At 39.0% G+C, this 135,359-nt stretch overlaps 4 protein-coding genes across 11 annotated transcripts; 2 read left to right on the top strand and 2 right to left on the bottom strand.

The window, feature by feature from the left end:
- Positions 1-14,212: 14,212 nt before the first annotated feature.
- On the top strand, positions 14,213-15,529 carry LOC5569944 (uncharacterized protein F58A4.6). Of its 2 annotated transcripts, XM_021852405.1 has the most exons (4): positions 14,213-14,284; positions 14,328-14,682; positions 14,985-15,099; positions 15,162-15,529. In XM_021852405.1, exons 2-4 carry the CDS (start codon positions 14,390-14,392, stop codon positions 15,438-15,440), a joined length of 687 nt encoding a protein of 228 aa, XP_021708097.1. In that variant the 5' UTR covers positions 14,213-14,284; positions 14,328-14,389; the 3' UTR covers positions 15,441-15,529. The 2 variants fall into 2 exon arrangements, with proteins under 2 accessions (XP_021708097.1, XP_001658846.2); XM_001658796.2 differs by lacking the exon at positions 14,213-14,284 and having other exon boundaries at positions 14,293-14,682.
- Positions 15,530-20,187: 4,658 nt separating this feature from the next.
- Positions 20,188-44,039, bottom strand: LOC5569945 (bleomycin hydrolase). Of its 2 annotated transcripts, none has more exons than XM_021848594.1 (6): positions 25,804-26,243; positions 25,535-25,692; positions 25,083-25,466; positions 21,067-21,542; positions 20,886-21,006; positions 20,188-20,825 (listed from the first exon to the last, which is right to left on the bottom strand). In XM_021848594.1, the coding sequence occupies exons 1-6, from the start codon at positions 25,850-25,852 to the stop codon at positions 20,607-20,609; spliced, it is 1,407 nt and encodes a 468-aa protein (XP_021704286.1). In that variant the 5' UTR covers positions 25,853-26,243; the 3' UTR covers positions 20,188-20,606. The 2 variants fall into 2 exon arrangements, with proteins under 2 accessions (XP_021704286.1, XP_001658844.1); XM_001658794.2 differs by lacking the exon at positions 25,804-26,243 and adding an exon at positions 43,719-44,039 and having other exon boundaries at positions 20,221-20,825.
- Positions 44,040-47,324: 3,285 nt separating this feature from the next.
- On the top strand, positions 47,325-74,472 carry LOC5579330 (probable ATP-dependent RNA helicase DHX34). 4 transcript variants are annotated; one of them, XM_021854496.1, is made up of 8 exons: positions 47,325-47,522; positions 54,692-56,686; positions 56,751-56,945; positions 70,601-71,170; positions 71,229-71,640; positions 71,703-71,985; positions 72,047-72,168; positions 74,226-74,472. In XM_021854496.1, the coding sequence occupies exons 2-8, from the start codon at positions 54,695-54,697 to the stop codon at positions 74,408-74,410; spliced, it is 3,759 nt and encodes a 1,252-aa protein (XP_021710188.1). In that variant the 5' UTR covers positions 47,325-47,522; positions 54,692-54,694; the 3' UTR covers positions 74,411-74,472. The 4 variants fall into 4 exon arrangements, with proteins under 4 accessions (XP_021710188.1, XP_021710189.1, XP_021710190.1 ...); XM_021854497.1 differs by having other exon boundaries at positions 54,675-56,686; positions 74,226-74,452; XM_021854498.1 differs by lacking the exon at positions 74,226-74,472 and adding an exon at positions 72,549-72,855.
- On the bottom strand, positions 74,411-128,372 carry LOC5569939 (nuclear receptor subfamily 2 group E member 1). 3 transcript variants are annotated; one of them, XM_021854500.1, is made up of 5 exons: positions 128,082-128,372; positions 106,854-107,001; positions 106,648-106,763; positions 84,184-84,822; positions 74,411-74,888 (listed from the first exon to the last, which is right to left on the bottom strand). In XM_021854500.1, the coding sequence occupies exons 2-5, from the start codon at positions 106,997-106,999 to the stop codon at positions 74,545-74,547; spliced, it is 1,245 nt and encodes a 414-aa protein (XP_021710192.1). In that variant the 5' UTR covers positions 107,000-107,001; positions 128,082-128,372; the 3' UTR covers positions 74,411-74,544. The 3 variants fall into 3 exon arrangements, with proteins under 3 accessions (XP_021710192.1, XP_021710194.1, XP_021710193.1); XM_021854502.1 differs by having other exon boundaries at positions 106,863-107,001; positions 128,082-128,370; XM_021854501.1 differs by lacking the exon at positions 128,082-128,372 and having other exon boundaries at positions 106,854-107,301.
- Positions 128,373-135,359: the final 6,987 nt, after the last annotated feature.

Below are 135,359 nucleotides of genomic sequence, written 5' to 3'. Positions count from 1 at the left end.
GAACAAAGTCAACCTTGACAATGACTGTGTCGAGATCGAGAGAAATGTTAATATGCTGCACACCGGCGGTACACAAACAGGTTCATTAATTAAACGGTGACTTGTAAATACCGGCTGATGATAGATTGCGTAGACACAAGCACATGAATGTCAAAGCAATGTTGAAGTAAGTTTATTGTTCAGCTAATAGTTTTCTACGTTAACTTTTACTTTTTGTGAGTTTATTAATTGACTTTGTCCTAAGCAGATGATGCAAAGACTGAATGCTAAAATTAGATCATAGATCACTCATATACTTCTAGTTTAAAACTTGAAGTCGAGATTGCTGAAAATATCGCGCCTACAACAGCGCATATAGGGTGTCCCAGAAAGTATGGGCACGACTTTGATAACGAGAATCACAATATTTTTTTCAAACAAATAATAATTTTGAGATTTTTGTATATTTTTTGCGTATTTTAAATGCTGCCTGTGAAAATTTTGTTCGATCAAATAACCAGTTACATTGAAATTTTTGATTTTGGTAAATCAATTCTCATCTAGCCGGCATAGACCCAACTTTTATGTTTTGTTGGAACTTAACTGGTAATGAATGTTTTTATCAAAATCCTTAAATGCGATGAGTTCAAGTACATTTTAACTAAGATGTTCCACAAAAATTTTAGTTCAAAATTTTATTTGGCTTTGCTAGAAAACATTTGACAAAATGGTGAAATTCTAAGAAATCGCTAGTTTATCTCTCCACGAAAGACTTCTCGAAATCATAGCTTGTCAGGTAATTTCAATATAAATAAATATTATTCATTTCAACTTTACTTATGTCAAACATCTAAACTTTGGGATAGGCACGTGTTTTAGAGGATATGAAAGGACTGGGGTTTTATCCTCTTAAAAATCGACCACTTTTGAAATTGGATTTTTAGTTTTTATTCAAATTTCATATACTTAAGTTTATAATTTCCAACAAAATAAGTGATAGTCTGATCATTGATCGTATCGGCAATGATAAATATATTTTTTTTCAGATTTCTATTGTACGTACTTTATGACCTAGCACAAATTTCTTACTACAAAGTCGCTCAGATATAACGCGATTCGAATCCCGCTGGTCGAGGGACTTTTCGTAAAGGAAATTTTCTCGATTCCTAGGGCATAGAGTATCTTCGTACCTGCCACACGATATACACATGCAAAAATGGTCAATCGGCAAAAAAAGCTCTCAATAATAACTGTAGAAGTGCTCATAAGGGACCGTCCATATATGACGTAGCATTTTTTTTGCTGATTTTTTACACCCCCTCCCCCTCGTAGTATTTAGTCACAAATGCTGATAGGGTAGATGTACCAATAGTGGAGGTACTAAGCGCGAATGAACTTCATTTAACCGCCTTAATTCAAGAAGCGCAATTAATGCACATGTTGATGTTGTAACGGGAAGTAACGACCATTGACTAAACGAGAAAAATGATTTCATCGTAGTAATCCACGGCATGTCAGTGAAAAATAATACCTCCACTATTGGTACACTGTTCCTTTAGTTGAGGTATATTTTTAATTTGTGTTCCTATAGTTGCGTGTTCCTATCGTTTTCTTATGGGATCCTCCACTATAGGAACACTTTACCGCAACTATTGGTCCAAGCAAGAACAATTTTAGAAAATTTAGTGATTTTCATCAGTTTTCATGCAATTTGGACGCTGTTTTCAACTATTCCGTGTATCAACAAGCCAATACGTCGATTGGCAGTGTCGGTTCTGTGGCTAATGCAATAAAATCAGTGAAAACGGCACTACCGCAACTATAGGAACACCCACAACTAAGGGAACACTTACCCTACCCTCCCTTGGAAAATACGTAGCATATCAAGCCCTTCTTTTTTTTATTTGTTTTCCTCAGCGATTGGTTTGATTCCCAGTTTAAATTTAATTTAAAATTTAAAAAACGCTTTTGTTATTGTTAAAACATAGAACAAGCTTACAGCTGAAAATGTAAAAAAAGATAAAAAATCTTGTTCGGATTGATAAAACTACCAGCAATGAGTAAGGGTTCAAAATTAGAGGATTTTTTTTTTAATTATTCGTGGTGAAAAAACAGTTTTTAGTGTATATGATCAACAAAATTCCTTTAATTAGAATGGATCTCCGTCATTATTCTCTAAATTAAAATGAATTCACCAAACAGTTACTAGAAAAAGAAACAATGTAATATTTGGAATGTTTAAAAAATCAGCTATTTTATACAATCACCTTTATTTATATTTCAACTAAACTTTATCATCGTCACCCATACTGAAATATATTAAACAACTATTATGAAAAAATGAAATAATAAAAATGCTCTTTTGCTGAATTACCGAGTGATATAGAGAGCTTAATGACAAAACTTAAAGAACAATTAACATATTAAGGATAACACTCGATTTTGATGTCCTCATTATCATCTAGGCTTTTCCATCAAGGGCATTGATATATCAAAACAAATTGTTGAGTTGTCTGAGTGGAAAACTTGTGCAACACTGAACGCACTGAATAAATATTTTGTTTTACTATAAAAACGTTAATATTTGCCTTAATAAGCATATTATATTCTTTTATTATTATTATTAATAACTTTATTTACGAGACTTTCAGCCCATGGCTGGTTCGTCTCGGGTAATATAGAAAAAAATTCTGGAAGTACCTTAAGGGTACAACCAGATACAGAGTTTTAGCACAGACAAACAGACGTAACACTTAGAACAAATCTCAATCAGAATCATAGTCACGAGAACATGTACGCCCAATGCTAAAATCGGTGTGTTTGGCCGACAGGCCAACAGATGGCGGTAGTGTGTAAACGTCAAACACAAACAAAGACGATGCAAGCGCTGCGGGTGGCGGATTGGCCACCTACCATATTTTCGAATCAACCGTTAAAAAGGTGGTCAATGGACAACTATGAGAGTGTTACGTCTGTTTGTCTGTGGTTTTAGTACAGAGTATAAGGTTTCTCAGTCAATCTTAGTCATACAATAAATTTACTACTAATATTAAAACTACTTAAAAACTATTGTATAGTGTTAGCCAAAAGGGGCCTAACAATTTGTTTTACGTATTACGTTCTGTCCGATTTCAATTTTGCCTGAATTTAATCATCTCAATTTCCATTTACGTAGCCAGTGGTCATGGTTTTTTAAAGAAAATAAAGTTCAAACAGAGTTTGAGCTGCGACTGGTGATATTTTGGGGTGGGACTTACGACACCGGGAGATTGTTTCCCGGGCTGCCCAGGTTCCAAACTCATTTCAGATATCATTGAATAGTTCAGCATCCTTCAGAAAGTTGATCACCTGCCTTTCGGAGACTGCGTCATTTCGGAGGGCCATATCAATATCAGTGATGGCATGACTTTTTCGAAATTCATCTAACGCAGGGCAAACACTAATAATGTGTGCGGTCGTATTGCGCTCACCACAAGAGTCGCAATACAAACGGAATCCGGATGTCCCACTACTCATATTGTGGGAAAGTCTACTATGACCGGTTCGAAGTCGCGACAGAACTATTTGTTCTCTACGGGATGGTAAGTCATCCCACGCACTCGTGATGCTTTTTATTTTTCGACAGAATAAGGTCCGCTCTTGCCGCCACTCGTTGGACCAGGCGATCCAGATTTGATCTCTCAACCACAATTTGACATCGTCGCCGGGGATCTTTCTGGTCAATAATGGGCTACTGCGGCCTATTCCTGCCAAAATATCAGCCCGCTCGTTACCAGAAATCCCTGAGTGGCCTGGCACCCACATAAAAGTAACGTGTGCCTCGCCACGGTCGAGAATGTCCTGAATTCCTTGAACAAAAGGATGCTTATTACTCGGGGACTCTACAGCTGCCAGAACACTGGCTGAATCCGTCACCGTCAGAATGGGTCTATCACTCGGTGTATTGATAGCTTGAAGAATGGCCGCTGCTTCTGCTGAGAAAACGGAGCAAATATCCGGCAGGCTCATCGTGATTGCCGATCACTCCTAAGCCAATTTTATCTCCTAGTTTCGAGCCGTCTGTGTACCTGATCTCGTAATTGTTATACTCATTGGCTATTCTTTCATAAAAGTGTGGTCTGACAAGTTCCGGAGTGGCTTTCCTTTTGAATTGAACTTTAATGGAAGCATCGATACATGGGGGAGTAGCCATCCAGCTTCGCGGTCTAATTCGGTGGAGTCCGGCCACCGGTGGAAGCTGGATTCTGGCCACGGTTGCGAGGGCCAAGTTTGCTTGCTCTTCCAGGAAGCAAGTCGACCCTTCATCTTCGGTCCGCTCGAGATAACTAATTGTTCGTTTGCACAGCGCTAAGACCGCCTTGTAACGAAACGGAAGAACTCCGGATTCCGCGCAAGCCGATAGTGCGGGTGTAGAAGGGAAGACCAGATAGATAACGGATACATTTGTTGTAGATAGGCGCGAGATATTTTATAAACTCGTTCAGGGCTCTACAGGTGATTTCAATACCATATAGTAGGCGACTGCAAACCACGGCATCTGTTACGCGCTTCAGGATGTTTCTATCACTACGACTGCGTTTTCCAGAGATACTTTTAATCATATTGACTCGATTTTTGCAAGACGCTCTCACACTTTTGAAGTGGGCATGAAAAGAAAGTTTGCGATCAAAAGTTACACCCAGAACTTTAATCTGATTTTTGGTGGGCATCGGTGTTCCGCTTATGAAGATTTTACCCGGAGGGCGATGGTTCGAGCCACATATATGAATCCTAGCACATTTCTCCGCTGCAATATCGAAGCCAACATTGTCAGACCATCTTACCACGGCCGAAACCGCAGCTTGAAGTTTTCGCCTGATGCATTTTGAGTATTTACCCCTGACCAGGAGAAGGATATCATCCGCGTAGACAAGTATATACACACCCTTAGGGAGCACATCGAATACCTCACTCATAGCCACTAGAAACAGTGTCACAGCTAAAACAGATCCCTGAGGGACTCCCGTTTCTTCCTTGACTATTTTAGACTTGTGATTTCCGATAAGAACCTGAAAAGTTCGTCCCGTTAAAAAGTTCCGGACGAACGCAAGCATGCTTCCAGTTATATTCCAACGGGCCAGCTTTTGAAGGATGCCCGGCGTCCAGGCTCGATTATATGCTTTGGCTAGATCCAAAGAAGCTAGCTCAACATGTTCGCTCTCTTTGAGGGCTTCATCTAGAATTTGACCGAGCGAAGCATAGTAGGTTCCTGTGCCAAAACCAGGACAAAAGGCATGTTGCCGGTGATCGAGCAAGCGATTGTCCTCTAAGAATTCAACCAGGCGGCGGTTGACTATTCGCTCCATTACTTTGGAAACACAGCTAGTCAGGGAAATCGGACGATAGTTTCCAACATCAGAGGCTGAAGTCGAGTTTTTCGGAATTGCCACCATCAGACTGTGCTTCCAATCTTCCGGAAACGTTCCATCTAACCATTCTCGATTCATCGCATTGAGAAGTGCTATTTTTCCGCTCGGAGGAAGGTGGTTTAACATTGGATAGCCGATTTCATCTGGCCCACAAGATTTTCCTTTTGCTTTTTTAAGAGCGAATTCAAGTTCGTTAATAGTGAACGGCCGATTGAATTTCTGACCACGATCTGGAGAGACCATGAAATCTCGTGTTATGGCCTCAGGTGACTGATTCTCGTTTCGGAAAGTTTCAGGGTAACGATTAAATGATGAAATGCTGTGGAAATGATCCGCCAGAGCGTCTGCAATGATTGCGGGATCACGTGTCAAGGATCCATTTACCTTGAGGGCAATTCCTTGTGCTCGTATTTTTCCTTGAAGACAGTTGATTCGTCTCCACAGTTCCGTCGACGATTGCTCCTCATTGATTCCGTTAAGGAATTCAGTCCAGGATGCTTCCTTTGCGCCTCTTATGATTTGTCGACACTCGTTTCTCGCATTTTGGTATGATTCTTGAGCCTTAGCACGATCAGGGTGACTTTCTGGAAGATTTTTTCGAAGTTTCTGAACCCTTCTCAAAGCTTTTCGTCGCAGCTTTACGGCTTTACGAGTTTCTTCGTTCCACCAGTGTAATGCGCGACGACCTGGGTTTGGGCTCGATTTTGGAATGGTCTGAGCAGCAGTGGAGCATATTAGTTCGGTTAAGTCTTGAAGAGATTCCGGAGGAGAAATTTCTATTCTTGCTTCGGTCATTTTTTGGAAGGTCGTCCAGTCAGCTTGGTCAAATAGCCATCTGGGGCGACGGGTTGTTTCCGGAGCGGCAGTGCCATCCAATGTTAACAATATTGGAGTATGATCGCAGCCATGAATATCTAATTCCGTAGACCACAGAAGGCGATTGGTTATACAAGCCGAAATGAGAGAGACGTCAATAGATGTTTCGCTATTCCCACGTGAGAAGGTAGGAGAACCATCGTTGAGAATAGTTAGGTCATGCTTGTTGGCTAAACCAACAAGGATGGACCCACGAGCGGTACTATGACGGCTTCCCCAAGCCTTGTGATGGGCGTTTACATCTCCAAGCAAGATCATGGGGCCAGGAATTTGCTCCAGCACTCGACCTAAGCTTTTTTTAAGATTTGGGATTTTTCCATTCGGGAGATATATAGATACGATGGAGACCGGGAAAGGCCATGAAATATTTATTCCAATGATGGGTAGGTCCGTTTCGATATCCAGTACCGTTACTGGGATATCGTTCGACACTCCAATGGCAACCGATTGGTAAACGTTGACACTTGTTTTTACGTACCATTTATACTGTCGGCCCAGGGTGTTGTTCATAAAAGCTGGGTCGACCCTATGTACCTCTTGCAGGGCGAGTACTACTGGCCGGTGCCGAGAAACTAACATCTCCAAGTCTGGTAGGTTGTGGAAAAATCCGTTTATGTTCCACTGTGCTGCTAGAGTTAATCGGTTTCTGGAAATGTGGCTGCGTTGATTTTCCGGGCAAGGGGAAGAGTTTTCCGAACGAGGCAGGTCTCCAAAAGTGAAAGACGGCAAAGTGCCACCATTTAAGGACAAAGATGTCTCGTTAGAACGAACAAATGTTGAGGTGGGGGAATCGGTGTGGGACTTACCACCCAGGGTAAGTGCCCTGGGGTGCCCAAAAAGATTCAATTCATTTTCTCTTCTATTTCGTTGCTGACTAGTGGAACTATGTGGTTCGTTTGGGGGCGTGTTTCGGAAGGGCAAAACCGAACGAGACAGTGTCATACCAGTGGAAGGTGGCGACGTACCACCCGCCAAAGGCGGAGCTTGTTCGACGGTGCAAGAAAAAAGGCTGATTTCAGGCAGACAATGATTAAAATCGGACTTACCGCTATTTGTAGGCGTCGCATCTTTCAGGGTCGGAACACTTTTGGGCCGGATGTACCCCTTGATGAGCTGACGCTGACTCGTTGTGGTTCCAGAACTACCTGCGACGATATCGACCGACCGCTCGTATCGGGTCTTGTGAAGGGCATCGTATAGCTCGGAATTATAAGCCTCTCGCCCAAGTGCAGGAAAGAACTCAGAAGATTCGCTTCCGGCAGTTTCCGACTCGGCTATGTACTCGGTTGTCATGCGGCAGTTGCGTGGTGGATTTCTTCTAGTAGGAAGCTTGACTCCAACGTAGTCCTTCAGCGTATTTGATTTGGGCGTAAAAATCCAAATGTTTTGATCCGTGGCCTTGACTCCCTCGTTGTCCGTAGGGGAACAGGTTTTTACACCCTTGTGCGTCCCTCTTCCAGTTGAATCAGAATGCCAGAGGTTGTCCGGCGGTTCCGGTACGGCCTTGGCTTCCGCACCGACGGGGCCCTGGCTGTTCTGATCCGAGACTGGGGATGGTGGGGAACGGGTTTTTTGACCTTTTTGCGTCCCATTTACATTCGGGTGTCGGGGGGTTTCCGCTAGTTCCGGTGGGGGTGTAACGTCCGCACTATCGGGGCCCCGGCTACCCGAGGCTTTCTCTGTTTTTCTGATTGTTTGCTCAGTCCACTCCACGTTTACTTCATCTTCCAGGGGGTAAAGGGAAGTGAAAATGGTGTTTGAAATGTAAACCGTCTGTGTAGGGCCGTTCAATGGAGGGACTGAGCTGTTTCGGTGAACTTACTTCTTCTTACCTTTTTTGACTTCCTCCTGCTTGGGAACCTTTTTGTTCCGGCGCAGATTGGGAGAGTTATTCGGATCGTTGCTGGAGTCTGATCCATCGTGGTTTCGTTTATTGGGCATGGAAGTGCTAGTTTCAGTAGTTCGACGTGATGTTTGAGAGACAACTGAAGACATGCTCTCGTCGGTTGATATAACGTCTTCATTGGATTTTTTGTTTCGCTTTTTTCGTCCTTGGTCCTTTTTGTTCTCAGTTTTTGCTGTGTCTTTCGGTAATATGACGTTTTTCACACTGCTGAGGGTATTCCGGCCAATCCACTCCTGTATCTTTGCTGCCAATTTCGGATTAGTAGTAGCTATCGATTCCTGGGATGCAGGTATTTCGTCCTGGGTATCTGTGATCGAAAAAGCTTCTCGAGGAATTTCCGCTTCGAGAACAGGTGCGCATTTTCGTTCAGCCATAAGTTTGGAGATTATCTGGTCTTTCGTTTCTACAGTTCTCTGCAACTTCAGGACAGTAGCAGTCAAATCAGCTATCTGCTTGATGAGCTGGTCGATTGTGCCATGTTCCCGGACTCTATCGAGGCGTTCACCAACACTTGGGCCTCGAAAAGCAGCCTCCATTTCTGCCATTCTTTCATCTTTCGCCTTAGAGTCCATCTGCATTCGGCGGATAGCTGCTTTCAGGGTCTCAATTTCTGCGTCCTTGCTCGCATTGGCTACCCCAGAATAGGTTCCGGTACTGGCACTGGCGTTTTGGCGGGCTTCATAATCTTTTCTTGCCTGGGGATAGGAGATGTTGTTGTCAACCCTTATTCGCTGAATATCAATCTCCTTCAAATAGATTGGACACTTCCGGCTTGAAACAGCGTGGCCATCGGTTTTGCAGTTAATACAAAAGGTCGAATCTGTACAGACAAACCTGCTTATATCCTGATTTTCACCAGAGGAACCAGCTGTGGCAGTTACATCGGCTTCAGTCTCTTTTGCGGTGGGGTTTCTGCTCTGATTTTCTGGGTGCACTTTGCTGCATCTACCGCAGATACGTTGCGGTGCAGTGCATCGCTTGCTGGTAGGACCAAAGGTCCAGCAACGGAAGCATAACATCGGCGATGGGTAGTAATTCCTGGTCTTACACCGTGTCCAGCCGAAGTCAACATGCTCCGGAATAACCGTACCACTAATCGTTAGTATCATTGTCGGCGTGTTCACAAACGATCCATCCGGTAGTCGGCGTCGGATTCGGCGGAGGTCCTTAACCCCTTGAGTGGCGAGTTGGACCTTCAGGTAATCATCGTCAAGACCCACTACGTCTGGATTGGAAACCACACACTGTCTCTGATTTAGTTGTGGGTGCTCAGTGATGGATACAGGTGTTCCATCGCAAAGTTTTTCCATGCGGAGCAACTTGTTGAACTGAGCCACACTTCGTACCTTGAGAACGTACGAAACGCCACGGTTCTCCTTAAATGCACCCTCGATCCGAGCTCCAATATGCTTTTCAACCGAGATGCGCAGCAGGAACGGATCCTGAGGCATCGATCCAGATGTGGCTTGCATTTTTAAATACTGCAGAGAACCTGCAGTTTCATCCCGGTCCATATACGATGAGAGTGTTGGTCCCATGTACTCACCTTGTCTCCAGTTCATACCAGTTTTTTGTCCACCGCCTGGGCCCCCCGGGTCCCCTGGGCGGAAGAGCTGACCGCTCGCCAGCTCCATGCTGGCAGAGCAGCGATTTTACCACTACACTTAATCTGTTTATCGGCGCGGTTTTGTCGTCACTGTGAAACCCACGACAAGTTCACTAACAGACAATCGATGACTACGTACTAGTTTTTCGGTTATTGCACTTTCCCCCTTTCACAAAAACACAAGGTCACTACGTGGTCCGTCTCCGAAATTGGAGACCACTGGGTCCACCTCGGCACTACTCACACGGCAGTTTCCTTTCTCTCTTTCCAAGCACAAGAGTTTGAATCTGTTGATCACCAAGTGTTTCTCACTCAAACAAACCACACCGTGGGCCCCTCTGTGAAGCCCGAAAAATCTTCCGAGAGAGGACTCGAACAATCCGGCACCGTATCAGCCCCGATGGGGAGCACTAGTCAGCCGAGAGACTGCTTTGGCTCGAGAGAGTACAAAATACGACACTGCTATCACGGAGCTATCGATCAAACACGTGTGTACGCGACGGCTGTATGCTGTCAACTCATTATATTCTTTTGAGGAAATAAAGCTCAAACGAAAACTATGAATTAAACTACAACGGTTGATGCTATGTCTTGTTAACAAATGGACAAACAATATTTTCCAAGCCGATTAAGCATCGATTTTCATTTAACTTACTGATCTTTAAATTTGATTATTTATAAATAAAATAGTTTGGACACGAATACAATATAATACTCACATAAATATTTGAACCTTCAAATAATCTGTTTGATTATCAGGAGTATTAAAAATTTCTTAGTAAATTTAGTAATTTGAAAATATTTTTTTTTTATTCTTATTATATTAATGTTTTGAATCTGAATCATCATTTTAAAACTTGCTACGGCTCTGATTGCACATAAAACTTAATAGTAATAGAACATTGAATTCTATCTGCGTCATCAATATAATTTATGTGCAAAGCTTGATTGGAAATATCTATGCACGAAAAATCGCTATAAAGTAACGTGAAAAATATTTGTATGGCGAAATGTATCTAATAAATTATTCCTCAAAATTGGGAACTTTTTTCGAAAAAATATTTAGTACCGGTTGTACGTAATGGTAATGACTATCACGGCTATCAAATATTTTTTTCGATTAAGGTACCGTGGGTAAGTTGATACAGAAAAATCAACAGTCAACTTCATTATTATGTACAGCTAACGTGAATAATGTAATTCAAACTTTTTTCTGTGGATAACAAATAAGGGACTAATATACTTCAATTCATCGATATTTTTGATTTTTCTGATCGGTATATATTGAGTATGAAGGACTTCAAAATTTGCGCCAAATGATCCACTTGCCCCTTGATGTAATTATGTATAGTAAGAATGATATTACTCTGGTTCTTGTTATTAGAGCTAGTAATGGTACATTTTAATACTTTAAAATTAAAAAGTATCTTTATATAATCAAATATATTGAAAAATATGTATACATTAGTTTACACTAATTCGAACAACAAAAAACCATTGTAACCAGAATAATTTGGAGAAAATTCATCCATTTATACGCATAAGTTAAACATAAGTATTGTAGGATTATTCCTAACGATGTTTTAAAAAACACTCGTAGTTTGAAAATATGAGTTACATTTATTTTTAAATAACAATCTGAAATATTTTTATTCTATTTATGAATATGTTTGTATCATCTTTCTAGAATATTTTTTTTTTTTTTTTTTTTTTTTTTTTTTTTTTTTTTTTTTTTTTTTTTTTTTTTTTTTTTTTTTTTTTTTTTTTTTTTTTAATTTCTTTATTAGTATCATTCCAAACATTACATTTATTATTTCTTATATCTAGGTGTTCTGTGTTATTAGACAACACTATCATCCTAATTTGGTAAAACAAATCTAAGATTTTATTAACAACATATTACATTTCATTTGCCGTAGCAGTTCAGATTTTTTACAGGTGAGTTGATTTCACCTGCTTATAAGAGAAAAAAAAAAGTTTTTAATATACTTAACCTAACTTAACCTAAACATATAACGCATTAATCGTGGCAATAGAAGATTGTAACGATTTTTGCCTGAAATTATTGATTATTTTATTTGACATTTGTTCCAATGTTTCAACATTGGATATCCTATGTAACTCATTGGTACTATACCAGGGAGGAAGCCTCAGAATCATTTTCAAAATTTTATTTTGAATTCTCTGCAGAGCTTTCTTCCTGGTATTACAACAGCTAGTCCATATTGGTACAGCATACAACATGGCTGGCCTGAAAATTTGTTTGAATATCAAAAGCTTGTTCTTAAGACAAAGTTTTGATTTTCTATTAATAAGGGGATAGAGACATTTTACATATTTATTACATTTGGCTTGAATGCCCTCAATGTGATTTTTGAAAGTTAAATTCTTATCTAGCATGAGTCGCTTTGTAGAATAATTAATATGATCAAATGAAGTACGGTTATATGCTTTCAATTGGAGAATTAGTAAATTTTGCTCTTTTGCAACTCAGCTTAGAAAACCACGAAAAGTTTCGTGAGTTTTGATTTATATATATATATATATATATATATATATATATATATATATATATATATATATATATATATATATATATTTCTTTATACCAGAAAGGTTAAAAACAACTTTTAGGTGGATGAATTCAAATTCTCTATGGGGTCATGCACAAATTACGTCACGCTCCAAGGGGGGGGGGGAGGGGGTCAAGCCAAGCGTGACAAGCCTTACAAAATTTTTGAAGGACTCATACAGAAAACGTGACAAAAGGGGGGGGGGAGGTGGTCGAAAAAGTCGAAATTTAGCGTGACATAATTTGTGTACCATCCCTATGGTCAATTTTACAAATTTAAGCTGGGAATGAAAAAAAAATAAAAGAAAACAACATTTGCGAATATAAAAACTTATTAAAATCACAGACAAACAGACGTCACACTCTCATCATTGGCCATCGACAACCTTTTTAACGGTCGGTTCAAATATATGGTAGGTGGCCGATCCACCACCCGCAGCGCTCGCATCGTTTTTGTTCGTGTTTGACGTTTGCACACTACCGCCATCTGTTGGCCTATCGGCCAAACACACCAATTTCAACATTGGGCGTACATGTCCTCGTGACTATGATTTTGATCGACATTTGTTCTAAGTGTTACGTCTGTTTGTCTGTGTTAAAATTCTCGTAAGCAGTCCGCCAATTAATAATAATATTTATTATAATACTTGATCCATTTACCCCACCTCATTTAAAAGTAGGGGTAAGTGTACCATGTACTATATATCTGTACTTATTTATAAAAATCACACATTTTCCATTGTAATTCATTCAACTAGAACTGAAATACTCACCATGTGTCGAAAAAACTAATAGAATTCGATTTAAGACAGAGATACAATGGATTTTTGATTGATGGAAAACAATTTTAAAATAATTAAATTTTGCAGCTAACAAGTTTACTTGTGTTAGTGTACGTGTAGTACCAGTTTTGCAATAGTATCAGTGTGGACGTAAGAATATAACCTAAAACGAAGCAATGGTGTGAAAACATTCAACATATTCAAGTATTTATGCTTAATATTGACGAATGATCCACTTACCCCACTGATACAATTCCCCCACTCTTCCTTAATGCTTTTGTTTGCGAGAAATTTGAAGTTAGATGCCTTTCCCCATACAAAATGAAATCTCGCGGAACATTACTAAAGGACCTATGTACAAATGAGAGATTCTCTCCTCTCTCGTTCTCTTTCGATTATAACAGTGGAACACTAAAGATTTTGGGAAGTTTTTCACTATAGATTGAAAGCCAATTTCCTTGTCTAGCGTTTCATACAAAAAACGCAACAGAAGCGATTAACACAGACAAACAGACGTAACACTCTCATAGTTGTCCATTGACCACCTTTTTAACGGTTGATTCGAAAATATGGTAGGTGGCCAATCCGCCACCCGCAGCGCTTGCATCGTCTTTGTTCGTGTTTGACGTTTACACACTACCGCCATCTGTTGGCCTGTCGGCCAAACACACCGATTTTAGCATTGGGCGTACATGTTCTCGTGACTATGATTCTGATTGAGATTTGTTCTAAGTGTTACGTCTGTTTGTCTGTGAGATTAATGTGACTCAGTTATTAATGAAAGAGAAAGTAAACAAAGAGAGCCTCTCAATGTTAGATAGGTCCTTTAGTAATGTTCCGCGAGAAATGAGAAAACTTCTGTGGATCAACTGTGAACATGAGTGAAGCAGGTAATTCATTAGCGGGGTACAAATGAAGTGTTCAGATGAAATATGGTCAATCCAACGGGGATACCCGGTTATATAGTTTCTAGTGGCTATTTGTTAGAGTGTATTACTTGTTTTAGCTAGTGCTCACGAGAGCGCCTGATGGCATTTTCAGTGGTGATGCTCACCAGCGAGACCGGCTCAAATCTTTTGACAGAACTTTTTTGGTTTGTGCTACCCCACCGCAGAAACAGCTGTTTTGTGTTGTATTTCGAATTTACGCAAAAAAATAACTTTTTTTTTTTTTTTTAATCTATTTGAGTGTATAAAAAATAACTTATCCAATCGTTGTCTTGTACATTTTAGTGAAGTTTGCACAGCATTATCGGAAAACATGTTGTCGTATTTAGTGCAGGATTATTCTAATTCTATTGACAAATATGTAATCTGTAGCAAATGTCTGAAAAAGTGTGAAAAGCGTTACAAACTCGATGATCCAGATAAAAATAGCTTCCGCTTCCTGTCAGTCGATTCCGTCGAACTCAATCGGTTCCTGTTGGATCTCCGGTGTTTCCCCTTGTATCGACTCCTGATTGCCAATTTTATCAACGATTTGTGGACCAGTAACCACCAGAGGCTCGTTCTCAAGATTCATCCTCCTCTGAAGGAGCCGATAGACTACGCATGGTAAGTTACAGTGACTACCAAAATGAAGTGCCCACTTGCTTGTGATCACGCTAATTAACAAAAATCAGAAAATTCGTTTGATAAAATGTGTGTAGGTACTTTATATTTAACATACTGTTTTTCTCATACACCAAAAAGTTTTTTTTTAATAAAATTCTGGTTTTTACCAAAACAAGACGAACCAAATGTGTTAAAATTAAGTGCCAATTTGATGTTTCTTTGTTTAATCAATATTTACCCTTTATTAACGAGATTTTCAACCCTGGACTGAGGAATAATTCTTTACCATTATTTATTTGAAGGGGTGAACGAGCAAACCAAATGATGTGGGAACGCATAGAATTGGATGAATTGATGTCTTGGTTATCAACTCTAGGTGGAGCCTTTTCCGCTCTGGGAGACTATAAACTGGCTTGCGTGAGATTTTGATTGACATTGTTCTGCTCTAAATGTAATTGTAATGCTCTTATTCATTGTAGGCGGATACTGCCGCACGGATATCGGTGCAACAGATGAAATTGGCCATCCGACTGGGAGAGCCATCGGTAATAGCGCGCTGTTGGCTCTATATGGCGATCGCTTTGATTCAAAAGTACGAGTTCGCAGTCGCCAAACGGATAGTGAAACGAATTTACCGCAAGGAAAAACGGCAAACCGAACCGGACACTAGGCTGATGAACATGTGCTTGGGAATTTGGTCCAAGCTTAGCTACGAGTACGAACTGTACCAAAAGAAGCTGAATAGGCCCAAGGAATGAGACGGGAACGTTCGCCGGTAGAACATTTCGAAATTCTTAGTTATTAGGTGACGGAATAAACTTGTTGAATAGAAATCCAAAACGGTAAATAATTTCTTTTTAAAACCAGGGCTGATACGAGCAGGGCGAATGCTCTTTCGATCGAAAAGCATTCTCCAACAAAATCAAGTGGGTCATGGATTCGATCGAAAGGATCCGCTGTAAACAAGAATGAGTGTGAATTTCTCGAAAAAACTTCAAACGTATTCCTTGAAGAAATTTGTGTAGGTAAAGGTATGAGGAAGAATGACAGGAATAATTTCTTTAGTATTATCTGCTGTGAAACCTTCAATCAGTCTTCCAAAACCATCATTGCGCAAGAGAGATTTAAAAAGCATGCCTTGAAAAATTTCATTTCCTAATGATGAATTTGAATCCTCGCATTTCAATGCTCCTATGATCATTTGATCTAGAATATTGCATCATTGATGCAAATCATTTCAGCTGATCTGGATTAGAACGTTTTTTGTTGTTTGGATAGCATCACATGATTTAAAGTGATCGCTTTAATAAATAAATGCTACAGAAACTTTCTGATATCCAAATAACAATCCAATAAGAAAGAATAACATTTTTCGACGGAAGAGTATGTGTGATAACCACGCTTTTTTTAGGAAAGTGTCTAGCAGGGAGAACTTCAAGAAAGAATAATTTGAATGAAGTGGGTAGTTGCTCATAACGAAGCTTGTTCACTATGTAATCTTACAATAAATTGGAATGGACTACACTAAATCGTGCCCATGCCATCTTGGTAGCGAAATCTGAATCGAACATAGCCCCTAAAGATTTCTGGGATGTGGAGGAGTTTTGGTTTAAGATTCGATACATGTCATAAGAGGGTAGTTTTTGGTGAAAATGTCGCATGTAATAACTAAGTGAACTTTTCCCGGGAACGACGTATAAAAAACTGATAAGTAGTGGAATAGATGCTTTCAATCGTCAGAAAGAGCTGCAGGGTTTAGTCGCATTCAGTTGAAGGTAGAATGAGAAAAGTTCAAAATTCCCAAATTGATGACGGATTCTGCCCCCTTTAAGCTCGATGCACGAAATTCCCAATGTTGTCAGTATAGGCGTGGTAGTAAAAAAATATGCTCCATATTGCTCCTGATAGAACCAATGGCCAATGGCGAAGACAGTCGGATTTAGGACAGTCAGATTAAAACGCTAACCGAAAAAAAGACATGAGGGAAATTTTTGCAATAAGATTAGATTTATAGTTCATAGTCAAAAAAATACTTGGAGTGAAAATAGCACTTTCTGGGTATGAAGATTGTCACTGGGTTCGGTTGTTTTTGGGGGTTTAGGTTCTCATCGGACAAGCCTCGACCAAATGTAATGGGACTTTTATGACAGAGTCGTTTTTCGTTGGCTTTTGTATGCCCGTACCATCCATTGGGTGTTCTCTATAAGAAAAAATAAGTACAACAAATAAATTCAATAAAACCAAATAAACTAAAATTTCGCATTATAAAATACTCCACCAGTTTTCAACAATGGACATTTTCACCTGCAGACAACTGCAGTCTGACAGTTTTCAAATTTTTCAACCACGCAATGAAACGATAATTGTACGGTTGCTATGCCTGTAGGGAATAAGATTAGTAACGAAAAAAAATAATGTTTTCAATGAATTAGGATCAATCACAGTAATCAAGAAAATAACAGATCGTAGGAGTCAAGCATAATAAGAAAAGTTCAATAAATCAGTCTTAAAAGAGATCTTGGAGAGGAAGCACCATATAACACTTGTTCTGAATCAAAGTTTCATCAATTTGTCCGTTTGTCCCGTCGTCAAGATCCTTTCCAATTCCTGTATGTCGTCTGAAGTCCGATCAATCCTGTCGTTGTCCAGTTATTCATTCAACCGCTTGTCCGTTCATCAAGTTCCGTCCAAGTTGCTGTCTAGCGTCTGCAGTTTGGTCAATTGCCCGTTCGTCAAGATTCGTCCCTGTTGCCGTTTGTCGTTCGTAGTCCCGCTTATCCTGTCCGTTCGTACATTGAGTCCATTTGATGGTCGTCAGCCATTAATACCATGGGAGGTCACTACAATGCCTACTATCCATATTCGCCCAACGGAAGGAGCTAATATTTTTCTAGATCATTGATGCAGTATTTTCTCGAAATGATAGGAACAAATCAAAGCAATGCTGGATTGGATAAGAGGAGTGTGCATTTTCCTTCTCCCTGATTTATAGATCAAAGCAACGTAATGCAAAGGAGATTTTGAAGACTGCCTTCAATTAACATTTGCAAGATATATGTACTGTAAAAAGTAGGCATTGAGAAAATGGGCTGTAAGTTGCCAAACTCGTTTTCCATACGAATATCAAAAAAAAAAAATCCAGAGGATTGTAACATGTTCAAATCTTAATGAAACTTTCACAATTTGCTTTTCACTACATTATCGTTCCGAAAAAAAATTAAAAATGATCGGAACACTATTCATTTTTGTGTTACACGGTTCGAAAATCTGTAGTGGGACTGATATGCGAATACTTTTCATTATGGGACAATTTGACTTGCTGTTTTTTGCTAATTTTTCCGAACAAATCATATTATCCCGTTAGTGTTGCTGACAGAGCATTGGAAGATATGTTGAAAACTGAACGCAACTCAATTTTGACGAAAATGCAGATGGGACTGACTTGCGATTCACGACAGTACAGGAGTCATCCTTGAATGAAAAGCTGAAGGAATTTATAGGTAAATTTTTTAAGGAAATTATTACATTTCCTCGAAATATCCCTGGAGGAATTTTAGAAGCAAATTTTGAGAATAACCGATGAGCATATGAAAATGCTCGCAAAAATAATTGGGAAAATTGATGTAGGAATTCTTTGAAAATTCCTTGAACGAATTCCTCTGAAAACACTGAAATAAGTCTTGGTAGATTTTCTTGGAAGAAAACATGTACACTCAAAAAAAATCCAAACGTCATTGCTACGAGAAAAATCACGTAGATCATTCCAAATTCATTGTGCCTTCACTTCACCTGACTAAGATAAAGATCACTAAGCCATTCATAACCATCAAATAGTGAATCGGTAATTGTTACTGAGGTTACCTATCGCACTTACGTGAAATTCACGTAGGTGCCTAGGTTCATTTTGACATCTGCATATTGTACGTACATTCGGTGTTGAGCGCAAATCCTAAGATGGCGCTCGCTTGATTTTTGCAGAACTTCAGAAGCTGCAGAACTTTAAACCCTGTGTTAGATTGATTTCAAGGTAAATATGCTTTGAATACCGAAGAATCCCTGCATTACTTCATATTTTACACCTGATTTATAACCTCTATCAATTATAGCACGCGAAGGCTGCAACAAAACAGAACATACTCACAACATTCTGGAAACAAGATGCACAATGCTCAGATTGAATATAAAAATATCACTTTAGATTTCTTTATATTTTCCAATTGGGAATTAGTTTTCTTCCAAAGCCTATTAAAGATAAGGTTGGTCTTTATTCCAATTAAATTTAATGCAAAACCATCTAGGTCCTACTGAAACGCTTCGTAAAGGCTACCGGAAAATCCACGTAGCTCTTACCTGTAGCGCCGGTGGAATGGACGAAGTTCAAAAGCTCATGCGTTCATTCTTGGCTACTTATGATTAACATAAGAGCTACGTGAAAAGTGCGATGGAAAAAAACCACGTATGTTTTCACGTAACAATGACGTTTGGATTATTTTGAGTGTAGACATCTTTGAAAGATTTCCTAGAACAACAACTAGAGAAACCGGTGAAAGAATTTGTGGAAAAATATCTGAGAGCATGAGCAAGGGCATGGATGAGCGCAACGTAATTGCACTCCGTAATTGACCAGAGCAATCGAAGTTGCACACATATCTGGACAAACATTTGAAAACGGCCCAAGAGGCCTTCAGCCTTTTTTTAGAAACGTTGCTGTTGAGCCCTTTTTAGCCCGCCCACGCAAACAAACACCACTAGCAGAAAGATTGATGTTAGCTCTTCCTGATAGTGGTGTTGGTGAGCGTGATCGAGTTGAATTGGGCTCAACAGCAGGTAGCAAAGCCAATGTTTACCAATGTCGATGTGCCCTTTTGAAATGTTTGTCCAGATATTTTATAAATGGGGCTTGGGATTATCTAACCATACTCAATATGAACAAATCTAGAGTTCAAAGTTTAAAACTCAATAACGGCGCCGGCCATGCCCAATGCGAGCATCGGGGTAGGGAAGGAATGTTTGACAACCATTGTTACTAGAGCCCGAATATACCTCTGTTTCTCCAAAGTTGTCATGGAAAGGATATTAGGTTAGTGAGATAAGGTGGGTTCCATGACAAAATCACGCCTCAAATACGCATTGCATGCCAAACGAGTGTACTTCCGGTCCCATCGCTCGCTCCCAGGAGCAAGCGATACAACTGATGGACCAAACACTACTCCCGGTGGAAGAATCAGTAAAAAATTATGAGAGAATTGGTGGAGGAATCACTAACTATTTCAGCAAGAATTCATGAAGCTTTTCGTTGATGTATTTGAGAAGAACATGTGCAATAGCCGCGTAGTAGTCTTTGAAGGTTTCTCTGTAGTCACCAGGATTCACAGCAAGCAGAAAATGAAAAAAAGATTCCATGTAAGGTCTCCAAAGTTCCATGAAAAATAGAGACTTTCAAGAGACTTGCATTAAAATAGTTATGGAAGTCATCATTGTGCCCGGAATGAGAACAATCAATGGTTACAATATTCGTCTCGTATAGTGTATTTTTCCTTTTTAAAAAAGTTATGTCTTCCGTATTCCTATCTGTTCTTTATATCTGTTACATAGCGATTAATATTTTATTCATTTAAATACAGTACATATTAGCTAGATTAAATTACTTCTTGTCAAATACAAGAATGGCTTCCTTCAAGCTCTCACGCGTGTTTGTAGTTAGCAACATGCGAAAAGCTACGAGATTCGTTCACTATATTTGTTTCTGTTTCCTAAAGCTGCTTTTCATTCAGAAGCTTGAAGTCTTCCTGCTCATAGCAGTTCTGTGTTTGTGTATGCTTTCGAATATCTCAGATCTTATTTTTCTTTCATGCAATTGAAGAAGATTTAAATAAGCGCTAAAGCGTATGTGTGTGTGATGCATGCAAGGCTTGTATTTTTTTTTACTTGGCCAATGTTCCCATCGGATCCCAAGCGGGCAGAACAGTTGGCGTCAGATCGAACACGTCCAGAACATCCTGTGGCACTATGCTGCGATCAACCACTACTTCAAAGACGAATTCCTTGAACCATTCGGCCGTCATGATAAGGTAACCCTTTTCGCCACGGTCCTCTCCCCAGGAGTTTTCTACGCGGAACTTGGTCGGGCTTTGCGTATTGGGCTATAAGAATTGTGGAGTTTACTTGACTAAAACTAACTTAAAACTTCTAAGGATACTTACGTCAACTGACACTCCAGTAAATACCATAGCGTGGGTCATCATTGATTCGCCATACATTAAACGATCAGCCTTATCCATAGTGGTTTGGATATCCACGCCAAATACAAGCTTGAAATCATGTCTGTAAGAGAAAACGAAGGCAATAATGTCTTTCCCCAAAAATAAACCATATTATCCTTACATATCCAGATCTTCAATACCCTGTTTTCCAGCAAAGCGTTTGCTAACTTCGCACCCGAACCAAACCGGTTCTCCGAGTTTCAATGCTTTCGTCACCAAATCCAGCAACGTTTCCACCGGTTGATTGTTGTACAGAACCGGCCGTCCACCGACCACGTTCCCCAGGCAGTCTACCGTGTACGATCGGCCGTAAGGATTCGACGAGCGAGGATCCGTCACCAGACACACCTTGTCGTCCACATTGAAGTACGGTTTCACATACTTCTCGTAGAAATCGGTCGGTTTGATTGGCCCGATGCTTAGATACTTCTTGCTTTTGTCGTAATACTCCCAGGTAAACTTCTCCGGAGGAATGCCGAGGCAGATGCCGACCACGTTGTACACTTCGTTCATTTGCTCCTGGATCTTGCTCTGCACTTCTTTCTCGTCGGCTCCGGCGGCGATCAGGGTACGCAACTCCTTGGCATATTCCCGCAGCTGAAATGTAGAAAATGTTTTTACGAAATTCTGTATTATTCACAATCACACAAAATAGGGCTCTTATTGGAATGGCTCTTTTAAGAGCCATCGTAGAATTTATATTTTAAGAATTTAAGGATATCGTAGAAAACTGAACTGAACAAGCCTATTGTTCGAACTGTTAAATAAATCATTGAACGTTGCAGTCTGCATATTCGTAACTTCATCCTTATGACATTACGGATCGGACTCGATTATCCGAAATATTATTATCTGCGATTTTTTCAGGTTTTATAATACACAATATTATTGTTTTAGCAGTATTGGACGTAGGCAGCGGGAAGCGAGGGAGATTAAAGAGGGGTTGTTTTACACATTTAAACTCGATGTTATGTAGGGTAGATATTCAAATTTTTAAATTCAAATGAATATATAAATTTCTTTTTTATACATAGGTAGTATGATTATTTTAAGAAACATGAGCGTAGTTGGGAACATTAGTAGGGTATACGGTCTACGTGGGAGCCAGTTTAATGCATCATCAATTCCTCCCCCTTTCCCTCATTGGTCTGCATTCTGAGGTGACAGGCGCCGTTGTTGCCTAAAAAATTTTTAGTAAAAATAGAAAATCCCCAGCACTTATACACTGAGGTGTCTGGTAATCCCAAGCAGTCATTCGGTTGGTTCCTTGTGTAAGTGCAGCTGATCTGGCGATACTGGAGTAGCAACCACGGGCGGCCAATCAAGCTCAAGCTCAACTGTAAGGCCGTCTTCAGTGTCATCGTCATCTACTAGACTCGACTTGAAGAAAACTAGCGATTTGGTGTTTTCCAGCAGAAACTTCGTTAGGCTCTACCAAGGATCCGGTAAACACACTGAATAAGGCTGATGTTCACAAAATCAGTTGTTCTCACTGCAGCAAGGTCTACGTTGGTCAAACAAAGCGATCTCTTGATGTTAGATTTAAGAAACACTTGACGGAAATAGGAAAAGCTCAGAAGACGATAGACAAGGGGATATCTCACTAATTTAAATCTAAGGTAGCAGAACATGTCTTCTCAGAGGGTCATTCATTTCATTTATTTAGTTAACATCTATACAGATAACACTGAATCAACACGCCACAATGCTTGGTTCGTAGCCGCATCTCTCCATCCTCGGTTTTGCCCCACGCTTGCCATATCGGTACGCACTTGCTCCGACCACCTTGCTCGCTCCACGCCTTCTTGTACCAACTGGATCCGAAGTGAACACCATCTTTGCAGGGTTGCTCTTCGGCACTCCTGAAACATGCCCTGCCCATCGTATCCTTCCAGTTTTGACCACCTTTTGGACGCCACACACCGTTTTCTTGCACACCGCCAAAGACCGTCCTAAGCACCCAACGTTCGAAGACTCCAAGTGCCTGTAGATCCTCCTCGAGCATCGTCCACTTTCATGCCCGTAGAGGACTACCGGCCTTATGAGCGTTTTGTACATGGCACATTTGGAGCGGGTGTAAATCTTTTTTCACCGCATCTTCTTGTGGAGGCCATAGTAGGGCCGACTTCCACTGATGATGAATCTCCGTATTTTACGGCTAACGTTATTATCAGCCGTCAGCAAGGATCCAAGGTAGACGAACTCGTCGACCACCTCGAACGTATCCTCGTCTATCGTAACACTACAACCTAGGCAAGCCCTATCACGCTCGGCTGTACTTTGTCTTGGTCGCGTTCACCATCAGTCAAACTTTTGCTGCCTCGCGTTCCAGGCGGGTGTACAGGTCTGCCACCTTTTCAAATGTTCGGCCGACAATGTCCATATCATCCGCGAAGCAAAAAAAATAACTGGATCTCGTAAAAAACGTACCCCGGCGCCGGCAGTTGAGCCCGGCTCTCCGCATAACACCATCTAGCGCAACAACAACAGGCACGAAAGCGCGTAAACGCGTTTACTACAGGACACGGCCGCGGAAGATGATTTGGGATAATACTTTGTACTCAAAAGTTTTCACAATCTAACTTGTCGCCTTTCTTGTAGATGGGGTATATTATTCCTTCCTTCCACTCCTCCGGTAGGTGTTCCGTTTCCCAGATTGTACCTATCAACCGGTGCAGACAAATGGCCAGCCTCTCTGGGCCCATCTTTATGGGTTCAGCTCCGAAACCATCCTTATCAGCAGCTTTATTGTTCTTGAACTGATGAATGGCATCATTAACCTTCCTCAAAGTGGGGCTGGTTGGTTTCCATTGCCCGCAGTACTGACGAAGACATTTCCTCCATTGTCCCGTTTTTCATTGCCTGTGCTCTCAGCGCCATTCAAGTGTTCGTCGAAGTGCTGCTTCCACCTTTCGATCACCTCACGCGCGTCCGTCAAAACGCTAACATCCTTATCCATGCACATCTCGGCTCGCGGCACGAAGCCGTTGCGGGATGCGTTGAGCTTCTGATAGAACTTACGTGTTTCTTGAGACCGGCACTCCATGTCTCCTCCGGCGGCTTTTTTTCCCCCGAAAGAGGCGGGTCTGCTGTTGCCGTTCCACGTTCTGCCGGGTCCCTTGCTGCAGCATGACCGCCCGTGCTGTATTCTTCTCCTTCAGATTTTGCCTACATTCCTCGTCGAACCAATCGTTCCGTCGACTCCGTCCCACGTACCCGACGTTGCTCTCAGCTGCATTGTTTATGTCTGCTTTCACTGTTCTCCAGCAGTTCTCAAGAGGGGCTTCATCTAGCTCACCCTCTTCCGGTAATGCAGCCTCGAGGTGCTGCGCGTACGCATTTGCGACATCCGTTTGCTTAAGGTGCTCTAGATCATACCGGGCGGCTGTTTGTACTGTACGTTGTTAACGACGGAGAGTTTTGGGCGCAGTTTAACCATCACCAGATAGTGGACAGAGTTGAAGTTAGCGCCACGATAGTTCCTGACGTCGATAATATCGGAGAAGTGCCGTTTTCAGAGGGTCATACAATGGATTACATGCATGGCCTGATTCGCTACTCACCGCGTTAGCTTCTGCTGATCAACTGTGGACAAGAGCAAAGCAGTTAATCAATCACGACGGCGGATAAAACAATCGTTCCCATAATGTACCTAAAAGCTTTTCAATTTTAAGTATCTGCAAAAGGGGGAAGGTAATTCTGACTAAACCTAGTTTGAATATATAGTATGTGCCATAAAAAAACCATAAAACCATCGTATGTTTTCTTCAAGTCGAGTCTAGTACACGACACTGAAAACGGCCTTACAGTTGAGGTCGAAATACGCGTATGTGTCAAAGAATACAAACTAGTGGAATTTAGTGGTATAGTACTAAATTCGGTTTTTCATTGACTTATTGGTATTCCATTAAACAGCTCGAAATGAGCCTCAAAAATGTTGCACCAGAATTTACTTCAAGTAGAAACATGAAAACACGTGACCGGAGACCGTTTTGATTAAAATAGACTTAAGAGACCATCCATTAAAAATAGAGACATTGCATGACAATAATGCCCAAGTCTCTAAAATGAGACCTGCTCTGCCAGCCCTGTCATATTCATCATCTAAAAGCGTTTGCAGTAGGACTAAGGACCTACCTTACTCTTGATAACGGAATTCATTCGCGTGCTCGCCTCGCAGCTGTAGCTCTCCGGGAAGCATTTCTTCGGCATCAACCCATGCTTGTTGATAAGATTGACCAGCATGTCCCACTGGCCGCCGTCGCAGGTCGGATCCGACAGCAGGAAAGCCACCAACCGGCCGTCCACTTTCTCCCCACGCCGAGCAGTGTCGACGACATTGTTCAGGAAGTAGTTGGCTCGTTCGATCTTGTCCCAGTAGAACAGGTACGCCTGGGAGAACTCGAACTCGTCCAAATTGTACTGCTTGATGAAGGGAATGCGGATGCAGTTCAGTGCAGCAAACAGCCAGCAACGGCCGGAACTCTTCTGATTCGTCAGCGGTTTGCCTTCGTTCTCAATCTGCAATAATGAGAAGATCAAACGTAAGTAGAGTCACTCAAAAGGTCAATGACCTCTCCCATACGCACCTTATATGTGAATACATGTTGGGTGTTTTCCAAGGCCTTTCGCGACATGCACGCTTCGAATGGATCTATCCGGGTGCAAACATTCTGGGCGAGTACATTCTTCGGGCACTCGTAGAAATCGGTCCGACATTTTTGGAAAAATTCCTCCGATAGCGGCGCTGTGCAAGGATGAGAGAAAATAATGCCATGTGGTTATTTATAGACAATGACTGTCACTGTTATTATTATTTGCGTTAAACTTTCGCCGTTTGAGCACATTGAGCTTGAACCTCGATTGCAACCGCAGAAGCAGAGACGCATCACCGTCGAAAGGTACATGATACCGTAAACAAATTGCCACCCATGCGGTGCAAACAATTAACGATCACCGCTGCTGCAGCGAAACAGTGCTTATAGGGAAATGCGCGAGACGGTCCGGGTGAGATCGACGTCTAGAAATAAAGCGATCGACCATTCAAGTTCAAGTGTGTGTAAGAATGTACATGGGGAATTGATAAGACTGCGCGATGCTCGCCAAGGTTTTCAAAGTTGAATAATAATTATCAACGAAAGTTGCACGTTGTTTTTCGCGAATGTGGTCACATTTGCAATTTGGAAGTCTAATGTCAACCAGAACGATTTAGAATCATTTGAACCGGAGACGATGCTTTCGACCACAGAAGGAATTGGGTAAATCCTAATTTTACTGCAAATGCTTGCAAGGTCGACGTAATTACTTGCACTATTTTTGCATATGTTAACAATTTCAATCAAATAATCTGAGCATTTGCTAAATATTTAAATTTAAAAGTTGGCTGATAGAGATTTGTTGTTCCATACCATACTTTTATCAACTACCATCAGTGCACCAGTATCCGCTCACTAGTGTAAAAGTTGGTTTTTCGTGCCAAAAACAAACATTTATCATGGATATATTCAAGCAATTTTAACAACTTTCAAAAGAAGTTGTCTGGCATTATTTTCATTTGATAAAATAATTCTTTATATTGAAAACACAATAGGCCTCTGCACTGTTATGATTTCGCATGGGATTTTGACGTTTACTGGCCTTGTTGTTTACACATTTCAAGGCAGAGTGAAAGAGAGAGATAGATTTTTGTGCAGAGCCCTATACCTCGTGAGCGGTTATTGTTCTTCTTCTTCTTTCTGGCGTTACGTCCTCACTGGGACAAAGCCTGCTTCTCAGCTTAGTGTTCTTATGAGCACTTCCACAGTTATTAACCGAGAGCTTACTATGCCAATTGACCATTTTTGCATGTGTATATCGTGTGGTAGGTACGAAGATACTCTATGCCCTGGGAAGTCGAGAAAATTTCCCTTAACGAAAAGATCCTCGACCGGTGGGATTCGAACCCACGACCCTCAGCTTGGTGTTGCTGAATAGCTGCGCGTTTACCGCTACGGCTATCTGGGCCCCTGGGCGGTTATTGTATCACTAGTATTTTGCGTGTTCCAATAATAGCTCATGCCAAAAATTAAACAAAATTAAAAAAAAACGTCTATTTTAGCATACAGCCTTTTTCAAGAAAAATCTTTTTGCCTCTGTTTGCCTATACTTGGAGCTACATTGTGACACAATAGTTGTTTTATAATAAACATTTGAACACATAACTTCCCATAAATGAGCGAAATCTGGTGTACTGATAATAATCCATAACACCTGATCGATTATTTGCATGCATTGACGTAAACCTGTATGTACTCATGTCAATCATGTCAATCCGTTTTCCTCTTATAATTCAAATCTTATCAAACCAATAAGAGCTCCCGCATGTGAAGAGGGGATTACTATTAGGTAAACTGTCCATAACATGCCCAATTTGTCACATTCGACATTTTGACAATTTCGAGTTTTTACCGTGGAGTCATTCAATGGTAAACACTTGCTATCAACTTACTGAAATCTGTAAGATTCTTCTAGAAAATTCGAAGAAAAAATACCAAGTTGTTTTTCCACACTGGTGAAAGTAACGCAAAACAGTCACATTAAGATTATAGATGAGCCTCGTAATTTAGTAGCAATGAAGTTTCTATCAGAATTATGTTCTGATTATGGGGATTTTTTTTTATTACCGTACGGGTTTGGGCCGAAGGGTCTCAGATTTTCATGATACTTTTTCCACAGGCAGGGCTCATGGATATAGGAATTAAAAAAAAATGAGAAAAATTCAGGGTCGCCTATTTTTCCGGAAAACTCAGGTGGAAATTTTTTGTTTTCCCTTGACACTACTTACTTTAAAAAATCATAACTCAAGAACGAAGCATTGTAGAAACAAAGTTTTTATATGAAAATTTAAGCAAATTTTCTCAAAAATCCAAAAAAAATATGAACTGGAAAAAGTTTTCCACAAAATTTTCCACCGTTGGGAAAATTCGTAAAGAAAAGCCGGAAAAACTATGCCCGAACTCGTGGAAAATTTTCAAAAAAATATTTTCGAGAAGGTAATTTTATAAGCTTTAATCACTGAAATTTTTGGAATGCACTTTTTTTTCGTTTTTGAGCTATGGCCAATTTTGTGAAAAATGTCCAGATGTGCCATATAAGACTTTTCTTTGAAAAATCATAACTCAAGAACGAAACATTGTAGAAAGAAAGTTTTTGTATGAAAATTTAAGCAAATTTTCTCAGAAATCCAAAAAAAAATATGAACTGGAAAAAGTTTTCCACAAAATTTTCCACCGTTGGGAAAATTCGTAAAGAAAAGCCGGAAAAACTATGCTCGAACTCGTGGAAAATTTTCAAAAAAATATTTTCGGGAAGGTAATTTTATAAGCTTTAATCACTGAAATTTTTGGAATGCACTTTTTTTTCGTTTTTGAGTTATGGCCAATTTTGTGAAAAATGTCCAGATGTGCCATATAAGACTTTTCTTTGAAAAATCATAACTCAAGAACGAAACATTGTAGAAAGAAAGTTTTTATATGAAAATTTAAGCATAAGCATAAGCATAAGCATAGATGACCGTACAATTCGTAGTTGCTACTCCGTAATTGACTAGAACAATCGGAGTTGCACAGAGATTTATTGAATGGGGCTTGGGATTAGCTTACCATTCTCAATGTGCACAAATCGAGAGCTCAAATTTTATAAGTCAATAACGGCGCCGGCCACGTCCTTACGATCATCGGGGAAAAGAAGGAATGTTAGTTCGACAACCGTTGTTACTAGAGACCGAGATCACCTCTGCATCTCCACAGTTGTCATGGAAAGAATATTGGGTTAGTGGGATAAGGTAGAGATCTGGGAGTCACCAATGTTTGGTGATGCGATCCATGATGTAATCACGCCTAACCGGATTCGCGAAATAATTCAATAATCGCATTGTACGCCGAACAAGTGTTCGTCACTCGCCAAGCAGGAGCAAGCGACACGATCAATCGATCAAACACTACTAACGGACCGCGCACTTTTTCACTACTGTACTACCGACGCGCGACATGTTCGATCCTGCCCCCATCGCTCGCCCCCGCAGAAGCAAGCGTCAAGGTCGAAGGATCAAACACTACTCAATTTACGTCCCATCGTTTTGACGATAAAATGTGTAATCATTTACCGCTCACACACTAAGTGTGCACAGAGCAACAAATTCACGCGTTTTTCTAGTGAATAATCTGTCAAAACGTTCACATAGAAGCAATGGACCGATGCACGGGTTCATCATTTGACGTTTTAGCGGTGCCGTGTTATGTAGGTAACCATGGAAACTAGTGAACTCGGCACCGCTCAAACGTCAAACTAGTGAACTCGTGCATCGGTCCATGGACCTATGCACGAGTTCACTATCTGACCTTTGAGCGGTGCCGTGTTATTTACGTGACCATAGCAACTAGTGAATTCGGCACCGCTCAAACGTCAAATTAGTGAACTCGTGCATCAGTCCATGGACCAATGCACGAGTTCACCATTTGACGTTTGAGCGGTGCCGTGTTATTTATGTGGCCATGGTAACGAGTGAATTTGGCACCGCTCAAACATCAAATTAGTGAACTCAAGCATTCATCGCGCACCGAAGATACGTAGAAAAATAAAACAAAACGCGCCTACTAAAAACGAACTCATCTACTACACTCTCACGATATCGCTCTACATTCAAGCGAGTGAAATTTTACACCCACATTGTCAACCCCGGCCACGCATCAAATATGCAAGCCTGCCACGACGCCCGAAAATTCCCCCGTCCCTCCCCGCAACTCCACGCAATGGTACATCTACACATTGATGATGTGTCGATCCACCACTACACAGAACCGCACAAAAAGACAAAGAATCCCCCGGGCGCCGCAAGAGACCCACACATCCAACGCGTAACCGAAGTTAACCGTGTACGTGTGTAATAAATACAGTTGCATAACGGCCTTAAAACGAAATCCACAAAATAATCTAGCTACCTACAACCTCGCAAAATGAAGAAAACGGTACTTAGCTTCGGTTTCGGCGACACCTTCGCATTGTGTTGACATGTCTGTCTTGTCTTACGGGACACACTATCACTTGAACAAACGCTTGGCAAAATTCAGCTTTGCATCATGTGTCCGTAATGGATGCGTTCACTGTCAATTAGTATAGCTGCACTACCACAATGATGCATGTAACATTCTTCACCACCCGACGCACGCAACATGAAAAGAAAAAAAATATCCACAGTGGAATGAAAAACAAATCACTTTTGGAATCACTTTTTTTGTGGTTTTATCACTTCGTGTGCTTCATTTTCAACATATTCCCGTAAAAAACACTCATGGAAAACACAAACACTGAAAATCGTTATTAAACTATGGCAAAAACACGTTAAATTTAATAAATAATCAGACACGATACAAGCCCACGACTGCTGCTCAACAGTGATGCCAAGCAACCCAGTTTTTATATGAAAATTTAAGCAAATTTTCTCAGAAATCCAAAAAAATATGAACTGGATAAAGTTTTCCACAAAATTTTCCACCGTTGGGGAAATTCATAAAGAAAAGCTGGAAAATCTATGCCCGAGCTCGTGGAAATTTTTTAATAAAATATTTTTAAGAAAGAAACTTTATAACCTTCAGTTCTGGTAACTTTTAGGATGTACTTTTCTTTAAATCCTGATCTATGGTCAATTTTGTAAAAAATGCAAAGATTTGCCATACATGCCTTTTTGTTAAAAAATCATGACTCAAGACTCATCATGACTTGTCGAACCGGATTCAAATTATCTCAAAAATATGAAATTTTTGAAATGGAATCAGTTTCCCAGGACATTTTTCACTGTTTAAGAAAAAAAAAATGAAAACCCGATTAGCTATTCCAGCTTTCAAACAAAGTATATTTGAAAAGAGCGATCAATAAGATCCAATCCTACAATATTTTTCAATACTTGGAATGGAAAAGAAACAGTTTTTTCAGCTTTGCTTAACGGTGTAATGTTTCATGAAAAATATAATCCAATCCGACTTATACTTCATTAAAACCAATCCCATATCGTTTCTCTCAGATCTTTTAAAAAATTTGCAATTGCTTTGATAAAAAAACCTTGTTTTTCTGATGCTTCGATTGAAATATGGGTTTTCAAAGAAAAGGCTAATATGGTCATTTTTCACAAAATTGACCATAACTCAGGAACAAACAGAAAGTACATCCTAAAAGTTACTAGAATTGAAGTTTATAAAGTTTCTTTCTCAAATATATTTTAATAAAAATTTTCCACGAGTTCGGGCATAGATTTTCTAGCCTTTCTTTATGAATTTCCCTAACGGTGGAAAATTTTGTAGAAAACTTTTTCCAGTTCATATTTTTTTTTTGGATTTCTGAGAAAATTTGCTTAAATTTTCATACAAAAACTTTCTTTCTACAATGTTCCGTTCTTGAGTTATGATTTTTCAAAGAAAAGTCTTATATGGCACATCTGGACATTTTTCACAAAATTGGCCATAACTCAAAAACGAAAAAAAGTGCATTCCAAAAATTTCAGTGATTAAAGCTTATAAAATTACCTTCTCGAAAATATTTTTTTGAAAATTTTCCACGAGTTCGGGCATAGTTTTTCCGGCTTTTCTTTACAAATTTTCCCAACGGTGGAAAATTTTGTGGAAAACTTTTTCCAGTTCATATTTTTTTTGGATTTCTGAGAAAATTTGCTTAAATTTTCATACAAAAACTTTCTTTCTACAATGTTTCGTTCTTGAGTTATGATTTTTCAAAGAAAAGTCTTATATGGCACATCTGGACATTTTTCACAAAATTGGCCATAACTCAAAAACGAAAAAAAAGTGCATTCCAAAAATTTCAGTGATTAAAGCTTATAAAATTACCTTCTCGAAAATATTTTTTTGAAAATTTTCCACGAGGTCGGGCATAGTTTTTCCGGCTTTTCTTTACGAATTTTCCCAACGGTGGAAAATTTTGTGGAAAACTTTTTCCAGTTCATATTTTTTTTGGATTTTTGAGAAAATTTGCTTAAATTTTCATATAAAAACTTTGTTTCTACGATGCTTCGTTCATGAGTTATGATTTTCCAAAGTAAGTAGTGTCAAGGGAAAACAAAAAATTTCCACCTGAGTTTTCCGGAAAAATAGGCGACCCTGAATTTTTCTCAATTTTTTTTTATTCATATATCCATGAGCCCTGCCTGTGGAAAAAGTTTCATGAAAATCTGAGACCCTTCGGCCCAATTTGTACAATAATAAAAAAAAATCCCCTTATTTTACCAATTTTCAATATTAGCTGTTCAAATTTCAGCCTCAAATAAGCACTTCTGAGTTCTTGGTAATTTTTAGAAGATTTCGTTTCTTCCCATGCTATAAATTGCAAACTTGGTGTTCCGTTTACTCAATGCCTACGTTTGTCGAATGTTACAAATATGCAGATATGGACAGTAAAAGATCCATAGAAATGAAAAAAAAAAATGCATTTTGGTCATATTGGCGCTTACGTCAAATATGCAAACATGGGCAGTTTAGACAAAGCCACTTTGTGCACGCCGAAGTTTAAAGAAAATTTATTGGGTACTTGGATTGTCAAGTGCTATCATTGCAGCAAACCATTCAACACCTGTCTTATGATAAGATAACAAGTCGTGAAACCAAGATAAGTGCAAAATAATAAAAATAAAATCCCTCCTTGAAAAAATAGTCAGCCTGTGTTTTCCAGCTTTCTTTCAGTTCATATAGGGACAGGCGGGACAATATGGTCCACCTTTAATTGATGCTTGAAAACAGATTTTGACCCAGATAACATTGGGACCTTAAAACGGATGCTTCAACTAAAACATATTTATATAAAAATATGCGCTTTTAAGCTAAAAAAATCTCATAAGGAACATATGAAGTCGTGTAAATTCTATTTCTTTTTAACAGAACTAAAACCATGTCTACCAACTACCTTATCATGAAAATGTACTAATAATAAATGCCATTTTTGCAGTTCTATTGCAATATCGTCGCCGTCATGATACAAATCAGTTTTTCGTATAAATATTCTGTATTTTTCTAAAATATGTCTTGCAAATGATATTTCCAATCAAAATTATCAGAATTTAGTATGGTGTTTCATAATTCCCGCGGATGGGGAGTCATTGTTCCAGCCTTCCATACCGATACACCTGGAGATCACCACAGCAGACAGAATCACAAATCGACCACGTTCTGATTGATGGACGGCACTTCTCCGACATTATTGACGTCAGGAACTATCGTGGCGCTCACGTCGACTCTAACCACTATCTGGTGATGGCTAAACTGCGCTCAAAACTCTCCGTCGTTAACAACGTACGGTACCGACGTGCAGCACCTCGAGGCTGCATTACCGGAAGAGGGTGAGCTGGATGAAGCCCCTCTTGAGGACTGCTGGAGAACAGGGAAGGCAGCCATCAACAATGCAGCTGAGAGCAACATCGGGTACGTGGGACGGAGTCGACGGAACGATTGGTTCGACGAGGAATGTAGGCAGATTCTGGAAGAGAAGAACGCAACGCGGGCGGTCATGCTACAGCAAGGGACCCGGCAAAACGTGGAGCGTTATAGACGGAACTGACAACAGCAGACCCGCCTCTTTCGGGAGAAATAACGCCGCCTAAAGGAGAAGGAGATGAAACAGCTGTGCCGGTCTCAAGAAACACATAAGTTCTATCAGAAGCTCAACGCATCCCGCAACGGCTTCGTGCCGCGAGCCGAGATGTGCAGGGAGAAGGATGGGAGCATTTTGACGGACGAGCGTGAGGTGATCGAAAGGTGGAAGCAGCACTTCGACGAACACCTGAATGGCGCTGAGAGCACAAGCAATGAAGGTCTGCCCAAGGGGGGAAATGTCTTCGTCGGTACTGCGGAGGATGGAAACCAACCAACCAACCAACTTTGAGGGAGGTTAATGATGCCATTCACCAGCTCAAGAACAATAAAGCTGGTAATAAAGGACGGTATCGGAGCTGAACTCATAAAGATGGGCCCGGAGAGGCTGGCCACTTATCTGCATCGGCTGATAGGCACAATCTGGGAAACTGAACAGCTACCGGAGGATCACATTTCCTCCTCCATGCTTCACCGTTCCCGCCGCTTACGGTTAATCCGCTCGAGCTTCAGGAGCGCCACATCCAAGGGACGGTGAAGCATGGAGGAAGAAATGTGATGGTCTAGGGGTGTTTTTCATGGAGTGGAGTAGGAAGCCTCGTGAAAATCGACGGAATAATGACGGCAGATTGCTACATCAACATCTTGCGGGAAAATCTGGAGGTTTCGCTGATCCAGACGGGCCTTGAAGAGAAATTCATATTTCAGCAGAGCAACGACCCGAAGCATACTGCCAAGAAGACCAAGTCTTTTTTCCGGTTTTGTCGGATTAAACCGCAGAAATGGCCTCCACAAAGCCCAGACCTCAACCCCATCGAGAATTTGTGGGCGATTCTCGATGCCAGAGTTGACAAAACTGGTGTTACCAACAAAAATAATTATTTTGAAACCTTGGAGCCCGCCTGTGAAGAACTACAACACCTACAAAACCTGATGAAAAGCATGCCGAAGCGCCTTCAGCAAGTCTTTAAGGCCATGGGAGGACACATTAACTATTAAATTGCTTTTTATTCTTCTTAAATCATCTTTTCTGGGGCAAAAAAAGAAGTGGGCACTTTTTTTTGTCACTATTTTTTTTTTCTTAATACAAATTGATTTTCTTTTTCTTTGAGTAAAACTCTTTTTTTTATCAAAATTTCGTAAGTGCAACTTTAAAAGAATATCAAAAATTTGAACATTTGAAAAGGTGGCAGAACTGTACACCCACCTGAAACACGAGGCAGCAAAAGTTAGACTGGTGGTGAATGCGACCAAGACAAAGTACATGTTAGCTGGCGGGGCCGAGCGTGACACGGCTCGCCTAGGTAGCAGGGTTACAATAGACGGGGATACGTTCGAGGTGGTCGACGAATTCGTTTACCTTTGATCCTTGCTGACGGCTAACAATAACTTTAGCCGTGAAATACGGAGGCGCATCATCAGTGGAAGTCGGGCGTACAATGCCCCCCTACAAGAAGCTGCGGTCAAAAAAGATTCACACCCACACCAAATGTACCATGTACAAAACGCTCATAAGGCCGGTAATCCTCTACGGGCATAAAACGTGGACGCAGCTCGAGGAGGACTTGCAAGCATTTAGAGTCTTCGAACGTCGGGTGCTTAGGACGATCTTTGGCGCTGTGCAGGAAAACGGTGTGTGGCGGCGAAGGATGAACCACGAGCTCACTCAACTCTACGGCGAACCCAGTATCCAACAGGTGGCCAAAACTGGAAGTATACGAAAGCAGCGAGTTAGGTGGGCAGATCAAGTACGTATCGATTTGGCCAGCGTGGGTAGAAAATGGAGAGATGCGGCCACGAACCGAGTATTGTGGCGTGAAATTGTTGATTCAGTGTTATCTGTTTTGATGTTAACTAAATAAATGAAATGGGAATGTTCCCCGTACAGTGTAAAATTACACTTCAACGGGACGATTTGTTTTATGATCTGCGTGCAGATGTCCTCCTGATTGGCCATTATGCCAAAGATCACTTCAAGCGTGTGCTAGAATTAGGGCTCAAGTAACATGATCGATTTCTCTTCATCGATCCTATCTGCAGGAAATAAAGGTGACAAGATTCAAGTTTATTAGCATTTTTTGTTCAGGGTACTTGATGACGATACAATAGTGCTTTCTGAGATGAAAAAGTTTTAACAAACTTGCATTTTTCACGTTTATTGAACGGAGGATCGCGTAGAGAAAATGATCATGCTACTTACGCCCAAATTCTAGCACACGCTTGACTTGCACTTATACACTGAACTGAAAATTTCTAACCTCTAATTCAAAAGTACTTCATTTCGACTTTAAAGTAAGATAACAATGAAAACTAATGACTTTCAAATATTTAATTTTTCTCAAACTCTGAAAGTTTCAATTGATTTTGAGTATGTTTATCACACCTTGTCATTAATCCTAGACAGAGTATCGAAAGACCATGAAAGTTACAATAAAGAACTCATTTTTTTCAATCATTTGTTTCTGGTGTGTCACGAAGAAGACGCACGATGGCTGGGTGGGTTCGCGTATTTAAAATTTTTTGGAACCTATGGGCTAACCAAACGCCTCTGAACGTTACTAGGAATCAATCTATAGCAATTTTAAGATGGGTTTCTTTTCGAATTTTTAGGGAGATTGCTTAAAAACTTATTTTAAGAGATATATCAATCTTTATAAATAAAAAAGGAGTGGTATTTGTATGTCACGAAATGGCTTGAGAACGGGTCAACGGATTAACGCAAGTTTTTCACTGTTGCAAGGGATGCGACGTGTTCGTGCGGAGAAAAAGTTCGGGAAAGTCTCTGGTATAATCGGGAAAATGGGAGAAGACAAAGGTAGGGTCAATAGGGGCAGTATGGTCCACCTAAGCAAAAGTTCTTGAAATGCATAGAAACAAAATACAATTTAATCGATTCATAAGCTTAATTTGTAGTTTGAAGTATTTCCTTTCATACCACAATTGTATTTTGGTAAAAAAATTACTTAGAATTTTGTTGGGAACATTTTTGAAAAACACTATTTTGTGTGTGACTCTACACTATACGGGGCGAAATGGTCCCCCCTACGGGGCAATATGAGCCACCATACTAAGTCCTATTATTTTAAATGGAAAACCGTTCGTAAGGCTTAATTTAGAAGAAAGGCAGTATACATGATAGAGTTAAGTACAAAAACTGGGTTGAAGTCTGTTTTGAATCATGAAAAGGTATGTTTTGCTGACCGTTCAAAAAATCATGGTTCTAAGAGCTTCAGTTTTCAAACATTATCATTCAAATAAGTTGAACCAATTAAAAATTCTAGTTTTAATTAAAATCACGTGCAACGACAATATTGCAATGAAACTGCAAAAATTACATGCCATTTTTGATTATTTATTTTTGTGATAAGATAGCTTTGACCGGCTATGACCATATTGCCCCGTTCCCAGATGTTTCATATAAATTATGTTTTATTGAAAATTTATTTTAGAATCTATACAATTTCGTGCACATAATGCCATTAAATAATGAAAGAACGAACTGCTGTGAAAAAAATTGAAAACAATAAACAAAACTTTATGCAAAGCTTATTTTTACATCCAAAATCTTATAAGATTTTCGTAGTAGCATCAACGTTTCAGATTTTTATCGATATATGAAGTACAAAATCATATTTTCGCGTGGTTTTCACGTTGGTGGCTAATTGAAGCATACTTTATGAGGTCCTAAGGTTATCGAGGTGAAAAACTGTTTTTTAAGCTCAAATGGAAGGTGACCCATTTCACCCCGTATGACCATACTGCCCCGCCTTCCCCTATTATTTTGAATGGGGGATTTCTTGACGTAATCCAGCAGCCTACTTGATGGCAAAACGAAGTTTGTCGGAACCACTAGTACTTCAATACAAATTAAATCTACGGAATTCCTTCCGGAATTTATCTCAAAGGATTCCTCTATTCTTCTGTTGTTGGGGCCTTTCTTAGCTTAGTGGTTACGGTCCGCGGCTACGAAGCAAAGTCATGCTGAAGGTGTCTTGGTTCAATTCCCGGTCGGTCCAGGAACTTTTCGTAATCGAAATTTCCTTGACTTCCCTGGGCAGGGTACACACGATATACGAATGCGAAAATGGCAACTTTGGCAAAGAAAGCTCTCAGTTAAAAACTGAAAGTGCTCATAAGAATATAAAGTTGAGAAACAGGCTCTGTCCCAGTGAAGACGTGTTGCCAAGAAGAAGAAGAATCAACTACCAACTTCTCTAGTAATCTCCTAAGCGGTTTCGGAAGATTTTTTTTTGTGATTTATTAAGGCATTTGTAGTAAAAATCTTCATGTTTTGCTCCACAAAATATTATCTTCAAAGAAATCATGAAATAACTACCCAGTCCTACAATTCTGTAACCAGTTTACAAACAAAACACGCGACTTCTGCGCTGCAGAGTCAACAGAACGCGCTGTAGGTCAAAGATTCCGTTAATTCGAGGCCACGACAATCGCGGGTTCGCGCGTGCAGATGAAAGGAAGAGAGCAATGCAAGTGTACGTGCTTTGCTTTCGATCTTGATTAGCAGCAGAATACGAATAGCGGTGCAGTGAGGGTACCGTAGGTGGGGACAAAGGGACGCGAGAGGCAAAGGGAAAGTCGTAGTGAGTGTAGCGAAATGGAAAACCGGATTACCAACCTACCTGCCTTTTGCAACAGGAAATCGCGACTAAAGCATACGGGAAAAAAGTGGACACCAAAACAATGTTGGGCAACGTTGGGAGTGAGCTTCATTAGCATCGCAGGTTTACTGCTAACCACGCGCTGCGGGCTACAATTAAGCATAAACAGTAATTCATAACGACTACAGCTGATGGTGCCACCGATAGACCATAGACAATATCTCCAAAGAGATCCAAAACTGGAAGAAATTCTGCGAAACCTATAATTGACTTTGGGATACGAATCAGTAGACCTAAAGACAAACCAAAAGAGGGAGTTTAAAGTTTGATCCATGGTTCGACCATTCTACGAAATGGGTTCCCAATCTTCCACATCCACGGATCATATTACACACACACGGTGAAATAAAACACCATATTTCGTCGGAATTTAACGGATTACGGTGATGTTTCACCGAATACTGTAAAAATTTACCGTACTCCGTTAATTTATTTCACCGAACTGTTCAGCTGTCGAGATTTCACAGGAATCCGTAAAATAATTTAAGTGTGTTTCTTAATATTCTGAGAATATTTCTAATTTTTTTTATGGAAACCTCAAGAGCTGTCAGGCAATAGAGCATTAACGCTACATTACAAATGTATCAATGCACTAATATTACTTTATGAATTTGCTTGGTTGCTTTATGAGCATTATTGCATTAGTTCGACTATATCAGGGTTCTTTTCCACTTTTAAACTACTTTAATGGTAGGCTTACGACAATGCAGCTGCTTTATATAAGCAATGATATAATGCTCCATGGTTACTTGGAAAGTACATGCTGGTTGGCGAAACGTAGCGCGTCAGGGCCCGACTAGGAAGCAGTGTTACGATAGACGGGGATACCTTCGAGATGGTGGACGAGTTGTTCTACCTCGGATCCTTGTTGACGGCTGACAACAATGTTAGTCGGGATATACGAAGGCGCATCATCAGCGAAAGTCGTGCCTACACACCAAATTTTCGATTTATCTTCCAGCAATTTCGTTTGCTGAAACCAATTCAGCAATGCACCATTTTACTGTTATTCAGCATTTATGAAATTGTTTACTGGAGTTCAGTAATTTAATTTGCTGGATACTTGTCAATAGCATCGGAATTGCTGATTTTCAGTAATTTACATGACAGATGATTGATGACCAGCAATGGATTTGAAATTTTGCCGAAAACCAGCAAACATAATTACTGAACTTACATCAGCAATTGTTTTATTTGCTGAAAACCAGTAAACAGTTTTACTTGTCAACCGATAAATATAAAACAGTCCCGCTTGTTTCATTGGCATGGAGTTTTAACGAAAATTTAACCAACCAGCACATTTTTACATCCTTTGGAGTATTGTATTTGGTATGTACTATATTCAATAAAATACTAAGTATTGTAGGATTACTTAAGTGTTTATTTCTAGGATAGGAAGGACACTCGAACGGCAGGCGGTACTTTTCCTCTACCAATTGGTCCTATTCGTTTTCCCAACGGCGCAGAAACATGATGTAAATGTATGGTTTTGTTAAATAAATCATGTCATGTTACGCAATTGCATTTTATGTAATTTCCATATATGTCCAATGAACAATAACTAAATTTTACACCAGCCAGATGCTGCCGATCTGAAATTGCTGGAAAGCAGCAAGATATCCCACTAGAATAACAAATATTCAAGTACTGATTAATCAGCAAACTCAAATTTATATTGCTGGATGGTCAGCAAACCAGCTGTCACCTTGATGAAAATTTGATTTGCTGAAAGATCCAGCAAATTTTGTTTTGCTGGATCGATTGCTGAATTTACAGCACAAAAAAAATCAGCAAAAAATTGCTGGTTTACAGCATTAAAAATTTGGTGTGTACTATGGGCTCCAGAAGAAACTGCCATCAAGAAAGATTCACCCCCGCGCCAAATGCACGATGTACAAAACGCTCATAAGGCGGCGTCCATTTATTACGTAAGGCTAAAATTGGAAATTTTTGACCTCCTCCCCCCCCGTCCGTAACGCTTTTTGTATAAAAAAATTTCAAATTTTTGTATGATCCGTAACGCTTGAGCCTACTCCCCCCCTCTAGAGCGTTACGTAATTTGTGGATGCCGCCTAAGACCGGTAGCATGGGACGTAGATTATGCTCGAGGAGGACTTACAAGCTCTTGGGGTTTTCGAACGCTGAGTGCTAAGGACGATATTCGGCGGCGTGCAGGAGAACGGAATGTGGCGGCAAAGGGTGAACCACGAGCTTGCTCAACTCTACGGCGAACTCTGTATCGTGAAGGTAGCTAAAGCTGGAAGGATACGCTGGGCAGGGCATTTTGCAAGAATGTCGGACAACAATCCTGTAAAGATGATGTTCGCTAAGAGTCCGGTCGGAACAAGAAGGCGTGGGGCGCAGCGAGCTAGGTGTATTGACCAGGTGCATCAGGACCTGGAGAGCGTGGGTCGCAGTCGAGGATGGAGAGAAGCGACCATGAACCGAGTGAATTGGCGAAATATTGTTGGCGAGGTTTTATCAAGATAATTGATGTAAAGCCAAATAAATAATAATAATCATGAAAAATGAAGCAAATTTTCCTCAGAAGTTGATTATAAAATATGTGGTGAATTAAACAAACAGAATTTCTAAAAGTAGGATTCCCATTCTTGGCACTTTTGATTCACTTTGGCAGGTTTTTTTTTTTCAAAGTTGCGGAGTTCATATTTGGCAACAAAATACGTCATTATTATTGCAATGTTTCAGACGATTCGGTCGCGAAAAAAAACCTTGGAAAAGTGAATCATGGAAGTATTCAAGTAGTTTTTACCCTATCAGTTAAATATATACGTAAATATATTAAAGAGTTTTTAAAGAAACCCATTCGGAAATAAAAACTAATTTTTGCGGAAATTCCCAACATAATAAACAAGAATCGCTGAAAGTTTTCCTTAAAAACTATTAGAGAAGATCAGTAGAAGGTTCACATGAGTTATTTCTCTGAGTGGATCACTAAGTAACTTGATCATCAAAATCAGCATATCTGAAGAACATGTTATTTGTAAGCAATCTCTGAATCAAAGAAAAGGCAGACGAAAGTGCCGAAACAACCATTTATCTTTGAAAAATGTAAGAATTCATGGAGAAACACCTCGTAGATTTCGTGGAATATTTTGGGATATATCCTCAGATGAGTTTTTCCTATTTCAGTTCAGTTTAAGATTCCAACCAGTGCAGTTCTAGTTTTAGTTTTTTAAAAAGCAACATCCGCAAGTCCATGTTCTAACTAAGTAAGGGAGAGATGACTGTATATATATAAAAAAACAAGATTTTATCTAAAGTTTTAGGATCGTATTCCGTCTACAGAATCTGGTGCTCCAGATTCGGATCAGTTTTGTTGCCAAAATCGGGGAGTATCAAAGAGGAATTTCACTGTATTAGATTGGCCAAATTTTGGTAGTAAACACTTTTATGGGATGCTCGATACCTCTTTTTTCAATACAGTAGCCACATTACCTCTTTTGAGTTGCGTAATACAGGAAATGATAAGATTGAAATGTTTTCTTTTCAATGGACCAATGCACGCGTTCACCCGTTGACGTTTAAGCCACAGACAAACAGACAAACAGACGTAACACTTAGAACAAATGTCGATCAAAATCATAGTCACGAGGACATGTACGCCCAATGCTAAAATCGGCCAACAGATGGCGGTAGTGTGCAAACGTCAAATACGAACAAAAACGATGCGAGCGCTGCGGGTGGTGAATCGGCCACCTACCATATTTTTGAACCGACCGTTAAAAAGGTGGTCGATGGCCAAAATAAAAATATTAGTAGTAGAACGCTAATGGCGCTGTTCTCACAAAACTGAATTAGTTTATTATCACCTTTAACTGTATCTTTTCATTGTTTGTTCGATGCCATGTTGTAGTGGATGATTTTAAAATTTATTTGACACTTTGAGGACCGGTACTCAAGTGTCAGCGCGTGGCAAACTAGATGTTGGCGACACGAACAGTAGCGACATTAGCATTCTTAGGTTAATGCTTCTACTATGGCCAACGATGACGTCTGTTTGTCTGTGTTTAAGAGGTGCCGTGTTATTTACGTGACGAGTGAACGAGTGAATTCGGCACCGCTCAAATGTCAAATTAGTGAACTCGTGCACGGGTTCATGGACCGATGCACGAGTTCACTATTTGACGTTTGAGCGGTGCCGTGCTATTTACGTGACCATGGCAACTAGTGAATTCGGCACCGCTCAAACGTCAAATTAGTGAAGTTGTGCATTGGTCCATAGTTTATTGTCAGTCATTAGTCTAAGGGCCCATTCACAAATTTCATATCGCTGAAGGGGGTGGGTGGGTATCCTTAAGATGTTACAGCTCATACAAAATTTGAAAAATCTTCATACAAAATGCGTTACGAGGGGGTGGGTGGGTGTCAAAAATGACCATTTTTAGCGTTATAAAATTTGTGAATAAACCCTAAGTCGATGCCTACTTCAATTTAGATTTATTCACCAAAGCCTACTACACGTAATGAGTCATTACGCAACTAAAATCAGTTGCGTAATGACTGTTGCGACACTGCATAATTCAGTGCAGAAAAGTAGACCGATTCGAGGGCAGATTGGTGTGATGAAAAACAGCCTATTACGATGACAAATTAAAAAAACTAATGCACGTTGGTTGGACTTGTACAAACAACGGTTGGAAGTCCCTGTGAACTGAGCCACGGGATCTTGCGTAGTGTTACTATTTTTATGTACACAAGCCCCGAACGATATACAACGAATGGGATAGAAAAGGATAGACGAGAAAAAAAATAGCGTGTGGAGCGTGGAGGAGATGCCGATATTTACAGCTATAATTCACCTACTGACTGACTTTTTATTCGCGGATGGGTTTTACGGCGCGCTAGGCAAAGAGAAAGGACGGATGTTTATGAAAACAAGTTTCGAAGAACGGTATCGTTTGTTTTTCGATTTATTCTCCTCTGCGGACTCCACATTTTGTAAGCCAAGCCTCTACTCTGGTCACGGGAAGATAATCGTAAGCCGATTTAGAGCTCTTTTGGGAGGGTCGATTAGTTTTAGGGGCCATTTGGAGAAATGAGCTTGGAATATGCAAATTGCACTGTGAAAATGCATCAAAGCAAGCTGATTTGCAAACTCCACATAGCCAACTTTCACATTAATTTTAATTCTTTACGGGTCAAAAATAAAAATCAGCATTCACCGCCCATTAGCGGTCATTTTCGTGTCGCTTTGACGTTGATCGGTCGTCATCGCAACAAAGAAAGCATCCATCAAGATACTTCCTTTCTGTTGGGTCGCAGCAGACAAAAAAGGGAGAAAATTAGAGCAGACAAAAGATGGTGACCACATAAAAAACGCACGTTGGGTATCCCTTCGGGCTTCGGGAAAGAAACTCCCACCGATTATATTATATAAGCCAACGCAAATAAAAGATGCAGAAGCGTATACTTTTGCGTGACGAAGCACGAAAGATTTTACTTACTTGGAAACATTATTGATTGATCCGAAGGGTTTTTGCACTTTCTACACTACCAGCCTTTCTCACTTTTTAATCCACAAAAAACAGCGGTTCCTGCGATCTGTGTTCGTACCTCGGCTTGTCCCCGTACAACAGATGACGATAGATTATGATCAAAGAACGCGTTGATTTCTCAGGGAGGAACCGATGCAAAAATTTAAATATCAAACTATGGACGAGAGCCGTTCGGCTTGCTGCGACTGTGACGGAGCAAAAAATCTGCACTCTGCTGACGGTTGTTCTGTGTCTGCTTGTGTTTGCCGAAGTTGTAGCGGCAAGAGGTGTTTCTTCAAGTCTGGCTCGGTCGCGCTCTTTCTCTCTCAAACACGCAAAAAAAAACTGAGCAACGCAAAAAACGTCGAATCTGTCAAAGAACGCAGTGATGCCAAAAAAGCATCAAATAATTTTATAGCACATAGGGTGAAGCACTATGAGCCTTTGAACGTGCCATAAATTCTTTTGTTCTCATGACTTTTACTGTGCGCCGTGTGTTGGTGCTGTCTTGCTCTCTCTCACGGGCAACTTGAAAACAGAGCGCACAGTAAAAGTCAAACGTTTTATAGCATGCATAGGCTCATTTCAAGACTAACAATTCAAAAGGCCTCATCTCCAAAAAGTAAACAATGAGAAAAATGCAATCTCGTTTTGTCAAACAATAAATCAAATTTAAATTATGAATTTAAGCTTTTTATGTTTTTTTTTTCGTCCAGAAAGTCGATGGATAAACTGATTTATAGCTATGAATATTCATTACTATCATTTTAGCAAAAAATCCTGCTAAAAAAACGAGTCAAAGGAAATGAGGCTTTTATTTTACCAAAAGCTGTGCAGCCCTTTTCATTTGTGCCCATAGACGCCGGCCGACGCTGATGAGGCCTGTGAGTTGACGCCTTTGTTTACTCCAAAATGTGTTGAGGCCTTCTAGTTGTGGCTTGTTTTTTCATCATCTTCGGATGTGGCCTTTTGAAAATCATTCAATATTGATGATAAAATACGATAATTGAAGTGTAGAAGAGTTTACGTGGTAAAGCAAGGTACATGGGATCTCTGCAGCAAGAGGAGATTCGTGCGGTCGATTAAATATGTGATTTATTCAATCATCGTCATCGATAAACATAATGGATGTGCTAAGCGAGAGTGTCGTCGAGCAATTATATGGAAATATTTGTTCAATTGAAGTAATATTTCAATTGAACGTTATGTTTCATGCAATTGTAACGAAATCGTGTTGTAATTAATAAGTCGTGGATACAGACATGCTGACACAGGTATTATTAGGTAGTATGATACAAAATACATCACTTCACAGGAACCCGACGGAAAATTTGATTATGTTCGCCGTTGAGACTATCGCTGTGTAAAATAATACAGGGAGCGGAGCGGCTGAAGTATAACTTGTATCTGCTAAGTAAATTTGAAACATTATTTCGTAATTTTAGTTGCAATTTTGATGTTTGTTTAATAGGCCTCAACTCGGTTTCAAGTAAATATAGAAATGGGGCCTTTTTGGGAAAAGGCCGCATTTACGATTAATATCCTAATTATCGGGAAATGAGATGGGGCCTTTTAGAAAAATGATATTTTTTCAACTTTCATGCATATTTTTGCATGACTATTGTATGTTACAGTAAGAATAGGCTCTTATACACTTAAATCAGCAGAAACCCGATTTGTTTACATTTTGGACTTGAGGCCTTTTCAATTGTTGGTCTTGATTTGAGCTTATTCACAAACTTCATTTCGCTGAAAGGGGTGGGTGAGTGTTTTTCGGATGAAGAATATTCATATAAAAAGCGTTACAAAGGGATAAGTGGGTGTTTAAAAATGGTTAATTTTAGCGTTATGAAATTTGTGAATAAACCCTTTTGACACAAAAAAAACTGGAAAAACAGTTTACCTAAATTTTGAGTTGACTTTACCCAAAAATAAGTATATCAATTATTCTCTCAACCCAAAATCTCTCGATATTCTCTCTCTTCTCCACCAATGTTGTCATAAGCCTGATTTGCTACTGAAAAGGAATCGCTAAAGAAATTTCTTGCCGATTCCTTGCAGGAATTTTCTACAGCAACTCCCATTTAAACTGACATTTCTTTTCAAATGCGTACTGCGATCAGAAAAAAGCGCATTCTTGATCATTTCCTTGCTGAAATTTCCCATGCATCAAGATAGGCCGAGAAATTACTTGTCAGCAGCGAATCAGGCTATAAACAGAGAGTGCTGCACATACCTAATGGGGGTAGTTTGGCCCAATAAGCCAAATTTGGGTAAATGCATTATTCTCAAGCTTGGGTTGAATACACTCAATTTTGCGTTGAATCAAACCAAATGTACCTAAGTAAATTTTTCTTATGGCTTCAAAGGCAAAGTACCTAATAGAGGCCTTGGAAATTTAGCCAAATTTGGGTTATTGGGCTCAACTACGGTTTTGCGTTGAAACGAATCAGATTTGAGTTGATCCGCGTTGCCGTGTGAGCCTATGCATGCTATAAAACGTTTGACTTTTACTGTGCGCCCTGTTTTAAAGTTTCTCGTGAGAGAGAGTGAGACATCACCAACACATGGCGTACAGTAAAAGTCAAAAGAACCAAAGAATTTATGACACGTACAGAGGCTCATGATTCATCTTGGCATAGGGCTCATTCACAAATTTCATAACGCTGAAGGGGGTGGGTGGGTGTCCTCGTACTGTTACGGCTCATACAAAATTTGTAAAATATTCATACAAAAAGCTTTACGAGGGGGTGGGTGGGTGTCGAAAATGGCCATTTTTAGCGTTATGAAATTTGTGAACAAACCCTAGGCGTACAAGTCCTGGTGACTATGATTTTTATCGAGATTTGTTCTAAGTGTTACGTCTGTTTGTCTGTGGATAAGCATTCAAACCTACATCACTGGCAGGTAGATAATGATCCTTTCTTCACCATAGCGTTGATAAATAACGTGACTCCATTCAAATGCTCAGAAACAACGAGCTACACACATGGTTACCAATGGCTTTTAGGGCGAGATCAGAAATTATGCGAGAATTGAGCTCAACAGCGGCTTGCAAAGCCAATGTCGATGTGCCCTTTTGAAATGTTTGTCCAGATTTATTAAAAAAAAATATAGCGCACGCAACGTAAAAAAATCGACCTGAAAGCTTTCGACCTATCATCTGGCTCCAACTCCCCATCCAGCCATAAATTTTCACTCCAGCTGTCAAACCATCAAAACATGTCGGGAACAGCCTACTGACACCGCCCATACAACCCAATTGAAAAATAACGAGCAAACATCTCTGGTTCCTAATGGGAAATGGTTCCCACTGACAGCTCAATGTTTGTAAACAAATAACCGTTTGAGGAATAATAAACGATGATGGCGAAATCTTTTTCTTCGAAAAATTTCTTTTCCCGAATAACAACAGTTATTCGAACAAACAAACGGTTGCAAACTATTGGATTGCAGTACAGCAAGTCAATTTGGGTTGAAGTGATTAACTAGAAACACATTTTCGTATTGGAGGAAAAAATCCCTAATATGATTAGGCCATTGTACGTTGTTGCTCTTGAGTTTGATGGTGACCACGAAAACATGGCTGCCTAGCACCGGGTTGGTCGGGAACGTCTGTGTTGCAAAAATTAGTTTCCCCTAAGTTTCCCATTTTATTGTATTAAATTTGCCCGGATTCGGTTGAGTGATGGCTCCGTTTAGCAACTAGTGATTATCTTGCTGGAAACAGATCAAAATACCACACCGATCAAGCGGGAAGGGACCAGAAACGAGGTGAGTTTTGCTGTTCCAAAAATTATCTCACTGTTTTGTTGTGCGATGCGCGTTTCGTACAGTGCACAATTTTGAGTCACCCCAGGGTTATGAATCAAAAATGATCCGGAGGTTGTCAACCCGGTGCTAGGCAGCCATGTTTTCGTGGTCACCATCAAACTCAAGAGCAACAACGTACAATGGCCTAATCATATTAGGGATTTTTTCCTCCAATACGAAAATGTGTTTCTAGTTAATCACTTCAACCCAAATTGACTTGCTGTACTGCAATCCAATAGTTTGCAACCGTTTGTTTGTTCGAATAACTGTTGTTATTCGGGAAAAGAAATTTTTCGAAGAAAAAGATTTCGCCATCATCGTTTATTATTCCTCAAACGGTTATTTGTTTACAAACATTGAGCTGTCAGTGGGAACCATTTCCCATTAGGAACCAGAGATGTTTGCTCGTTATTTTTCAATTGGGTTGTATGGGCGGTGTCAGTAGGCTGGAGGTTGTGAATTACAGCACCCGTTCGATTTCGACAACATGTCCAAAAATTTCATGTTGCCAAAATCGAACTTTATTTTTTAATTAAATTTCTATCGTCGTAATCTGCACATAAAAGCATAATATCTTTCTTCTTCTTGGCATTGCGGCCTCACTGGGACAAAGCCTGCTTCTCAGTTTAGTGTTCTTATGAGCACTTCCACAGTTATTAACTAAGAGCTTTCCTTGCCAAAGTTGCCATTTTCGCATTCGTGGCAAGGACGATGATACTCTATGCCCAGGGAAGTCAAGGAAATTTCCATTACGAAAAGATCCTGGACCAACCGGTAATAGAACCCAGACACCTTCAGCATAGCTTTGCTTTGTAGCCGCGGACTTTAACCACTCGGCTAAGGCTCATCAAATTGGGATTTTTTGCAGAAGAACATATTGCTTCAAACATTTTAAGTTAAAACTTATTTCAAATTCAAAATTTTGTAATTTTTATCAATATTTGATATTTGTGATAACTGAAATATTTGTTTATAAAAAAATGAATTTCTAGCCTAGCAAATTTGAAGTTACTTTTAAGCTGCGGTGAAAATTTCATGTCAATCGGACATATAGGATCCGAGATACAAACCTCCTAACTTGACCATTTTGTATGGAAGAACGACCAATGCGTTGGGGCCTTCCTTAGCCGAGTGGTTAGAGTCCGTGGCTACAAAGCAAAGCCATGCTGAAGGTGTCTGGGTTCGATTCCCGGTCGGTCCAGGATCTTTTCGTAAAGGAAATTTCCTTGATATCCTTGGGCATAGAGTATCATCGTACCTGCCACACGATTTACGAATGCGAAAATGGCAAGTTTGGCAAATAAAGCTCTCAGTTAATAACTGTGGAAGTGCTCATTAGAACACTACGCTGAGTAGCCGGCTCTGTTCCAGTGGGAACGTTAATGCCAAGAAGAAGAAGAACGACCAATGCATACTTTATTCTGTCCAGTACTGTAGGTGTATTATATAAAATGATCAAAGTCTCTGTTCGGCAGTAAATAAACCCCTATCTCTATGAATTATTCGACACTGTTCCTTCATAAGGGCTTAAAGTGAAACATGTGGGAATCCAAACATGGCTGTCACAATAGAAGATTTGAAGTAAACTTTAAACTTTCTGGTCAGTTTTCCGAAATAATGCCAAGTGAGCAATGTAGATAAATCCTTATGAAGAATCAATGTCGAATTATGCACCGGATAGGACTGAACATTTCGTTACCTTCATGAGACCTATAATTGTGTGATCAGTGTATCTATAGATACATATAGCATATATGCTTCTTATACTGCGATGATGGGAATGGGAGTCGGGAAGTGAAGCAAGAAATATGATTTGAAGACGATTTTATTTTTGCACCTACTGTTCTGGGGTGTTGATTGCACTCAATTAAGGACACGTTGCATAATAATTCGATACATAGATGGATGGAATCGGTTGTAGTTGTTCTGTAGTTTTAGGATAGATATTTATTTCTAATATAAGCGTTGGATCCTAAAACGTTTATATCTTGCTTTTAATCAATTTCCTATATGAATTACAACAATGTATAACAGTAAATTTGTAAATTGTTCTTCCCGTTTTAGGATCCAACTGCAAAATTCAATCGGGTGTCCTTGGAGTACTTTAATCCGACAGTCAATGTGAACCAAAAGTGCAAGTGTTTAATTGTGAGTGAGTCCAAACGAATCGACCAAAATGACCAAAAGTAGCAACAATCAGCAAACAATAACCCCTTCGAAGGACCAGCAACACACCAGCAAAAAGCACCATCTAAGTCAAAAGCATCATAATCAATCTTCCTCGCAAATGCCTTCTACCGCGATAAACGCAGCAGCAAATCACGATCCCACCTCACACATCTCGATCACATCTCTGGCCCTGTTAAGCCGGCTTCTGGTGATAGCGTTGCAAATCATATCGAACCATTTGATCCCAGATCACGATGCGGGGGTGTTCATTGCTCCCCGTGACCCGGAAGCACCCCCGGGAAAGCTGGACGGTTCGGTGAATGCCTTACTCGGAGGGTTACACCGTTGGGATGCGCAATACTTCCTGCACATCTCCGAGCATGGCTATTCCTACGAGAACACCCTGGCGTTCTTTCCGTTGTTCCCGTTCATCATAAAAATCCTTACCAGCATCCTGGGCGGGAACACCTCCTTGCTGACATATCGAGAACTGTCCCTCGTCATAGCCGTACTGCTGAACGTGGTGTGTTTCGTGTTTGCAGCGAAAGCTTTGTACAAGCTAAGCAACATGGTCCTCGGGAACAAGAAGAAAAGCGAACTGGCCGTGATATTGTTCTGCTTCAATCCGGCGTCGATCTTTTTCACTGCCCCGTACACCGAGAGCTTATACGCGTGGCTTACGTTTGCCGTGATGGCACAATGTATCGACGACATCAATTCGATACTGATTACGGTGCCATTGAGCTTGAGCATCCTGTGCCGATCGAATGGTAAGTAATCTATAGAATGAGTGTAATGGGGTCTCGGTCATTGAACATGAAGTCATAAGGTCCTTATAGAGGATATTTGGCATAATTTTTTACCGTGTAAAAAGTATAGGTCATTTGGCATAATTTCTAGCTGTTTAAAAGAAGAAGGTTATATGGAATAATTTCAAACCATATGTAACAGACCTGTTCATAGTTTAAAAAATGTCTGTAAGTTTTCCGGTCAGCAGTGTTCTGAATGCTCATGCTTAGAACATTGTCTGGTCAAATTTTCAGCTCATTTAATAAAGATTTCAGTATGCTTCAAATTAAATATGTGTGTTTTGGGCTTATTTCAAGGTTTAAAAAATCATAACAAACACGTGGAAAATAAAAACCACTTGCTATTACCACTATTTAAAAGCTTTCCTATTCTTTTGAAGTTTGTTAAACACGCTAATAAGATTAGATTGAGTGTTTACTTTGTATGATCGAGATTTGTTCCCCACAGTACCCAGAAATCGCAGTTTTTGAATATATCTGGTATAAAAACACACATTGACGTTATTTTTCAGGCCTTAGTCAACGAGAATCAAACAGAATAAATCTTCGAATTCATTAACCATCAACAGCTTATGGGAGGACGGTGCACGATGAGCACCCCGCAATTTTGAGACTGATTGAATGAATTTTATTCAAATATCATTATACACTGTTGAATTGAGGTGCATCAAATTCCTTTTCTTGATAAAAGTCATTAGAAATAATATGAATTTGAAAATATGAGTAGATTATCATAAATTATGAAAACATTGATTTTTCTTGTAACAAATGACCAGAACAAAGTAAGACCACAGACAAACAGACGTAACACTTAGAACAAATCCCGATCAAAATCATAGTCATGATTACATGTACGCCCAATGCTAAAATCGGTGTGTTTGGCCGATGGACCAACAGATGGCGGTACTGTGTAAACGTCAAACGCGAACAAAAACGATGCGAGCGCTGCGGGTGGTGGATTGGCCACCTACCATATATTTGAATCGGCCGTTAAAAAGGTGGTCGATGGACATCGGGGAGAGTGTGACGTCTGTTTGTCTGTGGTAAGACTTTTCTGCCCATAACTGTATATTTGTCACATTCGACATTTTTGACAATTTTGAGTTAATACCGGGGAGAGTCATCAATTGGCAAATACTTTCGATCAACTTAATGAAATTTGTGAGATTGTTCTAGAAAATTCGAAAAAAATACCAAGTTGTGTTGTCACATTGGCAATTTTAACCGCATAACAGTCACATTGAGATTGTACATTGTTTGCGCTTCTTGAATTTAGGTGGTTAAATGAAGTTCAATCGTGTTTAATACCTCCACTATTGGTACATCTACCCTACATGCAAATTTTTCAGGCTGTATTTATCCCACCTTTGAAGGTAATGGTTTTCATGGCTTCCTCGATGATCCCTTGAAATGCTGTTGCACTAATTTTGTGTTTTATAACTTGAACTCGATATCTGCCAAACTCGATGGTTACTTCAATATCTGGTTGAAGACAATTGACTGTAGTATGATATTATGCCAAATGACCGTTACCGGTTCGATGTTATGGCAATTGCCTGTTATGCCAAATGACCACAATTTTTCACATATTTCGAAATTATGCTAAGTGTCTGTTTTGCCAAAAATCTTTCATGTCAAGGGACATTTTGCCAGACCGATTTATGCCAATGACCCAAATCATCTAGAGTAAGTGTTGTGAGGGATGCAAATTTATGTTTTTCTCTTATTCTAGGAATGCTCAACATTGGATTTTTACTGTACTTCTACATGCGTCGAATCCTGTCACAAAACTCTTTCCACAACATCATCTGCATCGGATCGAAGCTTTTCTCGATCCTGATCATCATTATCTTCCACTATGGAATAGCGCAAGTGTACAGCTACTATCTCTTTTGCTTCGAGCAGAAGTTTAGCTTCCCACCGCACGTTAAGGCGTACGCTATCGCCCACGATTTAGTGCTGGCTGGCAATAAAACAGCGGAATCGTCGCCCTGGTGCTCAAACTATTTGCCTTTATCTTACTCTTACGTACAAAGCCACTATTGGAATGTAGGATTTATGAAATACTACGAGTTGAAACAGTTACCAAACTTTCTTCTTGCCTTACCTGCCATCTATCTAGTAGTGAGTAACTCGTTCAAATACATCCACGACAATTGGGACTTTTGCGCCCGGCTGGGTTTATTCAGACTCAACAAGAAGCAAGTCAAGAGCATGCGAAACTACGATCGACTGGCGTTCGTGTTCATAGCTCATGCGTTGTTTCTAGCACTGTTCAGTGTATTCTTCGTCCACGTTCAGGTCACAACTCGGATGCTGGCCTCGTCTAGTCCCGTGCTGTATTGGTTCGCTGCCGAATACTTCACCGGCGATAAAGCCTTCATTCGGAGGCAAGTCATCAGAAAGCTTTCCAAGCAGGTCCAGGATGGTACCGAACCATGTGCTCACGTCGAAAATTACGTCGAGCTAAGCGAAATCTTGGACGTTAGAACGATGAATGTGAAACAATTAGTCATTTTACTATATTTTGTAGGATATGCCGTAATCGGTACGATTCTCTTTAGTAATTTTTTGCCCTGGACCTAAAAGATCGTAAGAAAGCTGAAATAGGTAGTCGAACGCCTCGTTACTTATACTCATGCAACAAAATATTTTACAGTTAAACGGCAACGGTTACGTACTACAAGTAGATGAGCGAAAATAAACTATACAATATTTATAATCAACGCTATGGAAAGCGTTGATAATATCAATTACAATCAAACATATAACTCAATGAAGAAACGTAAATCTAGTGAATATTAGTCGAGTTTAACGGTTGTAGTTAATAAGCCACATATTGAACCAAAAATAGCATTAACAGAAGATTGACATAGTTCAAAACTATTTATTAAAAGTTAGTGATAGGGATAGTGAGTAGCGAACGTTTTATCTCTCTTTATTACATATACTTATATCTATCGTTAGAACGTTTAACAGACATATTTACGCCCTATTTAAGTGTAATTATTCAACTGCTCGTGCATTTGTTTTCCACGCCAACTCGGTGCGGATTTTAGATAGATCGAACGTTTTTTCTTCACGGTAGTCAGTGCGAGTACTTTGAGAATTTTCGTAATAATCACACTTAACATATAAAATACATTTTTAATCGTAATAACAGACGGAAACAAATGCAGCAATTGCTCAAGCCAATTTTAGGAACCGTAGGAAAACGTTAACTAAACGATTCGAGTTTTATTCCACTTAGACAGCATAGTTTACACTTGGAAACACATCTCTTTGCCTTAACATTCAAACAAATATAAGAGTTAAATAATAAAAACATATACATTAATCGTAGAATATCTATCTACTGAGACCAGATAAATATATAGGCAACAGTCCACCAGGTGGACATATTCATATCGATTTGTACGTTCGTTAAGTTGAGTATCTTAGAATTGTTTTCGTAAAAATCGTCGTTTTTCATAATTCTATTAACAACCAGTGTTTTGTAGGATTGTCAGTTGGATAATTCGAAATTTGTATCCCCTATTCTAGTCTTGATCATAGCAGTTAGAAAATTATCGAACGGTAATCATGAACATCTAGTTTCGATTGGAAAACACCGATAGCAATATCAAATAGCAATTTATTGTTTTGTTGCTAGAATATATTTCGTTCAAATAGAAACCATGCGTTGTTTTGATGCACCGTATTACGGAAACTAATATCACAGACCAGAAAGATTCAGTTAAATCATTAGGAACGTGAGTAGATAGATGAACATGGAGGTCATTTCCGGATTACACGATGTTTCACCACAATTTAATATTTTAAAGTTGTTATTTAAGAGAAATTCTTCAACTGCCATCAAACCTTGCTTTTTAACCTAACCCTATATTTTAAGAGTCAACTTTTTCCAAATTATAATTTTGACAAATAATCAGTTTTTGGACAAGAATTTTTCAATTTCATGTGCTGGAAAAAACTAAGATTCGATCAGGAATTACCGTTGAATTCTCAGTTCTCAGTTCTCAACTCTCAAATTTTACCATTTTATTTTAAACTGCGAGTTTCCGTTTTCGCGAAACAATTCATTTTGAATAGCTCTGCGTAGCATATTACAAATAACAGCTTTTTACGGTTTTAGTGCTTCTTCTTTTGTAGAATATGAGTCACCGAGACCGACATGCACGAGATAACGATGAGCGGTCTGCTCATTCCTCTCGCTACTATGATGATAGATCAACGCAGTCAAGGCACTTCACGTCTTTCAAATCGTCTGAAAAACGTTCTCGCTCTAGAACTCCGGAAAGAAGTTATTCAACTCAAAAGCGACATACTTCTTATACCATGAAACGTGAAAGATCTCCTTCTGAAAGTCCAAAGCGAAAACCGTTTGAAATTGAAGAGGATCTTCCAGGTACTAGTTACTCGAAACAGTGCCCTATTAAGTACGATGAACCCAAAGCACTGAAATCTCCCCAAAAGAACCAGGGTGAAACCAATTTGATTAACTTTTCCTTTTTGGACCACAAAAGCTCTCTGAATCGGGTTCTACTTGGCTACTGCAGTAGAGATCAATTGGTCACGGATGCAAACGACTTTTGGTTGTTCCTCAACAAGTACGAAGCCCTACTGAAGCGATCAGGGCAGTGTATTCTACCGGTTCCGCCGGATCCCACTGCTCCCCGTGTGGTTGATGAACCATCGCCGACTCAATACGAGAAGGCTTTCTGCTCTGGAACAAAAATTTCGGTACCTTTTGAAGAGTTGTACAGTCGGCTGCAACACTTTGACCAAAGCGGGAGGATCACTGAACAAAAGTTAAAACAGTTCCTACAGATTGTAGTGCATTACTTGGATTTTAGGCAGAAGGAGAGATTTAACAAACTGCGAAAGCTTCGTAAAGCTCAGGCCAATCTCCCAGTAGCTAGCCATCGCGATGAAATTGTAGCTGCGGTGAAAAATGAACAGATCGTAATACTAGCAGGAGATACGGGTTGCGGTAAGTCTACACAAGTGCCACAGTATCTTTATCACGCAGGATACGAAAAGATTGCCTGTACGCAACCAAGGCGTATTGCGTGTATATCGCTTTCTAAGCGAGTTGCTCACGAGATGTTGTGCGAATATGGAACACAAGTCGGGTACCAAATTCGATTTGAGAGAAGCAAGAGTACTCAAACAAATATCCTTTTTATAACGGAAGGTTTGCTATTGCGACAATTGTCTGCTGAGGAGAATCTTTCGCAATATTCGGTGATAATTTTGGACGAAGTTCACGAGCGACATCTGCATGGAGATTTTCTTCTTGGCATCACTAAATGTTTAATGCGAGCAAAACCAGATATAAAACTGGTTCTTATGTCCGCAACTATCAATATCAAACTATTTGGCGATTACTTTGCCGAAGAGAAGGCACAAATTATCGAAGTTCCTGGGCGACTGTTCCCGATAAAATTACATTACATGCCTCAGATACAGGATGTGCCTACCACTAGCAGTGGTAAGAGCAAACAAAAGACGAGTGACCGCATTAGTCCAGAACCATATATTCAGATCTTGCAGTTAATAGACCAGAAATATCCCCCAACAGAAAAAGGTGACGTTCTAATATTTCTAAGCGGTTTAAATGAAATCACCTCGATCGTAGATGCAGCCAAAGAGTATGCGGAGAAAAACAAGAACTGGATTATTCTACCACTGCATAGTACACTATCAATCGCAGAACAGGACAAGGTGTTCGACTACCCACCCGATGGAATTCGAAAGTGTATCATTTCGACCAACATTGCCGAAACCTCGGTGACCATCGATGGCATCCGGTTCGTGATCGACTCGGGCAAGGTTAAGGAGATGAGTTATGACGCGACCACCAAAATGCAGCGTTTGAAAGAGTTCTGGATATCCAAGGCTTCCGCAGAGCAACGTAAAGGACGTGCTGGTCGAACTGGCCCCGGCATCTGCTACCGTCTGTACTCGGAGAAGCAATTCTACGACTTCGAGTCGTACACTACGGCCGAGATATTGAAAGTTCCGCTGGAGTCACTGTTGTTGCAGATGATTTCAATGGGTCTACCAAATGCTCGAATGTTCCCGTTCATCGAGTCACCCCCGGCAGAAAACATCGAAAATGCCATCATGAATTTGAAGCATCATGTAAGTTTCTTACATTTCAATTATATCGTTCTGACCTAAGAATAATGACATTTCTTTGAAATAGGAAGCATTAACAGTCGACGAAAAGCTGACTCCACTGGGCAAAGCATTGGCGAGAATTCCCGTTGATATTGGCATTGGTAAGATGCTATTGATGGGGTGTGTGTTCCAACAATTGCAACCGGTATTGACCTTGGCCGCAACGCTCAGCGTACAGTCGCCGTTTACGAATCGTGCATATCGAGAACCGGAATGTGAGGTAAGTTGCTATCCTCCCAATCCCCATCAAACAGTTCCACGTTATTAAGGTGAAGATGAATGGAAGCCAAAATTCAAATTTTCAAGAGCACAAATCTGGAGAACCGAACACCCGTTTGAGTTGAAAACTTAATCGATTGGTCACCACCAGCTAGTGACCAATCGATTAAGTTTTCAGCTCAAACGGATGGTTGGTTCTCCAGATTTGTGCTCTTAAAACTTTAAGGTTTGGCTTCGATTCATCTTCACCTCAACACCACTAACCCTCTATTTCTACCTGCGACCATGTACTTCGTTTTGGTAGAATTAATGGTGATGAGATCACTAGAGGAGCGCTTCGTTGGCGAATATCAGGCTTGACATGAGGAAGGCTTGACAACAGACACTATCATGAGTAGAGATGTAAAATGGATACACTATTACGGGTCACCCACAACTATGGGTCATTTACGTTTGAATTGCATGCAGAAAATAGCGACCAATAACACAGCGTAACAAAAATGACATTTTTGCGTGTCTCAAGAACCCAATTATGTATCTCTAGTAGATTTGGAGCCGCTGAATCTGATGCCGTTCTCAGAAATGCCCCAGCACGTCACAATTTTTAGCTTCTTCTTCTTCTTTCTGGCGTTACGTCCCAACTGGGACAAAGCCTGCTTCTCAGCTTAGTGTTCTTATGAGCACTTCCACAGTTTAATTAACTGAGAGCTTTCTATGCCAATTGACCATTTTTGCATGTGTATATCGTGTGGCAGGTACGAAGATACTCTATGCCCTGGAAATCGAGAAAATTTCCTTTACGAAAAGATCCTCGACCAGTGGGATTCGAACCCACGACCCTCAGCATGGTCATGCTGAATAGCTGCGCGTTTTCCGCTACGGCTATCTGGGCCCCAATTTTTAGCTACAGGTCGCTAAAGTAGTATAAAACACTGGTTTTAGTAATGTTTACATGAAATTTGAAGTATGATTACTCAAACTTTTTTGCGATCCAATATAGTAAACATGCAAAACAGGACTTCAACTTTCATTTTAGATATAATTTGGTTGAAATTGCACGATAAAATTTAGTCTAAATCGATTTTTTCAACATGTTTGCAGTCTCCATACAAAACTCTTTGTTTATCTTATATGGTAAAATGCAATACTTTCCTAAAACACCAAAAACCAACTTTTGAGCATCGATAGTATTATGAACTTTGTTGATAAGTATTGTTATACACATAAAGTTTGAATTCTGTGGCATATTCAGCGAATAAATTTCCTTACAAGCTGGCAAACTTGCATGCAAGTTGGCTGAAATAGTCAAATTTTGCATTTTCAATAGCCAATATCTCAAAAACTAGACGTGCTGTGATATTTTTGAAAACGGCAATGGATTCAGCAACCCTTAATTAAGTAAATAACGGTATTTTGATGCTTGAGACAAAAACGTGTTCCGCAGTGCAATCGGACACCTTCATTGCGAAGCTACTACCTGAGAGTCAACTACGAGTACCAACGTGTCAGTCGTCACTGTTTTTTGCAGTACCAGCGGAGCATAGAACTGAAATTTAAACGCAAACCAAAATCGTTCTGGAAGTGCGTAAATGAGCAGCGCAAAGAATCGGGCTTTCCTTCTTCGATGGAATGGAATGGCAAATCCTCGTCATGCTTACAGGAAATCTGTCAGTTCTTCGCTAGCAAATTTTCCAGCGTATTCAGCGGGGAAAGTATAAGCACTGATCAGGTCATTTGTGCAGCCAACAATGTCCCCATGAATGGCCAAGCTTTGGGGAGTCTTGATTTGGATATCAATGCTGTATCCAGGGCCGCTTCGCAGTTGAAATCGTCCAACCATCCTGGACCAGATGGAGTTCCCTCAGCATTTCTCAAAGAGCATATCGTAAATTTGCTTGCACCGCTCTGTTGTTTATTCCGATTATCTCTATCTTCCGGAATTTTCCCTTCCTGTTGGAAAGTGGCAAACATGTTCCCGGTGCATAAAAAAGGAAGGAAACGCGGCGTGGATAATTACCGTGGTATTACGTCCTTGAGTGCTGTGTCGAAGTTATTCGAGCTTGTTGTGATGGAACCTTTGCTCTTTTTTTTTTTTTTTTTTTTTTTTTTTTTTTTTTTTTTTTTTTTTTTTTTTTTTTTTTTTTTTTTTTTTTTTTTTTTTTTTCTTATATTTAGGTGTTCTGTGTTATTTGACAACACTATCATCCTAATTTGGTAAAACAAATTTAAGATTTAATTAACATTTTGTTAACAACATATAACATTTCATTTGCCGTAGCAGTTCAGTTTTTTTACAGGTGAGTTGATTTCACCTGCTTATAAGAGAAAAAAAAACGTTTTTAATATACTTAACCTAACTTAACCTAAACATATAACGCATTTATCGTGGCAATAGAAGATTGTAACGATTTTTGCCTGAAATTATTAATGATTGTATTTGACATTTGTTCCAATGTTTCAACATTGGATATTCTATGTAACTCATTGGTACTATACCAGGGAGGAAGCCTCAGGATCATTTTCAAAATTTTATTTTGAATTCTCTGCAGAGCTTTCTTCCTGGTATTACAACAGCTAGTCCATATTGGTACAGCATACAACATGGCTGGCCTGAAAATTTGTTTGAATATCAACAGCTTGTTCTTAAGACAAAGTTTTGATTTTCTATTAATAAGGGGATAGAGACATTTTACATATTTATTACATTTGGCTTGAATGCCCTCAATGTGATTTTTGAAAGTTAAATTCCTATCTAGCATGAGCCCTAGATACTTAACTTCATCTGACCAATTTATTGGAACCCCTCTCATCGTGACAACATGTCTACTTGAAGGTTTCAAATAAAGAGCTTTTGGTTTATGTGGGAATATTATTAGTTGAGTTTTGGAAGCATTAGGAGAAATCTTCCATTTTTGCAAGTATGAAGAAAAAATATCCAAACTTTTTTGCAATCGACTACAGATGACACGCAGGCTTCGTCCTTTGGCGGAGAGGCCTGTGTCATCCGCAAATAAAGATTTTTGACATCCCTGAGGTAACTCAGGTAAGTCAGATGTGAAAATATTGTATAATATTGGTCCCAAAATGCTGCCTTGAGGAACACCAGCTCTTACAGGAAGTCTTTCAGATCTGGAGTTTTGATAATTAACCTGAAGTGTACGATTTGACAGATAACTTTGAATTATTCTAACAATGTATGTTGGAAAATTAAAGTTTTTTAATTTTACAATCAAACCTTCATGCCAAACACTGTCGAATGCTTTTTATATGTCTAGAAGAGCAAGACCAGTAGAATAGCCTTCAGATTTGTTGGAACGGATCAAATTTGTTACACGTACAAGTTGATGAGTGGTCGAATGTCCATGGCGGAATCCGAACTGTTCATTGGCAAAAATTGAATTTTCGTTGATGTGGGCCATCATTCTGTTCAAAATAACCTTTTCAAAAAGTTTACTGATGGAGGAAAGCAAACTGATTGGACGATAGCTAGAAGCTTCTGCAGGATTTTTGTCTGGTTTTAAAATTGGAACAACCTTAGCATTTTTCCATTTGTCAGGAAAATATGCTAATTGAAAACATTTGTTAAATATATCAACTAAAAATGATAAGCTACTTTCTGGAAGTTTCTTGATGAGGATGTAGAAAATTCCATCATTGCCAGGAGCTTTCATGTTTTTGAATTTTTTAATAATAGTTCTCACTTCTTCCAAATCAGTCTCCCAGGCATTTTCGAAAACGTTCTCTTGATTGAGAATATTTTCGAACTCCTGAGTAACTTCATTTTCAATTGGACTAGTAAGTCCTAAATTAAAATTGTGCGCACTTTCAAACTGCATAGCAAGTTTTTGAGCTTTTTCGCAATTAGTTAGTAATAATTTGTTTTCCTCTTTCAGTGCCGGTATTGGCTTCTGAGGTTTTTTCAAGATTTTCGATAATTTCCAAAAGGGCTTAGAGCCAGGGTCCAATTGAGAAATTTTATTTTCAAAATTTTTGTTTCTCAATTGAGCAAAACGTTTCTTGATTTCTTTCTGCAAATCCTGCCATATAATTTTCATAGCAGGATCGCGAGTGCGTTGAAATTGCCTTCTCCTCACGTTTTTAAGACGGATCAAGAGTTTAAGATCATCGTCTATAATCACGGATTCAAATTTTACTTCACATTTTGGAATTGCAATGCTCCGGGCTTCAACAATGGAATTTGTTAAAGTTTCAAGAGCATTGTCAATATCAAGTTTATTTTCTAAAGAAATGTTAACATCAAGATTGGAGTCAACATACGTTTTATATATATTCCAGTCGGCTCGTAAATAATTGAAAGTGGAGCTGATAGGATTGAGAATCGCTTCTTGGGATATTTGAAATGTAACAGGGACATGATCAGAATCAAAATCAGCATGAGTAATCAGTTGGCTACAAAGATGACTAGAGTCGGTTAAGACCAAATCAATCGTAGATGGATTTCTAGAAGAGGAAAAACAAGTGGGGCTATCAGGGTATTGAATTGAGAAATATCCTGAAGAGCACTCATCAAATAAAATTCTGCCGTTGGAATTACTTTGAGAATTATTCCATGACCGATGTTTGGCATTGAAGTCACCAATGACAAAAAATTTTGAATTTTTTTTTTTTTTTTTATTTTAAGGCACTCCGTGCTCATGGCCACTGCTGTGCCGGAATCAGTTCATCTGTATCCACTATACCGATACAGATCTATTTTTAACTAATCTATATTTACATCTGCTTTCACTCTCTTCTACTCTTTTACTCTCGCACCGAGCAGGTAGGAGAGAGCTCTGCTGTTCAGTCCAAGGTTGCCACATTTAAATCTGTATATTTTCCTCCAATTATCTGTATTTCTGTATCCTAGAACAAAATATCTGTATTTTAAATCTGTATGCCTTAAAATTGGGATAGAAGTTGAAATTATGCAAAAAATCATGAAAATATCAATCACTTGTAACTATATTGCGGAATTGTCACATCAATGAATAAATTTTAAGGTTTTTAAAAATAGGAATTCCCATTTTTCTTAAAAATCTGTATAAATCTGCCGAATTCTGTATACAGAATCTATATATCTGTAATTTTCTACAAAATCTGTAATCTGTACATACAGATTCTTGGTCACAACATATTCGAGAAAATCTGTAAAATACAGATAAATCTGTATATGTGGCAACCTTGGTTCAGTCCAATCGATTTCCATATGCCATAGTCCTTTGCTCTTGCGCGGTGGGGTTCATTTTGCCGTGTTCCTATGTCGTTTGAGGCTAGCTGCCTGCGAAGAGGGTCAGTTTGTCTCAGTCACCATCTGATACTGACGGATGATGGATGTGTTCCCCAAAGCACGGTCCTCCGTGCGGCGTCTTCTGGTGACTGGACGGGTTTTTTTGTGGAGGGGCTGGGAATTGAACCCATGACCTTCCGCTTATGAAGCGGAAGCGTAACCTCTAGGCTACGGACCCCCCTAAAATTTTGACTTATTGCGAGTCAATTTACGCAAGTCAGTTTGGAGCAAATTAACTTGCTGCCCAGAGCATTGAAAAGGCAAATAGGCAGCTATGAAAGTATATTTACCAAACTGTGTTTCAACAGAAACACCTAAAGTTTCAAAAACTTTAGTTTCAAATGATGAAAACAGTTGATGTTTTATACGCCTATGAATGATGATTGCAACTCCCCCACATGCCCCATCAAGTCGATCATTACGATAAACAAAAAAGTTAGGATCTCTTTTGAGTTTAGATCCAGGTTTTAAATACGTTTCGGTAATAACTGCTATATGCACGTTATTAACCGTAAGAAAATTAAACAGCTCGTCCTCTTTACCATTCAGAGAACGAGCATTCCAGTTTAAAATATTTAAATTATTATTTGGATCCATTAGAAAAACGTAATCCAATAACAATTTGATTTGTAAATTTTACACCTACTTGGACTGCTTCAGTCATAGTGGTGGCTTTGAACATTGCATCAATCATTAGATTCAATTGTTCAGTTAGAAAATTAAAATCAGAGGCAGACATGTCATGTGATTTCCCATTGGAATTTCCGGTAGACGAAGAAGCGGAGTTACCTGTGGCGGTAGGGTTTTTTCCATTTGATTTGAAACAAGTAGAATGGGTATCCATGGATCGAACAGGGGAGGAGTTCGAATTTCCTGCTACGATATCGGCAAAGGATTTACCGTGGGTAGATACATTCGAAATAGAAAGATTCGAACGGCTACCCGACGGATTAAAATTAGTTTGTGAATGAGCATGATTATGATCTTCCTGATGGGTATGATTCATGATCAAGCGATCGTTAACTGAAAAATGAGCATTGTTCGATACTCTACCAGGCAAATTCCGGAAACGACCGTTATCGTAACGGATATTATCTTTCATCTGCCTGGCACGAGCCTCAATGACCTTTTTGCGTGAAGGACAATTCCAAAAATTGGTCTTATGGTTAGCCCCGCAATTACAACATATGAATTTGGTGGTATCTTCCTTCACTGGACAGACATCTTTGGCGTGAGAAGAACCTCCGCAAATCATGCATTTAGCATCCATGCGACAATTTTTTGTACCATGACCCCACTTTTGGCACCGACGGCACTGAGTGGGGTTCTGGTAATTTCCTCCAGGTTTCTGGAAATGTTCCCATGTCACACGGACATCAAACAAAAGTTTTGCTTTTTCTAAAGCTTTAATATTATTTAGTTCTTTTTTGTTAAAGTGAACTAAATAAAATTCTTGAGAAAGCCCTTTCCGAACAATGCCAGATTGGGTTCTCTTTTTCATAATGATTACTTGGACTGGGGAAAATCCAAGTAAATCATTTATTCCATTTTTGATCTCTTCAGGTGATTTATAGTCACTTGAGAGACCTTTCAAGACAACTTTGAACAAACGTTCAGTTTTGTCGTCATAAGTAAAAAATTTGTGCTTCTTCTCTTCAAGATGTTTGAGAAGAAGCTCACGATCTTTAAGAGTTTCCGGCAAAACGCGACAGTCTCCTTTCTTTGCGATTTGGAAGGATACCTTGATTCCCCTAATGGAGTTCAACATCTCCTGCCTAAATCCCCCAAATTCGGAACAACTGACCACGATAGGCGGCACTCTTTGCTTCCTCACTTGAATCAAAGAGCCTGGGCTAGAGGCTACTTCGATTTGGTGTTCGGAAAATTTGTCTAGAGCATCGAACTGATTGCTCATTTCGATACAATTATTCGTTTCACCCTTGGAAGAAAGTTCGCATTCCGGGGAAGCGTCCTTTCTTCCATTCTTGCCACGTGTAGTGACAGTTTTAAAACCCACTTTTTTGGAAGGAAGTAGTGAATTCAGAGATTCACCCTTCCTTTTGTTTGTTGTTGATACCATGTTTAATTAATAAACGAAAGAAGACGTGACCTTCGAAAGGTTTTTTCCCAAGACGGTGTCCAAGAAGGATTACCACCGCTAGCTTTCGCCAACGGGTCCAACGAAAAATCGAAGGCACGGGTCCAAACAAGGATCGTAAAGGGATCAATAGAAGAAAAAATAGTACTGAAAAGTACTGTTTTAGTAGCACTGAAAAGTACCGTTTTTAATTTTAGCACTGAAAAGTACTGTTTTATTGCTTTAGGTAGTTTTTAAGAAAACTTCCAAGAGCAGAGAGAATTCGTGTACGCACAGCACGAAGGTACGATGCGCACTGAACCTTTGCTCTCTCATTGCAAGCACCTGCTGGATTCCGATCAGCACGGATTCATCGCCGGCCGCTCAACAACCACTAATCTACTGTGCTTCACCACTTTCATTACCGACAGTATGATCGCTCGAGTGTAGACTGACGCTATATATACTGACCTGTCGGCCGCTTTTGACAAGTTGAATCACGATATTGCTATTGCCAAACTTGACAGATTTGGCGTCTGCGGTAATCTTCTGAGCTGGTTCGGCTCTTACCTAACCAATCGTCAGCTAAGAGTTGTGATAGGCGATTGCAGTTCCGACAGTTTTCACGCTACATCCGGTATACCACAAGGAAGCCACCTGGGACCACTGATTTTTCTGCTTTACTTCAACGACGTTCATCTCGTTATCAAAGGCCCCCGCTTATCGTATGCAGACGACCTGAAAATATTTTTACGGATATGCTCCGTTGCCGACTGTTTATACCTACAACAGCAACTTGATAGTTTCGCCAGTTGGTGCTCGCTGAATGGAATGGTGGTTAACCCCACCAAGTGCTCCATCATCACGTTTTCTAGAAAAAAGCAACCAATCACGTTCGATTATAGTTTGCTTGGCACGAAAATTGAACGTGTGAATCACATTAAGGATTTGGGCGTGTTCCTTGATTCACAGTTAACGTATAAACAGCATATCTCGTATACCGTCAGTAAAGCGTCAACGACTTTGGGATTCATCTTTAGAATCGCCAAGAATTTCTCCGACATATACTGTCTAAAATCACTCTATTGTTCTCTCGTGCGTTCCACGTTGGAATATGGTTCCGCTGTTTGGAGTCCTATTTATAATAATGGCGCAGAAAGGATCGAATCTGTTCAACGCCGATTTCTCCGATTCGCACTCCGTAAGCTACCTTGGAGAGATCCATTCCGCTTGCCGAGCTATGAGAGTCGATGCCGATTGATAGACTTGGACCTCCTCCGGAACAGAAGGGACACATTCAGAGCTTTAACAATTGCAGACGTTTTACTGGGTCGTATTGACTGTGGGACAATCCTGGAGCGAGTCCATCTAAATGCCCGTCCACGCTCCCTCCGGAACAGCGTCATGCTGAGATTGCCTCTAACTCGAACCAACTACGGACTTCACGGAGCACTTAGTGGGTTGCAGCGAGTGTTCAATAAAGTCGCATCATTGTTCGACTTCAATACCACCCGAGAGATGCTTCGCCGAAGGTTTTTAGCATTTTTTGACGAACGAAGAGTTTAATTTAAGTTTTATCTCTTGACTGTGTAGTGCTTTTGTTAAGTTTTTGTCCTCTGATTGTTTTATATATATTTTAGACATCATTGGGGCTACAATTTGCCTGTTGATGTGTTTCGAATAAATAAATAAATAGCATAGACTGACTGTTACAAGGTGGCTAGTGCACAATCAGTGCATTATATTCTGCTCATTTCAGACAAGTTAGGTGTTCAAATGTTTATCTTAAAATCATTATTAAGTCTATTCATACTATTTTTATGTCACGATGTAGCTCAAAGTATATGTAATCAGCGGCAAATTCAAGTGAATTTGAAAACCTTTGCGCGTTTTGTTGGGCAGTTCATCGTGGAAGCCCAAGCAATCGTGTTAATTGTTCGTGTCATCAGAGCGTTTTTTTTTCGTGGAAAGCAAAACTGTTATATTTCTCCAGAATGATTTCTCAGTTGGATGGAAGATCAATTGGTGAGCTCGTTTAATACTTTTATTTATTTTTAAAAAATTAATTTGACTACAAATATCATCGTTATATCTGTGGGAATGTTACGTAAAAAGATTATTCAACAAACTATGAATGGTTCGTCACTGTGAAGGCCGGCTCCAGAGGCACGTTGCAAGCCATTTGGGAGATTTGTGTCATCGCCATATTTGAGCTTATTTCATCATCTATCCCACGGTGTACTATATTTAACCTTTCGGTCGTCGCGCGAATTTTTGTAACGCGAGTAGTCGCGCGTTGTATTTTGTACAACACCCTTGGTTTTGCGAATATCTCAGGAGTCTGACCACTTAGATAGATGATGTCTTCGGCAAAATTGATCAGTAGCTTATGGGCTATCATTATTATAGCCAAGAAATTCGGGATTTTGCCACTAGGCGGCGCTAGTGAGCATTAAGCTTTTGTTTCCCAGATCTCATGATCCTGACCACTTAGAAAGATGGCGTCTTCGGCAAAGTTGTTCGGTAACTCAAAGACTATCATTGTTTGAGCTAGTTGATTCAAAATGTTGCCACTAGGCGGCGCTAGTGAGCATAAAACATTTGTTTCGCAAATATCTCAGGAGTCTGATCACTTAGAAAGATTGTGTCTTCGGCAGAGTTGTTCAGTAGCTCCAATTCTTTCTTTGTTTAATCCTTAAAGTTAGAGATTTATTAAAATAATGATAGTCCCTGAGCTTCTGAACAACTTTGCCAAAGGTGCCTGTCTAAAAAGTCAAGATTCTACAGTATCCGCAAAACAAAAATATCATGTTCACTAGCGCCGCCTGATGGCAAAATATCGTATTTCTTGGCTCAAACAATGATAGCCCTTGAGCTACCAAACTACTTTGCCGAAGACACCATCTTTCTAAGTGGTCAGGCTCCTGAGATATCTGCAAACAAAAGTTTCATGCTCACTAGCGCCACCTAGTGGTAAAATTTTGAATCAACTAGCTCGAAAATAGATAGTCCTTAACTTACTAAACAACTTTGCCGAAGACGACATCCTTCTAAATGGTCAGGATCCTGAAAAATCTGCAAAACAAAAGTAAAACTTCCATGCCCAGTAGTGCCACCTAGCGGTTAAATTCCGAATTAAATGAGGTACCATCAGATAGCGCTTCACCTCCAGAACAACTTTACTAAAGACCCCAAGTTTCTGTATTATCTGGATTTCGAGATATGACGATTTCAAACTGTGGTTTCCTCGAACCGTACATAGTGCGTTCATTATTATGCGACTTCCACGTACATTTGATGATTTTACCGTATTATAAAGGGTCATACTGTAAATAAAAACTGTCAAGTATTGTTCTTAAGAAGATTCTTGAGGAATACATTTTGGTTTGGTGTCGATAGATATCTTTGTTGCAAAATTATAGCATATAAATCACAACTGTTGTACAAAGTACAACAGCGCGACAGCCCGAAGGTTAAGAAGGTGATATATTCCGAAAACTGACAGCTACTTGACGACGTCATTCCTATCTACCTCGAACAAATTTGCGAAAAAAATGATCTAGTGGTCCGGAAGGTATATGGTACGATAGGAGTGACGTCAGATGTTTACAATCAAACATGATATTTACATCAGTGAAGAGCCTGCCTTGTTAATTTTTATGTCGTGATCTATCCTATGGGCAGGCATTGCAGAATTCGCTCTCATTTGAGTATGAAGCACGATCAAAGCAAGCAAAGAAAAACATCACATCTGTTACGGTCCACGATCGTCATTGTATCGCAAGGTGTAACAAGTCTGATAAATGGAAGCAGTGAGCGTGAGCCCCAAAGAGAGAGCGATGATAAAATCCATTTTTCTCGCTTGTTTACCGTTGGGGATAGGTGTTTTTCTTTACTGGCACGATAAGCAATCCACGAACATCCAATAGCAATAGTGTCCCCAGGCTTGGAGCATGTTTAGAGGTGTTTTATCATGCACTACTATCCCCCCAATATGATCAAAGTTGTAGCAGTATACGATAAACAGTCTCTCATAATGTGCAGCATGTTATGATAGTTACAGAGAGCGATACGTGAGAGATTATCTCAATTTTCTCAGGATTCAATCCCTGCCTATGGGGAAGGAAAAGGAAGGGAAAGATGGGAGGAAATAGGAGTGGAGTTCGTTTAAAAGGGAAATTGCATAAAAGAAATGAGAGCATGTAGCTCCATACCCCATTGGGTCCAAGCAGCGCCTAAAAGGGCTCTGCAAAACGCATGAGCGTAAAGAGAGCCTATAGCTCATTACAACAGCGTGTTAAGAATAATAAAATGTCGTGAAGAGTCAGGCTTCTAAATTCAGTTTCACTTAATAAGTGTTTACCAACAACCTAATCGGAATTGCAGTTGCGCGAAAACTGGACAGTTACACACAAATAAGTCAGCACGCTGAATATTTGTCATGTGATAATTGAGTCGGCAGTGGCAAGTCAACGCTCTGAACAAGAGACTGCAATTCTGCTTTGACTGATTTGCTGAATACCTCGCCACGCTTGGAGATGGCTCAGTAATGTACAATTTTGTTTGATGACACGAGTCTAAACTATTCCAATATTGCTTGTGCTGAGTTGCCGTCTGAAGCTTCATCCAGCACTTCCAAATCGAAATAATTGGCTCAGGGCCAATGAAGTCATGCAATCGCCATTGCGATCTAGCTCATCAGCCAAGTCATTTCGAACGATGGAAGAATGACCAGGTATCACTACAAAGTTTACAGAGTTCAGCTTTTATAGCAGCCTGACTATTTGAACTACCTCTATACAAACAGCCAGACTTTCACTCTTTTAGCATAAACAGGCAGAGCTGTTAAATGTCATAAATATCACGTGACTTAGACAATTGAATATTGCTAATATCATCCTTCCCCATGAAAAAAGTAATCGGAAAATGTTTTTCCCGGTGACTTTTTCCGAACTACCATCGGTTGACAATATTTGCTGATGCGATATTTCGCTTGGAAGAGTGCTATAATCATTTTAAATTTTCAAAATTTTTGACATTTAACAGCACTGGAAACAGGTAACACGGCGGTTCGGGGAATTCATCGGGGATTCGGGAGAACCAGCGGAATAACTAGAACGCACGCGGAAATAACTTGAATGATATTTTCATTGAGCAAAGATATACAAAATTTGTATGCACGCGGCAAGTGTTAGGTTTGAACACTTCCCACCAATCGGTCGGAAATTTATACAACATTTTACTCAAATCGAGAAAACTTGATTTTTGACGATAGACTGTCGAAAATTGGGAAAATGTCGACCCCTTTCTTACGCAACCAAACTCGTTCATATTGTCTTCCACGATTCCTTTGGGTTGGCTAGTGCACTATAAAAGCAGACCAATTTCTGCTTCTTCGCGCATTCTTCTTTTGACGTTAACTACGTCTTACGGCAATATACTGGGTGTCAATTGAAAATCTAAAATGTTGCGACCGTCACGATATTATGTTAGAGTTTCAACTAAAGGAAGGCTGCCACTATGAAAATCGATTAAAATTTAAATGCAAAAAATCACTTGGCGTAGTTAACGTCATGCGGTCGTGTCTTGTACACAACCCCCTCTGATTTTTGAAATCAGTTGAATGAAAAACCGAAATCAGTTAATTTTATTTTAGTTGTTTGTCAATAGTAGTTTGATTGTTTATCAACAGTTCTTCTTCTTCTTGGTATTACGTCCTCACTGGGCGGACAAAGCTTTTTTTTTTTTTTTTAAATCTTTATTAGAGTGTATTTTAACGCACGAGGGCTAGTTCTACACTACGGACAAAGCTTGCTTCTCAGCTTAGTGTTATGAGCACTTTCACAGTTATTAACTGAGAGCTTTCTCTGCCAAAGCTGCTATTTTCGCAATCGTATATCGTGTGGCAGGTACAATGATACTCTATACCCAGGGAAGTCAAGGAAATTTCCATTGCGAAAAGATCTTGGACCGACCGGGAATCGAATCAGACCAGACACCTTCAGCATGGCTTTGCTTTGTAGCCGCGGACCCTAACAATTTGTATAATAATAAATAAATAATAAATTTGTGGGCTTCGTGGCTGTGCGGTTAGTGTCGTCACGCATTTAATCGCATCGTGTCATGAGGTGCGGGTTCGATTCCCGTTTCAGCCATTGAAACTTTTCGACAGGAATGTTTCACGGTTGTGCCATTGGAGCATGCTTGTCCGTTGTCTAGTGTTAAGTTACAGTCTGTGCAGCTAAATGGCTGAAGACGGTGTCCGTGTCTTTTTTTAAATAATATCTTCCAGCGCGCTCGGAAATCGTTCGAATCCGATCATGGTGATCCCATTACGCTGCTCAATGCATACAAAGAGTGGTTGGAGCTGAAGCAGAACCGGTTCGAGTACAGACGAGACGAACATCGGGAAAGTTCCAAAAGTTGGTGCCGCAGGCGAGGCCTTGAGGAGCAACGGTTCTACGAAATCACCAAACTGAGGCGTCAATTTCAGGACCTGCTGCAAGATTGTGGTCTCATGGAAAACGCAAACTCAGACAGTATGACCAGTGCTGAACGTGCTCTTCGACATGGAGAGCTGAAACAGCTGAAAGAGCTGCGGAAGTCTCATCGCATGGAAGCACCCAGGAAGCGAAAACTGCTGAAATCGGATCCGTGGGGTCTAGAAGAAGGCGAGGAGGACGATGGAAAAGTCGACATAAGGGATGTGGAGTTTCGATTGAGTCACGATTCTTCAAAGATTCAGGATTTAGTGTCCGGGGCCACAGCTTGCAGTTATCGAGATCTGATGACCCTGAAATTGATTCTGGTCAGTGGGCTGTACCCACAGGTCGCCATTGCAGATGATTACAATTATTGCAAGGTATTGGACAGTTGTTTTACTCAATGAAAATTGTTCTAATACATGTCTTGTTTCACAGAGTCCCACAGAGCAGTTTTTCCACACCCAAACCAAACCTTACGTTTCACTTCATCCAATGGGATACTTTGGAAACAATACTGAAGTTCTCCAATTGATGGAGGATGACATAATAGAAAAATCTGGACTGTACAAATCACGGCAGCCGCTGAGCTCCAAACACCAAATTCTATGCTACCTAACGCTTCTGGAAACGAACAAAACTTATCTGATGAACACGTTAAGGATGCCAGCAGCCCAAACGCTTCTTCTGTTTGCGCATACAATCGACACGAATTTAACGTTTTCTCGGATCATATGTGATTCTTGGTTATGCCTTGATTTTCCTTCTCCAGAAAGTGGTCAAACTTTGCTGTACAAGGCTTCGAACTTGAGACGACTGTGGAACAAAATGTTGGCAGAGAAGTTGAAAGGTTTGTATTAAGATCGATTTTGGATTGTGTGAGTTATTAACTTGATTCTTCTGATTTTATAGTCCTAACTCATACAGCCGATGAAGACCTCTCCAGAGCTGATCGAGAAAAATCGATTGAACAGATGAACTATGAGCTGTGGCACGATTTGGCGCAGTTCATGAACACAGAGGTTTGCTACACTTTGAAGCGGATGCTTCCCGCTGACGTGAAGACAATGTACAAAGGTCCATCATACGATCAAACTCTCGAAGTCGATCCAAACCCATTTGCCGAGGAATTCAAACCAATTGGTAACGACACGAAAGGTGGCGTCCATATCACGGAGAACATTATCTATGGATGGTAATGGGTTTTTCCTCCTCTAAACTTGTATGCATTTGCTTAATTGTTATATTGATTTCAGTATAAATGAAACTGATTGGAGCATGCAAATGTTGGATGATATCTTGTCCAATGACTGGGAATGCAATAACTGCAGTTGTGTGTACAACTTGACTGGAGTTCAGAAACTGCAACACAAAATGGGTAAGTACAATACCCTTATGTAGTAGATACATTCCCGTGCAAAATTTTGGGTTCACTGCGAACATTACTGATATGATTTGCCAAAATTGAGTGTTCTAAGTAAGGGGTCATGCACAGTCTTCTAAGATCATCTTTTTACTCTGAGATTTGAACAAGCATGCTTTGAATTCATCTCAATTTTCAGGATCGTTTCCAATCTTAATTTTTTCCGATCTCAGTGAGCGGGATTTATTCTGGGATTCAATCCCAGGATGGAATCGTCATGAACGAATTGTCATTGTTTTTGAGAATGTGAGATCGTGTAAACGGTTGTGTGAAAGAGCGCATGTTTGGTCGTCTACTGGATATTGTTAATCGCTATATTTAGGATTTCTTTTCAGTAATGAAAAATATTCCCCATACACACGCATTGATTGAACCGGAACAGAAAAGCTGTTATTATTTCGCTTGAAGGACGACCGATGCTGGAGAAGATCAAATGTGGCAGTAGCAGCCAATAGTTTATAAACGAACTGTCCAAGAGCAATAACCTGCTTACCAATAAGTGATTGTTAGGAATATTACCAGTGAATTCGAATTAAATTGTTACATGACAAAAGAAATTTTATACAAAATGACGACTTTGTTACATACTACTGGTGTGTATAAGTTTGATTTTTATATCGATCCTGTTCATTTGAAACCTAAGCTTCTGAGTATTTGTACTTCCATTTCCCCGTAGAATTTTTTGATAAGAAGATAAATTATTATCGAGTGGTGCATTTGAAAATACAAACAACCCTTCCATATAAACCATGACAAATAAATACGAATCCTTCTTGTTATAATTTCTGCCTAAATTTAAAGTTAAGTTAGCTAAGGAAGGAAGCTGATAAAATCAATATTATTGCTACACATTTTTTTGTTTATAATGGTCGCCTTTATCACGTTATTGTGACTGTCGTTATTTTAACCATTTAATTTTCTTTCTCCATTAAGACACTAAGTCAGATGGAGGTAAATTGTATTGAACTAATAAACAAATGTTTGAGAGCTGGTGGTGGTTTAATTCTTGTTGATTGTTCTGCTGCAGCATATTCTTCGCAGAATAACGAATATAACTTGTATGAATGCCACCTGCTCCGCAGAAACGAATCCCAAGCTTCATAAGCATTGTAATAGTGACATTTGTGTGGATTGAGGAAGCAGAATTCCCTGTAAAAGAAAAACAAATGAATCAAAGCTTTCAAATGGTCGCAACTATAATCTCGAAGACATGAAACACTGCACCGAACACAATCCAATTTCCTTAAGACAGTCCCAACAGTAATGTAAAAATTGTGAAGAACAAAACTATAATGATCCTTTGTGGACAAATACAAATATTATCAAACGAATCAGAAGCATGAGCACACAGGATACTCAATTGGATTGTCAAACACAATGTTTCTTGTTTGAAAATCAAGGGTTACTCGATTTATGTTAATAATCTCAATAACTCAAGGATTGATTCCTGGGATTCAATCCTCTCATACAAGACGCATGATTCAATGCATGCCTGGATTGGAATATAACAAGCGCACGCAATTGATCTTGATCTGTGAGTTTTAAATCTCAGCAGCTCTTGGAGTGTGATTTTTTGAAGACTGGTCATGCACAAATTACGTCACGCTGCAAGGGGGGGGGAGGGGGTCAAGCCAAGCGTGACAAGCCTTACAAAATTTTCGAAGGACTCATACAAAAAACGTGACAGAGGGGGTCAAAAAAGTCCAAATTTAGCGTGACATAATTTGTGTACCATCCCTAAGTTCTGGTGATCCCAAACTTTTGCACGATGACTTGAATGACTATTCTTTTATAATTTGTTAGTCTTCAAATCTTTCCGTCAAAATTTTGCCAGTGCTCTTCAAAGAATATAAGACAACACTTCTAATGACGCACTAATTTTAAATTTTGGTGAATCCATTGCTGAATGAACTATGATTTATCAGTGAGTGTTTTTTGTCACTGTATGAAAAAATAATCTTGATGTATGAATTCAAAAAAAAATGACATGCTGAATGCTTTTATTCTTGCAGTTTGCAAAGCGAGCCCTCCGGAAGTTATACCACCTACTGAAGGTTCCAGCACAAGTAGCCACCAAAAACCGGGTTCAAAGCGATTCGAATGCCCTAGTTGTGGAAAAGTTCTTTATCTGTCATCTATTGAAATCCTCAAACACAAAAAGTCCTGCGTCAAAACCGTGAAAGAAGAAAAAGAGTGATTTGTTTGAATAATTTATTTCTATTCATCTAAGAATTACCATAAAAATGCATTTAAATCACATCCATTTTATTGCGCTACATGACTAGAATGATATCCGAAGAGAAAACACTTACGATGACCAATGACTCTATTTTAAGTTTTCATCAAATCGCCCAATAGCCGTTCTATTGCGACCTCGCCCACTGTCTTCCGAAACAACATCTCCTGTAAGGTTTTCGGATTCGCTGCTGATTTTATGCATGGCAGTAGGAGCAGTAAGTGTCCCAACCTGACTCCACCGCACTTTTCGTGCAATAGACTTATGGTTTGATCTTGAAGCAGCAGAATTTCGTGCGATGAGTAGAGGTTGGAATTTTCCGAGCGAAATAGAATCAGAGCCTTCAAGCATGCTGCCTCTCGGTAGTCGACACGCGCGAGGGTGAACTGTTGAATGGCGGCGTGAAGTCGTCTGGCCGATGGATTGCGGGTGATGAAATCTGGAGAAGACAAACAATAGGAAAACAAAATGTGAATATGATGTTAAAAAAGCTACATCATCAAATTAAGTTACAACTATTTTTATCATGCGCAGTTCATTGTAACATCCCTGTTGTTAAAATAATTAAAATTTTGTAAAATATTTAGGGTTTTCACTAGAAAATGCTATAGAATCTGGTCCTTTGTCGAGCGGCCGTCGATGAAACATGCTTCATATCTTCTCATGCACTCGTTTGCTACATGTGATAGACGACGGAAGATAATCTGGGATAGCACTTTGTAGGCGGCGTTTAGGATAGTGATTGCACGATAATTTTCACACTCCAGATTGTCGCCCTTTTTGTAGATAGGGGATATAACGCCTTGCTTCCACTCCTCCGGTAGTTGTTCCGTTTCCCAAATTCTGACTATCAGCCGATGCAGACAAGTGGCCAACCTGTCCGGGCCCATCTTGATGAGTTCGACTCCGATACCATCCCAAGTAACCAATTGGCACTTTAATTCGCCCTGCGTGCTAATATAGTGCCATCATACAGCTGACAGGCCCTTTATTAGCCGTATAATAGCCCTATAAGGCCAAAAAGGCCTTTCCACTTTCCAAGTTGGTTTCCACTGTCCGCTGTGCTGACGTAGCCATCGCATTCGCTGTCCTGACCTTCTGTGCCTGTGTTTTCTGCGCCATTCAGGTATTCATCGTAGTGCTGCTTCCACCTTTCGATCACCTCGCGTCCGTCCGTCAAGATGCTCCCATCCTTATCCCGGCACATTTCAGCTCGCGGCACGAAGCCTTTGCGGGATTTGTCGAGCTTCGCGTTTCTTGAGAACTGCACAGCAACTCCATCTCTTGGCATTTCAAATCTTCCAGGCGGCGCTTTTTGTCCCGGAGTAGGTGGGTTTGCTGTTTCCGCTTCAGTTTGTATCGTTCTACGTTTTTCCGCGTACCATGCTTCAGCATTGCAGTCCACGCTGTATTCTTCTCCGTAGAAAAACTTCGTATCAATATGCTTGCTTCTCTTCTCAATTTTGTCTCCTTCAAATAATTTGATACAGCTTTGATTGTCCTCATATGTGGGTACTGGGCTTGAGACATCTTCGCCGAAATCTTTCAATAGCTTCTTTATCCAGCTGAGCTCCTGACATCCTTCCGTCAACGCTACGAATTCTGCTTCAGTAGAGGACAACGCAACACAGCTCTGTTTCCGCGATGCCCAGCTGATCAAACCTCCTCCGTAATGCACCAGGTATCCAGAGTTTGATTTTCGGTGACGATGGTTACTTGCCCAGTCGGCGTCCACAAACATTTCTAGTCCAGTTGAGGTCGATTCAAGGTGTAAACGATGATCGCTGGTGCTGTTCAGATATCGAAGATAAGAATCTTTGCTTCTTGCCAATCTCGTTGAGTAGGGCAGGAACATTTCTGTGCCAGGATGGACACGCTTACTGATACATCAGGACGAGAATTCACGGATACATACAGCAGACCTCCAATTAAACTTAAGTATTGACTGTTGTTCGGTAGTTGGCAATCCTCCTCCTCCTTCTGCTGAAGGTTTGCAGAATCTAACGGGATCTTCGATGGTTTCGCATCTTGTAGGCCGAATCGTTCCGCTAGCTTTCGGATGTACTGCTGCTGACACAACGTGTAACTTCCTGACTTGCGTTTGATGTCGATGCCCAAAAAATGCTTCACATCGCCCAGGTTCGTCATGGTAAAGTTTTTCTGCAGAACTTAAAAAATTCGCTCGAACTCCTCTTCAGTTTGCGTGGCAATAATGACGTCATTAACGTAGATCAGGATGAAGCTTACTTACTTTCCCTTCTTTCTTACATACAAACACGGGTCGGCATTGGATGGTACGAATTGCATTGATTTGAACACGCCATCAATTCGTTGAGTCCACACACGAGCTGATTGCTTGAGTCCATAGATGCTTCTTTTGAGACGACAAACAACATTCGCTCCTCCTGTATGGTACATATCCGGCTGCTACATGTATATCGTTTCGTCCAGTAGCCCGTGGAGATATGCAGTCTTCACATCTACATGCTTGACGATCATTCCACGTCGGCTTGCTATAGTAAGCAGGGTACGCAAGGATACCTGCTTGGCTACTGGCGCAAACACTTCATCAAAGTCCACGCCAAATTTTTGGGTAAATCCCAGCGCCACTAGTCTGGCTTTGTGCCGCACAACATTTCCATTTTCATCTCGTTTTGACCTGAACAGTCATTTACATCCGATGGCTTTCCTGTTCGGCGGCAGCTCCACGAGTTCCCAAGTATCGTTATCGACCAGAGAGCGAAATTCATCATCCATTGCTTCCTTCCAATGCTGCGATTTCGGGCCTTGTAGAGCTTCGGATGGAATACGAGGATCATCACCGCCAGACGGTTTATCTCGAGTAACTAAGCCTTGTTGTGACTGCTGCATTTCTTCCGCTACGGCTTCGATCTCCGGGTGACTGCGGGTTGCTCACCTGTTTCACCATGGCACCATGGTTGATGGCAGTCCTCGGATTGGAAAAAAAAATCTCGCAGCTTGTCGGGCAGATACCGCTCTCTTCCACTTCGTCTCAGCATTGGTGTATTGAACATGGAACTTGATGCTCACTAGATGACGGAGCCGCTACAACTTCATCAGTACTCTCTTCATCACTTTCATCGCTTGTCATGATTACTTCATCGATCATTTCTGCACGAACAGCTTCCGTGGGACCCGGTGCATCGATGGCAACTTCTTGAATTGGTTCTGGTTCATACGAAACTATGTCGTCCCAATCTAAGCTTATAGTCTTCTGTTTGCTCACCGGGGTAGGCTTGACTTGTGTTACCGTCTTCGCTTGTTCGCTTAGGAAAGTGACATCACGTGACTTGATCAGCTTTCTTGATTGAGTGTCCCACAGACGATAAGCCTTCGTGTCTTCATCAAATCCAGTTAGTATACATTCGACAGCTTTTGCGTCCCATTTCCTTCGTTTTTGCTTCGGGACGTGCGCCATCACAGGGGATCCGAAAACACGTATATGGGCTAGGTCTGGCTTCCTCCCACTCCAAGCTTCTTCAGGGGTCATCTCATGTCCTTTGGATGGCGTTCGATTCATTAAATATACAGCTGTGGCTGCCGCTTCGGCCCAGAACGTTTTGGGTAGATCTGCTTCGAACAGCATACATCTTGCTCGTTCTACGATCGTTCGATTCCCTCGCTCCGCGAGCCCGTTCTACTCCGGAGTATAATCCGCCGAAGTTTGATGACGATTCCCTAGTCGCCGCAGATAATCTTCAAACTGCTTTTTCACAAACTCCTTGCCGTTATCTGTGCGAAGAATTTTTAGCTTCTTACCTGTCTGCTTCTCAAGCATGCTTCGGAAAGTTTCGAATGCCCTGTAGACACTTTCTCCAGACTTGTCTTCCAAGAAGTAAATGAAGATCCTGCGTGATTTGTCGTCCGTGAACGTCAGGTAGTATCGGCTGCCACCCAGGGATGAGACTTCCATCGGTCCGCCAATATCGGAGTGTACCAGCTCTAGGACTTCACTCGCTCTTGAACCAGACTGCGGAAACGGGAGTTGCGTTTGTTTTCCCATCGCACAGATTTTACACTTCATGTCTACTCTTGTCGTAGGGGTATTCGATACTTGCATTCCAGTGACCATTCCATTTTTCAGACGATGCAGACTGTTGATGTTGAGATGCCCCATCCGTCTATGCCACAGGTTCAGGTTCTCCGAGGAAGAGCACGCCAGTGCTTTGCGCGACACCAGATGGTCCAGCTTGAACAAATCGTTGTACCTAGTACCAGTAGCGATTACCTGTCCCGCCGGGTTGATAACTTCCACACCATCCACGTTGAACGTAACTGTGTGGCCTCGCTTCACTATCTGGTTCACGGAAATCAAATTTACTGACAGCTCTGGAATTACCTGGACGTCATGCATTTCGATGGGCGAATCTTCAGGACAACACTCCGGGTAAATCTTGACTGTTCCCTTGGCAACAACGGACATGGAACCTTTGTTCGCTGCTAGAACTTTTCCACCGCACTGAGTGGGGTTCTCCAAAAAATCTTCCGTTTTCGTGAAATGACTTGAAGCTCCAGAATCGAAGTACCAATTTTGATCATCTTCGGCAATGGTTGATAGCACGGTGCACCAAGAGTTTCCATTTTCGGTCTTCGAAACCTTCGTTGGACAATTCTTGGCAATATGTCCGAACTTCTTGCAGTTCCTGCATTTCGGGCCGTTGCTTGCTGATTTCACATTGACGCCTTGTCTTTGCTGCCAGTTCTGCCGCTTGCCTGCGAAGGCCGCACCACTTGATGCTGACGAGGAAGTACTCACATCTTGCAGAAGCTTGGTTTTGATCACGTCCGCACCGATCTTGAGTCCAGAGTTTTCGATTGCCATTATCATTGGACGATATTCTTTGGGCAAACCAGCAAGCAGTAACGTTCCAATCCATTCATCGCTTATGTCGAAACCAATTCCCCGCAACTGGTGGTCCGTTTCAATGATGCTATGCACGAAGGCTTCCATGGACTCGCAGTTTCCGAGAGATGTTGTAATTAGCTTCCTGAGCAGTCCGACTTTCCTTGTTAAACCGGAGTCCTCGAACGCCGCTTCCAGCGCCTAGGCGTGACCACGTCTCCCGGGCTGTCGTAACGTCCTTTACATGAATGCACATTGGTCCCAGAGCCGTATCTAGGAAGACAAAAATGATTGCGCCTAAACCGTCAATTTTAGATATATGGTGTCTTCGGCAAAGTTTCTCCATATTTTTCAGACATTTTTTTCAGAGATGTGAAATTAGGGTGGCCCACATGGTTTACGAGATCAGCACATAAACTTTTTTGCTGACGCATTTAGGACTACACAATGTTCTACAATGTTTTAGAACAACCGATTTGGAGCAACTTTGCCCAAGAACCCAAATTTTTATCTCTTATGGTTCGCGAGTTATGATTTTTTTAACAAAAAAGTTAGGGTGGTACTGAAAAATCAGTTTTTTCTTGATAACTTTTTATACGATAATTTCTCGCAAAAACTTTGTTCCGAGCACTTTTAGAACTTTTGATTGCGCAACTTTTTGCCCAAGAAACTACTGTTCTATCTCTCATGGTTACAGAGTTGTCAGAAATTTTCTTCGAAAAAATGCTTGTTTTCAAATGCCGATATCTCAGAAAGGCGCAAACGGATTTTCAATCTTTTGTCGGCATTAGAAAGATTATTTCTTTCTCTGTTTATGGTGAAAAAACTGTGAGGACGTTTTTTGTTTGAAAAGATTGATAGAATTTTGAAAATGATATGTTTTCAACCGAAAATTGTCCATAACTTGAAAAATATTCGAGATAGCTCTTTGGTGCCTTCAGCAAAAATGTGCAAATTGAAAGTTCTGATTGTGCTTCATACAAGGTATTCATGAAAAATCAACGCTTACACATATATTCACCATAAACCAAATTTTATATGGTAAGGAAAGCGAAAAAAGAGATATTTGCTAGAACAATCGAAATAACTGTATGTATGTCATTTAAACTTGAATACACATTTATTGATATCGATCATAGTAAGCGGAATCTAAAGAGTTGAAAAAAGTAAAATTATTTGCTGAAGCAAGTGATCAAGGCCCACTTTCTGGTTCGCTACCTTAGACAGATATTTGGGATTTATATCTGGCTCTTGTTCAAGATTCATGCATTCTTCAACAGGCGAATGCTGCCCTGACTAATTCGTTGTAGCAGATTTATTGCATTTGATTGAATTGAATGGGATAAGTTGGATGCCCAGATAGAATAATTGCAGATACTTCTATATTTCTATGGGAGGATATCATGGGAAGTAAGATTTTGGTAATTTGAAGGAATTCTTCAAAGTATACGTTTTGTTATCGTTTGGGGTTGATAATATAATGAACGGAACCGGTATTGAATGCATGACCTTCTGCTCAGTAATCCGAAGCGGTAGCAATTTATAACCAACCACGGCATAGGTTAGCTGGACAAACATTATGTCGCGTGAAATAACAAGACACCGTTTATGGATTAATGTTCCATGGATCACAATAAAAACTCTTCAGCAACCAACTTTCCATAACTCTAAACATTTACCTTACTGTGATCGATCTTATTTCATTACATATATTTTCAATTTAAAATGACTTCACATACAGTTATTCCGGTTGTTCCAGCAAATATCTCTTTTTTCGCTTTTTTACCATACAAAATTCGGTTTATGGTGAATATATCATAAAACAATGATTTTTTTATGAATACTTTGTATGAAGCACTTTCAGAACTTTTAATTTTGCACATTTTTGCTGAAGGCACCAAAGAGCTATCTCGAATATTTTTCAAGTTATGGACAATTTTCGGTTGAAAACATATCATTTTCAAAATTCTATCAATCTTTTCAAACAAAAAACGTCCTCACAGTTTTTTCACCATAAACAGAGAAAGAAATAATCTTTCTAATGCCGACAAAAGATTGAAAATCCGTTTGCGCCTTTCTGAGATATCGGCATTTGAAAACAACCATTTTTACGAAGAAAATTTCTGATAACTCTATAACCATAGGAGATAGAACAGTAGTTTCTTCGGCAAAAAGTTGCGCAATCAAAAGTTCTAAAAGTGCTCCGAACAAAGTTTTTGCGAGAAATTATCGTATAAAAAGTTATCAAGAAAAAACTGATTTTTCAGTACCACCCTAACTTTTTTGTTAAAAAAAAATCATAACTCGCGAACCATAAGAAATAGAAATTTGGGTTCTTCGGCAAAGTTGCTCCAAATCGGTTGTTCTAAAACATTGTAGGACATTGTGTAGTCCTAAATGCGTCAGCAAAATAGTTTATGTGCTGATCTCGTAAACCATGTGGGCCACCCTAATTTCACATCTCTGAAAAAAATGTCTGAAAAATATGGAGAAACTTTGCCGAAGACACCATATATCTAAAATTGACGGTTTAGGCGCAATCATTTTTGTCTTCCTAGATATGGCTTTGGGACCAATGTGGAATGTGGTTCACGGGGTCCAAGAGTAAAATAATCTTGCCACGAGCTCTTCGGTATTTTGATGCATCCACTTGAACGAATGTTCCGTCGGGATTTTCCGCAGGCTTCACAGTTTCCCATAAGTCTTCCAACTCCAAAAACGTCTGCACAGCGAACCTCCAGGTAGACCAGTTGTTGCGTCCCTGGAGCAGCTGAATTGACGGCAGACTCAATGGATTGTGGCTTCGACCTGAAACCGCTGCAACCGCTAAATCGCCTTCACCGTTACGTGCCATCTTCGAGAATACGCTTCGATAAATTTTCCTTTTTGTACTACGTTTAGAAACTTTCTAGACTGGGCCCATAACCTATTGGTGATATTCAGGGAGCCGTAGAAAGAACAACCTTCACGTATAGTGCTTGGAACATGAATAACGTTTTATTGTGACAAGAACTATAACAATTGTTAAGTGTGGCTACTGTGATGTGTTATTTGTTTAGTGTGACTACTATGAGATTTGCGATTCTGTCTGCTGAGGTGATCTCCAGGTGAGGTTGTGCTGGAAATAGGTGCTACGAATGACCATATTGTTGGAAGCGGAAAAATCTATCAGGTTTAGGCCGTTCTCGTTCGTCAGCCGGTAGGCGCTGAATTTTCCAATTGTCGGTCTGAACTCCTCCTCCTCCTGGCCAACCTGAGTGTTCAAATCTCCTATGATGATCTTGACATCGTGGCTTGGGCAGCGGACGAACTCGCGTTCGAGCTGCGCGTAAAATGCGTCCTTGTCATCATCAGTGCTTCCGGAGTGTGGGCTACGCACGTTGATTATGATGAAGTTAATGAATCGGCCTTTGATTCTTAACTTGCACATTCTTTCGTTGATCGACCACCACCGGATCACGCGCCTTTGCATATCACCCATCACTATAAAAGCTGCTCACGTGTGTTGCCGCAGCTCTAGTAGATGCTATGATTAGCTCTAAACAATCGCACCATCGAACCTGTCCAGCACACCTCCTGCAGCGCTACGATGCCGAAACCGCGGATCTTCAGTACATCGGAGAGTGTGCATGTGCTTCCGAAAAAGTTAAGATTTGCAGAGTTCCACGTACTGAGTTTCCAATCGCTAGTCTATTTCCGTCGCTGTGGTCTTTGTCGATTGTTCTGGTCCGTATTCTCTCGCTGACTTTTCTGTGCTGATGTGTACTTGCAGGGCGTGACACCAACTCCTTAGATTTCCGGAGGACCATTTGCCCTAAATTTTCGGAGGACCATACTGCGCAGTTTAGTTCAGAGGCCTTCTCTGGCTCTCGGACGATGATCAGCCGCCCCTGACATGAGGAATAGACGCTGTTGTGAGCCGCTCCTAAAATAAAGTGCAGACGCTCCAGATTTACAGAAGCAAAAGCAAAGCATACGGTCAGAATCATCCCTAAAACTGCTTTTCTGACATTACGCTTGTACGTGATACATATTTATGCATGAAAATACTTATCAGAGAAGTAGTCAGGAGGAGAACATTGAGCGGAATTAGGGGATTGGGAAAAAAGCGCGCAATACTTTTTGGGATAAAACTTAATAATTATGCTAATATTCGATCAGATTTCATTGAAGCACCATGAAACAAACCTGTGAAAAAAAAAACAAATGCAGCGGCTAAACAAACCGATATGCCAGTTGAAATCCTTAATTGTTTGAGTCACTCATATTGTATTTTCTTAACCGTTCAAAATATAATGCTTAGGTACACGGTACGAATCTGACGGTCATCTATGCTCGTGCTCATATTCTCACTTTTTGAATTCTTGAAAAAGGCCTGAATAGAAATCTTTGAGGAAGTCCTACATAGAAGAATCGTTGGGGGAATTTCTGGCCGATTCTTGATATTTTTTTGTAAAAATCATTAGAGGACTCATATCTTAAACACTTCTGATTCAGAAGTTCTGAAGGTATTTTCTGGAGAATTCCTAATTTAATCCTTGAAGGAATGTCGAAACTTTCGGACCAATTCCTAAAAAAACGTAAAAAAAATCCGAAATATCGAATGATTAAATTTAGAAGCATAATGAATAATCGTTACTATAAAACTAATCCAAAGGATACATGATTCTGAATCTCTTTAGAAGGTGAGATCAATTTCAAGTACGTTCAATAAAGATGATTTTCGAAATTTTCAACCATTTAAGATGAACGTTTTGTATGAATAACAAGGAAAAGTTGCAAATCTATTCGACTTTATATTCAATAAGGCTGCTTAATATCCATCGCTATGCCATTAAACTAAAATCGTATCCGCATTGCACAAACTCACCATTATCGATCGGTAGCCCCCATTGGGCCGCTGTAATGACAAACAGCTCCGCCCACGATTCCTCGAGTAGCACCTTCTGGTCGGCGGTTGGCAACTGCAGAAACGATGGCACCGATTTAGCCCACTTTACAGCTAGGAATAGTAGTTTGGCCGCAGTTTCGAGCAGCATGTCCGTTTCTGACTTCTCACCATTCGTCGGTTGACTGCTGATGCTCTCCTCGGAGCTGCTGACTTCGTTTTCTTTGGCGGAAAAACTGCCGGAGTTAAGGATAGCGCTGATGGTGTAGGATGGTGGAGGTTGAAGTGGAACTGTGTCTCCGGTGATCTTGGTGAAAATTGACTCCGAAAGGGATTTTTCGCTTTTCAGATTGGCCAAGGGTGGTGGCACCGAAGATGTACTGAATGCCGTCGGCGGGAAGTGATCGAACATTGCTGTACCACCTCCTCCATATGGCGGGATGAATCGTGTCGGATCCATGGGGGAGAATGCCGACGATGCTGTTATGTGCAGGGGAAGCGGGAAGAATAGATTTGTCTGCGGCATCGCGAAGGCTCGCGAGGGGTAGAAATCGGAAGGATTTATCCCATTCATTGCTGCAAGTGGAGCACAATTGCGAGGGGCGCGTTCGTGTTGAACAGCTGGAAACAAGAAAAAAAGAGAGATACAAGTAGTAATGCTTCCGGTTAGTCTAAGTGACGCGTGGTATTGTAATGGGACATGTGGTGGCCGTGGTGACAAGAATACAATGACTTTAGAAACAAGTTAACGATGATGGTATTGATTGCAGCCGTTTCGGTTCTCACGATGAGCGTTCATTGTAAACATGTCACCCCCTGTATAAGGCGGAAAGAAAAACTACCGTGAAAGGTGTCTGTGCTCGATAATGTTGAAACATTAAAGTGAATCTTGGAAGTATCAATTATGAAACCAACGACAAAGTCTCAGATCTTAAATCTTGATAAATTATTGGAAATATCAAACTCATTTTTAAAAAGAAAACAATTTATTCATAAATTATGCAATTACAAATTCAAACATTTATTCTTATAGAGATAAATTTCACACAAAAAAAAATACATTAATGTTTCCCATTAAATTCGTTAAAAATTTCTACGATTTACCTATAAAACTAAACTATTGTAAGTAGGTATGCAATAGGAACTTTCATTATGAAAGTTTAGAAGGCTCTTTTTTTGTTTTAATTTTTTCATTAGTATCATTCTAAACATTACATTCATTTCTCATAACTAGATGTTCTGTTTTATTACATCCTAATTTGGTCAAACAAATTTAATATTTTATTAACATTTTGCAACATATTACATTTCATTTGCCGTAGCAGTTCAGATTTTTTACAGGTGAGTTGATTTCACCTGCTTACCATCAGTGCACCAGTATCCGCTCATGTACCAGTAGCCCGCTCATACCGAAAAAAGATAAGTTTAAACAATATAAATATGAAAACTATAGCCACTAGACGATTCAAACCGACAAATTGAATTATACTGTGGACAATCTTTTGCGTATTTACTCAATTTACCTTACTTTTAAAACTCGTGAGCGGGCTACTGGAACATGAGCGGATACTGGTGCACTGATGGTATAAGAGAAAAAACAAACACGTTTTCAATTAACTTAACCTAACTTAACCTAAATATATAACGCATTAATCGTGGCAATAGAAGATTGTACAGTTTTTTTTTAATTTTACGATCAAGCCTACATGCCATGATGAGTGGTCGAATGTCCATGGTGGAATCCGAACTGTTTATTGACAAAAATTTAATTTTCGTTAATGTGAACCATCATTTTGTTCAAAATGACCTCAAAAAGCCCACTGATGGAAGAAAGCAAACTGATTGGACGATAACTAGAAGCTTCTGCAGGATTTTTGTCTGGTTTTAAAATTGGAACAACCTTAGCATTTTTCCATTTGTCAGAAAAATATGCTAATTGAAAACGTTTGTTAAATATATCAACTAAGAATGATAAGCTACTTTCTGGAAGTTTCATGATGAGTAAAGGTAGTGGTGTACCCGTGTGGTGGTAGTGGAGCTCTTGCTTAATTTAATATGACAATATTTGTCGTTTAATAATTCGCGTAAAATCTCAATTTTGATAAAATGTTTGCCGAATTGGTTTACTTTGATTAATGATAAACAGTTTTGTCGATATGTTAATTGAAAGAGCTATTTCGAGAAAATTTTCTGATCGTTTTGTGCTGCTTCTTGCTCTAACCATGTGCTGGTAATGTTACAAGTAATGTTTTTTTTTATCAAATGAACATCGAACACCGAATACAGAAAAGTATAATTTTTCACCTGCATGCAACTGCACTACAGTGTCAAATGTAGCACCAAATGGCAATTTAAGTAAAATATTACTCCAATGGTAGCATCACTTATCTTAAAGCATTGTCCCGTAAACAAAATTTATTTATTTATTTTGCTTTAAATGTTTGCATCTCATAAACTTTATCATTAAAGTACTCGATTTCTTAGGTAGCTCAGTTTCATCATATATCTGTTTGAAATTATTCCCGCCTATTGCTACAATAAAATATTAGTTCTCATTTATTGCAAACCTCGTTTGTATGCCATACAGCCAAAAAAAAAACATCTTGTATCATATGGTAATATACACAACTGTGCCTAAGGTCAATTGTTATCTAACAACATATTTGTTCCAGTATGCCTACCCGAGAAAAAAAAAATTTTTTTCTTCGAGGATGGTGCACTGCAATGATGTGTATTTTACTGATGGAACTTTGTGGAGCGGTGTGATACCGACGCACATATTCGGAGTAATTTAGTGGATGGTATGTGACGAATTAAATACCGTTGCCGGCTGTATTGCTCATCTGCATTTCTATCACATTATTCTGTACTCAAGCTAAGGGTCTGTAAATCACATTTCATTCTGTTGGCTATCGTTTTCAAATCGGCCCTTTTTACTCGGGTGTGCAAATAAGAAGGTACTAGAATAGCTGATCGAATATAATAGAGAAGTTCTTCACGTTCACATATTCAAATGTGATCGTTTGGGTATTGGGTATGGTAAACCATTTAGTTCTTTTCTATTGTCCAAAGTTGACCGACAAACATCGATCTCTTGCAATTAGCAGTTTTTTTTCGCGGCCTAATACCTGAGTTTAAAAGTGATTTGTTCACAATACCAAAATGGATAAAATCGATTCACGGTTAAATTTGGACCACGATATGGAGATTGAACGTGCGTAGCTGGCCTCGCCGGAGAATTATGCCATTGTCAAGGAAGCCGAAGCTAAAGTTGGTGTGGCATTGAACGCTGACAGGAACAAGAGTCCAGCGGAATCTCCGAGCAATAGGGACGACAAACGACAACGTATCGCATTGCGAAATCGACTGAAACTTTCTATCGAACGGGACAACGCTGATGTCGATGAGACGTATTTTCGCAACCTATGTGGCCACATTTTTGAAAAACAACAACAATTGAACGGGGACTTTAACCCCACTTTTTTAACTCAGGGCATGGTCATACTGAATAGCTGCTTTTCCGTGATGCCCTATTCTCCAATACCTCCATTGAGGCGTGTCATTTTGTCGGTCCCAAACTTTCCTTGTTTGGAGAAAGATGGCACTGACAAAATATTGAGTATGATAACACGTATGAACAGAAATTTGAATACCAAATATTGAAAAGTGACAAAGGTTTTGCCTCCCGAAAATGGGGTACGATCCATTGTCATGGGCGTTGATGAAGCACCCGTAATTGCTCTGGAGAATCAGGCTAATAAAATTTTCTATGGTCTTGGACAAGTATCCTTAAAAGTTGAATACTCTGTAAGTTCTAAAAGCATACCCTTGATTAAATAAACATGAATTGAAAACAATGTTGTCTTATTTTGATATATGAGCTAAAATGGGCGTAAATGTGTATAATTTTTGCAAATTTGCTTTCCTGAACCTTCATGGATACCTTTTATATTGGATACACCCTAATGGATACATTTTTTTGCTACAAATGGTGTACAAACAGTATTCTTCACCTTTAGCTTTGATCTAATGCCTTAAGGCGACACGAGAGACCGTGTTGTTTTCCCTATCTTTTGTCTCGCTCTAACAATTATCATCAAAACTTTGTGCAAGCAAATCTCGAGTGAAGCTGAAAATTTATCGGGTTGTGCACTACACATATAGATAGTGATAGATTTGCGCATCGATATATGGACTGCTTCTTGGGATTTGCTTCTTGGAACGAATAGGGTGATTATGATGACGTCCCGAGCGGCCTTAACCAATTGTTAGTCCAGTATTTTAATTTATTGTCTATGTAGATTTTTTTTTCTTTCACTCAAATTATATTTCACAGAGCCTTTTTAAACGCGTGGTTTGAACCCATTGTGGTATGAGCTACATTCTCCCTCAGGTAAGTGATGATATAGGATTGATACACATGGCGATGGCACAAATCTCCCAAATGGAGGGGAACGTGCCTCTGGAGCCGGCCTTCATCACCAGGAGCTTCCATATTTTTGATTTTTTTAATAATAGTTCTCACTTCTTCCAAATCTCCCAGGAATTTTCGAAAACGTCTTTTGATTGAGAATATTTGCGAAGTCCTGAGTAACTTGATTTTCTGTTGGACTAGTAAGTCCCAAATTAAAATTTGGTTTTAGAGCTTTTTCACAATTAGTTGGTAATAATTTGTTTTCCTATTTTCCTTTGAGGTTTTTTCAAAATTTCAGATAATTTCCAAAAGGGCTTAGAGCCAGGGCTTAATTGAGAAATTTTATTTTCAAGATTATTGTTTCTTAATTGAGAAAATTGATTTTAAATTTCTTTTTGCAAATCCTGCCATATAATTTTCATAGCAGGATCGCGAGTGCGTTGAAATTGCCTTCTCCTCAAGTTTTAAGACGGATCAAGAGTTTAAGATCATCGTCTATAGGCATGGATTCAAATTTTACCTCACATTTTGGAATTGCAATGCTCCTGGCTTCATCAATGGAATTTGTCAAAGTTTCAAGAGCATTGTCAATATCCAGTTTAGTTTGTAAAGAAATGTTAACATCAAGATTAGAGTCAATATATGTTTCATACATAATCCAGTCGGCTCGAAAATAATTGAAAGTGGAGCTGTTAGGATTGACAATCGCTTCAGAGGGATTCCACGGAGGCATGCAAGTCGATTCTGATCGACCATTTCAAAAATATCTGAAACTTTGCACAGTTTTTCAGTTCCATCTAAATCGTAATTTTCCGATATCAAATCTTCAAGTTGAGTCACGACCAACTTTTCAAAAGGGTGTATGTGAAAATGGTTCAAAAATATTCAAAAAGCTGCACAGCAAATACGGTTCGTTCGATTGTTAGATAACTAAAGAAACAAAATTAGACAACTAAACAAAGATTCCAAAAAAAATACACACAGTAAAAAAAAAATTTTTTTAGCATTAAAAAACATCATTTTTGTCACAAAAACTCAAATATCTCAAAACCCTATCGGAATACCAACGTAATTTTTTGAGGGAAAACGGTCCATTATATTAGCTATCTACCATAAAAATTTGGTGATGGTAAGCCAATAAACAAAAAAGTTATGACATTTCAAATATTTCACAAATTTGACACTTAGTGAAATTTTTTTTTTTTCATTGTTATTTTTTTTTAGGACCGCAGTTTGTTGCTGAATTTTTTGTTAAGGGTACCACATGAGGTTAACAAGTTGTTTTCATGATATTTTATTTAATTATTCATAACTATTATAGCATCTATTAGAAAGTTAGACGCGATCCAGTGTTGTGATCTAAAGTCTTGATAGTGTCATATTTTTTATTGTACGTAACTGAAGAAAAATTCTCTCAATAGTGTTGAAACCTTTTGATAAAAGAAACCTATAAGAAATCTAATATTGAAGACAAAAGCTACAAAAAAAGTTTTCTATACAGGTATACGACTAGTTTACATGAAAAAAGTTTACCTCGTAGAGAACAAGGCGGGTCTATACCCAGGTGATCTAGTATACGTGAAGCAGGTCGGTTTTCTCGGCGCTGGTTTTCTCCACAAAGTTAAAATCTGATTACACCTGGGTATAGACCCGCCTTGGTAGAGAATAGACTTTGTTAATCATATTTGGGAGAAAGCGAGTAACTTCAACAACATCAAAAACATGATAGGTACATACCATGAACATACTCACGAAAAAGCTAAAAATATACTACCACAGATTTAATTGTAAAATTTTTCTTCAGTCAAGCAAACGACACCAAACTAGTCAGTAAAAACTTAAAAGTGATTTTGTTTATTAAAATCTAACGAGCAACATGAGTAGTCGCTTTCTCAACTGTTGCAGGCCGTTTGCAGAAAAAAAGTGTTCGAAAGAGCTACGAAATCTCACCGAAAGCACCATAGATAAACTGAAAGCGGCTGGTTATGCTCCAATGTCTACATTGAATACAAATTTACGCATTTGTACGTCCTGCCGTTTAAACGTTGACAAACGGGCAATCTGTACATCATCGGTGGATCAGGTTGCAGGAAGTTCGAAAACAACAACAACTGAGGAATTACTAGATGCACCGACAACAACTGAGGAGTTACCAGAAGTACCAAGTGCAGATAGTCTTGCCACGGTACCATCAGCGACATCTGTTTCAACAAATCAATCAGAAGATGAGTGCATCCAGAAGGTCAACATCGAACGCTTCAACGAAGGGATAGCTGGAATAAAAGTGACTCCGATTAAATGGACGAAGATGGGTTACGTCAATTATCCCGAGAAAAAATACCGTGAAATCAACGAAGCTGTACGAAGAAACCTCTTCAAATTAGGATCTGAGGATGTGGAAAATACAGACTACGATGAGGTAATTATGAATATGAAGGAAAGGTTCTCGAATCTAGCCACGACAAGGAAAGAAAAATTATTGATTTTGTCGATGCTGCCAAGCTCGTGGTCTATTCAAGACGCCATTGATGAGTTCAAAACCGATAGAAATACAGCAAAAGAGGCAAAACAGTTCAAAAATAACTGTCTTGCAACCAAAAATGCTAGGTCGAGTACTTCATTAACAGATGAGACAAAAGAAAAAATAATTCAATATTTTGAAGACGATGAAGTAAGTAGAGCTATGCCTGGCCAAAAAGATTATGTATCTGTGAAAAAAGATGGAAAGCGTCAAGCAATCCAAAAACGATTAATGATGACTACTTTGAAAGAAGCGTATACACGCTTCAAGGAAATTAACGAAAATATCAAGGTAGGTTTTTCCTCATTTGCAAGCCTTCGTCCAAGGCAATGCAAGCTTCTATCCAATTCAGGAACACATAATGTTTGTGTGTGCACAACACACGAAAATATTAACCTAATCTTACATAGTTTGAAAATAATCAATTTATCAAAGGATATTAAAATGTTAACTGGTAGTCTTTTGTATGAAAATACAACATCAAATTGCTATCTACGATCTTGTTCGGATTGTCCAGATTCTTCATCATTGGAAAATACTTTATTCGCTGAGTTTGAAGAAAATTATATTGATCAGTTATCATTTGAGCAATGGGTGACCACTAGAATGATGCAAATTTTGAAATTTTTGCTCCCCTATGCTTAAACGGTGTCAATTATGATGAAAATCATTCTCCCAAAATTTGAAGTGATTTGGAAGAAATCTGGTTGTGCACACGCCATTTCAAGTTTGTATGGGAATTACTATGGAAAAGACAAACCTTTGGTGTTCAGTCCTCTAACTGCTCGTCGTAATAATCTATAGAAAAGGGAACAAACTCTGCTAATGTGAAATCTTTCCAGCTACAACTTTGCCGAAGACCACATTTTGATGGAACGTAAGGATAATTTGTTATTATTGATGCCAAAGTGTAAATCATGCTGAGATGATCATTCAATTACTTTCAGAGCAACACTGCTTTTTTGCTGTAGAACATAGTAGCCTGGATTACTTTGATCTATTCTTCCCGCCAGGAGCTCCATTGTTGCCTGCCGAGCAGTTGGTAAAGCATGCAAAATGCGAACCCACTTTATAATTATGAACAGCAATTTATCCTGACGTCCAATCAAAATGTGGTCTTCGCCAAAGTTGTAGCTGAGAAGATTTCACATGAGCAGAGTTCGTTCACTTTCCCATAATTTTTTATGGCGAAGAGATAGAGGGCTGAACACAAAAGGTTGGCGTTTTCCATAGTAATCTCCATATAAACTTCAAATGGCGTGTGCACAGTCAAATTTCTTCAAAATCATTTCAAACTTTGGGAGGATGCTATTTACCATGATAAAAATCGTTGAAGCATAGGGGAGCAAAAATTTCAAAATTTGCATCACTCTAGTGACCACGGATAGGTGTGACCTAGAAACTATTGTAAAACCTGTAGATGAGTTTGTGTCATTTTTTTGCTTGAAATTAGAAAGTTTAATTCCTCACGACTTTATTAAAACAGAGCAATCCCGCTTTTTAAAAAATACGAAAAATACATTACAAGATGGTGAATTTTTAGTCATTTGTGATTTTTCTGAAAACTATAGCTTTGTATTGCAAGATAAAGTGCAGTCCCATCACTGGAACGTACAACAAGCTTCAATGGAAGTACGCAAATTGAACATTTTAGTTTTATTGTAATTTCCGAAGATTTAAGACACGACTCAGTATCTGTAAATTTGTTCATTGCCAAAATGATTAACTTTTTACGCGTTGATAAGGATAAAGAAATCAGAAAGATATATTTCATGTCTGATGGAGCAGCATCGCAGTACAAAAACCGTAAGAATTTTTCGAGCCTATGTCAATTTAAATCAAAGTACGGAATTGATGCAGAAAGGCATTTTTTTGCTACGTCACATGGCAAAGGTCCTTGTGATGCTATTGGAGGAACCATAAAGCGCATGGCCACAAGAGCAAGTTTAGCCAAAGAACGTGAGCATCCAATTAAAACTGCAAAAGAACTATTTGATTGGGCGAATCGCAGAAAAGAAGAAGATTTAACAAAATTATCATTTTGTTTTACTACTACTGAAGAGTACGAATTAACGGCATCAGAGCTCAGCGAGCAATATAATAACGCGAAAACGATCCAAGGAACCCAAAATTTTCACTGTTTCATTCCATTGTCAGAAAATAAAATTAAAGCAAAACTATACTCGAACTGTACTGATAATGATGCAAAAGTGTTCGATATTGTAAAAAAATTGAATAACAATAAATAAATAAATAAGTATTAATAAAATGTTTTCATGATCTCATAACGCATACCCAAATCCAAAACTTTTAAAGTTTATATATAACATTTAGAAACTCATCGATCATACTCTAAAAACAAATATCCTGGTAAAAAAAAAAATATTTTCGTGTAATCTGTTAATTCATTTTAATTTATACATATATACATATACATATAATATTTATACATATACATAATATTTATACATATAATATACATAATACTAATGAATACATGAAAACGACTTGTTTAATTCACGCAAGGCCCTTAACAATAAAATCAGCAACAAACTGCGGTTCCCGTAATAATTTACACCGAAAAAAAAATTTTTTTTCTACTAAATGTGAAAATTGTGACATGTTTGAAATGTCATAACTTTTTTGTTTATTGGTTTACCATCACCAAATTTTTATGGTAGATAGCTAATATAATGGATTATGGAAATGGAAATTACGTTGGTATTCCGATAGGGTTTTGAGATATTTGAGTTTTTGTGTCAAAAATTATGTTTTTTAATGCAAAAAAAAATTGTTTTTTACTGTGTGTATTTTTTTTGGAATTTTTATTTAGTTAGTTTATTTAGTCTAACTTTGTTTCTTTAGTTGTCTAACAATCGAACGAACCGTTTTTGCTGTGCAGCTTTTTGAATATTTTTGAACCATTTTCACATACACCCTTTTGAAAAGTTAGTCTTGACTCAACTTGAAGGTTTGATATCGGAAAATGGCGATTTAGATGGAACTGGAAAACTGTGCAAAGTTTCAGCTCAATAGAAAAAAATGAATTAAAAAAATTACCAAATTTTGGTGCTGTTGCTTGGAATCACTCTTCATGGGATATTTGAAATGTAGCAGGGACATGATCAGAATCAAAATCAGCATGAGTAATCAGTTGGCTACAAATATGACTAGAGTCGGTTAAGACCAAATCAATCGTAGATGGATTTCTAGAAGAGGAAAAACATGTAGGGCTATCAGGGCATTGAATTGAGAAATATCCTGAAGAACACTCATCAAATAAAATTCTGCCATTGAAATTAATGACAAAAAAATTGACTTATTGCGAGTCAATTTTCCCAAGTCAGTTTGGAGCAAATTAACTTGCTGTCTAGAGCATTGAAAAGGCAAATAGGCAGTTATGAAAGTATATTTACCAAGCTGTGTTTCAACAGAAATACCTATAATTTCAAAAACTTTAATTTCAAATTACGAAAACAGTTGATGTTTTATACGCCTATGAATGATGATTGCAACTCCCCCACATGCCCCATCAAGTCGATCATTACGATAAACAAAAAAGTTAGGATCTCTTTTGAATTTAGATACAGGTTTCAAATACGTTTCAGTAATAACTGGACTGCTTCAGCCATAGTGGTGGCTTTGGACATTGTATCAATCATTAGATTCAATTGCTCAGTTACAAAATTAAAATCAGAGGCAGACATATCACTTGAAGTGGGTACATTATCTGATGATTTCCCGTTAGAATTTTCAATAGACGAAGAGGCGGAGTAGAAGTTTCCTTTGGCGGCAGGATTTTTTTTCCATTTGATTTGAAACAATTAGAATGGGTACTCACAGTGTAAAAAGGGAAGGAGTTCAAATTATCTGCTACGATATCGGCAAAGGATTTTCCTTGGGTTGATACATTCGAAATTAAGAGATTCGAACGGCTATCCGACGGATTAAAATTAGTTTGTGAATGAGCATGTTTGTTATCTTCCTGATCGGTATCATTCTTGATCAAGCGATCGTTAACGGAAAATTGAGCATTGTTCGATACTCTACCAGGCAAATTCCGGAAACGACCATTATTGTAACGGATATCACTGTTCATCTGCCTGGCACGAGCCTCGACGACTCGCCCTCGCGAAGGGCAAGCCCAAAAGATTGACTTATGATTGCCCCCGCAATTGGCGCATATGAACTTATCGGTATCTTCCTTCACTGGACAGACATCCTTGGCGTGAGAAGAACCTCCGCAAATCATGCATTTAGCATCCATGCGACAATTTGTTGTACCATGACCCCACTTTTGGCACCGTCGGCACTGAGTGGGGTTCTGCAAATTTTCTCCAGGTTTCTGGAAATGTTCCCATGTCACACGGACATCGAATAAAAGTCTAGCTTTTTCTAAAGCTTTAATATTATTTAGATCTTTTTTTAACGTCTCTTTTTCATAATGATTACTTGGACTGGGGAAAATCAAAGTAAATCATTTATTCCATTTTCGAAATCTTCAGGTGACTTATACTGCCGTGAATCGCAAGTCAGTCCCATCTGTAAAAAGTAGGCATTGAGAAAATGGGCTGTGAAGTTTCCAAACTCGTTTTCCATACGAATATTCAAAAAATTCCAGAGGATTGGAACATTTTCTAATCTTAATGAAACTTTCACAACTTGCGTAGTAAAACGATATCTTTCCGAGAAAAATATGAAGACGATCGAAAAACGGTTCATTTTTATGTTACACGGTGCGGAAATCTGTAGTGGGACTGACATGCGGTTATTTTTCATTATGGGACAATTTGACTTGCTGTTTTTTCCTATTTTTTCCAAACAAATAATATAATCTCATTAGTGCAGCTGAAGGAGCATTGGAAGATATGTTGAAAACTGAGCTCAACTCAATTTTGACGAAAATGTTGATGGGATTGACTTGCGATTCACGGCAGTATAGTCACTTGAGAGACCTTTCAAGACTACTCTGAACAAACGTTCAGTTTTGTCGTCATAAGTAAAAAAAAATGTGCTTCTTCTCTTCAAGATGTTTGAGAAGAAGTTCGCGATCTTTAAGAGTTTCCGTAAAAAAGCGACAGTGTCCTTTCTTTGCGATTTGGAAGGAGACCTTGATTCTCCTAATGGAGTTCAAGGTCTCCTGCTTAAGTCCCCCCAATTCGGAACAACTGACCACGATAGGCGGCACTCTTTGCTTCCTCACAATCAAAGAGCCTGGGCTAGAGACTGCTTCGATTTGATGTTCGGAAAATTTGTCTAGAGCATCGAACTGATTGCTCATTTCGATACAATTATCAACATTATCCATTTCACCCTTGGGAGAAAGTTCGCATTCCGGAGAAACGTCCTTTCTTCCATTCTTGCCACGTTTAGTGACAGTTTTAAACCCCACTTTTTTGGAAGGAAGTTGTGAATTCAGAGATTCACCCTTTCTTTTGCTTGAAATTGCCACCATGTTTAGTAGACTGGTCCTAAAACAAAAAAGTTGTAAAACTCGATGGGGCACCCCCTAGATATGAGCCTTAGGGTAAAAAAAACTCTCTCTCAAAATTTCAACTCAATTGGTTGCTCCACCAGCTGGCGCATTCGATTTGAAGTTTGTATGGGTTATTCGTCTCAAATATATTGAAAATTGACCCTATGTCTCTGTTTCGTTCCGTATACTAATTGTTCGGGTTCAATTAAAATCAGAATGACAAATACACTAGTTGATACCCTAATGAACATTATTGCAGAAGGTTGTATCTGGATTTAATCTCACTTTCATTACTCTTTCAGTTGTTGAAAAATAGGCTTAGATCAACACTCCCGTACAGTCACTTATATGCATGCGACTTGTGCCTCAGCTCGCCCAGCGTCATAGGTGGCTATGATGCACTTAGTGGCTACCACCCAGCTTTGTTGAAGAAAAACTAAGCAGTATTGCAAATCTTCTTCAGATAGTTAAAACACAAACTTTTTCAATTTTAATCATGATACAACCTTCTACAATATTGTTCGCTATTATATCAAGTAGTGTTTTTGACATTCTGGGTCTAATTGAACGTGATTAACATTTTTTCTGAACCAAACAGTAGATGATGTGCTGTTTCCCATATGTTTGAGCTGAAAATCCCATATTAACTTCAATTCAAATGCGCCAGCTTATGGAACGACTAAATGAGCTGAACTTTTCAGAAAGGCTTCATCTAACTCCAAGGAATAATCCTGGGGGTGCCCCGTGGAATCATAGAATTTTATTTTTCTCCCATACAAAGCTGGGCCAGTCTAATGTTTAGTGAATGAACGAGAGAAGACGAGACCTCCTAAGAGGTTTTTTCCCAAGACGGTGTACAAAAAGGATTACCACCGCTAGCTTTCGCCAACGGGTCCAACGATAAATCGAAGGCACGGGTTAAAACAAGGATCGTAAAGGGATCAATAGTAGAAAAAATAGTACTGGAAAGTACTGTTTTAGTAGCATTGAAAAGTACCGTTTTTAATTTTAGCACTGAAAAGCAGGGTTGGGAAAAGATCTGAAATTCACTCTACAGTAGTCAAACAAAGCCAATCACAGTCAGCGAAGCCAGTGAAACTCACGCCCATTGCTGCTGTAGCCAAAAAGCCTTGAAAATTGCAAAACACTCGTTGCTAAGGGCAACCCAAAATTACTGTAGAAAAATGTTCTATTTCCCGCATTTAGAGCCTTCAATGACACTACTGATTTAGAGAAATTCATGTACCCAATATAGGCTACTTGATGAGATTCACGATTTTAAGGCCGCACGGGACGTCATTATAATCATCCTATCCATTTGAAGAAGCAGATCTCAAGTACCACTCCATATATGGATTTGAAAAATTTATCATTATATTCTATATATGTGGTGCACAATCGATTAAATTTTCAGCTTCATCGGTTCACTAAAACTCGAGATTTGCTTCGGCAAAGTTTTGATGATGATTGTTAGAGCGCGACAAAAGATAGGGAAAATAACACGGTCTCCCGTGTCCCCTTAAACTACTGTAGTGAGAGAGTCACGTGATTTTAGCGAAATTCAAGCCTACTACTATTACCATTCCCAGCACTGCTGAAAAGTACTGTTTTATTGCTACAGGTAATTTTTAAGAAAAACTTCCAAGAGCAGAGAGAATTCGTGTACGCACAGCACGTAGGTACGATGCACACTCAATAATAGTTTGATATATATATATATATATATATATATATATATATATATATATATATATATATATTTTTTTTTTTTTAATTTCTTTATTAGTATCATTCCAAACATTACATTCATTTCTTATATCTAGGTGTTCTGTGTTATTAGACAACACTATCATCCTAATTTGGTAAAACAAATTTAAGATTTTATTAACATTTTGTTAACAACATATAACATTTCATTTGCCGTAGCAGTTCAGATTTTTTACAGGTGAGTTGATTTCACCTGCTTATAAGAGAAAAAAAAAACGATTTAAATATACTTAACCTAACTTAACCTAAACATATAACGCATTAATCGTGGCAATAGAAGATTGTAACGATTTTTGCCTGAAATTATTAATGATTTTATTAGACATTTGTTCCAATGTTTCAACATTGGATATTCTATGTAACTCATTGGTACTATACCAGGGAGGAAGCCTCAGAATCATTTTCAAAATTTTATTTTGAATTCTCTGCAGAGCTTTCTTTCTGGTATTACAACAGCTAGTCCATATTGGTACAGCATACAACATGGCTGGCCTGAAAATTTGTTTGAATATCAAAAGCTTGTTCTTAAGACAAAGTTTTGATTTTCTATTAATAAGGGGATAAAGACATTTTACATATTTATTACATTTGGCTTGAATGCCCTCAATGTGATTTTTGAAAGTTAAATTCTTATCAAGCATGAGCCCTAGATACTTAACTTCATCTGACCAATTTATTGGAATCCCTCTCATCGTGACAACATGTCTACTTGAAGGTTTCAAATAAAGAGCTTTTGGTTTATGTGGGAATATTATTAGTTGAGTTTTGGAAGCATTAGGAGAAATCTTCCATTTTTGCAAGTATGAAGAAAACATATCCAAACTTTTTTGCAATCGACTACAGATGACACGCAGGCTTCGACCTTTGGCGGAGAGGCCTGTGTCATCCGCAAACAAAGATTTTTGACATCCCTGAGGTAACTCAGGTAAGTCAGATGTGAAAATATTGTATAATATTGGTCCCAAAATGCTGCCTTGGGGAACACCAGCTCTTACAGGAAGTCTTTCAGATCTGGAGTTCTGATAATTAACCTGAAGTGTACGATTTGCCAGATAACTTTGAATTATTCTAACAATGTATGTTGGAAAATTAAAGTTTTTTAATTTTACAATCAAACCTTCATGCCAAACACTGTCGAATGCTTTTTCTATGTCTAGAAGAGCAAGACCAGTAGAATAGCCTTCAGATTTGTTGGAACGGATCAAATTTGTTACACGTAAAAGTTGATGAGTGGTCGAATGTCCATGGCGGAATCCGAACTGTTAATTGGCAAAAATTGAATTTTCGTTGATGTGGGCCATCATTCTGTTCAAAATAACCTTTTCAAAAAGTTTACTGATGGAGGAAAGCAAACTGATTGGACGATAGCTAGAAGCTTCTGCAGGATTTTTGTCTGGTTTTAAAATTGGAACAACCTTAGCATTTTTCCATTTGTCAGGAAAATATGCTAATTGAAAACATTTGTTAAATATATCAACTAAAAATGATAAGCTACTTTCTGGAAGTTTCTTGATGAGGATGTAGAAAATTCCATCATCGCCAGGAGCTTTCATGTTTTTGAATTTTTTAATAATAGTTCTCACTTCATCCAAATCAGTCTCCCAGGCATTTTCGAAAACGTTCTCTTGATTGAGAATATTTTCGAACTCCTGAGTAACTTCATTTTCAATTGGACTAGTAAGTCCTAAATTAAAATTGTGCGCACTTTCAAACTGCATAGCAAGTTTTTGAGCTTTTTCGCAATTAGTTAGTAATAATTTGTTTTCCTCTTTCAATGCCGGTATAGGCTTCTGAGGTTTTTTCAAGATTTTAGATAATTTCCAAAAGGGCTTAGAGCCAGGGTCCAATTGAGAAATTTTTTTTTTTCAAAATTTTTGTTTCTAAATTGAGCAAAACGCTTTTTGATTTCTTTCTGCAAATTCTGCCATATAATTTTCATAGCAGGATCGCGAGTGCGTTGAAATTGCCTTCTCCTCACGTTTTTAAGACGGATCAAGAGTTTAAGATCATCGTCTATAATCACGGATTCAAATTTTACTTCACATTTTGGAATTGCAATGCTTCTGGCTTCAACAATGGAATTTGTTGAAGTTTCAAGAGCATTGTCAATATCAAGTTTAGTTTCTAAAGAAATGTTAACATCAAGATTAGAGTCAACATACGTTTCATATATATTCCAGTCGGCTCGTAAATAATTGAAAGTGGAGCTGGTAGTATTAAGAATCGCTTCTTGGGATATTTGAAATGTAACAGGGACATGATCAGAATCAAAATCAGCATGAGTAACTAATTGGCTACAAAGATGACTAGAGTCGGTTAAGACCAAATCAATCGTAGATGGATTTCTAGAAGAGGAAAAACATGTAGGGCTATCAGGGTATTGAATTGAGAAATATCCTGAAGAGCACTCATCAAATAAAATTCTGCCGTTGGAATTACTTTGAGAATTATTCCATGACCGATGTTTGGCATTAAAGTCACCAATGATAATAGTTTGATATAGTTTTACCAAATAAGGATGATAGTGTTGCCTAATTTAGACACCTAAATGTATACAAAATGGATGTAATAATTGAAACGATACTCCATATTGAAGGAATTACAAAAATATCGGTCTGTGTTTTTTCGAAGAACATTTTCCAGCTGACATTAGAGTGAAATTGTCTAAAATGCCAAACTATGATGTTATGAATATATTTTACATAAACTGTTCAAACTGTTGATCAATGATATCCAAAATCACCCTAGATAATCTCGCCGGAAAGGTGAGAAAAGTTCAGATGCCCAAACAACAAGTTGTTGATTTAGCAATTAGGAGTGCTTGAATGTAAATACATTTTCCGATTCCTTTCATTCACCAGATCGGAACTCACGTACTTCAGCGCTGGGTCGAGAAGGGTGACATATCCGGAAGCATTTTCTGGGTTGTATCAGGCTAAAAAATCAGTTTAGCGTCGAAGGCAAAGAATCCACTGCAAAGCGAGCACGGGTAGCAAGGATTTTTTCCCTCTCATGTCCTGATCCGTTCAACTATTTTAGGGCAAATGTACCATTAGCGGAGCACCATAGAGAAAACAGCTAAAATATACTGATAAAATTATGAAATAAGTTGATACATTTCAAATCCTTCTATAATCCTAATGTATGAAAATGTTAACTAATTTAATTTCCCTGCAAAAATCCTTGCACCAATAATAGGAACACTGGTCCATTAGCGAAGGTATGTCTATAGCATGGTTCCTTTAATGGCGCAATCTATTGAGTTCTTATGGGACCCCCACTAAGGGTACTGATTCACCACTATAGGTACAAAGCAACGATGAAATTTCGTAAATATTGTTCGATTGCTAGTAATATCATTTTAGCTTCGTACGGCATAGATAAAAAACACATACTTATTTACTAGTACGAAACATGTAAAAACTCAATACCCTCACTAATAAGGAAGCGTTTACCCTATGGAACTGTTCCTAAGGGTGAACGGTTTCCCGCCTTGCCTAGACGGATATCCACGCCACGTGTTTCGGCTCGCATGCTAACTGACGGTGGCGGAGAGCAAAGGACGAGGTTGCGCTCTGCGGTTAAATGTAAACATATTTTGTTCCGATTGCTGTTTGGTACTTGCGCTCTAATTGCACCCTGAGAGATGGAAGTGATATGACAAGTGTTTGATTTCAGTTCCCGTTCACTTCCCGCCTTGTGTCAAATGTCGGTAGCATTTTATTTGATTTATATGTTCCAATGCGATTGAGTAGGAAAGTGACGAAATAATTTTCGGCGTAATGCATCGATTATTTGCGTTGTATGGTTTTGAAACCATGTCAATTTAGCATTGTTAGTGATTCAAGTTTCATATGAAGGGGTACTGTAACATTTCTGAAGATGAACACGATTTGTTTCGGAATTGTGTTCTACGTCAGAATCAGAAAATGACAGTTTTGCCTCAAGTCCTTTTTTATCGGAATGATCACCTGGATGAAGCATGTGATGGAGTTTCTATCAACATTCATAAGCGTATGAATGGTATGAATCATCAATATTTTCGCAATTTGAAACAGAAGTTTTTAAAAATTTTGCTAGCTTGCTAAATATACTTTAATAGATGCCTGTCTTTTCAACACACTGGGCAGCAAACTCATTTGCTGTAAACTGACTTGCGAATATAGACTAGCAATAAGTCTATTTTTTACCATTGGAGACTTTAATGACAAACTTCGCTCATGGAATAATGCCCAAAGCAATTTCAATGACAGGATTTTTTAAAATGCCGTCCAATCCAGGTTGTTTACTTATCGGTTATTTTTTTGAAAAAGTTTTTTTTTAAACGGAATGATAGTTCACAGCAACATCATGTTTTGCCAATGAACATAGAAAAATTCGACAGAATGATGGTGGCCTTCTTTAGTCGAGTGGTTAGAGTCCGCGGCTACAAAGCAAAGCCATGCTGAAGGTGTCTGGGTTCGATTCCCGTCGGTCCAGGAACTTTGGCAAAGAAAGCTCTCAGTCAATAACTGTGGAAGTGCTCATAAAAACACTAAGCTGAGAAGCAGGCTCTGTCCCAGTGCGGACATAATGCCAAGGAAAAGAAGAGCCTGAACATCCGGTTTGAAAACCTCACTCACAGGAAGTCTAACTCATCTCATCGATCATAGTTGAAAACCGAGTTTCATTAAACTTTTTTGTTTTTGAGTAGCAGCCGATTGAAAATAAAAGGTCTGTCCCGGGGCTTTGAGGGTTAAAAACCGATTTTTTTCTTTTTTATAAGTAGATGAATTCGATCTACCTGTAAAAACTCTGATCTGCTAGCAAATGAAATATGATATGTTGTTAACTGCCGTTATACGCATAATTGCCCCATGTTAGTTTTTATACATTTTGAATTTTTGTAATCAAACAGTTCATTCTTACGTATAGTTTTAGAAAACAATTACAAAAAAAAAAACAACTTTCTTCGGAAACTCAATGGAAAGCAAACCAAGCCAATTTGTCACATTGTTGAATTTTCAGGCAGATTTGTCCCGCTAGTGTATTTCAACGCTGTCATACAACTGATACGAAAATTATGGTAATCAGTACGCATCGTACCTTCGTGCTGTGCCTACACGAATTCTCTCTGCTCTTGGGAGTTTTTTAAAAACTACCTAAAGCAATAAAACAGTACTTTTCAGTGGTAAAATTAAAAACGGTACTTTTCAGTGCTACTAAAACAGTACTTTTCAGTACTATTTTTTCTACTATTGATCCCTTTACGATCCTTGTTTGGACCCGTGCCATCGATTTTTTGTTGGACCCGTTGGCGAAAGCTAGCGGTGGTAATTCTTTCTTGTAAGGTTGTTTTGGACACACTGTTCCCCAAGAGAAGTTAATGGTCATTTTGGCGGTTCTGAGACCTACCTTCCGACATATCAAACTACATGAATTTCCAAATAAAGTCTACAGAAGAATAGTTCAAGAGGTTTTGGACGACATGGACGCATACTGGGTTATTCCGGATAACTGGTTCCCCGATGTAAGGGGTGAATATATTGACGGATCTAAATCTTATTTCACGACATATCAAACATCATGATTATACAAATCCAAAAAAATATCAGATCGTGTAAAGATTTGTGTCTTCAATTCTGAGTTAAATATTTACTCTGCAGAATAACCTTGAAATTGCAGATGAGTTTTTGTCAAGCCTGCTGAAGCCTGCTACTCGATCTAGCAATTTATCACCTTCACTAAATATTACAAACTCTCTAACTTACTCATTCGCCCTTTCTTTTAGAATTTTATCTTCATCCAGCCAACATACTTTTCACAAGAAAAAATTACACTAAGGCGGCATCCACAAATTACGTAACGCTCTAAGGGGGGGAGGGGGTAGGCTCAAGCGTTACGAGTCATACAAAATTTTAAAAAATTCCATACAAAAAGCGTTACGGAGGGGGGAGGAGGGGGTCGAAAATTTCCAATTTTAGCGTTACGTAATAAATGGATGCCGCCTAAAATGTGCATAACTTTTTTATTTCTTGATGGATTTTGTTGAAATTTTCAGAACTTCCCGAAAAACTCTTCTAGTTTATGGTCCAGGAAACTTGAGAATATGGTCCACGTGGTTCCGGATTGTCTTGGGGTACCAAAATTGGCCACATCGTCAATTCAACGGATATCTCAAAACCCAGATGAGCTAGAAGGTTGGTGTCTTCGGCGAAGTTGTTAAGCAGACCTAGAGCTATTTGGCAGTAACAATTTTAATTGAGAATTTATCCGCTAGGTGTTGCCAGTTACAAATTTTCTTCAATCTTCTATATCTCAAGATCCGGATGAGCTAGAAGGTTGCTGTTTTCGGCAAAGTTGTTCAGCAGACTAAGGGCTATCTGGCCATTACAAAATTAGTTGAGAATTTCTCCGCAAGGTGGCGCCAGTTACAATTTTTCTTCGATCTTCTATATCTCAAGATCCTGAAGAGCTAGAAGGTTGGTGTCTTCGGCAAAGTTGCTCAGCAGACCAAGAGCTATCCGGCAGTAATAATCTTAATTGGAAATTAATCCATTAGGTGGCGCTAGTTACAAATTTTCTTCAATCTTCTATTTTTGGAAAAGTTGTTCAGCAGATCAAGGGCTATCTGGCAGCAACAAATCTAATTGGGAATTTATCCGCTAAGTGGCGTTAGTTACAAATTATCTTCAATTTTATGCATCAAAAGTTACAAGCAGATCAATGTTGGGTGGCTCCAGTTTGTCTTCGGCAAAGTTGTTCTCATCGTTTCCTGGACCATAAATTAGAAGAGTTTTTCGGGAAGTTCTGGAAATTTCAACAAAATCCATCTAGAAACAAAAAAGTTATGCACATTTTAGTGTGTTTTTTTGCATGTGGAAAGTATGTTGGCTGGATGAAGGTTAATACTTTTTCTCATTGTCTTATATACTGAAAACCTTGCTTCCCATCTCAAACTTTAAATTCCTATTTCATCACTTCCCCATATTTGGTTCCGTTTGGCACATGTCATTTGAGCCTTCATTAAGCGCCTTAGCATAGTATGAAGAATATGCATGCTCTCCATTTGGTATGATCTATACTTCTTTCCCATAATACAAACTTTTGATTCAAATGAAAACGCTATTACCTTGATTTTATTTGAATTTATCACAAACCTGGTCAATACGAGACAATTAAGGTGAAGATGAATCGAAGCTAAACCTCAAATTTTCAAAATCGTTTGGTCACTCGCCACCAATCGATCAAGTTCAGTGAATCAAATGTCACCCGACACGCAACAACAAAGACATTCTCATCTCCTATCTTGTTGCAACAGTTTTATTCCGCAACACCAGTTTATCACCACCTGAACACAATATGACAATGATCAATCACCAGGTGCGCAACGATTTTCTGGGCATCGCATTGCAATTTTCGAGAACTTTCTCCATGTTGGTAAACATTGACACATTATCGAACAGCATACGTAAAACAAATTTGGTTTTGTGTTTAAAATAACTGATTAATCGCGAGTTGAACAGGTTGAAACAATTTTGCACCCTGTGATTGTCATGACAATTTTGCTTTTTGATTGTATTACAATTCGCAAAAGTTGGAACAAACGGTTGCAAACGAACTTGCTTTGTTGTTTGTTTTTTGTCTTTTTTGATGACAATTTGATTCATTGATCAAGTTTGCAGCTTAACGGATGTTATGTTATCCAGATTTGTGCTTTCGAAAAGTTAAAGTTTGGCTTCGATTCATCTTCACCCTAACAAAATGTTAATAGTAGCTTTATTTAGTTTTACCAAATAAGGATGGCAACACAATCCCATCATAGAACAACTAGATATAAGAAATGAATTAATTGTTTGAAATTATACTTATAAAGGAATTAAAGAAAAAAATCAACACACAGTTTGAACTGAGAAGTATGACGCAAATAATACAAAGGTTAAATATCATGATGTGTTATTCAATTCGAACTGCTATTTAAAATCTCTCGACTGTTAATGAACATTTAAATGCACGGTTGTTTTAGTGAAAACCATGTTATTATTTGACAATAATTTTTACCTTTTTTGAGATTATCTTCGAAAATCCATCAAATTAACATCCTTGAGATTAATTTTGAACAATTTTACATAACATAAAAAAAATCGGTAGCAAATCTCTGGTGACTTTGCGCTCATTTTAGAAGCATACATATTTTCATGGCTTACTCATGAGTTATGTGAGCTTGGTGGAGAGCATGTTGAGGTTTCTTATATGAAAATGTATAAATGATTGTTGGTTGTAACTTACCTTCACGCCGCATGTTGGCCTGCAGACACTTTGCGAATCGACACGCCTGGCACTGATTTCGTCTGGATACGTCGACGACGCACTTTCCACCCTCCTTGCACACATATTCCAGATTTCTGTAGCGGAATGACGAAGGCACAGAAAGGGGAAAGACACAAACGTTACTCGGTCGCACTTTATCATTCACGTGTTGAGATGTTATTTACAAGTTGTACCTTCTGATGCTACGCTTGAAAAACCCTCGGCAACCGTCACATGATGGAACTCCGTAGTGCTTACCAGATGCACGGTCGCCGCATACCTTACAGAGGGCACCCGGTCCGTTGGATAGCTTGAGGCCTGGTTCAACCATTTCTGATGAGAGAGTGGAACATGAAAAATAAAGACTTAATTTCGTCAAATTATGTTATGCATTTTAGAAGTTTAAAATATCGTTTCATGTGTCAGTTTTCACAATGACACTGTTTTATGCAAATTTATCAATCTATCACTCGATTGAACAGAATCAACGTTGTATTGATTGGGTTCTAGGAAGAATTTTGCCAGTCATTGATTTTTTCTGTTATTTCCCCTAGTGTTTGAACAGTTCATAATTCATAACGTGCATGGTGCGCTCCATTTATCTCCAAACGAAAGCACCTGTTCAACTATCCGGCAATATATGCAGACGTCGGTCAGTTTGTTGTCCTTTATCTCTTCACTAGGAGTGAAAATGCCACTTAAGGACACACGGTAATGATTATAACCTTTCAATCAAACCAACAACATTCACGGGGAGCGGGCCATTTGGCATAAAGCCATTTGGCATAAGGTCATTTGGCATAACGCCATTTGGCATAAAGGACATTTGGCATAACGGTCATTTGGCATAACGGACATTTGGCATAATTTTTAACTAAGTGAAAGATGAGGGTCATTTGGCATAACGGACATTTGGCATAATTTCAATATATTTTCTGTACATACTTAAATTGAAGATTTTAGCATTTTATTACTGTTTTATTTTAGTAACAGCTGAATCTGTTCTATAATAATTTATTTATTCTCTTCTCTGGCAAGCCGCCGAAGAAGCCAATAAGTGCGATATGAATCCATCAGAAGAATCCGGTTAAATCATACCACCGAATTCAATCGGACTGTAAACTTTGTAGATGTATTTTATACGACTTATGTTGACTTCCAATCCGGTGATATCGCTTACTAATAGACGAAATACCGATAAAGAAAAAGATGGTGAATTTCTTTCAGAAGCTTCCAAGTTAATCAAAAACAACTAAAAAACGATGCACTTTTTCTTTCTATATAAATACACGTTTTATATTTGATTTTATATGCTCTGTAAGAGCTCTAAGAGAATGATAAAATCAACCCGTTAATTCAGGACGAAGTTGTGAACTCTTTACATCGCGTCAAGATTCTGAGGTGACGGTTAATTCGCCTCTGGATTACCAAAGGTATAATAAGGTTTCAAGTGTTTTATTGATCTCATCAGATTTTTTCCTTCTTTTGCACATAGACTATTCATTCGAGTTATACTGGTTTCATTACTATTGAAAATAGTTCAGCTTATATTTTAATTGGGAATTTTACCTTCTTTAAATAATCGGAAGTTCTTTGTAGTTGTCCTGATAAAACTATTATATGCATTAAACTTGCCTAAATTTTCATAAGAGATTTTTCCTTCTTTTGATCATAGGCTGTTCTTTCAAGAGTGAAGTATTTCTCATAGTTATTGATGTTAAAGCTTATAATAAGGGCATCAGGGGTAATATGCACCCCAGGAGTAAAACTACTTTTTGGGGATTCTATGAATATTTTAGAAAAATTTAGACATTTTCCTGGAAGTTGAATTTGTAAAATCGCATGTTGTGGGCAGAGCCGTAGCGTGGGTTCATGGCGCCCTTCCATTTAAGCGCCTCTCAATCAAAACTGTACACATCTATTTAACATGGTGAGAGTTAACGCGAACTATATCATTAGAATTCATTAGAAAAGAATCGTAGGGTGCTAGAAATTTAGAACATATTTGATTATTGAGTTAATTCCTGCAGGACAAAACGCAAATTCTTTTTTCTATTAGGGCAGATTGCCAACTATTGCACAGACTAAAAACGTGCCAATTATTGAACAACCCGTGTATTCCTTATGGATGTGCAATAATTGAAGTGTTTTTAGTCTATGCTATATTTTGCTATCTATCCTAAATGTTATTTGAAAAATTCCCAAGAATATTACAATTTATATAATAAGAAACAAATATGAAAAATCGGTGTTCTAACAATTTTTTGGTGGCAATTTTAGTAAAATGTTTATTTAAAGAAAAATTCTTCTAAACATTTTAAAAATATTGATTAAAAAAAATAAAAGCTTCTTTATCCGATATTTATATCATATGACACTAATAGTACAACCTTGAAAAAAACCAAAGCCATACGCTTATGTGTTACACTTTTCACCACACTGCTGCCGTATAAGGCTTGCGAGCTTTTCTTAACAGAGTTGTACAAAATACAACAGCACGACTACTGAAGTGTTAAAAACGTAAATAAAAAAAAATCATTTTTCATAAAAAAAAAATTAGTGCTAAAAAGATTTTTTTTTCAATTCACGTTGTCTTGGCCAAGACATTTTCATAAAGTATCATTTAAAAAAGTAATTTTAAATGAATTTTTAAGGAAAGGTACGATGGGTTACGTCATCTATAGCTTTCTGAAAACCAAAAATGAGTATATCAATCCTACTGATTCAATTTTTTTTGTAAAATCAAATGGCTATCAGCTAGCGTACAATATTTTTAAGTGTTATTAAAAATGTACCACTGATTTGGGAAGAATAATTCGCAGAATGCTGTGCGGATTTGTTAATTTCTTAGAAAACCACACCCTGGATTAAATATGTCATCAAGATGGTTTAAAAAGTTCAAAAGTGTCGGTGAACCGCAAAGCGTTCTATCATAACCACACATAGTTTATATAGAAGACCTTGATTATTTGAGAATCTCGACATTTTTTTGGTTGAATCCAGTCAAATACTATGTTAGATTCATGCTCAGTATTTCATGAAAATTTCTTTCAGGATCCATATTGTGATTCATAGAGATTGTGTTTGAATTCAATATGTATTTTCAAACTTTACCATTTGTGTCACGCGTGTTGGCGCCCCCTTAAGGCTTGCGCCCTTGGCGGGTGCCAACCTGGCCAACCGCACGCTACGGCACTGGTTGTGGGTCACTCCTATCCGCCCTTGACGAATCTTTTCCAATTGTTTTACAAATACTCATAAAAGGCACCGTGGGGTTGTTTTGCCTCAAGAGTGCATATTACCCCAGAATGCCTTACGTCTTATTCAATTTGTTTTTCCTCAACTTGGGTGAGATGTCATTCTCCTCCAAGTTTAAGATTGCAACTTGTGAACTGAACTCTGCATCGTTGCTTGCGTATAGCAATAAACTACTCGGGGAATATTTAAGTCAAAGAAACCAAGACTTGTGGTTGCTAGAGCTATGACATATATTACTTAGTACGATCCGAGGGATCAAAGCAACCCGATCTAGCAGAAGGACGAAAAAGTGTTAAACCTTTTTGGTTACTGTCAAAATCTAACTACAAACATCTGAAGGTGGCTATCACCGCTAGCAGAGAAGTGAATAAGTGCTTACATTTAGGATGTACTTTTTTCAGCACGAACTGTTTCTTGAGCTACTACTCAAAAGCTAATTATGTGTATATCAATGATGGTGTAACTTTCTTCATGAATAAGCTGAATAAGTTCGTTGAAATTCATTATAAATCCATGCTAACAGTAGTTCACTTTTGTTTTCAATTTCGGGCGAACGGCATTCGGCCAAATGATCCGGAACCGAAAATGCTGAACATATTATCAGAAGCAACTATGGCTCTAAAATCAATAAATCGAGACGAAAACCTCATGTCCGCCTAAACTAGCTTCCTGAACCAGTGTGCAGTGCTTGATCGGGTTCGTTTTTAATTTCAAATTAAGAAATATTGCGTCACTGATTGACACCCTAGCTCATCTTCTGTTATCCTGTTTAGTCATGATATTTATCTAGAGATTTACCCTTCTTTTAAACATAAGGTATTCTTTCGAGGGTTATTGCTATAGCGATTCGACGCGTTATTTTATTATATAGGAATTTGCCCTTCTTTCTAACATGACTTTTTCTTTTGCGTAATATTTATTACAACAGTTTTTTCACATAGAAGAAGGAGTATCTGAATAAAATATAAAATACCAATAAATCATAAATACTAAATAACCCTTACTTTTCAGATGGTTTGATATTATGCCAAATGTCCGACATGCCAAATGACCTTTACTTCACATATGGTTTGATATTATGCCAATTGATTCTTACTTTACATATGGCTTGATATTATGCCAAATGTCCGTTATGCCAAATGACCCTTTATTTTCACATTGTTCAAAATTATGCCAAATGACCGTTATGCCAAATGGCTGTTATGCCAAATGTCCTTTATGCCAAATGGCGTTATGCCAAATGACCTTATGCCAAATGACTTTATGCCAAATGACCCAGACCCACATTCACGTAACCTTTTTCCCCCTTCATAATGCAACCGAACGAGCGGGAAAAGTCAAAACGTTTACCATTCAATTTTCCGCACGCGCCTTTGTTTTGATATGGGAGAAAATTAGAGTTTGAACTCCTATACGAGACAATCAGAGGTGTATCAACCACAGTTGAAGTGAACTGCAAGAACCTGGACAGCTGTGGAAACCGCACCATTTACTGCTAATTACGTTGGTTCCGCTTTGTGCTTTACCTGATGCCCAGGAATCGAGTTTCTAGCATTACTCCCAACTTGATGGAAATTTAATGTCTCTCCCATCAATTATTCAATTGTTAATCAGCCGTGTCCTGCCTGGCCGTGATATGGTCTGACTTCTACCGCAATAAAGCCAGGTTGGAGTTAATGTTTCAGGAGCGTAGGAGAAACACAGTAGAATAGAACGAGTGTGCGTCAAATCGCTGAAAATGGAAGAACATAAAAATCCTGTCCTTTTTTATTTCGCGATGCCATCGATCAAAAAACTTATTTCAATGAAAAAGTAGTCAACTGTTTAGCCTCTTTCACATGTGTCAGGTGTCACATATGGGGTTGAAAGTTGAACGTTTTTTTTGATCGTATGATTACTCGCAAGAAAATATGGATATTGTGAGTCAGTTTGTACTCCACAGAAATAATTTTCACGGTTCATCATTACTAGCTTACGTTTCAAGATAACATAAAATTTCCATCCAATATGTTCAAATACAACATGCTGTAACTTTGATCCTCCACGAGTAATTCAGATGAAATTTTTACAGGTAACATTGGGCTATGGCATAACTTGAAATATCTCAGAATATGAGTATTGGGAATATTGATATACCATTTTAGTGAAGTATTCCTTACAATTACGATTAGCTACTATCTTCAAATTTCGATCTCTGGATTATTAATAATGATCGTATTCTTATATAAAGATGACCATTACAAGTCACAATTGTTTGAAAATTAATCAGAACATGCTGATTTTGGAAAAAAAAAAGGTTTCAGCCTAGTGGTAACGTTCGTGGCTACGAAGCAAAGCCATGCTGAAGGTATCTGGGTGTGATTCAAGCTCGGTCCAGGATATTTTCGTAATGGAAATTTGCTTGACTTCCATGGGAATAGCAAAATCATCGTGCCTGCCATACGCTAAACGAATGCATAAATGGTAACTTAGGCAAATAGAGCTCCCAGTTAATAACTGTGAACAGATGAGAGCCCACTTGCCTACACGTAACGCTATGAAGAAGAAGAAGATACTAATTTTGGCCCAATCTTACCCCCAACTACGGTACTAAAGATTTGCTCAAACTCAATACATTTCGACAGCTTTTTTCAACCGTTCTAATTCTTTTTCTTCCTGACGTTACGTCCTAACTGGGGCAGAGTATGCTTCTCAGTTTAGTGTTCTATTGAGCACTTCCACAGCTGTTAACTGAAAGGATTCTTAGCCATTTAACCATTTTGGCATGTGTACATTGTACGCCAATCTTTTGTGTTCAGCCCTCTATCTGGTCGTCATAATATTTTATGGAACAGTGAACAAACTCTACTCATGTGAAATCCTTTCAGCTACAATTTTATCGAAGACCACATTTCGATTGGACGTCAGGATAAATTGCTATTCATAATCATAAAGTGGGTTTGCATTTTGCATGCTTAAGGGGGCAGGATCCGTCATTGATTTCGGAATTTTCAAAAACAGTTTTTTCGTTCAAAATCATGAAAATTTACAGGAAAATGTGTTCACTGTATTCTATTCTCCAACCGAAACACAGTGAACAAATTTTCATCGAATAATTTTTAGTTTTGAACAGAAAAACTGCTTTTGAAGTTTCGATGATGACGATGATTACGATGACGGAGCGTTGATCGTTAACCAACTGCTTGGCAGGCAATAGTGCTGCTCCTGGCGGGTAGAATAGTCAATAGGGCTCTGCACTGTTTAGATTTTGTTCGTGATTTTGACGTTTACTGGCCTTGTTGTTTACAAATTTTATGTAAGAGTGAAAGAGAGAGGAAGATTTTTGTGCAGTGACCCATAGATCAAAGTAATCCAGGCTACTATGTTCTACAGCAAAAAAGCAGTGTTGCTCTGAAAGTAATTGAATGATCATCTCAGCATGATTTGGACTTTGTTATCAATGATAAAAAATTATCCTTACGTTCAATCAAAATGTTATCTTCGGCAATGTTATATCTGGGAAGAATTCACATGAGAAGAGTAAGTATGTTCACTTTTCCATAGATTATTATTACGAGCAGTTAGAGGACCGAACACAAAAGGTTTGCCTTTTCCATAGTAATTTCCATATAAACTTCAAATGGCGTGTGCACAACCAAATTTCTTCCAAATCACTTCAAATTTTTGGAGAATGATTTTTATCATAATTGACATCGTTTAAGCATAGGGGAGCAGAAACTTCAAAATTTGCATCAGTCTAGTGTACATCTATGTGCATGTGTTAGTTGATAAAACTGAACAAGGAGTCGGCTTCATAGTGATTGGAAAGCGGATGAAGCGCGTTAATAGGTGAAAGCCGATCAACGAGCGGATCTGCGTATTGAAAATTCGAGCAAGTTCTTTAACTACAGCCTGATCTATTTCTATGCAAAGACAAACGACAAACTCGATGACGTAAAGCATGCGTTTTACGGATGTCTTGACAAGACCTATGAAGAATATCCAAAAGACGACGTGTTTTGTCAAAATTGTCATCGGCGAGGCTAATGCGCAGATCAGAAGAGAGAAATTCTTCGGCCCTATCATGGATACGGAGAGCCTTCACTTACAAATGACAACGGCCTACGTTTAGTGATCTTTGCTGCTACCAGGGGGATGGCCATCAGTAGCATCTACTTCGCTCGCAAGGATATCCGTAAGCAAACCTGGCGACATCCAGATGACGAACTTTGTAACCAATTCGACCATGTTCTAATAGATGGCCGACATTTTTCCGACGTCGATGTTGGAACTTTTAGGGGTCCTAATATTGATTACAAGGCTGAAGAACAACAAGGCTATTGGGAAGGACGAGCTTCCGGGCGAACTTCTCAAACACGGAAGTGAGCAGCTGCACGAACTCCTTCACCGTATTATTTTGAAGATATGGGGGGAAGAACAAATGCGTACTAGAGTAGATGTACCAATGGATCAATGCACGCGTTCACTCGTTGACGTTTTAGCGGTGCCGTGTTATTTACGTGACCATGGCAACAAGTGAATTCGGCACCGCTCAAGTGTCAAATTAGTGAACTCGTGCATTGGTCCATAGTGGAGGTACTAAGCGCGAATGAACTTCATTTAACCGCCTTAATTCAAGAAGCGCAATCAATGCACATGTTGATGTTGTAACGGGAAGTAACGACCATTGACTTAACGAGAAAAATGATTTCATCGTAGTAATCCACGGCATGTCAGTGAAAAATAATACCTCCGCTATTGGAACACTGTTCCTTTAGTTGCGGTATATTTTTAATTTGTGTTCCTATAGTTGCGGTATCCGTTGTTTTCTTATGAGATCCTCCACTATAGGAACACTTTACCGCAAGTATTGGTACAAGCAAGAACAATTTTAGCAAATTTAGTGAGTTTTCATCAGTTTTCAAGCAATTTGGACGCTATTTTCAACTATTCCGTGTATCAACAAGCCAATACGTCGATTGGCAGTGTCGATTCTGTGGCTAATGCAAAAAATCAGTGAAAACGGCACTACCGCAACTATAGGAACACCCACAACTAAGGGAACACTTACCCTAGTTGGTTGGATGGTCTATTTTGCCCGTTGTTGTACAAGAAAGGGAATCGACTGTAGTGCACCAATGCAGAAGGAATTAGCTCCGGAGAAATTCCCGGGAGAACACTTAAGGAATTCTGTGGTCAAAATCCTAGAGAATCTGCAAAGGAAAACCTGGAGAAACTACGCAGCAATTCCAGGGGAACTCCGGAGGCGTTCCTGGAGAAGTTCTGGATGTGTTTCTGGAGGAAATTGGAGGCGTTTCTAGAAAAACTCCGGATTAATTACTTGAAAAACTCCGGAGTCCCAAAGAAGTTCCTGAAGGAAATCTTCGGATAAAATCTTTGAAAAAAATCCCGAAGGAATATCTGTAAAAACTCCCGAAGTAATTACTTAATGAAATTCTGTACGAAATCCCTAAATGAAATTTTGTACGAAATCTTCGGATGAATTGCTATTGGAAATCCCCTGGGAAATTCCTCAAAAAATCCCGGAGGAGTTCTTGGTGGAAATACCCGGAAGAATTCTCAAACAAAAAAAAAATTCCGGAGGATTCCTGGAGCAAATCCTTGTAAGAATTTCTGGAAGATATCCCCGGAGCAATTTCAGGAGGAATACCTGAAGCAAATCGCCAGAAGAGTTTCTGGAGTAAATACTCGAGGGAATTCCTGGAGGAAATCCCCGAAAGAATACCTGGAGGAAATCTCAGGAGAAATTTCGGGAGGAAATACTCAGAGGTGCTTCTTGAGGAAATCCCTGTAATAATTCCTGGAGGAAATCTTCGGAAGAATTTTTGGACGAAATTCCCAGAGGTATTTCTGGATGAAACACCCAGAGGAATTAGTATTGAAAATCGCATGCGGAATTCCTGAATGAGTTCTTGGGGAGGAATCCTTGAAAACCCCGGTAGAATTAGTGTGTAATGAAACGGTCTACTATTGATTGACGACAAATAAATAAAATAAAATCCCTGGAGAAATTTTCGGAGGAATTCCAGGAGGAAATCCCCAGAGAAATTCTTGATTTAAATCCCAAGAAAAAATCCTGAGGTGATCTCCGAACAAATTCTCTGAAATAAATCCACAAAGCATTTCTGGAGAAATTCTTCGGAGGAATTTTTTAATGAATGGGTTACATACATGACGTGATTCGCTTCTCACCGCATTAGCACATGCGTTAGTGTTTATGCACGAAAAATTACTTAAAGGTAACGCGGAGTTGTGTTTGATCCTTTGCTCGCGTCGCTTGCTCCTGCGGGGGCGGGTGATGTGAGCAGGATCAATCGTGTCGCGCGTCGCTCGCGTGGCATGATTTATTAGTGGCGCGGTTCGCGAAGCAGGTTAGTAGTGTTTGATCCTTTGCTCGCGTCACTTGCTCCTGCGGGGGCGGGTGATGTGAGCAGGATCAATCGTGTCGCGCGTCGCTCGCGTGGCATGATCAATTAGTGGCGCGGTTCGCGAAGCAGGTTAGTAGTGTTTGATCCTTTGCTCGCGTCACTTGCTCCTGCGGGGGCGGGTGATGTGAGCAGGATCAATCGTGTCGCGCGTCGCTCGCGTGGCATGATCAATTAGTGGCGCGGTTCGCGAAGCAGGTTAGTAGTGTTTGATCCTTTGCTCGCGTCACTTGCTCCTGCGGGGGCGGGTGATGTGAGCAGGATCAATCGTGTCGCGCGTCGCTCGCGTGGCATGATCTATTAGTGGCGCGGTTCGCGAAGCAGGTTAGTTGTGTTTGATCCTTTGCTCGCGTCACTTGCTCCTGCGGGGGCGGGTGATGTGAGCAGGATCAATCGTGTCGCGCGTCGCTCGCGTGGCATGATTTATTAGTGGCGCGGTTCGCGAAGCAGGTTAGTAGTGTTTGATCCTTTGCTCGCGTCACTTGCTCCTGCGGGGGCGGGTGATGTGAGCAGGATCAATCGTGTCGCGCGTCGCTCGCGTGGCATGATCAATTAGTGGCGCGGTTCGCGAAGCAGGTTAGTAGTGTTTGATCCTTTGCTCGCGTCACTTGCTCCTGCGGGGGCGGGTGATGTGAGCAGGATCAATCGTGTCGCGCGTCGCTCGCGTGGCATGATCTATTAGTGGCGCGGTTCGCGAAGCAGGTTAGTTGTGTTTGATCCTTTGCTCGCGTCGCTTGCTCCTGCGGGGGCGGGTGATGTGAGCAGGATCAATCGTGTCGCGCGTCGCTCGCGTGGCATGATCTATTAGTGGCGCGGTTCGCGAAGCAGGTTAGTTGTGTTTGATCCTTTGCTCGCGTCACTTGCTCCTGCGGGGGCGGGTGATGTGAGCAGGATCAATCGTGTCGCGCGTCGCTCGCGTGGCATGATTTATTAGTGGCGCGGTTCGCGAAGCAGGTTAGTAGTGTTTGATCCTTTGCTCGCGTCACTTGCTCCTGCGGGGGCGGGTGATGTGAGCAGGATCAATCGTGTCGCGCGTCGCTCGCGTGGCATGATCTATTAGTGGCGCGGTTCGCGAAGCAGGTTAGTAGTGTTTGATCCTTTGCTCGCGTCACTTGCTCCTGCGGGGGCGGGTGATGTGAGCAGGATCAATCGTGTCGCGCGTCGCTCGCGTGGCATGATCAATTAGTGGCGCGGTTCGCGAAGCAGGTTAGTAGTGTTTGATCCTTTGCTCGCGTCACTTGCTCCTGCGGGGGCGGGTGATGTGAGCAGGATCAATCGTGTCGCGCGTCGCTCGCGTGGCATGATCTATTAGTGGCGCGGTTCGCGAAGCAGGTTAGTTGTGTTTGATCCTTTGCTCGCGTCACTTGCTCCTGCGGGGGCGGGTGATGTGAGCAGGATCAATCGTGTCGCGCGTCGCTCGCGTGGCATGATTTATTAGTGGCGCGGTTCGCGAAGCAGGTTGGTAGTGTTCGATCCTTAGCTCGCGTCAAATAATTTATCATGGTCTAATCGCTTATCAAAGTGAATCCTGTGACCCAACGATCCTCCCCATTAACAAACATCCCTTCCAGTAACCTTTGTGGAGATGCAGAGGTAAACACGGTCTCCATATAGCAAAGGTTACACACTAACATTCCTTCCTCCAATCCCACCTGACTGCAAGGACGTGGCCGGCGCCGTTATTGACCCTGTATAAATAGAGGCACTGAATTATGCACACTGAAGAAGATTTTGGCCAATCCCAGCCGAACTTCTAGTTGATTCTTTGTGCATTTTCACTGACTTCGGTCAATCACGGAATAGCAACCATTGATATGTGTAGTCAGTCTAAGCTAAGCTAAGCTAAGAAAAATTACTTAAAGGTAACGCGAAACATATTTGTATGGTGAAATGCATCTAACGAATTATTTCTCAAAATTGGGAACTTTAAAAAAAATATTTGGTACCGGTTGTACGTAACGACAATGACTATCACGTCTACCAAATTTTGTTTCGATTAATGCTTTCATTACAATAAATTTGATGTTAGATGCCTATCCCCATACAAAATAAAACGAGAAAACTTCTGCTGATCAACTGTGGACAAGAGCAAAGCAGGTAATCCATCACTGAGGAATAACATTCCTTAATTCGGCGTACAAAATCATATCTGGAATTTTGTTCAACAGAATGAGACCGCATAAGGAGTCCTTCAACGATGGATGAAGTGTTTACCCTGCGTCAAATCCTAGAAAAAATACGGGAGTACAACTTGCAAACTTATCTTCTATTTGTAGAATTTATAGCAGCGTATGACAGTGAAGAGAAACGAGTTGTGACCATAGAACACGGCATCTGGCGGCGTCACAGGCTCTACCCCATTTATCATAATGCCATCTGGCATAATGCCGTTTGGCATAATGCCAATTGGCATAATGGCCATTTGGCATAACGGCCATTTGGCATAATTTGAAGAATACATTTCCTCAAATTATTGTCCTCAACTTTTTGCCTGATAATGATCAGCCTAAATGAAATACATGTCCATTCTAGACAACATAATAGATTCATTTTCGATTTTCGACCAGTGCCCTTCAAGTCACACTTGTAACTGTGAGATTTTATTCACGTAGCTTAATAAAGAAGTTTTATAAGGAGTAAAAATATGGCACCGTAGAGTGAGCCGGCTTTTATCATCCTTGTTATGCTCTTTGAACGTCTGTCTTTAATAATTTTTTAAGCATTAGCTCGATTTCTGGCCGTCGCTTGGGTGCCACGATTTTATATTGATTTTTTTTTGAGGGCACAGAAGTTAAATATGAAGAACATCCAATGTTCCAAAGAAGGAAAATCTCAAGAGAGATGCTTTGCCTTAAATGCTACAACAATTAGTTGATACACGGTTATTAGTTAAGCAGAATATTTCGCCTATTGCTGAACGGCCTTAAATCTCGCCTATTACTGAAGAAAATGTGTGTTCCTAACGAAATGTTTGACAATTAGCGAGCATTTTATGCATTCAATAATTGGTAAACTACCCAACTAGAAATTTTACCTTCTTTCAAACATAAGCTGTTCTTTTAGTATGCAGCGTAGTGAATCATAGGCACGCCATGATCGATTTTTAATTACATCGGATGCCCTTGGTACCGTGTTGATTCAAATTTCCTGGACGTTTCAAATTCCGGAAACTCATCTTAACTGAATGAGCACGACTCAGTAGTGAGATCCATGATATAATCACGACTATCCGGATTTCCGATATTACTCGGTTACGCATTGCATGCCAAACGAGTATGTTTCTGGTCCCATCGCTTTAGACGAAAAAGTCGGAATTTAGTCTAAGAACATCGCGAAAAGGCCACTGTCCGGCATTCGCAGCGTCTACAGTTCGTTATGACTCGCTAAACTGCAAACTCAAAAGAACAGTTCATGTTTGAAAGAAGGTGAACTTTACTAAGGAGCTGCCCATTAACCCATGGTCATTTTTTCGGAATTTTAGACCGAATTGTTTCCTCCCCTGTGGTCAGTTGTCCACACAAAAATTTTAAAATTTGTATGGACTGCGGTCATCGGCCAAACCCCCCTTCCGCCCATAAATGACCACATGGTTCATGGACGACCCCTAATCCAAATTAATTACTCCATATGTTATGGGATGCCTCTCCAGCGATATGCTCAACCTCAGATGTGACAAGTAATAATGTTGGTAATAAAATTATCATCAGCCTCAAACGCACTATTTGGACGAGCCTATCTTAAAGTATTTCCTCGTACTTACTTCACATTAACTTCTTTGGACTAAAGATCATTGTCAATATTAGTCCCTTTTTCCAGTCAATTTGACTTGTCCTAGACAAACATTTCAAGCACTTTAAGGGGGCAGGATCCGTCATTGATTTCGGAATTTTCAAAAGCAGTTTTTTCGTTCAAAATCAAGAAAATTTACAGGAAAATGTGTTCACTGTATTCTATTCTCCAAGTGATACACAGTGAACACATTTTCATCGAATAATTTTCAGTTTTGATCAGAAAAACTGCTTTCGAAGTTTCGATGATGACGATGATTACAATGACGGAGCGTTGAACGTTAAATGTGAAATGTGTGAGAAAAATATATATATTTTTTAATTATGCCAGATGGCTGTTATGCCAAACGGCTATTATGCCAAATGACCATTATGCCAAATGGCATTATGCCAAACGGCATTATGCCAGATGTCATTATGCCAAATGGGGTAGAGCCGCGTCGCATGAATCACGAGTTGTGCCAATTGTATAAAGAAGTGGATACCCGGGTATAAAATAATAACAAATATCATATTCTAGTTTAATTATTATTATGTTATCAATATATGACATTAAATATCTCATCAATAGCAAAATATACAATCATAGCAAAGTTTGTCATTGGTCTGTTATGCTTGAAAGTCATAACTAATCAATAACAAGATATACCCCCATGGTAAAATTTGTTATTTGTGCAAAAATACAAATAAAAAAAATTAAATATCTAGAGAATAACAAACATCGTCATCACAATGGAATATGTCATTATTTTGATTTTTGAAAACTTTGTTTAAAAACTCAAGAGAACAGACCAATATCAAATTTGGCCATTATAGCTCATTTTACTATTTGTAGGGTATCCCTCCTATTATGGAGGACATAAGCACGGGGTTGAAATTTAAATCGTATTTCAATGTCCAAAACCTAAATATTGTGGTATTTTGCAATGTGAACTGTTAAAACTATCCTTTATCTGAAGTATAGTGAAGTAAAAAAAAGTAAATTTTGGAATCAACATACATTTTTTTCAATATAAATCTGAAGGTCTTCCTCTGTCCGATTATTGCGGTATTTGTTCCTATTATTGCGGTAGTGCCGTCCTATTATTGTGGTATACCAAAAATCATAGATTTTATTACATTTAGTATACATTCAATGTCACACAATGTTCTAGCATTGAAATTATGCTCCTTCCATGTTAATGACACTGCACGGTACTGTCAGTTTGTGTGACTTTGGACAAATCTATAAAAAAAACTAATTAATTACTTTATGTCTCGATTCGAAAACAAATCAACAGAATCGAATGATTTTCTGTCGTTTTCGTCTTCTCTTCCGTCGTAGCTGGACAATGCTAATGTAAATAGGCAAGGTTCTTCCATCTGAGACCGCTTGTCGCTTTTAAAGAAATGATTTTTTTGACTCAAATTAAGGTGAAGATAAATCCAAGCCAAACCTCAAATTTTCAAGAGCACGGATCTGGAGAACCAAATATCCGTTTGAGCTGAAAACTTAATCGATTGGTCACTCGCTGGTGGTGACCAATCGATTAAGTTTTCAGCTCAAACGGGTGCTCGGTTCTCCAGATTTGTGGTCTTGAAAATTTGAGGTTTGGCTTCGATTCATCTTCACCTTAAACCACAATTTTGGCGCTGCTAAAAATATTTTTCACTAGTTTTCACCGATCCAATGCAATTTTAAAATATTGCTTCCTTGCGATCATCATGTATCTTAATTTTTCAACGCATTTTTGGCATGTGCTCCGATTTTCAATCAGTTTACATGATTTTTCGATAAAACATTGTATTTATTTGCAATATATTTGTAAATAAGAGGAACTACATGGTAAAGGTAAACAGAAATCTTTTGTTTGACTAAATAAATGTATAAATGACACAAAATTATGTCACAAAATAGTATCCTAATAATATAATTAATGTTGTCAGCAATCACATTTAAATGACTAGTGAAATATCGATTTTTTGAATGTGATTTACAGATACCGCAATAATAGGCAAAAAACTCTTTTCATTGTCCTCTCGGGCTAGGCATCTAATTCTTCCGAAAGAGGTGCACTTTGCGAAAAAGGACCACGTGATTATTGAGCTGAAATCGAATTCAGGTTAACTTCTGCGTTCATGAGTCCTCTCATGGCGTAGTGGTAACGCGCCCTAACTAGAGATCAGGGAGTCGTGAGTTCGATTCTCACTGAGTATCAATTTGTCCATTTAATCCAATTGCAAAATATATGTAATGTTTAGCTTTCGGTAGTTATCAATATCTAAATAATAACATATTTTGTTATTTACGGTTGCCTATATTTTTGATATTATTTTGTTATTACAATGGCGAAATATGATATTATTTAGTTTTTATGCCATACAAACCGAATGCCGGAAGAACGACAAGCAGAGATATCAAAGATATTATTCAACAGAGTACCCGGACGAGGCCGCCGAGTTCGTGGCAGACCGCGCACACGATGGCTTAAGGGCACTTAACGTTCAGGTCGTCTGGAGAAGGAGAAGACTCATCCATTCGCCGTAGATTCATCGTAGAGAATTATAGCCCATCAGGTATCAAGTAAGTATATCGGTCTAGGAGACAATTATACCAAAAACATAAATTCTCGCTACAGTACACTTTTGAGGTTCCATTTTGGTCTCATAACACCTGTGTTAAATTTCTGCTCGATCGGTGAAACTTATTCTTACAAAGCAAACCCGCAAGAGGTCACCCATTAACCTTTATACAAAATTTAAGCCCAGTTCTCGATAGATAATTTTACAATGAAGGACATTGCCGAAGACTGCGAAGCAGTTCGATGCTTATAAAAAAAAGTTTTTATACCCGAAATATTCGGGAATTGTACTTGGTTTCGAGAATCAAAAAGCATATCTAATTGAACATGTCTGTGATCTGTTTTATAGCCTCTCAATTATTTGAAGTGAATGTTTCTTCATATAATGTATAAATTTTTCATAGTTATTTTATGGTAGCGAGAAAAATGTGCCAGGGGGGGCACACAAATGATGTTTCGCAGTTCTTGGACTGTTTGGAAAGTTCTCGTTATCATTATCGATTCATTTTCCTCATCATACGTAACATTGAATGGAAAACAACGAAGATAATTTAATTTGAAAATATAAAAAATACGCGGAGTAAAATTAATATGGCGGAGCCATAATGGTAAGTTATAATTGAGAAATGATGTTTTGCCATCATAAAAACTCAAATAAGAGCATAATGTTATGATTAGGCATTCGTGGTTGTTTGAATGGTTTTGAATACAGCAAAGAGTGGACTTACTGAATGTCTTCTTTTAGCCACGATAAATGTCTTCTAAAATCATTCTAATGATAAATAGATACGATAGCTAAAGTGCTGTTGAATTGTTATTTGGGATGTGAAACTGTGTATTTACCACTACGGCTTTTACTTCATATTTGCGTCATTCTCGTCAATTATACCACGGTAATTAGGGAGCTTTTTCGACCTCTCCTTCTCTCTTGTCACGCCTTTTGTGTAAGACTTTCCAAAATTTTGTACGGCCTGTAACGCGGTGCCTGATCCCCTCCTTAGACCGTGACATATTTTGTGCAGAACTTATAGTGCTTGAAGAAATTTTCGAGGTCGTAACAACCCTGCATTTTGTTTGTAACGTTTGTGCTTAGTTATGATTTTTGTGAATCTTGTAAATATTCCAAAAACATAAAGCCGAAATTTAGACCAGAGACTTTTTTAAGTTGCCAGTAAAGTTGCGGGTGTGTACTTAAAAATCCGAGAACTTTTTGAAAATGTAGGCCTATTATACACAAAAGCGCGTGATCGGGTGGTGGGTGATCAATGAAATAATGAGCAGGTTGAAGATCAAATACCGGTTCTTCAAATTTAGCATAGCTACCTTTTTAACCTTTTCATTCCGCACTACAGAATCACTGATCATGAAAAATGCGTCTTTTACGCGCAGTTCTAATGCGAGTCAGTACGACGAACGAACGAACAGAAAAAGGCATTATGCCAAATGTCCATTATGCCAGACGTCCTTATGCGAAATGTCCCACCCCCGTCCGCTGTATTGTAAATATTCCAGAAATATCGTGTCGCACCACCTGTTCATCGATTTTGGAACGGCAACGAGCTGTAGAAAATCATTGACAGCTTTTCCGGAAAGCCCTCAAGATTAACCCCTCTACCGGCAGCTTCACATTTTACCGCAATAAAAACATTCAAACCTCGATAACTTTTTTGTTTCTCGATATTTTTGCACCATTTTCACAAGTTCTCAAAACACTCTTCCAGTTTTAGTATATGTATGTGTCAATATTGTTCATCGGTCAACTGGTTCCTGAGATATTCCAAAAATTCTTGGGGGACCGACGCGTAGCTATAACCCCCGTAAATATCTCAGGCTATAGAATTTTTATCGTATTCGGATATTTACTCTTAAGAACAATGCATTAATGAGAGTATGTTATGCAAAAATAAGCAATTTGATGCTGTCGTCTTCGAGTAATGAGCATTCGGGTGTCTGGTAGCATGCTCGCGAAATAAGGAGCTTAAAAACTTCAAAAAACATCATATCGTTATTTTCAGATATCTCCTAGAATGGGTAACCGATTTGTTTGATTTTTTCAGAGTAGCTCCTTATCACCTAGCTTTGTGTAGCCCACATTTTATTTTTTGATATATTAGCTTAGCTTAGCTTAGACTGACTACACATATCAATGGTTGCTATTCCATGCTTGACCGAAGTCAGTGAAAATGCACAAAGAATCAACTAGAAGATCGGCTGGGATTGGCCATAATCTTCTTCAGTGTGCATATTTATACATGGTCAATAACGGCGCCGGCCACGTCCTTGCAGTCAGGTTGGATTGGGGGAAGGAATGTTAGTGTGTAACCTTTGCTATTTGGAGACCGTGTTTGCCTCTGCATCTCCACAAAAGTTACTGGGAGGGATGTTTGTTAATGGAGAGGATCGTTGGGTCACAGGATTCACTTTGATAAGCGATTAGACCATGATAAATAATTATTGGTGAGATATACCCAGACAACCAAAATGTACGTATAACGAAATCACCTGGAGGCTTTATATGTGCAAAATTTCACTTATAAGATGTCGCGAAAAGGCCTTCTACGTACAAAAGTGGAGGCGATATGCGTGCATATATTATGTGATGAATAATAACACACAATGCGAGTGTATAAATACTCTACCGAATCAACCTGTGATCTAATGCGACTTAACTTATGATAACAAATGTTGATTTGACAGCTGCTACGGATTGATGCGACTTACTTTGTACGAGTGTACGAGACGAAACAAAATGTATAAATGAACTCAGAAAAGAAGTGTTTTATGCGAGGAAACTCATCAAACTGACGAGTTTATCCACGGTGTTTTGCGGGTTTGATGTAATTAGTGTGAATAAACGAGTTGTAAAGTGAACTTTCATGCGATTTCTGGTTGTCTGGGTAAACATGCTTATATGTAAATATAATAGTTTCATTTGATATGAACAATATCTATGTAGAGAAAAAATTATGCCGACACTTGACGTGACGAACCTTTCAAAGTTTGTTGAATAAAGTGAACCTTTCGCAAGTCTACACTCGTAGTGTCGAACCATTCAAAGTATTTTTAATTACAAACTTGAAGGTAAAAGGAAAATTGTACATACATAATTTATAAATCAGAGTTTATGTCGACAGTCACAGTGACGAACCTTTCATAGTTTGTTGAAAAATCATATTTACGTCTCACTTTTGTAACGATTAAAGGTGCAGCCATACATATTTTATAGATTAGAATAGTTGCATGAAACGAGCTCACCAATTGATCCGTCATCCTTGAGCAGCAACAATCCACTTTCAGCCTCACTCGTTTGCTCGGCTATATAATAGCACTCAGAGAAAATAGGCGCGCGACCTGAGAGGGAAAACAACTGACGACTGCTCGGGCTTTCTTGACGCACTGCCCAGGAGCAAGCGTCAACGTCGAAAGGTCAAAAAGAACTAATCGAACGCGGCACTTTTTCACTTTCATTCGACCGACGCGCGGCATGTTTGATCCTGCCCTCATCGCCGGCCCCCCGCTGGAGCAAGCGTCAAGGTCGAAGGATCAAACACAACTCCCCACATTTTATTTTTTGATATATTGACGTAAAACTAAATGGCCGCCAAAGACATTTTATATGGAGAATGTCGGTCCCCCAAGAAACATCGGAATATATTTAAAACCAGATCACCAATGACGAAGATTCTTAAACTACAATAGATTTGTGAGAACTTGTGAAAAAATGGTGCAAAAATATCAAGGGTAATTCGCCAATTATTGAACGAAAAAATGCTCGCTAATTGTTGAACACGCCATAAGGAATACACGGACTGTTCAACAATAGGCGAGGTTTTTAGCCGTTCAACATTAGGCGAATTTCCCTAAATCACAAAAAAAAAACGATAATCAAGGTTTGAATATTTTTATTGTGGAAAAAAATTAAGCTGCCGATATAGGGGTTCATTATAAGCTGAGACGAGCTCGCGAAGACGGTTTTCTTTTTCTATGATTGCTGATTTTTTTTCTTATTCCACTTTGTGTTTATACCAATCATGCGCAAGCCATTCAAACCCGCACATGAACCTCTCAGCAAAAAATGATTGCGTTTGCATCACACCGAATCATAAATAGCCTTTTAGGTGAAATTTCATGCCAGCAAACGTAGCAGACATTAGAAATAATGAATCTTGTGTTGAGATTTATCAGCAACTTTGGAAAAAAAATCTGCTCCGTTGACTGAGGTTTTTAATCACAGATTATTTCGAATACAATACTTGTCACTTTTTCAGCTATAAAATCGACGGGCTGCATTTGACGTTTCGTGACAGCGGAATTTGGACTGCATATGACGTTGATATTTTTCCTCTCCGCGAGTCTCTCTCAGATTATAAGTAGAAGGTCTTGGACTCGATTCCGGGACTGAAAAACTAATTCCAAAACTAATCCTTAGTAGAGGCCTCTTGCCATACTCATAAAAAGATCTTTCTTAGAATGTTCCTTGATAACTTCCTCCTAAATAGATCTTAATAAATTTAGTTGAGATTCCAAGATAATTTACGAGATTCTCGACAGATTTCACGTTTTTTAAGACCTATGTCAAGTTTCTATGCTGTGATTATAGGCGAAACTCACTCAAAATTCTAATCATTTTTTTTTGTACAGACCGAGTCAATCATAAATTTCTTTCTATATGCTCAGCGGATTACAGTGGTAATCCCATATATGCCTAGAAAAATCAGAGACGAATTTCCATTGAAATGAGATATAGATTCTGAGCGGAATTTATCTAAGGTCCGAGTTTCTCATCATACTTAATGCAAAATTCACACGTTATTCTTGAATCGAAAAGATCCTGGACCGACCGGGAATCGAATCTAAACACCTTCAGCATAGCCTTACTCAGTAGCCGTGAACGTTACAGTTTATAAATAAGATTTTTACTAGATTTCTTGATAAATATTCCTAACAATACTGAAGGCGTTCTCAGAAATTCAAGAGACGCTTTTCGAACCTTCAGGAATATCACAGGGATTCTTGTAATTCCGTTTGATTTGTGAAGTATTGCTTCACCAGTTTCACTGTAACCGTAATTTTTCAATGGTTATTTTCTAGAACCAAAATATGCATTATTCGATAAACATTTTTTTCTCTCCAAAAAACGATTATTTTTGTGTCCCAGCCTTTTAGAGAAGAAAATAGCACTGCTGGCAATATCGGTAAAACATAATAGTCTTGAAAACAAATGGAATTATCACTTGTCTTTTTGTCAAAACCGTTTATTTAATTCTATTTTTTGTTTAAACAATTTATGTCAACGATTTTAACATTTCTATAATACTGCATAAATTTGCCAAGAACTTTTCCACAAAATGAAAATCTATGAATTTTAACCAATCACTAACCTGGAGCTAATCACTAGTCGAAAGAAGAAATACACTGTTCCACTGCACACTCGTACGCGTTTCACTTCTGACATGGAACCACCTACCGACGCGTGTCCTTCCGGTTTGCTGTTCCGCGAGCAATTGATCTATCGTTCGACAGGAAGAGGCAAACACTCATTCGAACCCAATTTGGTGACCGCCGAGTCGTGATCCAGTGTTCGCCCTTTTGTCGTTTTCGTCACCACCGCTTGGCCGACACGACCACCCAATCATCACGCGAGATCATAAGGCCCCAGAACCATATGCTATCAGGTCAAACGTAACGCGCCAGTAGTATCGCATATCATTTGCGCGCGCGACACCCAATCACACGTGCTCGTGATAATTTAACCACACCGTACACACCAACATGATGCCTACCCGAGAAGAATGTGATTTCAAAATCTTATGACTATGATATTAAATTTTTGATTCAACAACATATTGATAATAGTTTTTGATAATAATCACTCTTCAAAATTGGATATAGGGTAGATGTTACAATTATGGATGCAATTAGTCAACAGTATGAATAGAAATCTGATTTAATTCGCGTTTTTAAACGTTGGCATGATTTTTCAAAGTTTTTTTGAAGCCTTGCGAAACAGATGATTTTTAGTATTAAATTAGCTTAAAGCTTTTAAAAATGAATTTTCAAAATCGTTGTACTTGTACCGATTGTGGCAATAGTGTTCCTGGCATTCGCCTTAAAAGTGTACCAATTCTGGACTTACGATATTTTCACGAAATAATCTCAGATGCCGTCCAGAGCGATAGATAATGCAACGCTAATAAATAATGAGCTGATTGATGTTCCAAAAATGTTATGTTAAATTAATATTAGGTCAGTTTATCACAATGTTTTGATCAGAGCAAATAAGTTTTCGATAAGGAGTATAATCAGAATATTACCATATTGAGTCATCATATACGATGATACCAGAACATCAAAATTAGTTTTCAATTTGTTCTCATTCCTTGCTCGGGTATCTTGTGGTCTTTATTATGCTATACGAACACTGGCCATATCCCTGCACCAACTGCAAGCAGCGCGCATATTCGTCCTGCCAGCGGATTGTGAAAAGTGGGTGTGGTTTGCTCTTCGCGCGACCGGCGTTGACTTTTCGCCCCCTTCGGTGATGTAGTTTACAATAACAAGAGCAGCGTGATTCAATGCAAGAACTCACCAACTAAGAAGCAGCAAAAGCTAAGTGAGAATGAACGGGACAGACTTCGTCAATTTTCATAAACGCTGATTGATATGAGCTGCTAACAGCAATAAGGATACGAAAAAGAAAAAGGACACATGGCGTATTGGCTGCCCGGATAATGATGCTTTGTTAACCGTTATTTTGGAAATTTCCATTTTTAGGTGCTGGCATTGTATATTAAAAAGATACTTTGAAAATAACCCGAAGAGATATTTTTGTAATGAACGCATCTATTATTACTCTCGGTAACAATTGAACATTTCCATGACCGCAAACAGAGTTGGTCAAAAGAGTGAAATATTTCCTATCGCGAAATTAGTAACCAATTACAATCAAAGCCCCACAACTCAATACGTACTACCTCGATAGTCGCTTGAAACGCAGTGGCATTTTATATTGAGCAACTATCAGAAATATTTGTTCTTCAAGTTCTACAGAATCAACACAAGTTCATACGGTATCTTTATTTCGACACTGTATTTTAGCATTTGTTTTTTCAAAAATGTCATAGCAGAATATCATGGATCATAACTAATGTTTTGATAGCGCCAGATAGGCTACTTTTGATTCCGGGGGCTACTTCGGACATTCACGTTTTAGATTTATGTATTTGCAACAATTTTGATAAATATAATATTCGTCATGTATTTCCGATCTTTCCTTGTACGGCAAAGCATACCAAATTATTCTCGGAGAACCAGCTTGTTGAAGACTAGCTTGGGCTGCAAAAAAACAAGTGGATCTCTGGCCATGGTGCAATGTAAACTAAGTTTGGGAAGTGTCACGAGGAAATGAGGACATCAGATTGCAACCATGAGAAGTCGATAGGAGCATAAATGTTGAAATAGAAGTGGGAATGATTAGCATTCGCAATATGAAAAACAACAGGTAGTACTTAAATCGTTTAACTAAAAAATCAGCAAACAAATGTAAATAAAAAGAACTTTACTGAAAAAGACAGTAACATTTCGCAACAATTTTTACTGACTTAATCAGTATTTTTTTGACAGTTTGATTAATTCTGGTTTGCGAAGTTTTCGGTAAAAATAATTTTTTACCGACTTAACTCTGCTGTTCAAAAACCCAGTAAAATTTTACTGACTTCGGAAGTTCTTTTTATTTACATTTTTTTGCTGATTTTTTAGTTAAACGATTTAAGTACTACCTGTTATTTTCATATTGCGAATCCTTATCATTCCCACTTCTATTTCAACATTTATGCTCCTATCGACTTCTCATGGTTGCATGTTTCCTCGTGACACTTCCCAAACTTGGTTTACATTGCACCATGGCCAGAGATCCACTTGTTTTTTTGCAGCCCAAGCTAATCTCCAACAAGCTGGTTCTTCGAGAATAATTTGGTATGCTTTGCCGTACAAGGAAAGATCGGAAATACATGACGAATGTTATATTTATCCATAGGCAAATTTAATGCGCCACCATCATAGAGGTCGCTGGCGAAGAAGGAGAGAAATGTCACTGAAAATGTTTGTTTACGTCCAAAATTCATTTTTTTAACCCAAAAATTAAGTAACTATCAATCAATTATTGAACATTTTTCCATTGGCATAATAATTTAGAACTATTGATTCGAAGAATCCGGAAGTTTATAACCTATGTTGCCAAGCACCATTTTTTTCAGTTTTCTCCCACTAAACGTACATGAACACTGACCGGATCTGTACATTTTCGAAGGTAACAAAGTTTATTATGTTTTTCGGTGATCCCTGATCATCTACAAAATAGTCATTCCGAGAAAAAGTGTAAATTATGTGCTTCTTCCTATGCTGCACACGGTGTTTTCTCAACCCAAACCCCTTTTTTGAAGGTTCTTCTACTGGCCACCAGATGTCGAATTGACCATTTAGCTTTGAAAATATTTGCCTATCAGAATCGGAACAGCCACCCGTAGGTTCAGTATGCAAGGCTTATTTATGTTGCTGCGCAATCTAAGCATCGGCCAAATTGTCCAGCATTGTGCGAGTCCAGCTGCACGAACATAGGCGGAAGACCGTTGTAATTTTTATTCGTTAGATTTCCAAATACTTACCATGAGCAGTGACGGAGCTGGACGAGTTTAAATACCAATAAAATGAATATTTCTATCTCAAACATTAAAATTTTCATCAGTAGGCATTCTATTGCTGAAGTTTTTTTTAACTCTTGACAGATAGCAAACGTGATTAATTGTTTTCATTGCATATTTACGAAAACTCGGTAAAAAAGAATCGATACTGATTAGTCAGTAATAATATTTTACTGGGTTTTTGCTTTTCTCGGTGAATTTGAAATTTTACGGTGCTATCAGCATATTTTTTTACCGAGTTCAGTGAACTAGGAAAAATATTACTGAAAATTGGTAATTTTATCCAAAAGAGCTTAAATCTCAGTTTTTTCTGTGGTTTACTGATTGAAACCCGTAAAATAAATTACCGAACAGCGATATCGTTTTTAAGTGTGTAAGATTCGACCATAACGAAGGAGGCTTATTTGTTCGTCATGACGCCGAGCCTTTGTGGTGGACCACTGCAGCAAATCGTCATCCAACGCTGGTTGAGTGACGATGACGATTCTTTTTTTAGTTTCGTCGACGACTTTTTCCATTTGACGGTGACGATTGTCTACCCTGACCAAAACCCTCACCCTTCAGCAAATACTCACGGGTTCAAATAGTTTTAGTCAGTATACTAGTACACATATCTAGTTTCTGTAAGTGACCAGCGGAACTGTGGCCTGAGGTTTTCCGGTGGGTCACTGGGTCAGGTCTGATTGATAAGGGCACTTTTTGGGACATGCCAAATTATCTTTTTTTTTGTATAAATATTTGTATAAATCATTAAGATTATCGGAGGTGGCCACTCGGACTTAATGTCCTGAAGAACCGGCAAAAGATTTGTGAAGTAATCTTTTCTTCTTTTTATTGGCATTACGTCTTCACTGGGACAGAGCCTGCTTCTCAGCCTAGTGTTCAATGAGCACTTTCACAGTTATTAACTGAATGCTTTCTTTGCAAAAGTTGCCATTTTCGTATTCGTATATCGTGTCGCAAGTATGATGATACTTTATGCCCAGGTAAGTCAAGGAAATTTCCATTACGAAAAGATCTTGGGCCGACCGGGAATCGAACCCAGACACATTTAGCATGGCTGTGCTCTGTATCCACGGACTCTAAGCTGGCTAAGGAAGGCCCCTTGTGAGATAATAAATCGTTTCAATTCTCGGAAAGTAATTATCGAACCTAATACTTCACTGAAATGCGTTCCCATAAGCTTGCCACAGATGTTTAGATACAAATTGGTCACTTTACTGTAAATTTAAGGCGTTCTAGGGACCCAAAAATAGCCATTTGTACGATCAATCACATACACGAAACAAAAATCGTAGCAAAAATTGTTATTTTAAAAATAAAAACATACAAAAAAAATAACAGTTTTTGTAAATTTTTAAAACAATCGATTTTAATTGAATCTTTTTGACATGCGGTGTCTAAAGCCACTGATAACAACATTTTTACACTAAGAATAAGGTTATGTTCATTCTGATGTGATAGCTTGGTGTTTTAAGGTTTACAATGTTGATACGTTTGAAAACTGTTTGTTCCTTCCATACAATAACATCAACTTTGGAGGGCTTGATTAGTATTATTACCGAACTAGTCATAACATTTTTTTTACATTACTTCAGGTGAAAAAACATAAAAAACATATGTTTGATTTTTTTTCTGGATTCAAAACTTGGAAAGTTTTGACATGAGCAGTGTTTGCAGTAAATATTACCAATTTCACTTTAGTCCATAATAGTTTAAAGTATTTTGCAAGCTTTTCAACTTGATACCTACAAATCGCTCCCGTGATGTACCTAACAGCTCTTAAATTTTAAGTTTTTACAAAAGAGGGAAGGGAATTATGACTCTACCTAGTTTAAATATTTAATGTGTGCATACGATGGATTTCTTCAAGTCGAGTGTAGTACACGACACCGAAGACAGTCTTACAGTAGAGGTCGAAATACGCGTATCTGACAAAGGATACAAACTCTAGTGGAATTAAATGGTATAGTACCAAAATAGTTTCTTTTTAAATTTATATTTAAATCTTGTCATACTTGGTCGGAATACGTATTTTAAGGTTAGGCGGGGCTTAGTGAGTAGTGTTCGTTGATCATATTGTGACCCAACGCCATAAAAATCAGCCTTTTTAAAATAACTATCTCGAAGCCTAAACAACCGACTTGCTTACTTTTCCGTTGCTTTATATCAACATCAACAACATAAACGTTCATTTATATCAGCATAAACAATCGGATATTTGTAAATGACAGTTCCTTTTGAAAGAATGTAAACCTGAAGCAGAGGCGCGTCCACGTGCGAAACCATGTGTAGGATACATGTTAGCAAATACTGTGCATTGCGCGATTATTTATAGCGGCGGCGATTTTGAAAACTTCTTGAAATGCTTGTAAATCGTCGCAGCTACTTCAAATCGTTTTGTATCCTCTGCGCGACTATTCCTGGTTGTCCAAGGTATGATCGCGCAGAAGACACCAAAATTATTTGTAGTAACTGCAACGATCTACAGCGTTTTTTTAAGATCGTCGGCGCTAGAAATTCATAATTTTCTCTTGGAATTTAATCATAAATTCATTTATGATTCATCATTTATTCAGGGATTTGCCCAAATGTTCAGATATTACTCCGATATTTTCTGAAGAAGTTCATTTAGTGATTATTTTCCATGGAATTTCTCCGCGAATTTTGTTTAGGATACATCGAGAATTCATCAAGGTTAGGAGAGCCATTTCGTGACATACAAACATTATTCCATTTTTATTTATATAGATTATATTTTAGGATTCATATAAGATTTCAACTAGGGATTTTTCTAAAGATACCTGCAGCAATTACTCCAAAGATTCCTTCAAAGATTTCTACATAAATTCTCCAGTAACTCTTTAAAATTTTCTCAAGTGTGTCAAGAATATCTCCAGGAAAATGCCAAGGTTATTTATCTGAAAAATAAATCCGTGAGATATATCTAAAGATTCCTAGAGTAAAATCTAATATAACTTGGGTTAGTTTTAAAGTCACCCTTAATGAACAAAGATCTCTGAAATAACTTCTGGACTCTTTTGAAGATTTCCTAGAGAATTTGCTAATATAATCGAAAATCAAATCAATCGAGTTTCGGGATAGTAGGTATTCCGTAGGATTTTCTAAAGAAATTTCTCGTAAAACATTGGAAATAATCTTAATAGAAATTTGTGTAGGAAAGATCAGAGAAAATATTTAAAAAAAAATGGCTGTAGTATAAACTGGAGTGAAAACTGAAATAAACTTTTGAGAATTTTTTGAGAAACTTTTAAAGAAATGTTTGGTAAAAATGCAGTAATTTTGGATTTCTTGGAGGAAATGTGAATGAATCATTGAAGGAATCCACATGAACAAAAGGAGGAATTCTTGCTGGGTTTCTTGAAAAAAAAAAACTTAAGCTATTTTTTTTTCAAACGATTTGGAAAGAACTATTATCAAGGATATTCTCAATCCTCGGAAGAAATTCTATAGAAATCTTTGGAAGATCTCCTAGCTAGAGTAACAACTGCAGAATTAGACTGAAGGATTCATGAATTTATGAGTATCTGGAGGGAATTTCAGGATAGTTTTAAAATAATTTATAAGTAATACCTGAGGAAATTACTGCAGCACACTTTGAAAACTCGCTGGAAGAATTTCTAGGAGAATTGGTAGATAAATCTCTGGAAGAATTTCAGGGAAATTCACTGTAGGATACCCTGAAAGTATTCTAAATAAAATCACAATGATAATTCCTGAAGCTTTTCCTCGAAGATAATCTCATTATAATATGTAAAAATATCTTTGGAGCCTGTACAATTCTAGGATTTAATGCCAGCAGAATGAGGAAAAACGATCCTGCCGAATTACCACGTTACATTCAAATTTTGTTAGGAAAAAAGACCATGAGGGGGGAGGGAGTTTCTGAAAAACCGAAAAAATGACCACGTGGTGCACTAAAATCGACAAGTTAAAAAA

This window comes from Aedes aegypti, chromosome 3 (genome assembly GCF_002204515.2).
Source record: "Aedes aegypti strain LVP_AGWG chromosome 3, AaegL5.0 Primary Assembly, whole genome shotgun sequence".
Lineage (NCBI taxonomy): Eukaryota > Metazoa > Arthropoda > Insecta > Diptera > Culicidae > Aedes > Aedes aegypti.
The sequence above is the reverse complement of the archived record's forward strand: the minus strand, read 5'-3'. Positions and strand labels throughout refer to the sequence as shown.

Bases quoted from the DNA above. Each gene is read 5' to 3' on its own strand.
- LOC5569945 (XM_021848594.1), bottom strand. From the start codon at position 25,852: ATGTACCTTTCGACGGTGATGCGTCTCTGCTTCTGCGGTTGCAATCGA. The intron at 25,693-25,803 runs GTTCAAGCTCAA...ATCCTTGCACAG, and splicing joins CTTCTGCGGTTGCAATCGAG to CGCCGCTATCGGAGGAATTT. The intron at 21,007-21,066 runs GTAAGGATAATA...TTTCTCTTACAG, and splicing joins GGTATTGAAGATCTGGATAT to ACATGATTTCAAGCTTGTAT.
- LOC5569939 (XM_021854500.1), bottom strand. From the start codon at position 106,999: ATGGTTGAACCAGGCCTCAAGCTATCCAACGGACCGGGTGCCCTCTGT. The intron at 106,764-106,853 runs GTAAATAACATC...ATTCCGCTACAG, and splicing joins AGCATCAGAAGGTACAACTT to AAATCTGGAATATGTGTGCA. The intron at 84,823-106,647 runs GTAAGTTACAAC...TCTTGTTTCCAG, and splicing joins GGCCAACATGCGGCGTGAAG to CTGTTCAACACGAACGCGCC.
- LOC5579330 (XM_021854496.1), top strand. From the start codon at position 54,695: ATGAGTCACCGAGACCGACATGCACGAGATAACGATGAGCGGTCTGCT. The intron at 56,687-56,750 runs GTAAGTTTCTTA...TCTTTGAAATAG, and splicing joins TCATGAATTTGAAGCATCAT to GAAGCATTAACAGTCGACGA. The intron at 71,641-71,702 runs GTTTGTATTAAG...CTGATTTTATAG, and splicing joins GTTGGCAGAGAAGTTGAAAG to TCCTAACTCATACAGCCGAT.
- LOC5569944 (XM_021852405.1), top strand. From the start codon at position 14,390: ATGTTGTCGTATTTAGTGCAGGATTATTCTAATTCTATTGACAAATAT. The intron at 14,683-14,984 runs GTAAGTTACAGT...ATTTATTTGAAG, and splicing joins GAGCCGATAGACTACGCATG to GGGTGAACGAGCAAACCAAA. The intron at 15,100-15,161 runs GTGAGATTTTGA...TATTCATTGTAG, and splicing joins GAGACTATAAACTGGCTTGC to GCGGATACTGCCGCACGGAT.